General features: G+C 36.9%; 1 protein-coding gene and 1 long non-coding RNA gene across 4 annotated transcripts; one reads left to right on the top strand and one right to left on the bottom strand.

Moving 5' to 3' along the window:
- Nucleotides 1-17,132: 17,132 nt before the first annotated feature.
- LOC114318582 (disease resistance protein At4g27190-like) lies at nucleotides 17,133-55,540 on the top strand. 3 transcript variants are annotated; one of them, XR_014339903.1, is made up of 5 exons: nucleotides 17,133-17,391; nucleotides 27,443-27,548; nucleotides 47,127-50,380; nucleotides 54,814-54,909; nucleotides 55,292-55,540. XR_014339903.1 is itself a non-coding variant. In XM_082886965.1 (4 exons), exons 3-4 carry the CDS (start codon nucleotides 47,129-47,131, stop codon nucleotides 55,334-55,336), a joined length of 3,297 nt encoding a protein of 1,098 aa, XP_082743091.1. In that variant the 5' UTR covers nucleotides 17,133-17,391; nucleotides 27,443-27,548; nucleotides 47,127-47,128; the 3' UTR covers nucleotides 55,337-55,540. The 3 variants fall into 3 exon arrangements, 2 of the variants coding, with proteins under 2 accessions (XP_082743091.1, XP_082743092.1); XM_082886965.1 differs by lacking the exon at nucleotides 54,814-54,909; XM_082886966.1 differs by lacking the exon at nucleotides 55,292-55,540 and having other exon boundaries at nucleotides 54,814-55,160.
- A 50,830-nt stretch (nucleotides 55,541-106,370) lies between these two features.
- Nucleotides 106,371-106,885, bottom strand: LOC145799109 (uncharacterized). Its single transcript, XR_014341119.1, has 2 exons — nucleotides 106,511-106,885; nucleotides 106,371-106,476 (listed from the first exon to the last, which is right to left on the bottom strand). It is a non-coding gene; the product is annotated as an uncharacterized LOC145799109 (long non-coding RNA).
- Nucleotides 106,886-122,254: the final 15,369 nt, after the last annotated feature.

Genomic DNA, 122,254 nt, shown 5'->3' with positions numbered 1-122,254 from the left:
GACATTGTGTCTTAAGCCTTGTAGTGAGGGTTGTTACTATTTTATCTAGAAGATAGCCAAACTTTCTTTTGCAGCATTTCAAAATAAAGGGAAATGTGTTTCTTGTTCTAATGAAGATAACAAATTGTAGTGTACAAATAGTTGTTAGAATTTAGGACCTTTTGTTGCTGCTTATTGGAAATAGCATCTATTAGAGACCCCTTTTGGAAGAAAGTGCCTTAGTTACTATGGAAATGTCCAAGCTACACCTTTAGGCTGTGTTTGGATCATGAATTTGAGTAGGGATTTGGAAAGGAAAAGGTAAAAAGTGAGTAAACAGTGAATACAATACAAGCTAAATGTTTTCTCTATTTCCCTTTCCCTTTCCAAATCTCTATCCAAATCCTTGATTCAAAACAATGTTATAGTTTATGCTTTATATGTTTAAGTCCAACAAATATTGACTACAACATTTATTCATCTTGACATCATGAACTAAGGAAAACATTGCAGGCCCTATTTGGAAGGAAGGTCTTAGTCACTGTGGAAATGTCTAAACAACTCATTTATAGTTTGTCTGACAAATATTGACAGCATCTATTCATAATATTGATGTCGTCAAGCAAAATAGAAGAAAATGACAAGGTAAGCATGCTTGTAACTACAAAGGCAACAAATAAGGGCTAAACAAGTCCTTCATAGTGTTGGACTGCACATTACTCAATCCGTGACACAGGGAATCCTTTACGCTCACTAGTGAGGAATCATGGAACCATCTAGCAATCTTCCCTCATACAGTAATGGTTTTGTGCTTGGAGTAATTAATACATGAGCTTGAAGCCAAGAGAGTTTGAATCAGAGTCTTTTCCTGTGAGTTGTGCCCCAATTTTATCTACTTGTTGTTAGCTAATGTGGGCACTACATTTAACATAATTTTTTGAAGCCTTTTGTAATTTTTCTCTTAATCTATGATAGGTTTTGATTATATACCTTCTTGTCGATCTACTTTTTTTATTTTTTACTTTTGTTATTTGAACCAATTTGCTGCTGGTAATTATGAGATAAATGGCTGTTCAATGCCTCAAAGTGTAGATGTATCCCACATAATCATCACAAAAGCCAGTTTTACACCAAAATTACTTGTACATTTCAACTTGTATCAATCATAGCTCGCTGAAATTAAATTTTTTTTTTTTGGGGTGTAATTTCTATTCTTCCACTACACTTTGGATATGCCATTGATTTTATTTGCATGACGTGGTGCCACATTTCATTTGAAGTGGACTAAAGATATAAAGTTTTAAAGAATTCCATAGAAATTCAGCTTGTGGGAACAGAAGTTATATCTTCAATGGATGGTAGTTCATTTAGTCAAGTATTTTCTAAGTTTTGAAAGTCTGAGTAGCCATTCCTTCCCAATTAAGGGTTGCTGGATGTAATGCTTTAACAGATCATAAGATGGTCATTTCCTAAAGTTCTAGATGCAGATATGTCAAATTATGGAGAGAAACAAAAAGACTTGTACTGAATCCACAAAAAAATATTTATGTAGAACACAATAGACTAACCACACAAAAGATTTAAGTGAACTTGTTGAGAAGGAATAGACTGACCTCAAGTTTTGTCTGAAAAAGAATATTGAGATGTGTGTAGAAGGAATGCTGGCGATGTTGTGTACTCCCCCACATTGAATGCCTAGGTGAAGTAGTTTCACAGTGAATGTCAAGGTTTGCCCTTATCGATTGTCATAGTTGGAAGGGCAATGAAAGACAACAACTTTCACATAGAATGGAAAGAGGCAACTAATAAACTTAGAAAATCATTTCGAACAACCATTGAAGGTGTCGATCAATAAGTTTATGAAAGTCTTAAAAAAGAAGAAGCTAAAGAACACTATCTATGGCCTTTGTCCAGAATATTAGCCCAAATACATGGACCCTGTTTTGACATGGAAGTGAAATATAAAGGCTTGTTGAGTTGACCTTTTGAGAACCATCAAACAAACATTTCAGACCAATTCAGTACTGGTGAGCAATGAATTCATAGTGAAGTTTTCTTAAGAATGATTTTACATATTTCTTTTATATTCAGGAAGCACAAACTGCTTCTAAAGAGTGATCTAAGAAACAATTAACTTTATCTCAATGGAAGATCTTTTAATGCTCACCTTTTAGCTTGTGTGCCTAAAAATGGTGCTACAAGTCTACTTGTGAATCATTTGGAGGACATGGAGAACATTATCCCTAATTTATAAGCCGATGTCGATGGTCTAAATGTCTTGAAGTATCTAAGTATTCGTAAATGTTCACAATTCGAATACTTGATCAACACAGAGGAATGGGGGATTTCACCACAGGCACAACCACCTGATCTGCAATTGCTCTTTAAACTCGAAGAATTGGCATTTTGGAAATTGGATACTTTCAAAGGAATATGTGCAGGTGCACTTACTACTTTCATCTGGGCTTGCTTCCCAAAGCTCAGGAGATTGGAAGTTAATGAATGTCCTGAAATATCAACTGTTTTTCTTCCATTCAATTTGCTTCAAAGGTGTTTGGACAACATATAATAAATTATTTAACATTCTATCAACTACTCACATGGTAGTGCTCTCTAGATTTTATAACCATTTAAATAATTTTATTCTTATTTGAGAGATTTTTATCAAATTTTAGTGTAATAACCTTTGGACAATAAATGTTTTTAAGGCCTTTGGATAAAGACGGAAGACATCGAGTGGATTGAGATAATGCCTTTCCTTGAATAGAAAAGAAAAAGGAAAATGCTAACAATGGATTTCTTTTTGTCTTTTGTTTTTATGCCTTTTAATGAATTTTATATTAGGTTTTTATTAAGGGTCCCTCAACATTTTCATAGAAAAATTTCAACACAAAGAAATTTCAAACTCTTCAAAGAGAACTTTCTCTAATAATATTATTGAGGAACCTTAATTAATAAGAAAAAATATATTGGACCTCTCCAACTACCAAAGGTTGGAGATGATGTTTCACTAATTTTTCCTTTTTATTAGGGAAGTCATTTTCTTTTTTTGTGGGTTTTAATTTTCCGAATTCCAAAAGTGAGACCTTAGGCAATCGCCTTAATGGACTAATAATAATAAAAAGTTGTTATTAAGTCCACGGTGCTATGCTACATGTATATTTATATTAAATATTTTGTTTTTCTTAAGACCAAACAACAAAAAAGTTATGTACAATCAATCAAAAAGTGATAAACGCCATGACTTGGAGTGATGATAGAAAGTGTTATTGTGACGACCGGGTCCTTTTTCCCTTTCTTCCTTTCTTTTTTCGCTTCGTTCGTTTGGTGTTGTATTCCACGTGTTCCGGAGAGTGTGAGGTCGGGTCTGGAGTGCCTGGGGGTCAAACCAACAACTTTTCTGGATTGGTTGGCTTGGCGCACGTGTGGGGGCCTAGGGCCACATGTGCGGGAGAGGGGCCGCACGTGCGGGAGGTGAGGCCATACGTGCGGATTTCAAGGGAAGCTGGGGTTGCACGTTGCCTAGAAGGCATGTGCGGAAGGTGGTACGGGAGGGGAGCCCCGCACGTGTGGGGGTGAGGGCCGCACGTGCTGGGATGGGTGCCGCACGTGCGATCAGTCTGGACCCAAAAATCTGCATTTTTGTAACTTTTTACCGAGTTGTATCTCACTTTGGGGCTTCCTTCTCTCACTCTATGGGTCATTTTCTCTCCTCCTTCTCTCTAGAAACCCTAACCAAAGCACCAAAAACTCTTAAATCTTGCTATCCATTTGGGCTTAGATCATCACCATCCTCCTCCAATCTTCAAGATCAGGCTAGAGTTTCACTTGGTGTGGAAGAGGTTGAAGGACTCTTCATTAAAAGCTAGGGTTTCTTCCTCTCCAACTTCTCAAGCCTTTGAGGTAGGGTTTTCTTGAGTCACATATACAAGTTTTGCTAGATTGATGTTGATTTAAAAGAGTTCTTGAAGTTTTGTGTTGATTTCTTTGATTTTGATTTCAAAATGAAGAGGGCTTTGAATGTGGGTTTGTATTTCGACCTTTTACTATTATTTTGATGGTCTTCCTCTATTAAACCCATGAAAAATGGTGTGAAGGAGTTTCTCTTAGAAAATGATGAAGGTTTGTTATTGATGAAAACCCTAGAAATTGGAGATTTTTGTTAAAATGGAAAATGTCTTTGAAATTTCTTATTTTCTCATGTTAAAAAGATGAATGAGAGGGGTTTCATCAATGTTTAACAAGATGGCAAATTTACTCGATGTATGAGAAGGAGGTGCTATTTAAATATTATTGCTAATACTTGAATAAGAAAGTGTGTGTGATAAATTGTTGGATATCATAAATGGTGAAAAATTGTAAACATTAGGGATTTATATTTGAAATATGTCACTTGTAGCCATGGAGAGACTAATTTGTTATGACATGTGAAATGAGAATTATGGCAATATGTTGATGACAAATGTCAATTTCGTGGATGAATATTGAAAGGAGAATATGAAAATGTGAATGTTGACATTGTTGTAGAGATATTCAAAATGGAGAAATGTTATGAGATATGGAAAAGATCTTTGCGTTGCATGTTACTTTATTTATCATTGTGCATTGTGAACTTAAATAAAAGAGATTGATATCATGAGGAAAAGTATTATTGTAATGAGAACCATGAAATTGTGTAAGCGGTAAATACGTTGGTAAGTCCGGATAGGAGGTGTAGATGAATTTGTTAAGTTGGCCTGAGTGTCCTTGGTGAAAGACCAGAAAACCGCGCGGATAGGTGTCGAGCCTTCCGGTTAATACCGGTAAAAATGACAATCTGGTAGTACTCGTAAAGTCTACTTGCAGACACCAGCCTAAGGATTACCAGAGTCGTATTTACCGCCCCCATTGAATTAATATTGGAAGTTTGAAATTGATGAGATTACAAGATAATATTGAGAACATGGTGATTTTGAAACAGTGCATTGAAATGAATATTTTCCTCATTTATTAACTTTGGCATCACCTTGCATTTACGTTTCTTTATGTTGAGATACTTTGTGAGAATTCTCTACTGGGCTTTATGCTCACCCCTATGGGATTTGCTGCAGGTAAAGATGTGGTGATCCCACCGAGTTGATGGCGTGGACGTGATTGTGAAGAGTATTTTGCTCTTATATTTTTGTGTAAATTTTTGTAAAGCCAAGGGCTAATGTGTATGAGTTCGAGAGACCATTTTGTGTAACCGGGCTATAGCCTTGGAACTTGTAAGCCCTTGAGGGCCTTATTCGTTTTGATTTAATGATTTTACATGCTATAGATTCATGTACTAGCTTATCGAATGTATAACCGCATGTGAGATTAATTCTGTAAAACATTCGATCTTATATAAGGGATATGGTTAATATCTTATTGTGGAAGTGGATGGATGTAACAGTTATATGGGTAGTTCATGTCGAATTAATTCGGGGCGTTACAGTTATTCGCCAAAAACTGGAAGAGGGAAAGAATGCCTACTTGCTATCTCTCTCAAAGCAATCTGTGGTCCTTGTGCATTGTGTAAGATCTTTATGCAATCGATAAGTAATCTAAAAATGTTGAGTTTTCAATATAAATTTTAATACATAAGGAATAAATAAAATTAATTTGCCTTTCAATCTACATGTTTTCTTTGAGGCCCACTCAACATACACTTGATAGATTTGTCAGCCTACGAAATCATGCATAGGTTGTTTAAATATCTTGTTTTCCATCCACATAGACAATATTATTAGGTTTCTCCATTTTTATTTTTATTTTTTGTCATTATCAATGTTTATCAGAATTTTTCCCTTTTTTTTTTTCTAGGAAATATGGATTAGTACTCTAGAAGATGAAATCCATGCTGAATCTTAATTAGATTCCGAACCAGATTATGAATTTATAAGGAATAACTCTCATAAGTGGACAATTCATGGTTTACCTCAAGCTATACCCAGAAAATCATACAATTCTTGTTTGAAAGAAATTTGATATTACAGAAATACAGACTTGTTTTGTGATTTTTTTTTTAAAAACTTTTTTCAGAAATTTTTTCCAAAACCTATCCCGTTTTTTAGGAAATACAAAAAAGTTATTTCCAAAATTTCAAAAACTGTTTGTTGTGCAAAAATGAAAACAATATGCAGGAAATGGGTAGTTTTGAAATTTTTATTTTTTTCCCAAAAATAGGGAAAAAAAAGAAGCAAAAAATAAAAAGAATTTGTCGCAAAATATTGATAGCTCTACCCTTAATTGATAGATACAACTAGTTTATTATTGAGTTTTCATTTTCTTTTTGCAGTTGCCAATTGTAAAGAAGGCTGAGCTACTTCCTATGGTTATGTGATGTCAACCTTACTTAGGATGCCATTATGTAAGGACACATGCTTCCTATGATTTGTGTTTCCAAATAATTGTCTTGCTTTGCTATATCAAAATTGTTAGGTTTTATTCTTGGCAACCCCGTTTGACAAAACTCCTTTCAGTTGTATTTATTTTCGCACTTTTATTTCAGTGAGGCTATGAGTGTTTAGATGCGAATCGAACTCGAATTGTGCCTTTCAGAGAAGTTTGTGATGCTAATGCTTTCAAGATTGCCACTTCGCTGATTATGACCGGGATCGAGCTGCCTGGTCAGCTCGCGGGGGTCGAGGGGGCAGCGCCCCTTGGCGGGTCCGGGGCAGCGCCTAGGTGGGGTCGAGGGGCAGCGCCCCTGAAGCAAAATGGAAAATTGTCTTCAAAGTTGCCTATCCGCTCGAGCGGAGAATCCTTGGTTCCAGTAGTTTTGGTCGCCTGTAAAAGTATTGAGATGTGTGATTTCGCGCTCGAGCGGGTTCTCTAGCGGTCGAGCAGACCTCTGTTATATCACGTGCATATTTTGCTGAAGCCACTCGAGCGGGCTGTTGGGCACTCGAGCGGACTGCGCGAACACAGTTTTTCGGATTTCAATAAGGATTGGGTTTTCTTCCAAATCTAGGATTACTTTTGGTTTTCTATAAGTAGTTGGTTTTCTCCCAAAACTAGTCTACTCCTTAATTCCTCCAGATCTTCTTTTTGGTTCTTAAGGTTTATATCTGGGGATATTTTGTTAGTTTTCTTTGATGTTTTATTGAGTATTCAACTCATGGTTTAAAGAGAGTACATCAAAAGTTTTGTTTGTTATACACAAGAGAGAGAGAGAGTTGTTCTTCGGTGGATTCTGAAGAATTTGAGCCTGAAGCTTCGGTGGATTTTGGAGTGGCTCATCGTAAAGACAATTCCGAGGTGAAGACGGGGTTGGAAGAGGCACATAGAGGTTGGTTCAATTAGGTGTGGATTCGCTAGGTAATTGAGAGTATACCTGTGTAATTCCTTTAAATCTTCTTAGTGGATTGTTTTGTGGCTGTTGCCCGCGGTTTTTTAATCACAGTTGGAGGTGTCCAATTGTGGTTTTTCCACGTTAAAATCGTTGTATTGATTTGTCTTGATTGTTTGATTGGGATTGTTATATACTGCTTAAAATTGTTACATAATCACAAATCAATATTTAGGGGATTTCTAGATTTTTCAAAAATGATTACTCTAATTAAAGGTATGTTTGCCTAATGTGTGCTAAAGATTTGAAGAGTAAATAAAGGGGGAAAAAGTACCCAATGCGTGTAATTTTGCTTTCTCTACATTGTAATGGAGCTTGTATCCAAAATTCTTTTATCTCAATTAACAGTATTCTATGTTTGTTTTCATGCTTCTTTGTATCTGTGGTAAAAAATATTTTGCAATTTGTTATTTATTGACACGTGATTGACTAGTAATAATTCATTGTACAACAATAAATTGTTGCTTGAATTTGTTAAGAGGAGCTTGTGATTCATTGGAAGCGAGTTTATGCTAAGGAATCCAAGGAGTCCACTTGTGTCAAACTTAGATTCTCAACATGTATTGTTTGAAACACATACCAACCTAAAAGCTTAAACTTGTATAAGTGGTGAGTTCATCCAACGTAATACTAAAGCTCTTCCTTTTTGTTTTCCCTTCTTGATATGAGACTTTTCATCTTTATCATGTACCGACAATATTCTTTCCCTCAAATCTAAACCACACATCTGGCCAAGTACTCCCCATGTAGTTATTGCACTGAACTGGGTTAGAGCCCTCGATTCAATCAAGTCCATTGACCTTCTAGCTCACTGATGAGTCCGAAATTTCATGAGCCTAAAGCTAATAGAGTCTAAGTCAAAGTCTTTTCTTGTTTTTGATAAAAAAACAAAAAACACAAAAACAAAAAGAGTCTTTTCTTGTGAGTCGTGCCCCAATTTTATCTGTTTGTCGTCAGTTAATGACAATGGTTTGCTGATGAGAGAAGTAGGGCATAAGTGTATGTCATTTAGGCACTGTATTTAACATTATATGTTGAAGTTTTTTGTAATTTTGCCCATAAGCTATGATTTGTTTTGATTACAAACTTTGTTATCCTTTTTTTTTTTTTTTTTTGTGAATATTTGTGTTGGCTAAAATGTTGGCTTATTTTTCCTACGAAGGAAAATATCATAAATGCGAGCGTGCCAGCAAGGATTGAAAAATCCTTACAGATTAAATTCAAGCCAATTATCAAGCGATTGTGTTGACGGTTCTTTTGCCTCAACGAAGAGGACTTCAAGATTGCCAAGTGTAAAGAAAAGAAAAATTAAAAGAAGAATGGGGAACGGAGAAAGATGATTGAGTGAACAATCAAAGTAATAATTACTTACCTCTACTCCTATGCTTCGAAAAGAAAGTACATAAAATGCTTCGAAATGGAAATGCTGAAAATAAATGCTTCGAAATATAAATCTACGTTAAACTACTCCTAAGATAAGGAAAATAACAAGAAATATTGAAATCAAGTGTCTTTGATTATGAATTCTGGATCTTTTACAATGTAGCCATTAATGGCTATTTATAGAAGAAAAAATACAGCAATAACTACTTAGTAACTACCCATTTCTTCCATCTTCATTCTTGTCTTGCCATGTGTCCTTCCACTCATCCACTTTGTCCTCCCACTCATCCACTTTGTCCTTCATTTTCTCCATTATCTCTATAACTTCTTTTAACTTCCAAATGAATAAGAGGATGCCACGTGTCCTGCAATTATATAAATAATAAATAATAATAAAAATTGCAGATTTATGGTGTTAACATTACCCCCCGCGGCCCTTAAAAATGATGTTTATTTGAATTTTTGAAGGGCCGAACCAAGCACATGACTAACCTAAGCAGCAAAGTGCTTCGAATGATGTAACAACACCAATAAAGTGCTTCGAATGATGTAACAACACCAATAAAGTGCTTCGAATGAGTATGAAATTATGACAAGATGACTCGAATTATTACTAGTAACAAGCTTCGAAAGTGATATAAAGAACCAAAATCATTCTTCGAAGGTCGATGGAACCAACCAAAGACGAATTACATCCTCAAAAATACTCGACAAAGCTTCGAAGGTTCATAACCTCCATTATTATTTCTTCGAAGCTGTTGTTGATACAAGATAGAGTGCTTCGAAGCTTACAAAATTATGGCAAAACGGCTTTCGAAGCAACTTATGGCAAAACGGCTTTCGAAGCTGTTTTTGGCCAACATTGTGGTTATTCAAAACTTATATGTTCTGGTTCACACAGAATTAATGAAAATATTAATTTTGTGCTTCGAACCAATTATTAATTCTTCGAAGACACCAAAACTGTTGTTCTTCGAGCCAACTTATGATGCCAAAAACAGGCATTATTCGACAACTAATTAATTGTCATTTTACATATATTTGAAGAGATGTACACATTTCGAAAGTTTTCAAAGTTTTATACAGTTTCGAAGGTGAAGTAATCAACCTTCGAAACAACTCTTGATGTTTCGAATGTATCTTCAAAGCTTTATACAGCTTCGAATGTGAAGTAATCAACCTTCGAAACAACTCTTGATGCTTCGAATGTATCTTCGATGCTTTGATTGTGTACATACAAACAACTGGCCATCAATTTGAAAAGATAAGCCATTCTCAACCATTTATTTAAATGCAAAGGCTTTTTCTAGCCAAGTTCATGCATTTTAAATGGTCATCCCTTGTTCTTAGTGCTTCGAACTCATAAGAACAATTTGTTAATTTTATTAACCACATCATCATAATTATATTTTGATGTGAACCACAAATCCAAAAAGGATTTTGAACACCAAAAGTCATGGTATAGTGTGACCATGAAAATTTATACTTTTTGACATTTTGAAAAATGTCAAAAATTTTGAATTCATGAACAGTGGCTTGTTCATTGTTCTTGACCATGTTTGTTTTAAAAACATGACTTTTGCCGAATAGGTTTTCATAATTATTTGGCAAAATGGGTTGTTTTTCCATGTTAGCCATTAATGGCTTATGAAAATCACCCATAGATATATTATTTTCATGACTTGACTCTCTAAAATTTGGTTTTTGGACCCCCCGAGTCATACATGGAACATCATTCTTAGCCAAATTTGGTTCAAGAACATGCTCTTTCGTTGTGTTAATTTCATAATTTGGCTCTTTAAAAACGGATTCTTGAACCCCCCGAGCCATTGATGAAATCAACTCTTTGCTTTTGCTATTTTTAACCATGGAAAAATTCTGAAAAAATTCACCAATTCCGGCCATTAAGGCCTCAGTTAAAGACTTGGTAGTGAGAGTTGATAACTCATCATTCCATTGGCGAATTTCCATATCAAGTTGATGAATTTCTCCAATTAAATGGTGTCTTTGTTCTTCCACCAAATAATATTGTAAGGGATGAAAATTTATTTCATCAAGAAAATGAATCTCTTCTTGAAGATCCAAAATTTCTTGTTTACGCCAATAAATTTCATCTAGACTATTTGAAATGGACAAATCCAATTCATTTTCCATTTATTACACTTGACGTCCCACTGGGCGTGCCAAAAAATGTTGGCTAAAATGTTGGCTTATTTTTCCTACGAAGGAAAATATCATAAATGCGAGCGTGCCAGCAAGGATTGAAAAATCCTTACAGATTAAATTCAAGCCAATTATCAAGCGATTGTGTTGACGGTTCTTTTGCCTCAACGAAGAGGACTTCAAGATTGCCAAGTGTAAAGAAAAGAAAAATTAAAAGAAGAATGGGGAACGGAGAAAGATGATTGAGTGAACAATCAAAGTAATAATTACTTACCTCTACTCCTATGCTTCGAAAAGAAAGTACATAAAATGCTTCGAAATGGAAATGCTGAAAATAAATGCTTCGAAATATAAATCTACGTTAAACTACTCCTAAGATAAGGAAAATAACAAGAAATATTGAAATCAAGTGTCTTTGATTATGAATTCTGGATATTTTACAATGTAGCCATTAATGGCTATTTATAGAAGAAAAAATACAGCAATAACTACTTAGTAACTACCCATTTCTTCCATCTTCATTCTTGTCTTGCCATGTGTCCTTCCACTCATCCACTTTGTCCTCCCACTCATCCACTTTGTCCTTCATTTTCTCCATTATCTCTATAACTTCTTTTAACTTCCAAATGAATAAGAGGATGCCACGTGTCCTGCAATTATATAAATAATAAATAATAATAAAAATTGCAGATTTATGGTGTTAACATTACCCCCCGCGGCCCTTAAAAATGATGTTTATTTGAATTTTTGAAGGGCCGAACCAAGCACATGACTAACCTAAGCAGCAAAGTGCTTCGAATGATGTAACAACACCAATAAAGTGCTTCGAATGATGTAACAACACCAATAAAGTGCTTCGAATGAGTATGAAATTATGACAAGATGACTCGAATTATTACTAGTAACAAGCTTCGAAAGTGATATAAAGAACCAAAATCATTCTTCGAAGGTCGATGGAACCAACCAAAGACGAATTACATCCTCAAAAATACTCGACAAAGCTTCGAAGGTTCATAACCTCCATTATTATTTCTTCGAAGCTGTTGTTGATACAAGATAGAGTGCTTCGAAGCTTACAAAATTATGGCAAAACGGCTTTCGAAGCAACTTATGGCAAAACGGCTTTCGAAGCTGTTTTTGGCCAACATTGTGGTTATTCAAAACTTATATGTTCTAGTTCACACAGAATTAATGAAAATATTAATTTTGTGCTTCGAACCAATTATTAATTCTTCGAAGACACCAAAACTGTTGTTCTTCGAGCCAACTTATGATGCCAAAAACAGGCATTATTCGACAACTAATTAATTGTCATTTTACATATATTTGAAGAGATGTACACATTTCGAAAGTTTTCAAAGTTTTATACAGTTTCGAAGGTGAAGTAATCAACCTTCGAAACAACTCTTGATGTTTCGAATGTATCTTCAAAGCTTTATACAGCTTCGAATGTGAAGTAATCAACCTTCGAAACAACTCTTGATGCTTCGAATGTATCTTCGATGCTTTGATTGTGTACATACAAACAACTGGCCATCAATTTGAAAAGATAAGCCATTCTCAACCATTTATTTAAATGCAAAGGCTTTTTCTAGCCAAGTTCATGCATTTTAAATGGTCATCCCTTGTTCTTAGTGCTTCGAACTCATAAGAACAATTTGTTAATTTTATTAACCACATCATCATAATTATATTTTGATGTGAACCACAAATCCAAAAAGGATTTTGAACACCAAAAGTCATGGTATAGTGTGACCATGAAAATTTATACTTTTTGACATTTTGAAAAATGTCAAAAATTTTGAATTCATGAACAGTGGCTTGTTCATTGTTCTTGACCATGTTTGTTTTAAAAACATGACTTTTGCCGAATAGGTTTTCATAATTATTTGGCAAAATGGGTTGTTTTTCCATGTTAGCCATTAATGGCTTATGAAAATCACCCATAGATATATTATTTTCATGACTTGACTCTCTAAAATTTGGTTTTTGGACCCCCCGAGTCATACATGGAACATCATTCTTAGCCAAATTTGGTTCAAGAACATGCTCTTTCGTTGTGTTAATTTCATAATTTGGCTCTTTAAAAACGGATTCTTGAACCCCCCGAGCCATTGATGAAATCAACTCTTTGCTTTTGCTATTTTTAACCATGGAAAAATTCTGAAAAAATTCACCAATTCCGGCCATTAAGGCCTCAGTTAAAGACTTGGTAGTGAGAGTTGATAACTCATCATTCCATTGGCGAATTTCCATATCAAGTTGATGAATTTCTCCAATTAAATGGTGTCTTTGTTCTTCCACCAAATAATATTGTAAGGGATGAAAATTTATTTCATCAAGAAAATGAATCTCTTCTTGAAGATCCAAAATTTCTTGTTTACGCCAATAAATTTCATCTAGACTATTTGAAATGGACAAATCCAATTCATTTTCCATTTATTACACTTGACGTCCCACTGGGCGTGCCAAAAAATGTTGGCTAAAATGTTGGCTTATTTTTCCTACGAAGGAAAATATCATAAATGCGAGCGTGCCAGCAAGGATTGAAAAATCCTTACAGATTAAATTCAAGCCAATTATCAAGCGATTGTGCTGACGGTTCTTTTGCCTCAACGAAGAGGACTTCAAGATTGCCAAGTGTAAAGAAAAGAAAAATTAAAAGAAGAATGGGGAACGGAGAAAGATGATTGAGTGAACAATCAAAGTAATAATTACTTACCTCTACTCCTATGCTTCGAAAAGAAAGTACATAAAATGCTTCGAAATGGAAATGCTGAAAATAAATGCTTCGAAATATAAATCTACGTTAAACTACTCCTAAGATAAGGAAAATAACAAGAAATATTGAAATCAAGTGTCTTTGATTATGAATTCTGGATATTTTACAATGTAGCCATTAATGGCTATTTATAGAAGAAAAAATACAGCAATAACTACTTAGTAACTACCCATTTCTTCCATCTTCATTCTTGTCTTGCCATGTGTCCTTCCACTCATCCACTTTGTCCTCCCACTCATCCACTTTGTCCTTCATTTTCTCCATTATCTCTATAACTTCTTTTAACTTCCAAATGAATAAGAGGATGCCACGTGTCCTGCAATTATATAAATAATAAATAATAATAAAAATTGCAGATTTATGGTGTTAACAATTTGATACCAATTTGCTGTTGGAAATTCAATGCTTATGAGATAAATGGTTGTCCTCACTAGTGCAGATATATCCAACATAATCTTCAAGAAAGCCCATTTGTACACTGAAATTAGTACTATTTCCACTCGTATCAATCAGCAGCTTGCTGAATATTTTTTTTTTTGATAATTCTATTCATCTGCTACACTTTGGATATGCTACTTATTTTACTTTGTATGACTTGGCCCCAAATTTTGTTTGTAGTGGACTAAAGATATAAGATTTTCAAGAAATCCATAGAAGATATGCCACTGATTTTACTTTGTACAACTTGGCATCATCTGTGGAAATTTAGTTTGTAGGAACCAAAGTTATATAGTCAACGGATGGTTATAATGCCATAATTCATTTATTGAAATTCTTAGTAGCCATTCCTTCCCAAGTAAAGGTTTCTGGATGTGACGCTTTGTCAGATCATAAGATAATCATTCATGAGGTACAAGAGGTCCCATATGTTAAATTATTGAAAGAAAAAAAGAAAGAAAGAAAAAAAATCTCATATTGAATCCACCAAAAAAAGATTTATTTCAAACTCAAAAAAGTGATTTAAAATATTTCTCTAATACTCCTTCAGGAAGTTCATGCTGCTTCTGGGAATGAATGCTTCTTCAAATAAAGGTCATGTTTACATTGAGTTTTGCTTTCAACTATTAGAAAAATGTTATGCACCAATATAATTTAATCAATAAAATGATTAAGAGATTTATATAAATAAAATATGAAAGTAAGTAAATTCATATGGAGTAAAAAAGGGTTGGCCTATGAGATTGAGAGGCGTGTGTAGTCATTGCCCTAAAGCCATTGTTCCTCCCACCGTGAGGGTACAACCGCAGTGCAACGGCTCCAAGATAAAACCCAAGTGCTCACAACATCTCTTAATCATTTTATTAATTAAATTATATTAGTGCATAATATTTTTCTAACAATCTAAGGCTTGGTTTGGGAAGTAGGTTGGCTTTTTGGCTTTTTGGCTTTTTTGGCTATTTTAGCCTGGGCTAAAAAGTTTGGTTTGGGAAGGGCTTTTTGGCTTTTTGGCTTTTTTGACTTTTTTTGTGAGAGAAGAATGTAATGATTATAGGTTGGATGTGATGTTTTGTTTGTTATAGCTAAAATAACCTATTTTGTTTTTTATGGCTAAAATAGCCAAAAAAGCCTGAAAACTAACTTGCCAAACAGAGGCTAAAGCTGTTGTGTTCTAAAAAGAAATTTTGTTTAAGATTTTTTAGTTTTTAAAAAAAATTGAGAATGGTGAAAGAACCAATTGAATTCCCACCATGATTAGAGAGCTTAAGGATAATAAGTTTAAAATCGCTATTGTTATGAAAATGTATGACTTGAGCTTAGAATAAGTTGATTCATTATCTATGTTTATCTTTCTTCCTCTCTTGTATATATGTTGAGATGTTAATGGGTTTAGTCTTGTCAAAACAATATCTATTAAAAGTAATAGTTTTATAAAATGTGTTGAGCTTATTTTAAAGATTAAAATAAAACTCATTATCTGTCAAATTAAAATTCATATTCTAAATTTGTACCTTGAGGTTTTCAGTACGTGGTATTCTTTAGATTAATGGCTTACCTGTGGATTAATATTATTTTCTGTTGTCCGCTTGTGTTTAATAATAAAAAAAAACCTTAATCTTTGGTTAAATTTTTCTTCTTCTTATTATCTGACTATATTAAAAATATTAAGAAAGCAGTGTGAATTGTTGCATGGAATTGTTGCATATGTAATTTACCATTACTTTGTGTAATTGATAGCATGTGGCTGTTGAAGATTAGTGTTTGGATCTTTAATGTTATTTATAAAGATTTATGAAAATAAATTGCCAAATTAATTGGTTTTAAATTTTGTTGACTAAACTATTAGGATGTGGTAATGTTAATGCATAATTTTTTTCTAACATGAACTAGTCATCCAAATTGTACATTGTGATTTACTTTATTGTATTGTACAATATTGCTTTGCAGCAATCATGATCTATAAAAGAAACTCTGTATTTTTTTTTTCAACTCTGACTCTCCTATTCCAATCAGTTTAAAACTTAGTTTGATAGAGCTAGCAAAAACTACTTTGTTCACTCCCCCTTATATATCCTTCATGTCGTGAATGTTTGGCAACTGTATTATATATATATATATATGTTTTATATGACTAAATTACCAATCCTGGTTGTGTCATGTGCCTTGTTCCACCAAGCAGGAAAAAAGTGGGAAGAGGTCATCTTTGGACAGAGTAATTAATTGAGAATTGGGTTTTAGTGATTATTTTTTGTGTTCTCATCCAATGGATACTTAGGGAAGACAAGAGGTCCTCATCATAGATGATTGTCATCTATTAGATCATTTTTATCTATACAGTCTATATATTTTTAAGAATAGATCATTTATGTATTATATGTATATATATATATATATATATATATATGATTTAATCATGTGATTAGTTATGTCTGATTAAACTAATTTTTTGCATACATATTTTTCTCGGCTTGTCATATGAAATAACGATTCAGATCATTTACATGAGTACAAATTAGTCCTACAAGATGGCAACTTTACCTATGAAGTTGAGATATAACTTTAGCAAATCCGAACTCGCTTTAATTGGTGCTCCACTAGTGGAGGATGATGAGGCTGGTCCCCCGAATTAGTCGGTTTAGTAGACCATATACCGAGTTGTAAATTTTTTTTTTAATAAAACTATTCTTCTTTTTAACAATTTAATATAATTAATTATTGTTATTATTATTAGATAAGAGAATAAATCTTATATTTGAACCTTGCTATTTATTAAATAACTAAAAATTTGAACATATTTAATACGCTTATAAAAAAAGCTTGATTATATCAAAAATATAAATAATAAAATTATTTCTTTATTTAATAACTTAAAGTTGTAGTTGAATTGATGGTGAAGATTTATTGACTTATCAAGGAAAGAATATCATTTTTCTCAAGGCAAGAAAATCTATAGGAAAAAGCAAAAGAGAAAAAGAAGCTAGTATATATCCTTTGTCATCTTTAATCCATGGAAGCAAAGCATCAAACATTTGTGCCACATACATTTGTCATCTTTAGTCCATGGAAGCAAAGCATCAAACATTTGTGCCACATACATCAATGATCAAACCAAGAAAAGAATTGCTTTCCATTTCTCAAATATAGAATGTTCAGGTCTCCATCCCATCTCCATCTCTATCTCCATTGTGATCCCTACAACAACCATTTCTCTTTCCCTCTCCATCTCTATCTCCATTGTGATCCTTGCAGCAACCATTTCTCTTTCCCTCGTATAATTGTTTACAAAAAAAAGGTACGCTTAAATTTCTAGTTTCTCATTTTGAATAGTGTTAAGACTGTATTTGGATTATAAATTTTGATAGGGATTTAATGTGAGACAAACATGAATGAAATATAAGTTAAATTTTTTTTTTCTATTTCTTTTTTTCTTTCCAAATTTCTATTCAAATTCATAATTCAAATACTGTATAAATAAATGTAGTCCACTAATTGCCTATTCTATTTATAATGCAAAGCTAATTGAATGTCTGTCAACATAAGCTACTCAAATTGCATGATAATGGCCATAATATTTTGTATGCACACAGTTGTGTGTGTACTAATTTATGCATCATATACAAGGCATTATTGTTATATGGGATCACCTTTCGATGTGTGTTTGTTATTGTTATTATTGTTTTATGGATTTTTATTATGATTTGTTATGGTGTTAGTTATAATTCGTTGTGATGATTATGATTTAAAAGTTTTTGGTTATACATACCTTATGTAGTGTTTAGTTGTGACTCATTTTTTTCTTAATCATAACTAAAAAAGATCCAATTATGATATTTCTAATTATCAATCTTAGTAATAACATTACTTACATATAACACATGACCATTTTATAGAATGAGTAAAGGTGAGTTTGTATCTAGTTTTTCTATCTACGTCTAAATTAATTAATAGAGACTAAGTTAGGTGTAGATAGTTTTAATAGGCGGTGATCTGGTGTAACGACAAGCACCATCTTCGTTCTAGTGTTGTGGCACGAGTTCAATTTACAAAAATTCAGTATTTTTCCAAAAAGTAAAGGTAAGATTAATTTTTTTAAGGGGAAATAACAATGTAAGGTAGGATACCCAAATTTTTTTTATAAAACATGGGAGTGCAAGTGTGAGTTGCATCTCTTCATCTGTGTGTAATTTTTTTTTAATCGATTTCATTGACATATTATTCTCCCTTGTTTTAATTATTTTATCGGTGAAGAAGAGAAACATTAATTATGAAAACTAATGTACATAAAATACTGACACGAGCATCAATAAAACAAAGAGACTCTACAACGTATCAAAACAAAACTAATCAATTCCAATTAGATTTATACTGAAAAACAAGCTCAATCATCTACTAACACTACATCAAAGTTGGTGAGGTGCAAACCAAAACAAAAACTAATTTTTTCCCCCTCAAAATTTTGAATATATATATATATATTTCTGGGTGGATAAATTATAAATTAAAGACAAAAAATATACGCATTGCATACCCCAGGTAATACAATAAATCTAACACCCCCCCCAAATAGGGGGGGAGCCAAACAAAATATAACAAACCCTGCAATAATCGGGTCACCAAAAGAAAATCACAAGTAAAGCCCAAAAATTGGCCACATATTGTTGCTATTGTTTTTGGCTATGAAAAAATTCTTGTCTAGTTGTGTTTTCATTTTCTGTTTTGAGAAATAAAGTACATTTTGTATTCGTTTTTGTTTCTAAAAATTGAAATAATTTTTAAAATTTGTGGAAAGAAAAAAGAAGTTTTATTTGTTTTGAAAAAAATTGTTGGCCTCCTCCCTTCCTACAACGCCCAGCATTCAATAACTCATTAAATATGTTTTCTTATTATTATTTTTTTATTTTAAAAATATGTATCACACATTATTTTTTATTATTTTTTTTAGAACAATTTTTTTTTTAAATTTATTTTCTGTATTGACAATGATACCAACACTACCTTAACCAATGAATTTTTGTTCTTTCAGTTTTTTATTTTTTTAATAGAAAACAAAAACATTGCACGCAACAAAGCAAGCTTGAAACTTGAAAGAAATCATTAGATAGTGTTAGGGGTAGAAATTGGCCCGTGTGGCGTCGGTTTTGTGTCGTGTTATATCGAGTTCATATTTAAAATAAGTCAACACTAATACGACTTATTTAATTAAACGTGTCAATTATCTTAACACTGACCTGACTTACTTATAATCGTGTTAATCTTAAACCGACATGTTTAATACGATTAGTAAAAGTTCATATTTCAGATTAATTATAAGCAAATTGAACCGTCTATTTAAAAAATTAATAATAATAATTTGTTTCAGATCACATGCATAGAATAATTTGTTTAAACATTGACACACAATGATAATATATATGCATGCTAATATCTATGAAAATAATTAAAAATATTCAACACTAGTCCATTACATATCCAATCTAAATTATTGTCACTCATTAATATTTAAATATCCAATATAATTTTAAAAGCAAAATAAGTTTTCATCCAATACCAAACTAATAACTATAACACAAAAAAATTAATAAATTAACTAAATCAAACACCATGAATAAAAATTGTAACACAAAAAAATATTAATAAACTAACAAAATATATTATAATTGTCAATTATGTTAATTCACCATTGCAAGTTGTAACTTGTATACTAAGAAGAATAAAAAAAAAAACAAAAATTATGGCTTTTGCTTGATTGAAGAGTTCTTCTAGATTTTGAGAGAGGGAAACAATTTATCAAATCACAACCGACAGTTGATTTATCATTAATTTAGAGTTACACTTTATTAGGTATATATATATATATAGAGATTTAAATTTTAATTTAATGGATGAGAATGAATTACTTATATAAGATCTTATGGTTGTATTCGGGTTACAAGCGAGTCAATAGTGGATTTGTGTTAATGTGTCGACACGAATTTTTACGCAGGTCAGACGTGTCCATTTCAAGTTTTACTTGTTCAACCCAATTACGGTTCATTTAATATTCGTATTTTCGGGTCATGTCATATTCGGATTCAAGTCAAAAAATTATTAATCCTAACTTTCTAATTACATATACGATTCGAATTATGTTAACGATTTATGTACCAAATTTCCACCCCTAGACAATGCCAATAAAAAGAGTGGTGATAATGCCATAAATCATTTTTATCCTACCACAATATTTTAATACAAACTGACATTTATTTCTCAGCCAAACCACATAATCTCCCCCATTTCTTTTTCTCACACTCTCTTTTTGGAGTAGGAATCCTTATAAATCACGGATATTTCAAAAAAGGTCACGCATTTGTATTGAATATCAATATTCTTTGGATATTCGCGGATATGTATTAGATACTTATTCAAAGTATTAGATACTTTTTAATTAATTTTTCATTATTTGGTGTATCGAATACTTAATTTTGAAGTATCGAATATTTTAAGTTACGTATTACTTATTTTACGAAATTAGAAGTGTCATTTATCGCATACCAATAAAATATAATATAATTGTAAGGATAAATAGAAGAATATTTTCTAATATTTTGTTTAGTTCTTTGATAAAAAAAAACATAGTGAATTTATAATATCTAATTTTTAAAGGTTAATATTTTACATTATAAATTATAATATAGTTTATCAACATTCTTTAGCTTATGTGTAACTTGCTTTGCTACTACTAATTTAAAAAATATATTTTTTTACAAACATATCCTAACCGTTAAGGGGTGGGTGCGGGTCGGTTGCGGCCATAGAACCTCCAATCCGTCATCCGTCCGCCAGATTGGCGGATTGGAGAAAATCAATCCACATCCGTCCGCCAATCCGGCGGATGTGGATTGAGCGGATTGGCGGTTTGGCAGATGAATGCGAATCGGTTTGGCGGTTTGAAATTTTATAAATTTTCAACATAGTTCAACTTGTACACTTTCTCAAAAAAAAAAAAAAAAAAAGTATTACAGTCAATGACTTAAAAAAGTATTACAATTACTGCATGCTCATCCAAAGAAAGAAAGTTTGAAACTTTAGAATATCAAAAACACTGCATGTCTCATCTACATATTACAATCACAACATGTCTTATCTACATAAAGTATTACAATATGTGGTTCTTAAAATATAAAAACAATTCAAACCACCAAAACCATGAACATAGCAGTAGTAGAGATTATATGTCTCTGTATTGTTACATTTATATATGTTTTTGAAAACAAAAACTAACCAGCATATATCATATTTTCTATTTATTACTTTTAGAGTTAGATTTAAAAACAAAAAAATATAAATAAATAATGCGTTTATTTTTTTCAATTCAAAAAATATATTCAAGTTGAAAACTTTTTTTCAACAGAATATTTAAACTCTTTTTCAATTGAAAACACAAACAAAATATTTAAATAAATTGAAAACACAAAATCTTATAAATTATTAAGGGTGCTCGCGGTTTGGCGGTTCGGTTACGGCCAAAGGGACCTCAAAACCGCCATCCGTCCGCCAAATTGGCGGATTAGAGAAAATCAATCTGTAACCGTCCGCTCATCATTACGTATCCATCTAAAATGTGACGGATCGATTCGGTTCGGTCAGTTTTAACGAATCAATATATCCGCTATTCACCCCTACTAACCGTACCTATATTTTATTTTTTTAAAAAATTTAATATATTGTCATATCGGTATCTATGCTTTATAAATAGATCCTCTCCAACAATTGATCCCTCAGTTCCCTACACTTTACATAAGATGAAGACATGTGAACTAATAGAAACGGTATCGTTTTTGGAAAAACCGCACCGTTTTGTCTTACGGTGGGGAAAAATAACGGAGAGCAATTTATTTATTTTTACTTGGGTCAACAACGTGAATAAAAAACATAAAAAAAACAAAGCTCCAAATACAATGAAAAAACATAGCACCAAATGCAATAAAATGTTTTTATAATGCAATTGAATAAACAAACATTACTCTCATATAGGAATCAAAAACACAAATAGAATCTAGAGAGAGAAAAGTCCCTCCGTTGTTACCCGGGGAGTTTTCTTTGATAGTTCCTCATCAGATTCTCTGTCTGGTTTGGTAAGAGAGTTACTTAGTGGCTGATCTGATTTTCAGGCCAGCTCTATTTGTTTATGTTGTGTTTTGATTTGTTTTTTTAACGCAAGTCGTGTTTATTTCGGTTTCATGGAGGTCCGACGTGTCTGTCTCACTCCGGCTATTCTTATGGCTGGTTTGGGGTGCTGCCCAAAGCTTGGTGTTAAGCTCAGGTGACCTGTGAGTGTTCATGCTGTTGCATCATGGTCTGGGTTGGGTTACCACCAGTGTGGTCGTCAATGGTTCGGCTCGGTGAGTTGGCTCACAGTTCTGCAAGGCTGAGCTCCATTTGGTTCCTTGCTTTTCGTCCGCGGTTTGGGTCGGCGGATGTGTTTGGGTCTTCCATGTCCAGTAGTCACTCTGTTTGAAGTGGATCTGTATGTTATAGTTTCTCTCTCTAGAATATAGATAGAGGGATGATGTTGTGGTGTGCAATCCGTGTTTGATGGGTTCTGATTTTGGTTGGTTGTCATTGGTTATCCATCTGTAGTAACAGTGGATGTGTTGTGTTGTAGTCACTGGCTTTGGTGAACTGGTTTGTGTTCCTTCTCTAGCGTTGGTCATTTTTGCCAAAGCCATGATCGAGTTTGTGCCGGAGCTCTCCAGTGCCGGTTGATGATTGGTGGTCTGCTCCTGTCTTTCCGACGGCTGGCTTTTGGTCTAGTGAGAGACAGGTGTATATGGGTTAGTGTGCTCCGGCCGTTGGTGGCGATATGGTCGGTGCCTGCTTTTTCCGGGGTTGAGCCGTCGCTGGGTTCTCCGGCGTTGGACTGATTTTCTCCTGCGACGGCCTGGTTTTGTAGTGCCGATGCTGCAGTGAGGTTGATGAGGTGCTCACGCCGTCCAGTTGGTGACGATGATGTATAGCCACGCGCTGATTCATTGTGGCGCGTCGTGTTTGGTTGTGTATCCACGTGGTTGTGTATTGTTTCCATCTTCAACTTTCAAATTCCTGCCGAACTGCTTTGTTGATTGGAAGTTGAGCTGATTGATGTTGGTACATGGGGTGGTGGATCCACGTGGGTGGTAATTTGGCCCACGATTTTGATCAAAACCAGCACATGGTTTTGAGACTCTTGGTGTTTGATGTGGGCCAACTAATATTCAAATGATGGCTTTATTTTTTAGAATAATGCTTGGGACTTTCTTTTGGCACGTGACAGGGGTGATTGGAGGAGCAAGAAAAAAAAAAAGGTAATCAATGAAAGAGAGAGAGGGTCAAAAGGGGTGAGGAAAAAAGGAGATGAATCATTACTCTATTTTTTAAATAGCTGCCTTTTGTTTGGATCCATATGCTGTTGTTTTGCCTTCTGGGGCCCACGGTCTGTAGGTTTTAATTGGTCCCATTTGGTTTTGTTTTGTTTTGGTGGGTTATTTATCACTGCTGTACAATTGTCCATATATCTTTCCTAGTATCCATCTATTATTTTTTTGGATGGTAGAGGGTACTTGGGGATTAAAATGATATATGGATAATATTGGTTTTATTATGAATAATGTTTGAGAGTCACAATTTGTGTGGCTCAAATGGCTCAAAACTGTCAAAACGATGTCGTTTTGACATGTTTTGTGCTTAAAACGACGTCGTTTTGGCAGTTTTGAGCCATTTGAGTCACAAAAATTGTGGTCCTCTACCACAAAAATTGTTTTGTTGAGGACCGGATTGTTACGGGATTGTTTTAATTAGTTATTTTTTTTATTATTAGTTCTCTCCTGGGGAGGGGGTGTTGTGATTCGTTGCGTTACCTGGGGTATATCCTTGTAAATGTGTAAATTTGTCTTTAATTTATGACTTATCAACCCCCCAAAAAAAAAAACACACAAATATATGTGCCGTAATTTTTTTTAGCAAATAAATACAAGATGTTTAAGAAAATCAATTGTATAATATAAATTAAATAATCCAAGTTAAGGTTGTGAATAACTCAAGAATTCAATATGAAGTTTATAATCATAAAAGTTAAATTTTTACAAATTAGCAAAATTAATGAAAGTTTTTCATCAAATTAGCAAAATTAATGAAAGTTTTTCATCAAATCCAATATAGTGAAATTTTGGGGGGGGGGGGGGGATATAAAGTTTATAATCATGAAAGTTAAATTTTTACAAATTAGCAAAATTAATGTAAGTTTTTCATCAAATCCAATATAGTGAAATTGGGGTGGGGGGTAAGTGCAACTCCTTTAATCTACTAACAATTTGACAAATCCAAAACTGATTCATAGCATTTGATTATAGAAATTTTGAAATTTATGGGCAAGTAAGGTAATTGCAAAAAGACCAGTAGACGCAAGACATCACGTGCTCTAAATGGCGTGAAATTTGTCGAGGCACGAAAAATATCATAACGATCAGAACCCCCCATTACTTTGTTGTGACCTATGATGGATTTTGAGTGAATTCTAACATTTATGCCATTAATTTTGCAATTTTGTCATTTTTGAAAATATTTTATTAATCTTTAACTTGATCTAGATGAATCAAATTTTGCCTAAGTTTTTCTAGTATGTTTCTTTTTCATTACAGTATCCCAATTTGAGCATAACTCAAATATTTTCATTTTTGGTAATTTATTTTATTTTGACTTGATTAGCAAGTAATTATCTTAAGATTTGATTTTCCTTTTTTATTTTAGATTTTCTCTAGCATATATTGACATGTACGCTTTAGGACAAATCAATCGATTTTGGAGAATCAATAATATAGTAAGGGATAAAGTCATTTCTTTATCAAATTCATAATTATTTTTTGTGTTCGAGTATTCATTCTATTACCATTCCCTGCATCAAAAACACTCAAATCTAGGTGTAAAAAATCCATGGCAGTACACAATCTCAATAATAAAAAATATAAAAAAAACAAAAACAAAAATTACCCGTGCTTATGACACTTCTAAATTGATCATTACTAGTAAAACTAATTATCAGTATCCACTTAATACCTAAATACACTCTACGGTGGAGCAAGCACACATTAGACATAAAATAATTATTTGTAGCACATCCAAACTCTCCGATGAAGCTGCCCAGTGAACCTTCAAAAGATTAATAACCAAAGCACTAACATAACTTATCTCATACTCTTAACACTCGTAATACATTCAAGCCCACCGTATTAATAGGCCATTACAAAGCACCAACACATTTATAGGCTTACAAAGCACCAACACATTACTTTCGTTATATATATTTGTTTTAGATAAAATTTGTATTTTTGAGACTTACTTGATGAGATCTATCAAATAAAATTTTGAATATGAAAATATTTAAAATGAGAGAGAGAGAGAGAGAGAGAGAGAGAGAGAGAGAGAGAGAGAGAGAGAGAGAGTTTGGGTCCGGTGCTGTGAAAGTTCATGCTTTTTGAAATTTTACACTTTCGAAGTTGTTTCAAAAAGTGAAAATTCACACAATAGAGATTCATGAAATCATGTCAAAGAGAGTTAAATTTTACACTTTGTTTAATCCAAAATGAACAGTTTCAAAAGTGTAAATCCTCAATTTCATAGTTCTAAATTGAAAACTTTGAAAACCTAAAATTTAACAGTTTCAAAACTATTTTTAAAAGACCGAAAGTTCATAGTTTTTGAACTCAAAAGGTGTATATTTATCATTTTTATGTATAATTTCAAATATCTCTATTGAAATATGGAATTATGTAACAAGAATAAAAGTGAAAGTTCATAATTTTCTAGTTTGAAAGTATGAAGTTTCATAATTTGAAATTTCAATTTTTGATAACTGTTTTAAAGGTGTGAATTTATAGTTTCTTCTAAATCATCTCTGATTATTTCTAATTTCTTAAAAATTTATGTTATTTTTTCATTTCATACTAACTGTAATACCAAATTAACAAGGGCCATGTTATGGTACACATCCTCAAAAAGGTAACAATTATAAAGATTAAACCATAAATGCATGAAAATCCTAAATATATTTAGGATCTTGCTAACAAATACCCTTATGGAATAAGAAAAAAGATTTTTTTAAAATTGAGCTTAACACAAAACAAATTTCGTAACACTTTTCATTGATTTCATAACATTTTTTTTTTAATTTTTTCATCTTTTTTAAAGTACTTCTTAACTCAAATTTGATACTAAACAAGAACGCTTTATTTGCATTTAGCTATTCATTGTTGTTAGGCTTGATGATTATTAGCTTTCTAGTTATAGCTGGTTTATTTGATGTAATATTTTTTATATTTATAATTACTCTCATATCGATTGAAAAAAAAGGGGTTAAATTAGTTAGCAAGAATAGAAAACTACAAATCATTTAGCTGGTGCAAGACACTTTAATTTTCAATGACATCGAAAGAACAGAATCAATTGCTCTATCCTGCCTATCTTTTATTAGGGTTAAATTAGTGACTTGGGATCCTCTTCCCAACACTCTGTACCAATTTTATATCCCGGTATTCTTGAACCACCACGTGCTCATTAAAAAAACTATCATTCTTGTACCGCCACATGTCCATAACTCACTTAAAACAAACTCAATCTCCTTACCTCATGAGTCATCACTTATTCTTCTATCCTCCTCTACCCTTGACTGTAACCACTGTGGACCACCATAAACAATAATGCTAATATGATTTTAAGAGTGTAGACATTATTCCATTTTTTACCAGTCTTAAGGTGGGTGCCTTCCAAAGCCTCTCGATGATGAAACAAAGATGAATGCTTTTGATCCACTTGGAACAACTTTTGGATAGAGAGAGACTCCCGACCCTAAACCTGTTTTAGCCAAAATGTTTTCAAACCTTTAAAAATGATTTTCGAAATTGTTTTCAAGACTCTTTTCAAAAAATGAAAAACATGTTTATTCTAGAAAACAAGCGAGGACAAAGTTGAAATGAATGAAAGAATGAAGAATACTCTCGAAATAGCTGAGTCACAGGTTTTTGTCCTAGCCATAGCTTTTTTGTTCCCTGCACCCGTAGGAATTATATGTGGCCGCAAAAGTCATGCATGACAGAATAGTTTCTAGAAGATTGTCCCTCAAACATCTTAGAAGATTCTATTCGCATATACTCCGGTTATCCATGGGAAATGGCATATTCCAGAGGATCCCTTGGCCTATATATGCACACATTTGTGTGAGAAAAAGGGTCTTTCCTCTCTCTCTCTCTCTCTCTCACACACACACACACACACACACACAACTCAATTTATGCTAAAATATATACTCAACTCCCATCTCTTTTCATCCATAGCTAAACTTGGAGGACTTTTAGCACCACTGGAGACTTGAGGAAAGCTTGAAAAGACTCATCTACTATTTGGACTTGATTCTTAGTTGCTTAGAGCTTTGGTAAAGAGGTAAATCTATATCTTTGATCATTTTCTTTCGTTTTCTTTTATTTTCTCTTCTCTCAAACACTCTCTATCTCTTGTGATCTTTGGAGTATATAGCTTGTTAAACTTGAATAGATTGGGGATACTTGCCTATTCCCCCATATATTGCTTGAGTTGCATTATATTCATTTTCTTAGAACTTTCTTTCCTTTCCTCAGTAACCAAACACTTTATATTGTTGCATTTGTTTTCCTTTTAGTTGTATCTTTGGCTTGTATAGTTAGGATTCTAGCCAAATCCTATTTATAATGGTTTTAACTCCATTATCTTCATTTTTTTACCACTTTCTTGCATTTTTTGGAAGCCAAACATGTTCTTTCCATTTGAAAATGGTTGAGTATACTCTTTCAACCTATCATTACATGGATTTGAGCATCTCATGCTCATTTCCATTAGTAGATAGTGAGACTTCTTCCATTCTCTTTCCTCTAGCTTTCATTTTTTTGATTAGTAGCTTAGTTTTTTTGGAAGATACTTGAACCTACTCTCTCAAAACCATCATTCTATGGATTTGGGTATTTCATACTCATTTTCACGTGTAGAGAGTAGATTCAGTCCATTTATACTTTCTAACTTACATTATCTTGCTTATTAAGTTTTCTCAGATTATGGGTTAAATCTATTTCCCTCATGTTTCCTTTCATGGATTGAGGCCTTTGCTTTTCCAAATGCCTTTTTTCCATGTTCTTTTGGAATAAATTTGTAACGTCCCCAAAAAGACCCAACATGCATAATACATCAACCCACTTCCAACTAAAATAATAACCATGGCTCAAGAGATGTCGGAAAGATACATTCACCATGTTTCCTTACATAGTTCCAAAAATTATACAAAAGTAATCTCACATGCGATTATACATTCATTGGCAAACTAGTACATGAATCTATAGCATGTAAAATCATTCAATCAAAACAAATAGGCTCTCAAGGGCTTACAAGTTCCAAGGCAATAGCCCGATTACACAAAATGGTCTTTCAGACCCATACACATTAGCTCTTGGCTTTACAAAAAATTTACAACAAAAATAAAAGAGTAATCTACTCTTCACAATCATATACATGCCATCAATTCGGTGGGATCACCACATCTTTACCTGTACCAAAATCCCATAGGGGTGAGCATAAAGCCCAGTAGACAATTCTTACAAAGTATATACAGTTATGCGAAATTTCTCAACAACATATGCAAATATGCTGCCATGCCATGTCATTAATGAAAGGACTTCAACTTTAATGCACAACTTTGAAAATCCCCGTGTTACCAATAATCTTATGCAATCTCATCAATTTCAAAACTTCCAATTCTTTTAATCAATAGGGGCGGTAAATACGACATTGGTAATCCCTAGACTGGTGTCTGCAGGTAAACTCTACAAGTACTACCAAATTGTCATTTTTACCGGTATTAACCGGAAGGCTCGACACCTATCTGCGCGGTTTTCTGGTCTTTCACCATGGACACTCAGGCCAACTTATCAAGTTCAACTACACCCCTTATCCGAACTTACCATGTATTTACCCCATACACATTTCCATAGTTCTTATTACAATACCTTCCTCTTTCATGAAATAAATATTTTCAATCTAAATTCACAATGCATAATAAAAACAAGTGAATGAATATGCCATACAATGAATTTCCATACCTCATAACATTCCTCCATTGGCAAATATCTCTACAATAATGTCAACATTCACATTTCTCAAGTTTTAACACTTTAGTCTTTCAAAATTATATGTAACACTTTCCGATATTAATCTCCAATGTTCACAATTCCCACAATCTATGGTGCACAACAGTTAACCACACCACAACAACACATGCTCAAGTGTTTAGTAATAATGTTAATACAACATCTCTTTTCTCATTTATCATGTAGATGATTATTTTGCTAAACATAAGATGAAGTTTACTCTCCCTCATTTTCCTGACACGAGAAAATAAAGAGTTTCATAGTCACATTTCTATCTTTTTCAAAAATCCCCAATTTCTAGGGTTTTTTCATCATAAAACCAAACATTTCCATTTTTCTTGATGAATTCCTATCCAAAACATTTTTCTTAAGTTAAATAGATGAAACCCTCAAGGATTGACCTAGAAACTTTTGAAAGTATAAAACCCTCTTTTGGAAAATCTCTACACCCTTGAGTCATAACCCAACTATCAAACAAATTCATGAGAAACACAAAATCAACCTTTAATCTTGCAAAACATGTATATATAACTCAAGAATGTCCCTACCTCAAGGTTTGATGAAGAAATAGAATGAAACCCTAGCTTTGATGGGAGACTCTTCAACCTCTACCACACCAAAAGAAGCTCTAGCTTGACCTTCAATGCTAGAAAAGGATGGTAATGATGATATAAACCCCAATGGGTTGCAAGAATCAAAGAGTTTAAGTAGTTGCGGAGGTTTTCTAGAGAGAATGAGGAGAAAAATAGGGTTTAGAGTGAAAGAGAAATGTCTAAAATGAGAGATACATTTGGACAAAAAGAGGGAAAAAAACAGAGTTTCGGACTGCCCAGGCTACCGCACGTGTGGCGCCCTTTCCCGTACATGCGGAGCGCCTCTTCCCGCACGTGCGGCCCTCATCCCTGCACGTGCGGTGGCCCTCTCCTGCACCTTCTTCCACACGTGCCTTTTAGGTAGTGTGGGGCCTCCCATCTCCCCTGAATTTCGCACGTGCGGCCTAGCCTCCGGCACGTGCAGCTCCTCTCCCGTACGTGAGGCCCAAGACCCCCGCAGGTGCGGCTAGCCAACCAGCTCAGAAAAGTTTTTGGTTCAACTCTCGGGCACTCCGGACCTGACCTCACGCTCTCCGGAACCAGTAAAATTTAACACTGAGCGAAAACAAGGACAACGACTTAATTTTGAGAATTATTTCCAGACGTTTCAAACCCAATGAGACCAAAAGAGACGAAGTGAAGAGGAAAGAAAAGAAGGAAAATAAAGACCCGGTCATCACAAAATTCACCTCATTATCTATCTTTCCCTTTCTTCTTTTTGCTTTCCTTTAAGTAGAGTAGCATTTGTTTCTTGTTCTTAGTTTTGCTCTTGGTGAAATAATGGAATCTATCTCCACAAAACCACTATTCATGGATTTAGACTTTTACATGTTTATTTTCATGTGTTGGAGGGAGATTCCAATCACTTCCCTCTCGTTTATTTTCTTTCCCTTTATTTTTTGTTTTGTTATTGTGCTCTTTGATAATGCTGAGATCTACTTGCCTCAACTCCATGTTTCATGACTTTGAGCCTTTAGCTCCCTTCTTAGGTGAGATCTTGGCTTATTTTCATATGTAAATGGGTAGATCTTAGTCATTATATATTTATTCACCAATTTCATTCGTTCTCTTATCTCATGTCTATCTTTCATGATCATAGCTTAGTTCGTACTTTTTAAGCCCGGTACATCGTGTTTTATTATTGTTGCTATCTCGTTATGTCGATTATATGTATTGAGATGGTTTCCATGTATGAGATGATTCACATGAAATTTTAGTGGCAAACGGGTTCATAGGATTCATTTTATGAGTTATTGCATTTATAGACTTTTGCGTCTAAGATTATGCATATTTTTTTGTCTCTCTAATCCCTTTCATACTTGGCTTGATGCTAAGGAGTACTAGGTAAGTTTCTTCCCTTTTATTTACATCTTGCTTTTGTATTCTTTCTTATTTTGTCTAGCATGCTACCATGAGACTATGTACTTACTTAATATATATTTCGATTTTTGCTCATTGTTTGGAGGGCATTTTGCCTAAATTGAAAATGCCTCTATCTTTTGTGAGGGTTTTTCAGTTTTTTTTTTTTTTAGAAAAATCCTCATAATAAGACTATTTTCATTTTTGAGAGAGTAAAATCTTTTCAAAATAGGTGATTCAATCTATACATGTTTACTTCACATAATAAAGATAACATTAATAATTGGAGTATGAACATATTTTGGAAATGATTCTTACATCAAGAATTAGTATAGGTCGATCTTTGATCAGGTAAGTAGAGGGTGGTCAATTCACGACCTTTCTTTCTTATACCTAAACTCTCGAACCAAATTTTCCAATTGCGACAGGCAATGACCTATATTAATGTCACGCCCCGAAAATAAACTAACATGAACTAACCACATCAATCCTCATTCACAAAATAAAAGACAATAAGCCTTCCATCCTTATATGATAAATAATCAAGTTTATACAAAAGTTTCACATGCAAATTATACATTCATAGGTAAGAAAACGCATGAATTTATAGCATGTGAAGCATGTCATCTCAAAACAAATAAAATGCCCTTATGGGCTTACATCTTCCAAGGCAATAGCCTCGTTACACAAAATGGCCTCTCAAACCCATACACGTTTAGCCCTTGGCTTACAAAAAGATTTACAACAAAATAAAGAGCAATCTACTCTTCACAAAACATATCCTCCCCATCAACTCGGCGGGATCACCACATCTTTACCTGCATCAAAATCCCATAGGGGTGAGCACAAAGCCCAGTAGAGAATTCTCACAAAATATATACAGTTATGCAAAACTCATCAACATCATATGCAAATATGATGCCATGCCATTATAAAGAAGTACTTCATTTTAAATGCACAACTTGAAAATCACCATGTTTTCAATAATCTTATGCAATCTCATTAATTTCAAAACTTCCTATTCTTTTAATCAACAGGGACGGTAAATACGACTCAGGTAATCCCTAGGTTGGTGTCTGCAAGTAGGCTCAACAAGCACTACCAATAACCCCACTTTACCGGTTGCTAACCGGAAGGGAAGTGGTATCTCCTCCGCGCGTGTTTTCGGTCTTTCACCCCAGACACTCAGGCCAACTTATCATTTCATCTACATCTCCTAACCGGACTTACCAAACGTATTTACCCCATACACATTTTCGTTGTTCTTATTACAAAACCTTTTTCATTCATGAAATAAATATCTTCAATCGAAATTTATAATGCATGATATTAAATTAAATAAGTATGCAATACAATGATTTCACCATGCCTCATAGCATTTCCTATTTTAAATATCTATACTACAACACCAATTTATTAAGTTTCTCATTTCCTTCTTTTCAATGTTATTTCACAAAATAACCACATACCATCAATTCTTAGAAACATCAATCTCTCACCCTACATAATTCATAACAAATTAGCCTCCTCAAGACTACATGTAATGTTCTCAACGTTAATCTCCGAGATTTTACAATTTTCACATTTCATGGTACATAACCATTTGCCATTTCCCAACTATACATGTTCAAGTGTTTGACTAATATGTTACAATACTATTTCATTTCTCATACATCAAATAGATTTGAAATTTTGCTAAACATGTAATGAAATGTACTCTCATTCATCCTCTTGACACAAGACAATAAGGAATTTCATAGGCATTTTTCTTTTTTTCCAAAATCCCCAAATTTTAGGGTTTTTCATCAAAGACAAAAGTTTTCCCATTTCCTTGGCAAAAATCCCACCAAAATCATCTTCCTAGAGTTTTATAAAAGAATATCCTCATGGATTAAAAAGGGGTTGAGATAAAAACTCATTTCTTTAAAACCTTCTCTACATTTAGAGCAATAATCAAAATCAACACCATAACTTCAAGAAAGCTTTAAAATCAACATCACTTTGGCAAAACATGTATATATAACTCAAGAAATCCCTACCTCAATGTTTGATGATGAAAGAGATGGAAACCCTACCTTTGATAGAAGATCCTTCAATCTTCCACTACACCAAGAGGAGCTCTAGCTTAGATCTTCAAGATTAGAGAGAGAGGATGATAATCTAGACTCAAAGATGGCAAGAATCAAAGTGTTTTAGTGTTTTGGTGAGGGTTTCTAGAGAGAAGGAAGAGAGAAATGAGGTTTAGAGTGAGAGGAAAGTGCCCATAATGTGTTACAAGTTCGGCCAAAGAGCAAAAAAAACCAGAGTTTCGGATGCCCAGAGTGCCGCACGTGCGGAGTCCCTCCCCGCACGTGCGGAGCGCCCCTTCCGGCACGTGCGGCCCTCATCCTCGCACGTGTGGTGGTCCTCCCGCACCATTCTCTGCCCGTGCCTTTTAAGCAGTAGGCACACTTCTGAAGATCTCCCCTCTCCGCACGTGCGACCTCATCCCCCGTACGTGCGGCCCTGACCCAGCAACCCAGAATTTCAGGCTTCACTCCTCGGGTACTCTAGACTTGACCCTACACTCCCCGAGACAAGTGAAATTTAACACTGAGCGAAAACAAGAACAAGGACTTTATTTGAGAATAACTTCCGAATGTTTCAAACCCAACGAGAGCGAAAAGAGGACGGAGTGAAGAAGAAAGAAAATAAAGAAAACAAAGACCCGGTCATCACAATTAATAGGAGTTAGAGTTTTTTAGTTTTTCCAAGATTGGGTGGTGACTCTAGGTCTAATGATATAGTCTTTATTTGGCATTTTGATACATTAGTAGATTTTCTGTGAGAGCAAGATGAGAGGGCGAACTATCGGGTGTGCTGGATACCCTTTCAGAGATCCCACAAAGAGCCTTCTCAGTTTCCACTCCTTTTTATTTCCTTTACCCTGAAGGCATCAACTACTATGTTTCATGAAAATTACCAACGCCTCCCTCGAGGTTTGACTAAAATACGGATTCCCCCATGAGATTTGGGAAATTACAAATTGCCCTATGAGGTTTATATTTACATAACAAATAAGGGGGCAATTTGTTACGCAAATATAAACCTTAGGGGGCAATTTGTTATGCAAATATAAACCTTAGAGGCCGAGATGTAATTTCTCAAACCTCATGGGGGAATCCATATTTTAATCAAACCTCGAGGGGGTATTGGTAATTTGGCCTGTGACTTTTGAGTTTAAACCAAATGGTGTAAGTATTAGATTTAAACCAAAAGATATGACTTTTGGATCCAAAGGATGTGACTTTTGGATTCAATAGACACAAACCCATGCCTATATAAACGCGAAAAGGGTTGGCATTTGTAAGACAGAACTTCCATGGATTTTCTCTATAGAATTCATGTTGTTTATTTTTTTTACTTGGTGGATTAGAAAATCAAAAGGTATTCAGGAACTAATTTTGTACATGCATAACACAGTCAGTCTTTAAACTGGGCTTCATTGTATCCTAGAGGCAGATTCACGAATAACCAGGTGCACACCAGATTTGACCAAATTGATGGGGGTGAATATTTTCTGTATTATCTTATTTCATCACATTTACCAAATTTGCACCAACAAGCAAATTTTAAGTTCTCAAGCTACTTCTCTTAACCTCAAGTATCACAAAGATGCTTAGAGAAAATAAAAATAAATAAATAACAGAGAGTACCACAGATAATTAATTACAAAATACTGGCTACCTTTTTCTTAAGTACTCTAGTGGTAAGAATTATAATAAAATTACAAAATCATTGACAATTTTACATTTTTGACCCCGATTTATTTTTAGTTTCTCTTCACTTGTTCCTCCATTCTTCCATTTTCTCTCCATTCCTTTTCTCTACTGTTGATTACCCTTCCTCTTCCACCCTTCTTACTATCCATCCCTCCCTCATTCTCCCCTGTTACGCCCACGCCTTCCTTACTCTTAACTGCCCACCCTCAATCCGTTTCGCCAATTCCTCCACTGACCCTAGCACCTTCATTGCCACTACTACCTCAACAAGCTTTCCTACACCCTCTCTAGTTGTTGGCCATCCCTATTTCACACCCTTCTAAGATACCGACCTCCCTACTTCTATCCTCCCCTAATCCCCTTTGCTACACTCAACCCTTTTTTACTTGCTTCCACCACCAAATCCATCACCCCTATAACTCCGTCGCACTTTCACCATTGAGATCTCTGTAACGCCCCAAATTTCTAACCCAAATGATAATACAACAATCATGGCTCTTTCAAGGAGAACCGAATATAAATCTCCAAACTTATATTACATGATACAATAGTTTTTCATGCAACAATACATTAATCCAACAACAAGTAAATAAACAAATAAATACCCCCAAGGGTTTACAAGTTTCCAAGGCTTGAGCCTAGTTACACAAAACGGTTATCCAAACTCACACACATACAGCCCTTGGCTTACACACAGAGTCACAGCAGAATGAGAGTCTCGTACGCTCAACACACATTTCCTCACCTTTAGTTATGCGGCATCACTACATCTTTTCCTGCACAAAAATCCCGTAGGGTGAGCATAAAGCCCAGTAGGAAATCCTTAACAAAGTATATACATTTTATACAAGTCTCAAGAGATGAAATGCATATGCCATGCTATGCCTTTTTTCTGAAAGAAAATCACATCTTCATCTTTTGAAAACCTTCATGCTCAATGATGTCATGCCATTTCAATTATTCAAAACTTAACAATTCATTTCAAGGGTGATAAATACGACTCTGGTAATCCCTAGGCTGGTGTCTGCAAATAGACTATACGAGTACTACCAAATTGTCATTTTTACCAGTATTAACTGGAAGGCTCGACACCTACCCGTGCGGGTTTTCGGTCTTTCACCCTGGACCCTCAGGCAAACTTATTCAATATCATCTACACCACCTATCAAGACTTACCAACATATTTACCCCAAAACCATTTCATGAAAACTTATTTCTCAACATTCTTTTCTCAATGCAAGGTTTCAAATCAACCTTCAAAGTTTAATGTAATAAAATGAAATGATATGCCAATTTCACAAGATGAACATAAATACTTTTATTCCAATTCATCATCCAAGGAATAACACAATTTCCTCTTCTCAAGTATTTTCAACAATTTAGTCATTTCAAGACTATATCAACATTTTGAACAACCATTTCCAAAATGAACAACAATTCTCATAATTCACAAAATTAATCATTTATACAAATATAAATAAGAAATTGTCGAAACATCATTTATTTTGGCACACAAAATAAATATAACAATATTATCCATGGATTTTCAATCTTTTTTAAAATCCCCAATTTCTAGGTTTTCTCACCAAAACTACACAGCTCAAATCTTTTGAAAGAAAACTTTTAAAAATCATCTTTTCGAAAATCAACGAAGATCAAAACCCATAAGATCATTTTAAAAGATCAAGAGACAAACCCACTTTCAAAATCGCTCAACTTCTTGAATCAACAATCAATTTTCCAAAACAAATCAAAGGATGATTTCGAAAATCATCTAGATCTTGCAAAAATATATATATAACTCAAAGAAAATCCCTACCTGAAGTATTGAAGAAGAATAGAGATGAAACCCCAAAATTTACAGTGTCGAAACTCGATCTCCACCGCACAGCATGAAGCCCTCGAGGTGATGACCAACTTTGGTGAAGAACTTAGGCTTAAATCCCAATAGATTTGGAGAAATCAAAGAGAGACAATGACTTCTAGGGAGAGGAGCTGCAGATTTAGGGTTTTTGAGTGAAAAGGAAATCAAAAGTGAAGCAAAACGGCGCTACTGGTAACTAATATATGCCAGGCTCGCTCGAGCGAAGGAGTTCTCGCTCGAGCGTAAAATACCTAGCTTCAGAAGTTTTTCAGACGCACTACTCGCTTGAGCGCAAGAAGCATCGCTCGAGCATACAAGCAACTTTGAATGCATTTTGCATTTTTGCTTCAGGGGTGCTGCCCCTCAACCCTGCCAGAGCCCTGTCCTCGGACCCGCCAAGGGGCGTTGCCCCCTGAATCCCCGCGAGCTGACTGGGCAGCTCGATCCTCGACCTGCCCAGTCAAAGTGGCAAAAACATGAAAGAAGGGTTGAAACCGGGATCACTACAATCTCTTTCATCATTACTAGATTGACTTCTTTCGATTGAAAATCTAGATCTAGTTTCTCTCTCTCTCTCTGTCTCTCTCTCTCTCTTGTGGAAATGGAAGGAGACTATGGTGGTGTAATGCCCTCAATTCTTAAGATCCGATTTATCAAATCAAAACTACATTCGTCATTCATTCCCATTAATTAATACAATTATACATGCAGAAAACAAAATCTCGACATGAGCCAACATTCATAATAGATATCATTCTCTTTCATTTCATTATATATATCCCATTTGAAATGTTTTGAGATTCACAAGAGGTGGTTACATGCACTAATATATTCATAACCCAACAAGCATGAATCTATAGCATGTAATAGGAGAAACATTTAAGTAAACGATATACAAAAATACATGCCTTAAAGGTTTACATGTTTTCAAGGGACTTGAGCTATTACAAATTAAATAAGGGTTTCAACCCAATACAAGTTAAGCCCTAGGCTTCACAAAATACATAGCTCCCAAAAGCCTCATTGGCCTTGACCTCGGCAGAGGCATACGGCCAACACCTAAAAATGGTTTTCTACATAGGGATGAACATATAGTCCAACAGAGATAATCTTAACAAAGAACAAGAGTTTTAACATTCTCATGGTCATGAGATGCAATAATGTGCCATGCTCAAAATAAATGTTTTGTTTGCAAGAGATCATGCCATGCATTTTCCAAAATCGTAAACGATTCAACAACTTTTGTTTCATCAACATTGGGCGGTAAATATAACACTGGAAATCCCTAGGTACGTGTCTACTAGTAGTCTCTTAAAGCACTACCAAATACTCCATTTTACCAATTATTAACCGAAAGGAAATTGAAACCTACTCTGCGTGAGTTTAAGGACTTTCACTATGGACCTCAAGCCAAATTAATTCTCAAATAATATCTACACAACCTAACTAGATTTACCAAGGTATTTACCCCATTTCTTAATATTTTTCAAAAGTTCTTAACAAGCAATCACAATGCATTTCTCAAATGCAGTAAGAAGTGAAAACATGAAATCATTAGTATGTCAATACTATGCATGCTTTTCCAAATGTTTTAATTTTTCTATTTTTCATGTCAATTCTACAATAAGTTAATGCAATCCTCCACCGATTGCCAAAACAATTATTTCTATCAAAATTCCAACAAGGCAATATTTAGAGCATAATTCACAATTTTCAATACTTTCAAAATAAAACATGGTTTCCAATAATCTCATCATTTCTCAATACCTTCCAAACATTCATAATTTTTTGAGAATTTCATAACTTTTGCATATTTTCTAGATATATCAACATCTCGAAGAATTTTCATAATTTCTCAATTCACAATCCGCATTCAAACTTTCCACATTTTCTACGTTTTTAGAAAAAATGGGATTTTCTAAATTTAAAAACAAAATCTTTAAATTCATACACTATAGTTTATGTTTTGAAGAACAATTTGAGAAACGTTACAAAAATTCGAGTAAACCCCCAATTTGGGCAATAATAATAATGACAAAATCCTAATTCCTCAAACAATCATAACTATCAGAGTACCACATAATCTTGCTAAAATATTTACATAAAGTTAAGAAAATCCTTACCTCAAAAATGAAGAGGGAGAAGTATGAATTTTGAAATTTCACGGTTGTCGGATTAAAGATTGCTCTAGCTCAAAACAACACGTTCGATGCTCTCTACACTTTTTCCCAAAGAACCAAGATGAGATTTTGACTCTAAGTATGGTAGATCAAGAGTTTGGTATAGTTTGGCAGTGGTTTGTAGAGAGAGAGAAGATAAAAGATTTTTAGAGAGAGAGTTGAAAGAAATGAGGGAAAGAGGAAAGAAAATATTAGATTTTAAGGGTAAGAGGTTCAAAAATCAAGGTCTATAGCCCATGTTCGCTCATACGGAGCTTCTGGCCGTAAATGCGGATTTATCCAGGAAAAAATGCTCTCTTGCATAATCTGCTTGTGCAGAACATATATTTCGCACGTGTGGATTGACCTAGACAACTTTTACATAATAAACTTCAAACAAGCGTATCTCCCTCTTTTGGAGTTAGAATTTGGTCGATTTTGTATCTAAATTGAAGTTCCAAAAGTAAGCTTTCCAATGGTTCCGAACTCATATCAAGATTCAAAGTGCGGAGATAGAAAAGCGTAAAAGAGTGAACACTACTAAAAAATAAATATTTGAATTTAGGGTTTTTGATCCAATCTTATCCAACCACCATGTTAACTTATAAATCAAGACTCCAAACATCAAGAAAGAGGTCCCAATTATAATAACAAAAAGGTCAAAGGCAAACCCATCAATTCCAAAAGTTTGAAAATAATACAAATATAAGGTAACGGGTACCAATTAACATAAACAAGTCGAATTTAAGATCCGAGACACTATAGGTGGGCAAAGGAGTTAAGGGTAGGGAGGTGTGGAGGGTGGTGATAGAGATGTTGGGGGTAGGTGGAAGGGTGATTAACAACTAAAGAGGGGTAAGGAAGCGTTGGCCAATAGTTGTAGATAGTGGAAGAGAGAAGAAAAAGAGAAGGAAAAAAAAAACATTCTAGTAATTACAACCACAGATTCCATGCTTTTGTAATTATGATTCTCTATTAATTTGTAAATAATTGACCCAAATCACTCTATTCTCTAATTGTCCCTAGAATTTAATTGTTTTTATGAAGATTGAGTGACCATACCATCATAGAGTGTAACGCCTCAAAATAAATAATAATAACTCGTCTCATAACATTACTTACAAATGATCAACAACATCACATCTTCCATTCCATTCATAACTTTGATCATACAAAAGATGACATATGCCAATACATTTATAAATCCTAAATTCTGAATCTGTAGCATATGACATAGATACATGATTTAAACTAAAATTAAAACTAAATAATTATATGCCATAATGGCTACATCTTTCCAAGTTGATGCTTGGGTACAACAAAATGAGTTTAACTCAATACAAGTAAAGCCCGTGGCTTATACAAAATTAATTACAAAAAATAAAGAAAAATGAAGCCATTGGCTCCAAGTCCTCCCAAGCTATGTCCTTGGTGGAATCATATCATCAGCACCTTACAATTATTTTCCACATAGGGTGAGCCAAAACCTAGTAGAGATATCCTAACACAATAGATGAATCTTAACAAAATTATAAGGTGAATGCACATGTATGCCATTTGTCAAACGTTTCTCTTGTTCCATCTCAGAACAATGCAATGCCAAATTATAAATCAATTCATGAAAATAATCATTTTATAACAGAAAACAGAGCAACACTTGGAATCTGTAACGCCTCGAAATTTACTCAACATAGAAAATACATCAACCCACTTCCAAGCAAAATAATAATCATGGCTCAAGAGATGCCGGAAAGATACATTCACCATGTTCCTTTACAAAGTTCCAAAAGTTATACCACAATAATCTCACATGCGATTATACATTCATTGACAAACTAGTACATGAATCTATAGCATGTAAAATCATTTAATCAAAAAGAATAAGGCCCTCAAGGGCTTACAAGTTCCAAGGCAATAGCCCGGTTACACAAAATGGTCTCTCGGACCCATACAAATTAGCCCTTGGCTTTTCAAAAGTTAACACAAATAAAAGAGCAATCTATTCTTCACCAAAAACATATCCACGCCCTCAGCTTGGCGGGATCACCACATCTTTACCTGCACCAATATCCCATAGGGGTGAGCATAAAGTCTAGTAGAGAAATCCTTAACAAAGTATATACATTTATGTAATATATCAAATATTAATTGCAAATGCAATGCCATGCAGTGCCATTTCAAAACAATCACATGTCATGCTTTTCTTAAAGACCACCATGTTTTATTAATATATTTGCAATCTCATCAATTTCCAAACATCCAATTTTAATCATAAGGGGCGGTAAATACGACACTGGTAATCCCTAGGTTGGTGTCTGCAAATAGACTTTACAAGTACTACCAAATCGTCATTTTTACTAGTATTAACCGGAAGGCTCAACACCTATCCGCGTGGTTTTCTGGTCTTTCACCATGGACGCTTAGGCTAACTTATCAAGTTCGACTACACCCCCTATCCGGACTTACCAACATATTTACCCCATACCGAATTTCCATAGTTCTTATTCATAATATGATCTTTGCTTGAAGTAATATCTCCAATCACAATTCACAAATGCCAATTAATTTACTATATGTGAGTGAAATGCAATGACCTTCCTTTGCTCATGGTATTCCTCCAATTTTAATTATCTTGACACATTATTGAAGCAAATACATTTCCCATTTTCTTTCTCCAATTTTATTTCACAAAATAACCATATGCCAATCAATACATAATAACAACCTCTCATCATGCAAATTCTTAGCATTCTAATCATTTCAAGACTATATGAAATTTCAAAACATCAACTTCCAAGACTTCAATTCCCATGATTCATGGGGGCCAACAATTATAATCACATAAATTAAACATTTTCATAAATTCAACAACAATTTTAAGGTAAGTCCTTCACTTTCTCATAACAAGAAGCTTACCATTTCTCTTACCAAAGGGTGAACTCCACACTCACCCACTCATTTTAACACAAGGAAAAAATTTATTCCATGAATTTTCCCATGTTCCCCAAAAGCCCCAATTTTCTAGGTTTTTCACAAAAACCCTAACATTGTTCATCCCTTCATAAAATCTCATCATACATCTCAATCTCAACTCATTTTGTCCAAAATCTCAAGGAAAGTCTTTAAAAGAACACAAGATAAAGTTTGCTCCACAAAATCAACAACTTCTTGAGTTACCAAAACCCTTTTTCGCAATAGCAAGAGGAGCACACAAAATCAACTCAAAATTTACATAAACATATATATAACTCAAAGAAAACCCTACCTCAATGTTTGATGAAGAAACAAGAGATGAAACCCTAGCTTCAAATGAGGATTCTTCAACTCCCACTACACCAAGAGGGGCCCAAGCTTGATCTTCAAGATTAGAGGAAGATGAGGATGATCTAGACCCAAAGGATAGCAAGAATCAAAGTGTTTTGGTGTTTTGGTGAGAGTTTCTAGAGAGAAGGAGGAGAGAAATGAGGTTTAGAGTGAGAGAAATATGCCCAAAATATGATACACATTTGGCCAAAAGAGGAAAAAAAAATAGAGGTTCGGCTGCCCAGACTGCCGCACGTGCGGCGCCCTTTCCCGCACGTGCGGTGGCCCTTTGCCGCACCTTCCTCCACACCTGCCTTTTAGGCACTGTGTAGCCTCCTATCTCCTCTGAATTCTGCACGTGTGGCCTAGCCTCCCGCACGTGGGGCCCAAGACCCCCGCACATGCGACTAGCCAACCAACCCAGAAAAGTTTTTGGTTCAACCCTCGGGCACTCCGGACCTGACCTCACGCTCTTCGGAACCAATAAAATTTTACACCGAGGGAAAACAAGGACAAGGACTTAATTTTGAGAATTATTTCTGGACGTTTCAAACCCAATGAGAGCAAAAGAGGACGAAGTGAAGAGAAAAGAAAAGAAGGAAAATAAAGACCTAGTCGTCATAGAATCTTTAGGTACGTGTCTACCAGTAAGCTATACAAGCACTACCAAAGCCATTTTACCAGTACTAAGCAGATGGATCGACACCCAACCGCACGGGTTTCTGGACTTTCTTCAAGGGCACACATGCTAACATCATAACCACAATTACACCCCCTAACTAGATTCTCCAAGGTATTCACCCATTTTTCTCAAAATCAATACATTTTTAATGTTCAATATCAAACGATGCTTGATGCAAGATGTATGAAAAATTGGTTTCAATTTAACCTAATCCTCATGCAATGTCTACAACAATCAAGACTATCCTCCACCAATAGCTCAAAATAGATATTTCTACTAAATAGATATTTTATTCAACAATAGATAAAATCTCAACAGTTTCAAAATGGGAGCGATAATAAATATCCAACTCCACTCTCATCATCAACAAATACATTCTCTATATCTATTCAAGGCCCAACACCTTTTCCTTTACTTCCATAAATCAAATATCAATGATTTTCAACAAAATCTTTTTTGTTCTTTAAAATCTCATTCAAAGAGTAAGTTTCCACAATTTCCACACAACCCAACAATAAATGCCCTTCTACAACATTCTCAAGCATTTATTTGAAAAACCCCTATTTTACTTTCCAAAACCAAACCCTAGGTTTAACCAAGAACCCCCAAATCACTAACCTATTTCAAAGAGAAAATAACTAAGCTAAGAACCATATTAAAGGTTGAAGAAATCCTTACCTCAAAGTAGAAGACAAGAGGGAACAAAGGTAGAACCTTGACGGAGCCGAAAACAACAACTCCTCCAATTGAGGCGAAGCCCTCAACGTGCTCTACCTTTTTCTCCAAAGGGCTAGGGTGAAGAAATCAAAGAAGTGGGAGTATTTAGGGCTAGAAAGTAAGAACTAGAGAGAGAGTGTGTGGATTTAAGGTTTTTAGAGAGAGAGAGAGAGAAATGAAAAAGTGACTCAAAATGGCCTTTTCTCTGACTGATATATGCATAGACCGCTCAAGCGACCAATACACCGCTCAAGCGTCAAACACAATAAGTGACACCGCTCAAGCAACCAAAACCACCACTCGAGTGCACAATGACCTCCTCCCAAAAAAGACCACCCAAACACAAGAAGGACTGCTCGAATGAAGATACCACACTTCTAGCAGTTTTGAAGACTATAAAAGATCACTCGAGCGCAAAAAAGACCACTCGAGCGAACAGACAAAAAACCTGGGCAACAACTCTTTGAAAAACTAACTTCCAAACTTGTTTCAAACGCAATCAAAACTTCCGAATAACCAAACTCAACTAGTAACAAGATGAAAATGAGATGAACAATAATTAAGGACATGGATTCTCGGGTTCGAAAGCAAGAAAAGGGAAAGGTCTAAACCGAAATTGTTATATAGAGTATATATATCTATATAATATGGTAGAACGTTTTTTGAATTTATGCATATTTTTGTCCTACATGGCATCATCAATGATTCAGATCATTCCATCTACAAAATTAATCATCAGATTTTTTTGGTCCAAAATATGTTTCCTACCTATCTCTCCTCTCTTCTCTCATCTTTTATCATTCCACTACTCTCTTTCTCTCTCTCTCTTTCAAACACACACACACACTCTCTCTCTCTCTCTTCTACCTTTTATCACTCTGTCCTCTGCCTCTCCTCTCGGCACCATCACTCTCAACCAAGAGCACATTGTCAACAAAACCCTTTCTCTGTCTTCATGTCCTCTTCCTCTTCCTCCTCTATTGTCGTCGGAAGCAACATCTCTACCATCTACAACAACTCTCCACTGCCACGTCATTTCCACACTACAATCTCCATCGACAGCAACTCTTCATCTCTTCTCTCTCTCAGTTCTCAGATCTTCTCTCAAATCTTAACCCACAACAGCGCCTCCATCCTTCACCGTCGAGAGTTTGATAAGTTTTTGAAATGGGTTCGACGGTTTTGAAATGGGTTTCATTTTTAAATATGTTTTGATTTCTGAAAGGTTTCATTGTGTTGGGTTTGTGTATTTTTTTTTTTATTTCTATTGATTAGGTACGTGTTTGGATTTGTGTTTCTAAGATTTGGGTTTGGATTTGTGATATTTTAATGCGTTTTAATGAATGTTCTAGGTTAATGAATTTTCATTACCCATTCGAAGCTCAAACTTGAGTAACAATGGAGTTCAAAGAGGAAGAGAGAGACGTAGAGGAAAAAGAGAGACATAAGCCTCTGCTCAAAAAAGAACAAAAGAAAAAAGAAGTAGAAGAAGAAAATAAAAAGTAGGCAAAGGGAGTGGGAGGCAACCCACGTGGGTCTGTTTTCCCTTCCCAAGGATTCTCACTCAACCCCACCTCATAAATTAATACAAAATATATTGTATAATATCTCAAAATTTTATAATATAAATTTCTTTTCATATATTTTTATCAAAAAGGGTATTACTTTTATATTAAGTTGATAATTTATTTTCTTATAAGATTGAATTGGGTACGAATTAATCTATTTGAATAATTGTTCATTGCACACTGTCTAGAAATGTTTATTAAAAAAATATGAAAAAATTAAGTAGCTTTAGTTATTCAGAAACCTAACATCATTAAAAATGTTTATATTTATTAGTGTAATGTCATTAAAAAAGATTGGTTATGTTAAAAAATGGTTGTGTGGAAAATTGTTTATTTATTTGTGATAAATTTGAATTCAAAATTTAAATTAAATTCTATTAAAAAAAATAGTGATAAAAAAGTGGTTTACATTTCACTATGGAATTTGAAATATTGGCAAGTGCAAATGAAAGAGAAGAGAAATAATGGGGGTGATGTGATTAAATTGTTTGGCATTTGGTATTTGATTATGTTATGGTTGGTGTATGTATCGGTCAATGACAAAGAGTATTTAATAATGATGTGATTAAGTCCTCTCTCTCCTCTCGTCACCCTTGCCCTCTCTCTCTCTCTCTCGTCTTCTTCTCTCTCCTCTCGCCTAATCTCTTATTTTCTTCCTTTTCAAATTTCAAAATAGTTATGTTTGGAATCTCAAATAATTTATTAAATTTTTTATCAAATATTTTACATAAGTATGTGATTTATATATATGTGAGTTTGTGTGAATTTTACACCCATATAAAAAGTTTGATAAAATATTTAGTAAATTATTTGAGTTTCATAACATTTTTCACTTCAAAATTCTCTTTTGTCTTCACTATCTCTATTAAAAAAAGCAAATAATGTGGTGAGAGTAGAGTCTCTCCACTCTCTCTCTCTCTCTCTCACTCTTTCTTTTGATTATTTTTTTTTAAGATTTATTATATAAATGTTTATTATTGAATAAATCTAAAATGGAATCTATATTTATATATAAATTATATTTTAATCCAATAATTTTATATTTAATTACATTTTGATCTCATTATACACTAGTATATATATATTGAAAAATTATTAGGTAGTATTAGAGATTCTATTGATATTGTTTATGTGGTATTCTTAACAAATAAAGAATTCCAAAACATATCAAGTAGATTATTCTTTTCTCTCAACTAACAAAGATTGGTCAAAATTTTATGATATGTTACTAGCAGTTAACCCATACAATACACGTTATAAAATATAAGTATATATTTTGAATATCATACTTTATAAATTTCATTTGAATTATGTTTGTAAATATCAATAAGTATCTACTTATGAATTTATTATAAAAAGTAGGGTTATTCTACAATACACATTTTACATTGGCGTGTACCATATACAAGTTATAATATTTGTGTTAGTCATAACTAAAAAAACTCAATAAGTTATAATCAAATACTACTTAAAGAATAACCAAAGACCTTTTTGGTCGTAACCAAAACAATAATCACAACGAACATTATAATGAGTGATAACCAAGTCATAACCAAAATTAATTGAGTTTTTATTTGTGAGTTTTGATTTAATTTTAATTTATTTGAGTTAGTTAGTATTGAAATATGATGTGCGAAATATAAATAGTTAAATTATATTTTTTTATAAATATTTTTATAGAGAAAATTAGAGTAGGACTTTTTTTTGATAAATAAAGGACTGGCTCGCAACTTCCCATTTATTTATTTATTTTATCAGCAAGCATGCAAATAGTTATTACTGCCAATAGTACAATATTATTTATTTATTTATTTATTAAAGTATTGCTTTGTTTGTTATCAGACATGGCTATGGCTATCTGTGATGCTTTGATTTCCATTGAAGGAAAAGTTATTGAATTATTGGTGAAGCCAGTTGGGCATCAATTCGATTATGTCTTCTATCGAGTGAAATACATTGAAGATCTACGAGAGCAAGTACAAAATTTAGAGGCTCAGAGAAAAGATGTGCTCGACTCCATCAATGCAGCAAAAAGGAACAGAGAAGAAATTCTAGTAAGTGTCAAGAATTGGATTGACAAAGTTAATGGGTTCATTCTTGAGGCTAAAGAGTTTCTAGAAGGTGGTACCAATGTGAATTTGAAATGTTTCAATGGGTGGTTTCCTGATTTGGTCACAAGACGCCGGCTAGGTAAGGAAGCAAAAAATAAAGCAGAGGAGGCTAAAGAGCTGGAAAAAGAAGGCAAATTCAATAACAACATATCCAAACCTGCACCTCCCTTGGGGATAGAATCCATACCCTCTGAACAGTTCGTGCCTTATGCTTCTAGAAATTCAACAATGACGAGTGTAATGGAGGCACTAATTGACGAAAAGATTAACATCATTGGAATACATGGTATTGGGGGAGTTGGAAAGACAACTTTTGTGAAAGAAATCGGCAAAAAAGAAAAATCTAATAAGCATTTTGATGAAGTTGTGATGGCTGTAGTGTCTCAGAACCCAGACATTAAAAACATTCAAGGTCAAATAGCTAGCATGTTGGGTTTCACCAGATTAACTGATCAACAAAGTGAAATCGAAAGAGCAAGCATGTTGTATGCAAGACTCAAGGATGTGAAGAAGATCCTTGTTATATTGGATGATGTTTGGGCCAAACTTAATTTGGCAGCCGTGGGTATTCCATTTGGCAATGATCACCAGGGTTGCAAAATCATAATCACAACACGGCGTGAACAAGAATGTAATTCCATGGGAATGGAAAGGCTGAGGACAAAGATTGTTCATCTCGATGTTTTATCTGAAAAAGATTCATGGGACTTGTTCAAAAAGAATGTTGGCGATGTTGTTGACTCTAATGTGTTGACTGTTGTCGCTAATGAGGTTTGTAAAGAATGTGGAGGCCTGCCAATAGCACTTGTTACGGTTGGAAATGCAATGAAGGGAAAAGATGACCCTACTTTATGGGATGAGGCAGCTCGAGAATTGAGAAAATCAGTGCCAACAAACATTGAAGGTGTCGATCAACGTGTGTACAAAAGTCTTAAGTTGAGCTATGACTACCTGCAGGATGAGGAAGCCAAGGCTTGCTTCTTGCTTTGTTCTCTATTTCCCGAGGATCATAACATCATAATAGAAGACTTGGTACGATATGGGATGGGGTTGAGGGTATTCAAAAATGTTGATACAGTGCATGAAGCCAGGGGCAGAGCAAAGTCAGTAACCAACAATCTCATAGCTTCCTGTTTGTTATTAGCTAGTAAACAAGATTGCATCAAAATGCATGATGTTGTACGTGATGTTGCCATAGATATTGGATCCAAAAAGTATTTTGTACGAGCTGGTTGCAATTTGAATGATTGGCCAAAGATCGATAGTTTGGATCAATACACTGGCATATCGTTGATGAGAAATCAAATCAGTAACCTTCCTGAGGTCTTAGAATGTCCAAAGCTCCAAATATTACTATTACAACACAATAAAAATGAATGGTCATGTTCACATGAATTCTTTTCAAGGATGAATGCACTTAGTGTTTTAGATTTGAGCCAACAACTTGACTACAATTTTGACTGTAGTCCTGATCCAATTCGTAGTCCTGATGCTTTCAATAACCAAACGTGTCTTCGAACATTAGTCCTTGACAGAATTAAGTTTGGGGACACTAAATATCTTGGACAGTTAAAGACGCTTGAAGTCCTTAGCCTTAGGTGTGCCTTTTTTTCCAAGGCACCAAATGCAATAAGGGAGTTAACTAATCTAAGGTTATTGGACATGACTGAAAGCCATCATGAATTTCTGATTCCGGCTGCAATGGTATTGCCTTTATCCCATTTGGAGGAGTTGTACTTGTTTGGTACCAAATATTCTAGAAGGATCGGAGACCCGGACCCTGCAATAGAAGACGCTGACCTTGCAGCGGAATACCCAATAGAAGGCCCAGAAGACGCTGACCCTGCAATAGAAGTAGCTGCTGCACTAAGATCTTGGCCTCGCCTAAAAGTGCTAACCATTTCCATACCTGACATTGCATATATATCCAAGGACTTTGTTTTTCCTGAGGTGGAAAGTTTTATTATTTTTATTGGAAAATCGAGTTCAGAGGCGAGCGTTGAAAATTATTCCCCAAATTATTTGGTACTTGGAAATTTGGTTGGAACCATGGTTTATTGGAGTAAATGGCTAAAGATGGTGTTGAAGAGAGCTACACGTCTAAAGATTGTAGATTGTTCTCAATTCGAATACTTGATCAACACAGAGGAATGGGGGATTTCATCACAAGTACAACAATTGGATCTGCAATTGCTCTTCAACCTGGAAGAATTGGAACTCAGCTGTTTGGTTACTTTCAAAGGGATATGTGCAGCAAGTGCACTTACTACTTCGAGCTGGGTGTGCTTCCCAAAGATTAGAAGTTTGAAAGTTGGCGATTGTCCTTCACTATCAACTGTTCTTCTTCCATTCAATTTGCTTCAAAGGCTACAACATTTGGAGAAGCTTCGGGTAGCAGAATGCGAGAAATTGGAACAAGTATTTGATTTTGGTTCTGAAGGAGAAGGCATGAAGCTGCTTTCTAGTTTGAGAGATTTATATCTAATCAAGTTGCCTAGATTGAAGCATATATTGAACTGCTCCAGTCGTCAACATGTGCAACTTTGCAACCTAAGATTTATGTCTGTCGTTTCATGTGACAAACTGAAATATGTCTTCCAACCTTCCATAGCTCAAGCTCTTCATCAACTTGAAGTGCTTTGGGTAATTAAGTGTGAAGAAATGGAGGAAATTGTTGCTGCGAAGCAAAACGAAGGGCAACAAGAAGAAGAAGAGAGAGTGTTCAAAAGTCTCAAAAAACTCTACCTTCAAGATCTTCCAAATCTAAGTGGTTTCTGCACAGGAGGAGACGACTTTCCTTTTGAATGGCCATCCTTGGAAGAACTTACAGTGGAAAACTGCCCCAAAATGAAGACTTTCGCTGCCACTACTTCTGGCAGCACACCAAAACTGAAGGAAGTTTATTCAGATGAATCCGTGATACCGCTACAGGGGATGGACTTGAATCAGTTTGTGCAAACCCATATCATTTCAAAGCCACCTAAGGTACTTCTATATTTTACCACATTTAACATATATATATATACACTAGCATAAAACCTATGCTATGCACAAAAGAGTCAAAATTTTATTTATAAATTAAAAATAATGAAACCTATTAAAATATATATATTGCACAATCCGGTTTATATTTCTCTTTGTTTTTAATATTTTATTAAAAATATTTAAATTTGAAAGAGAAAAAGAGATGTGATTTTAGTTGTGGTGTGAATCTAATATGGTGGAGTTAGTAGATTTTGATTATGATAGAGATTTGATGGGGTAATTTTAGTAGTATAAGGTAGATTTAGATTAGTAGTGATTCAATATTTTTTATACATCAAAATTAGGTCTTATCTTGTGGGTATTCTAAAATTTGAACCTTACACATAAGAAATTTTTTTAGTGAACATTGGGCGACATGGTAAATAATCTAATGATTATAAAAAAATTTATTTTTATTTTTTTATATTTATTACATTTTTTATAATCAAATAGTTATGATTGAGATATAGTCAAATATCTGACCCAATTGATCATGACCACGTATGTCGATTAATTAATCTAAAAAAAATTAGGTGTTTTTATTTATTTTTTTATTTGTAGTAGAATAAGATAAGTATTTTTAATGCTCAATTTTATTTTTTTTAAAGTTTAATAAATAGTTATGATTAAGTTATAGTCAAAATGTTTAACCCAATTAGATTCTAACCCATGTAATAGATGTTTTTAATTTTAATTTTTTAAATTTAGCTAATAGATATAATTGAATTGTAGTCATGTATAATCCCATTAAATTTTGTTACTTATATCAATAAGATAATTGTTTTAATTTTTAAATTTAGCAAAGATGATTAAAGGATGATTCAACAGAAACCAAATTGATACTGTTACTTTATCAGTTTTTTCCCATAAGGAGTCTCAAGTTTTTTTTTTGGAAAGGAAATAAGATTAAGAAGAAAAATATCTTAATATAAAATTAATCATTAAATAAAATGAGCCATAATATCTCATACTTAAGCTAAACAATATGAATAATATCTAACAACTGACTTTTGCCGATCCAAATATATATATATATATATATATATATGAATAATTATTCAAACTAAATATTTATAATTTTTATACCATACAATTTATTAATAAAGTTCTCACATAAACAATAGAATAGACAAGTGAGAATAAAAACAATAAAAAAAATAGAAAAAAACATATATCCATTCAATAATTGCAATCAATAATTGAAATGAATTTTTAAGATATCATATAGAACCAGAAGTGGAACCAGAAAATTAAATCAGAAGGGGCACTTATTAATTATAATATTGAAATTTTTTACAAAAATATTTCACATAAATTTTTACGATTGACTTTGAGAAAGATAAAAAAAAAAAAATGATGTTATTTGTAACTAATGTATCATAGACAATACAAAAAAAGTTATGAATATAAGTCTTAAAATAAATTATAAAATGATAAAGTAATTTTTATACAAAATTTGAGTAAAAATTCAATATAATGATAATATTACGTCATCATTGACATGTGATATCATCAACCAATAATAAAAAACACATGAAGGGTAAATCTCACATGTCAAATGTAACTAACAATCCAATAAATTATATATCTTTATAGTAAGATTAATTATGCTTGCATGCCAATAATAATAGATATCACCATTACATTAAAAAAAAAAATTATAAATCTTTTATAGATAATAATATGACTTATCGGAATATTTTAATTTTCAATCAAAACAATCATTATTGTCTTCATAATTTTAAAAATTTCATTGACATTTCACTTTAAATAATATTTTTATAATTTTTTTAAAAAATATTTTCTTTATATTTGATAAAAAAAAAAGAAACCCAAAACCCAGGGGGCACGTGACCTCTCTGGCTCCTCTCTATCTCCGCCCCTGTATAGAACTAATAATTAGATCAATAGAGACTGAAAAAGTTTATAGACCTAAGTAGATTTTATGTAAAACTATATAGACCGTATGTAAATTTATATGAAGTTGACCATATTGCTTAAAAAGATCTATCATTAAAATATATAATAAAATAAAGATGAAAAAAATTTGCATGGAATTTGGAGTTAGGAGATATAAAATATTGATAACTTAAAGAAATTTTTATGATCATGAATACGTTAAGAGAGAGAGGGGAGGGGAGGGGAATGGATTTTGTTGGGAGTTGTTTCCAATGTTGGGTTTTGTTGGTGGATGTTCAGATTTATATAAAAACTTAATTTAAAGATAATGTATTTTGGAGGTTTAGTGTTTAAATTCAAATTTGATTTTTGGATAGAGATAAGGAGCTAAAGATATCATAGAAAATTTAAATTTAAAATTTTAACATCACATTTTTTAAATACAAATCAATTATTTTATTTTTTTTAAAAGCAAACATTTATCTGATAAATGCAAACACTTATCTAGTTGTTTATTTATTTTTGACCTTTTTCATATATATATATATATATATATATTGTAAAATGAAGTATGATCCAATAGAAATTGAGTGTGGCATTTTCTAATTTTTTTTAAATGTAAAAATTCAAAAATTTTGGATTGAGATTTTAGATAGACACCCACAAAGATATTATCTAATTTTTTTTTAAGATTTTTTTTAATATAACAGTTAGGATTAAGAGTTGTGGGATTTGTGGGTTCTTTTTTTTTTAATTTAAATTTACGTGATATAGGGATAGACATGGTAGTTTCTATATACATATCTATACATAAAACTCTAAGGAGAGACATTATTTAATTTTTTTATTATTATCTTTTATATAACAATTAGAGAAGAGAGTGAGAAGACCTGAATAGTGAGAATGGAGGTGAAGAGAGATACCACATATTTATTTATTCCAAAATTATGAGAATTTAAGAATAAACATTTGGAGACGTTTGACATAATACCTACATTTGCTTATATTATATATATATATATATATATATATATTATAGATAGATAGATATATCAGGTAATTACTTACATTATGAGGCAATGTTTTTCTTAAAAAAAAAATAAAAAAAAATTAAATTAAATTGGGTCCTTGACTAATGAACTAGTAAATCAATGGACTATATATATTCATTGTGTTTGTATGATTCATATCCGACTAATTTTAAATTAACATCATACACTTCAGTTTCAGAATAAATTTTAAGATGAAAATTCATGATAATTTAGTTTGTAGATAATTAAAGATCTCTAGTAATTTTGAATTATATTTAGAGCAATACTACACACACAAAATATGTACACTTAAAAATACTCAAAAATTTTAATATACGGTCGAAATTCATTCAATTTTTTTAGGTATATTATTGTGCATGAATTTTGTGCATAGAGAGGCCCTTTATTACACTCAAAAAACATTTTTAATTTTTTATTTATTTATATAGATTACACTTTTTAATGTAAAATTTATTGTTTTCTTTTATTATTTAGTTAAAATTTAACATATTGTCTTTTTTCATGCATAGAGTTTTACTTTTATTTTTAAGTGTTAAGTTAAGTTGATGGATAAAGAAATTTTACTTTTTATTGGCCTTTTACAATGAATGTTCATTTATGTCTTTATTATTGAATGCCTTTGACTATCTAAAAAAAAAAAATTTGAGATAATAAATTATTTAATATTCTAGCAACTACTCACATGGTAATGCTCCCTACAACGAACCATTTGAATAGTTCTATTTTTGTTTGGGAGTTTTTTTAAATCAAATTTTAGATAAGGACCTTTGGACAATGAATTTTTTTTAGGCCTTTGGATAAAGATGGAAGAGACCTAGTGGATTGAGATAATGCCTTCCTTAAATAAAAAAGAAAATGCTAGCAATGGATTTCTTTTTTTCTTTTGTTTTTATGCCTCTTAATAAATTTTATATTAGGTTTTGGTAAGGGATTGTTTTTTTTTTTTTTGGTTTCAATTTGTCGAATTCCAAAAGTGAGACCTTAGGCGATCGCCTTAATGGAAAGTGTTATTCACCAAAAAGTGAAAGAGAGGAAGAATGCCTACTTGCTATCTCTCTCATAGAAATTTTTGGTCATTGTGCATTGCGTAACATCTTTATTCAATCAATAGGTAATCTGAAAATGTTGAAAGTTTTCAATATAAATTTTACTACATAAGGAATAAATAAAATTAATTGGCCTTTCAATTTGCATATTTTCTTTGAGGCCCATTCAACATACACTTGATAGATTTGTCAGCCTATGAAATCATGCATAGGTTGTTTAAATATCTTATTTTCCATCTACATAGCCTATGAAATCATGCATAGGTTGTTTAAATATCTTATTTTCCATCTACATAGACAATATTATTAGGTTTCTCACCTCTTTTTTTGTTGTCATTATGAATGTTTCCTATCATAATCTTTCCTAATTTTTTCTTTTCTTTTTTTTTATTTTTAGGCAAGACAGATTGGTACTCTTTGAAGATGAAATCCAAGTTGAATCCTAATTAGATTGTGAACTAGATTATGAATTTATGAGGAATAACTCTCATGAGTAAGTGAACAATTCATGATTTACCTCAAGCTATGCCCCAAAACAATACAATTCTTATCTGAAAGGAATTTTCTATTACAGAAAAATAGACATGTTTTGTGAAATTTTTTTTGAATATTTTTTTTTTCAGAATTTTTTTCTAATACCTGTCACATTTTTAGGTAACAACAAAAAGTTACTTCCAAAATTTCAAAAGCTATTTTTTGTGCAAAAATGAAAACAATATGAAGAGAATGGTGTTTTTGAAATTTTCATTTTTTTCTGAAAATAAAAAATAAAAAATAAAAAAAGTGAACATTATATGTAGCAAAATATAGATATCTCTATCCTCTATAGAAATATATTGCTAAATTGTTATTGAGTTTTCATTTTCTTTTTGCAGTTGTCAACCATAAACAATGCTGAGCTACTACCTAAGGTTATGTGATGTCTACCTTAGGATTTTATTGTGTAAGGACATACGCTTCCTATGATTTGTGTTTCTAAATGATTGTCTTGCTTTGCAATATCAAAACTCCTACTCTAACTAAAGGAATGTTTACCTAATGTGTGCAAAAGAAAGAGTGAATAGAGGGGGGGGGGTACCTAGTGTGTGTAATTTTACTTTCTATGCATCGTAATGGAGCTTGTATCCTAAATTATTTATCTCAATTAACAATATTATATGTTTGTTTTCATGCTTGTTTGTATTTGTGGTAAAAAAAATTATTGTAATTTGCTCTTTACTGAAATGTGATTAACTAGTAATAATTTAGAGTACAACAATGAATTGTTGCTTGAATTTGTGAAGAAGAGCTTGTAATTCATTTGAAGGGAGTTTATATTACGGAATCCAAAGAGTCCGTACTTAGATTTATGTTAGGGAATCCAAAGTGTCCATACTTAGAATCAATACACGTTATTTCAAACACATATTCACTTAAAGGCTTAAACATATATGGGGTGAATCCATCCGACATATATTAGGACTTTTCTTTTTCTTTTCTTCCAATATGGGATCACTTTACTTCAAGAAGTTCCAACAATCTCTCCCTCAAATGTGAACTTATACATTGGGCAAAGTTTTTGCTCGAGTCTAATTTACTACTCTAACGTTGTGTCTTATGCCTTCTAATGAGGTTTGTAACAAGTTACTTCCAGAAAGATAGTTGAACTATCTCATGCAACATTTCAAAAACATAGGATGATTATAAAAACATATGGGAAATAATGTTTCTTTAGCAATGAATCCTTAGCAATTGATTCTTATATTTATCTCAAGTGAATATGAGGACCAATAATATTGAGGAAATAGAAAATGACACATTACAAAGACATAGGATCTCCATTTAGAAATAGAAATCTATTGCTTGCCCCTTTTGGAAAGAAGTGCTTTAGTCACTAGGGTAACGTCCAAGAAACTCGTGTATAGTTTATGGTTTACATGTCCAAGTCCAACCAATATTGACAAACAACATTTATTCATACATATCAACATCATCAACTAAGGAAAACATTGCAGGCCTTATTTGGAAGTAAGTTCTCAGTAACTATAGAAACATCCAAGCAAATTGAATCATAATGTGGTCGGTTTTAGTTCTCAATTAATAAAATCAAAAGATTTAGTTCAAAGCCAAATTTTATCCAACTCCGACAAAACAAAACCGTTAAACCCTAGTGAGCATGCTTGTAACTACAAAGGCAACAACTAAGTCTCCTCAGCATGGAATTTGTTAGCTATCTGAGCTTGCTAATTTTATTACTTATCTTCCTTCTCCTAACCAAGAAATCTTCCAAAGGGCTCCCACAAACAAGATATATGTGGAACACAAAATATTGAGAATTTTTTTTTTAAATAAAAAAAAGACATGTACTAAATCCATAAACAAGCAATATGTGGAACACATCAAATTTTGATGGCATGAAAAATGACAATTATTGTCCATCTTCAAACTCCTAACTCCAGCATCGAGTACAACCCACCATGTCTTGACTTGCCACCCACCAAAATATATATGGTTATTGTACAAGCAACATTAAAGGTTAGCCTGATAGATGAGTTACCAAATGTAATGTCTAAATTCAAGTTTACTGTTATGTAGCTTCCCCTCCCCGTATTACCCTGCTACCAATTTAAATATGTATATATATATATTGTAGCAAGCATCCACCTCACTCCATGTTCTGTTTACAAAGAAGCATCCAAAAGCACATGATAATGGCCTTCCACTTTCTTTCGTTTTATCGGCAAAAAAATCACTTTATTGATATAAATGAAGAAATGAAATACATCAATAAAGCATAAGGAAGTGCAAAAAGAATCAAAGCTAAACCGAAACCAAAAAACAAACAAACAAACAAACACAAAAACACACAGAGAGAGAGAGAGAGAGAGAGAGAGAGAGAGAGAGAGAAAGAGAGAGAGAGAGAGAACAAGAGCAGAACTCATTCTCGCACAACTTAAAAGAGCAACCGAAAAACTTCCCTAAAACTCCCAAATCAAGAACAACCCTCAGCCTTAAAAAGCAACAACACTGCCTTATAACTTAAGGCTTTCCATAGCAGCAAAAATATTTTTCACGAAAGCAAGACCTCCCTAGCCAACAAAACAACAACCCTACACCACCAGCAACATCAAAGAACATACCAGTAGCAACAACAAGAACAATAAAAAAAAACCAAGCCTCCTTCACACCTCAACCATCTTATCGCTTCAATGTTTGTCTGTAATGCCCTCAAATAATAACATTAATCCCATCACTTTAGACATGCATTGACATAAAAGAAATCAAACATCTTTCTGTTAATCAGAGTAGTTCTTACAAAAATATTACATGTTAACAACAAAAGCAAGTGCCCTACGGGCTTACAGCTTTCCAAGTTAACACTTGGTTACAAAAAGAAGAGTGCTAACTCAATACATAATAAGCCCTTGGCTTGAATTTACATGTAATACATCAAAAGAAAGTAAACAAAACAATCTGCCTACCTCTAGCCTCCTAAGCTATGTCCTTGGAGGTGGCATGCTACCTGTATCTGAAATGATGTCCCATAAAGGGTGAGCCACAGCCTAGTAGAAATACACTAAACCAGCCATGAACAATGACTAAAAGATTAGCAGTTGATAGATGGTCAACACAGATACATTCACATATATCACATTTCGATTTCATGACATTAAGTCCATGTTACATTTCATTTCTCATATCTTTTTCCAACTTTGAGTTTGAAACCAAGGCTCAACACTTAGCCAAATAACTTAATGAGGTTTAGACTCATCTTTAAAACATTTTTAAAATTCATGAGGGATACACATTTTAATGCTGTATCAATAACACATAAACCATTCCCACACTTTGCGAAAGATGCACATTTCAGTACTATCAACATAACATAGAATCACTCCTATACTTTACAATTGATAACGATATACATTTTAGTGCTATATCAAATCAATTCAAACACTTCCATAAGTCTTCAAATAATACACATTGTTGTGTTGTATTAATGAAACAAAAATACTTCTAATTCGTAGCCTGATACACATTGTAGTGCTGTATCACTGTCACACAAAACCCGGTTTAGAGGTCCATCCCCTATCTTCCCCTAAACCGTGGAGTAGATCCTCCATGTCCTCCCACACAACACATGTATATAAACATAGATCATATACAATCAATCAATACATGGAATTTATGTATTATTCCACTTGCTAAATTCAATAGCATACTCAATCGATTAGTTTCAGTTTGCCTAATCATCATGCAGTGTCTACAACAATCAAGACTATCCTCCACCGATAGCCCAAAGCAATTATTTCTATACTGAAAATAAATGCACCGAATGGATATATAATCAACATTTCAACGTTCTCAGTTTAATTCCTCTTTTCTTCAAATTAATTATACCAATTAATTTATCAATGTAATTAGAGCATGTCACGCCCCACTTTTTATTACACGGAGTCATTACCAAATTCTTTAACTTAATTCAATTTCAGAGATAACATGCAGAAATAAACTCATACATTCAATCCGTAGAAGTGATTAACAATACTCTCATTCGTATGCAAAGTAAATATTACATGAACTAACTTAATAAATTGCCCTTGGGCTTACATCATTCAAAGTACAGGAAAAAGGGTGTAACCCTTTACAACAATGGCATTCCGCCAACATAACTGAGGCCCCGTGGCCAACAAATAAGAAGATCCAAATCTTGTAGCACACCCTGCTAATCACCTGAAAAAGATTCAACAACGTGGGATGAACATATAGTCCAGTAGGGAACTTAACATGCTCCTTAACAATAACAACATTACAGATAGCTATGATCATGAACACCCACTCTCATACTAGAATAATAATGTGACAGTTTATACAAAATATATATATGAATATATATATATATATATATATATGAACTTTTCTTGAAAACAATCATTTAATTCACCGCTATAAGCGATTTATTCTTCCTTTTTCCTTTCATTAACCCCCGTTCCCAATCTTTTATAACATTAACAACTACTTAGAAAAAATAGATTCACTAAGCCCATTACTCTTCCATTTGCCACACATACAACAGATGTGCCTTTTCAAAACATATTTGGCATTTCAATGCAATTCCAATTATATCATAATTATCCATGCACACCTTTATAAAAAGATAACAACTCAACTACATACATAAAATCAATCAATGAGTCAACTCGTCTCTCCAACACTGTAACAAATACAATCCACAATGTTTCCAGATACACTGAAACAATAACAAAACAACACTGCACTACTAGCTATATGCGTAGTAAGCCAAAGATACACTTCTCACCACAATCTACCAGTTTACCAGGCGCTAGCTGGAAGGGTATGGTACCTTAGATTATCAGCGCGTCAGTTCTCCAGGCGCTACCTGGAAGGGTATGATACCTCTGATTATAAGCGCTGAACAAATAAGTGTGTGGAGTCCATCCCCTATCTTCTCACACACACTGGAGTACAACCCCTCTCTTCTCCCCAACCGGTATACAAACATAATGTAATTCAGCATTTCATTACATATGATGTTCAATCAACAATGGTGTATTACATACACGGCAATTCAACACAAACACGTCATCCTCCACCGATGACCAAGGACAAAACCTCTAGATGCATGTATATTGTACATCAATTAACAAACTCAATTATTATGAGACCACAAACCTGACAACAATATTAACATGATAGTTCAAGATACAATTCCACACGTGTGTGTTCGACACTCATGAAACAACAAACCAATTTTCATACGTATTTCCAAAATACTTTTCCCATTTTACAAAACAAGTTCCATTCCCCTTTTTGTTTTCACAAAATCAACTCCATCACTTTTGTTGTTACAAGACCAAATACATTCCGTTTATTTACAAAACCAATTCTATTGATAATAAAACCATAACTCACATTAGTCCACCACATTCATTTCAAACCATTCCAAAGCCAAAGTTAACCCCTTAGGTATTAACACCTTCACCCAACTCACATCAACAATAGAGATTTACAATATAGATTCACTATTCTCCATTTTAATTTATCAATCAAAATATGATTTAGGCCTTTTTCCTTTATCAACTACAACATGCTAATTTACACTCCAATTAGCCCAAAACAACCCTCAATGATAACATAACCATTTTCATATACCCAACCCTAGGTTCCTTCTCATGAGTTCAAACAAATCCAACATGGATATGATTTTTATGCAATACAAAATTACCACATGTCTATCTATAGACGAGGTATTGAAAAAGAACAAGGAGAATCCCTACCTCAAATGGAGAACTCAAATGGAGAAGATGACCCGAAATCAAAGTGCTCCAAATCCCAAATTTCTTGGATCACAACGAAGCCCTCGACGATCAGCACACTTCTTACAAAGGCCCAAGGTGAGGAAACCACTCTAGCTAGATCAATCCTAAGAGAGAAGTTAGGTTTTAGAGTGAGGTGCTCTCCAATGGAGGTTTTCAAAAAGTAAGAGAGAGAAAGGAAATCAAAAAGTGACCAAAAAGGTGATTTCACGGACTGATATAAAGACAGGTCCGCTCGAGTGTACAAAACCCCGCTCGAGCGTCAGACACAGGTTCACGCTCGAGCGTCCAAAGATCCGCTCGAGCGCCGGATGCACTCTCCCAGAATTTTCTGCAGATGTCCAAAATGCTGAGGGAAGGAAATTCACGCTCGAGCGTCCAAACTGCCGCTCGAGCGGAGAGGCAACAACACAAGCCCGCTCGAGCGTCAAATAGCCGCTCGAGCGGAGAGACCAAAACCTGGGCAAAAATTCAAAGCTTAAAAACACAGCCAACTTATTCCTAACTTGCCCAACACAACCCAAAACTCTAACACAAAGAGTAAGGGATAGAAATGAGGATAAGACCACAACGAATCTACGGAACCGAGTCCGGATTACAATTAAACAACAACAGGGAATACCGGGATCGCTATAACCTCAACATAACATAGAATCACTCCTATACTTTACAATTGATAACGATATACATTTTAGTGCTATATCAAATCAATTCAAACACTTCCATAAGTCTTCAAATAATACACATTGTAGTGTTGTATTAATGAAACAAAAATACTTCTAATTCGCAGCCTGATACACATTGTAGTGCTGTATCACTGTCACACAAAACCCGGTTTAGAGGTTCATCCCCTATCTTCCCCTAAACCGTGGAGTACATCCCCCATGTCCTCCCACACAACACATGTATATAAACATAGATCATATACAATCAATCAATACATAGAATTTATGTATTATTCCACTTGCTAAATTCAATAGCATACTCAATCGATTAGTTTCAGTTTGCCTAATCATCATGCAGTGTCTACAACAATCAAGACTATCCTCCACCGATAGCCCAAAGAAATTATTTCTATATTGAAAATAAATGCACCGAATGGATATATAATCAACATTTCAACGTTCTCAGTTTAATTCCTCTTTTCTTCAAATTAATTATACCAATTAATTTATCAATGTAATTAGAGCATTTCTCATAATTAACATCACACCCCTAAGGTCCCATTTTCACCAATAGACCAATATTGATCTCATTTCTCTATGCCAAACATGCATATACGTTTATATAAACAAAACCCCAACTTTTGTAAAATTACACAAAGGCCCAAACTTTCTCAAAATTACCCAACAACCCCAACTCATCAAAATACTAAAATTCAAAGACAAAACTCATGAGAAGGAGTAGGATATCCCTACCTCAAAAGTTGACACCCAACGAAGAAGATGATAAAAACGAAGTTGCTCCAAATCACAAGTTTCTCGGATCAAAAGATAGCCCTCGACGATCAACAACTTTTTTGTAAAGGCCAAAGGTGAGGAAACAACTCCAACTAGATCAATACCTAGAGAGAAGGCAAGGTTCTAGAGAGAGAAGCTCTCAAATGGCATTTTAGAAAAGTAAGAAAGAGAGTGTGAATGTAAAAAGTGATTTTAAAAAGCCCAGCTGCCAACTGATATACGGCATTCCCGCTCGAGCGGAGAACACAACGCTCGAGCTTCAAGAACAAAAAACTAGTTACGCTCGAGCGCAAGAATGCCCGCTCGAGCGCCAAGACACAAGAATAAAGTACATCCGCTCGAGCGCGAAAACCAGTCCGCTCGAGCGTAGATTTCCCCCTTCCAGAACTTACACCAAAAAGTACTACCTGCTCGAGCGCCAAAGTACCCGCTTGAGTGCCACCGCTCGAGCGTAAAGAAACCCGCTCGAGTGTAAAAATCACACCTGTAGAAGTTTTGCAGGGACACGAAAAACTGGGAGCATGCAATCTCTGCTCGAGCGCAAGAAGACCCGCTCGAGCGGAACGACCAAAAACCTGGCAACAAGATTTTAGACCAAGGTTCAACCCACCTATTCAAAACAAGCCCAACACATCCTAAAACTCAAACAAATGGAATTTAAGGACGACAACAAGATAGATATAACTACCAACTCCACGGAACCGAGTCCGGAATACAACGGAACAGTAAAGGGACAATCGGGATCGCTATATTGTCAAGGCGGCTTTGAAAAAGACTTCAGTTTTAGTTTCTTGATCCCGTCAAGGTAGCTGATAATACCAAACACTGGGTAATTGACAATACCAGAACAAGCTTTAGTCCAAAGAGTGAAACACAAGTTTACTAGGTGAATAACGTCATGAACATGCTGTTCTGAGTGGTTAAAGACAGTAGCATTTTGAGCTAACTAGATAACCATGTAGAAGAGGGTCACCCAAAGTCGTTTCTCAAGGTTCCGAAAAAGAGGATCAAACCACCACATAAAAAGATCAAGGAGAGAGGCAGGGTAGACCCAACAAAAACCACCCACACCAGTTTAAACAATAGGACCAATGTTCCCAAGCGAATTGACAGTGAATGAAAAGATGATATACAAATTTGACAAATCTCAAACACATTGGACAAGGCGCTTAAAACTCGTTTTGGATTACCCCTATTAGCTAAAAAATTTCTGAGAGGCTACTTTACCTAGAATAGTTTGCCAACAAAATATTTCGACTTTGAATGGGGGAAGATTATTCCAAAAAAGAGATGCATCTTGAGAGGAGAAACCTCAAAACCACAAGATAAATTTTCATAAGCATTATAAAAAGATCTAATCGAATAGGTTCCATTATTTTTATCCCACTTTCATTGCAACTTATCCTCCATGTCAAGAGTCAAGCAAAGCAAATTAAGTTTATTCATTAAATTATCCAAAAGGACATTCTCCCAAACAAATGAACTCCTAAATTGCAAACACCACTTGTTCAATCTTCTATCGAACAAAAAAACATCATTAACCATAACAGATTTATGAGACAAAATCGAGAATAGTCTAGGAAACTCATATTTCAAAGATTTATCACCGAACCACGAATCATGCCAAAACAAAACTTGATGTAGACCCCTGAACCAATCATAACAGAGAATCCCTCTTGAACAATATTCCTATTTGCAATGCAAAGACGTACTTGGGATCTACCAACATTAAGGTCTTATTTGATAACCCTAGTAGGAGTTGGGATTGGATTGGTTATTTGATAAGTTCCGCATAATTCATGTTTAGCTGCACACCCAAAAAAAAACAAGGAAAAAAAAGTCATGGATAAACAATCCCGTTAAACAATAAATTGCCAAAAATGGGCGAATTAGGAATACCATGGGATGAATTTGTCCCATGAGAATGTGTGGCAAAAGACAATTTTGTCTCTGCAATATATAAACAATAAAATCAACTTTTATGTAATGAGGTCTTAGATGAAATTTCATATATTAATCCTGACAAACTAGTGCAATACAAACATGAGCAATTTGTCTTGATGTAATAATCTAGTGGTAAACAAATGTGAGCATTTGGTATTACTTATTCAACCTAATACTATCATAGTAGTAATTCTTAAATGTTAGCCATGGCCAATGAATTTGCATGCAAGGGCTGCAAAGTTCATTAATGTGTGTGTGCGTATGTGTGTGTGTGTGTGTGTGTGTGTGAGAGAGAGAGAGAGAGAGAGAGAGAGAGAGAGAGAGAGAGAGAGAGAGAGAGTGTGTGTGTGTGTGTGTGTGTGTTTCCTTCTATTTTTTGGTGTAAGTTCGTTAGTACTTTTCAATTTGAGGGACTTATTGGCTTTCTCAATAAATATGAAAACATAGTTGTAGTGAGTTGAGCGAAGTGTACTACATTTTTCTCAAGAAAATGAAAGATTATCAAAAGGAAAAGAAAAATAGAGAAAAAGGAGTCGGTATATGTTCTTTGTCACCTTTTATCCCTAGAAAGAATCAAACATCATGCCATTGAACTCATGAAACTGCATACAAAAAAGGACTGTAAAATAAGGTTCATTTATAGACAACCCACTTGTCTTCCAACTTATTGTTCTTATCTTCATTAATATTTCATTTGGGAGATTATTAACTCCCTTTTGACCAAAATTTCACTTTGATTCCTATTATTTTGATTTGAACAATGTTAACCCTAAGATTCATCCAAATTATCATCAAAACTTTCCACATCTACTTTTCATTTGTATAATTGTTGACAAAAAGAGAGGTACGCTTAAAATTCTTGCTTCCTTTTTTTTTTTTGGTCAGAATTTTTACTAAGTAATAAATATGTTAATAACGCTAAATGTAGTCCATTAATTGATTATTCTATTCATAATGCAAAGCTAACTGAATGATCTGCATGAGCTACTAAGTTCCACTGTAAAGCAGAATATATAGTGGCCAATGGTCATAACATGTATGGCCACCAATGGGGTGTGAGTATATTTTATGCATCATATAAAACCTCTGTAATGTTGTTGAATTTTTTTTTTTCAAGGTTCTGTGTTTGTTTACATATATGAACTATTTAGAGGAAAAATGATTGACTCATCTACTTTCCTCCTATACGATTCCATCTTGCTTCATGGCATATGAATTTTGAGGAAATAAATGATTTCAAATTTTTTTTTAGAAAATAGGAAAAAATAGAAAACGTACGAACCAGAAAAAAAATTCCACATGATAATGCCAATTTGAGGTTTGTGGTTTAGAGAAAGCTACCTCATTATGCAGACCATGCAAACGGATCCAAACAAAAAAGAATTGTTGGAAGATTAAAGGAGATACCTGTTATTTTTAATGTGTTTATTCATGAAAATCCTATACAAATGAACTTTTGTCACAAACTAATATGATATGTACTAAAAAAATTTCAATATACCAAATGGAATCCAATGAACTAATATGAAGGAAACTTCAAAAAAATATTTGTTAACATAGCATTACTCAGACATTAGGGTGTGGCTCAATGGTCTAGTAGCTACACCTTAGGGTGTAGTGAGTGGGAGGTCAGGTTCGAGTTGATGGAACAACGGCGGGCCTTCAGTTGTAATCTAACTATACTAACATACTAACGCTATCTCAGGAAAAAAAAAATAGCATTACCCTTTATTTATTTATAAGAAATCCGTCTTAGCTAGTTGGCAAAACTATGATCAAATAGTAGAAATAGAGGTAAAATTAGAATTTTATCTTTGTTCTCCTTGATTATGTTGTTTGATTGAGTTCAAATACAAAATATATAACATAATTTTGGCTACCTTCCCAATGTGAGAATACCACTCTCACACTCCAAAAAATCTCATATTTCTCAAGCATTCAAGTGTAAAAATATGGTTCCACATTATATAAAATTGAACAATTTTTCATGGAGAAATTTTTTACTAATCCAAACAAACAACAAAACTGTATTAACCTTGAAATCCTATTTTTTATAGGATTCATACTCTTTCTTCCAAGAAAAATCATCTAAAGATGATCTAAAGATGATCAAGGGGGCTACTAGAGTGGAAAAAGCACAACTCACTTGCCTAGTGCAAGAAACCCTCTGAGCAAAAGGAAAAGAAAAAAAGAAAAACAAATTCAGCTTTCAATATACACATGACAAAATAGTTACTTCTAAGCAAAAATACATTAGTAAATAGATAAAATTAAAAATCAAGAAAATGATAAATCTCCCAATTAATGAGATTCTAGCAGCACAATAGTGCAAATTCTTCCATAACACTTCTGTCAAATTGGTTTCAATTGCATTGTTCGGTTCGTGTTGGAGAATAAGTACATATGTTTTATGCAAGTATTGAATCACATAACATAAATAAGAATTTATGCATGACAAGTAAAAATTTACCCAAATTATTCTCAGAAACAAAAACACATTTTAACTTAGTATAACTTCAATGTCAAAGTACGCTCATACCAAATTGTAGGTGTAGACATTCTCCATAATACAGTTCATGTATGCCACAAGCTTCCAGCAGTGTTCCTTAATCTGTCAAACTAAAACAAAACACACAAGACTTTTCAAACACCTTTTTGCTATATGAGACAAGTATTATAAGTTCTACAAGAATAGTACAAAAAGGACAAGATCATATAGTTGCACTCCTTGTTTTGTTTACTCTTATCGCAAAAAGAGCTGAAAGATCCTCTTTTTCTTTAAAAAGTGACCTTTAGCATACAATATCAAGGCAGCAAGGCCTTATTAAATCAACAAAACTAATCCATCCAATAGTTTATCATTATACAATTATATCAAACCCCGTGCCAATCAAAAAAAAAAAAATTCAATCCAAAGGTTTCAAGTGTAAGAAATTGATCCAGACACAAGTTTCTCTTGTTTTTAATAACAATAATACTCTCAACAATTTTCAAATGTTGCTCATTCAATATTTGTCTTCAGATATTCTAATTTCTGCTGGATGAAAAGTTGCTAAATTATTGGTGGAGCTAGTTGGGTGTCAGTTCAGTTATGTGATTCACCAAAAGAAATACATTGAAAATTTGACAAATACAATGGGATGCATGGATCCATAAATGTAGCGATAGGAAATAGAGACGAAATATCAAAATGAGCTCCTACCCTATGATTATGTCTACCTTACTTGGATATTATTTTTGTGCAGGCATATGTTTCCAAATAATTGTCTTACTTTGCAATGTCGAAACTGCTACTCTAAATAAAGGTCTAATGTGTGCTAAATATATTAAGAGAGAACAAAGGGGAAAAGTGTACTCTTGTGTAATTTTACTTTTTGCATTGCAGTGGAGCTTTTGTCCAAAATAATTTCTTGTTAACAATGTCGTATATTTGTTTTCATGCATCTTAGTGATCTATAGTAAAAATATTAGGCCATTTGCTCTCTATTGGAATGTGATTGACTACTAATAACTCAAGTGTACAAAAGTTGTAACGCCCTCAAAATAATAACATTAAACCCATCAAATAAGACATTCATTGACATATGAAATAACCACATTCTTCTATTCATCAGGGTTTCATTACAAAAGTATTACATGTTAACAACAAAAGCAAAATGCCCTACGGGCTTACAGCTTTCCAAGTTAACACTTGGTTACAACAAAAGAGTACTAACTCGTTTACACATTAAGCCCTTGGCTTGAATTTACATGTAATACATCAAAATAAAACGACAAAAGTATGTCCGCCTCTAGCCTCCCAAGCTATGTCCTTGGAGGTGGCATGCTACCTGTACCTGAAAATGATATTCCCATATAGGGTGAGCCACAGCCCAGTAGAAATACACTAAACCAACCATGGACAATGACTAAAAGATTAGCAATTGATAGATGGCCAACACTGATACATTCACATAAATCACATATTTATGTCATACAACTTATGAGTCCAAGTTACCCTTTCATTTTCCCCTTTTCAACAGATAAACATGTTAGCTCTATCATCACCTCAACAGATATGTACAAAAACTATATCCCACATTCACAGATAAGCATATAAGCTGTACCCACATTCCCAACAGATATGTATAACAACAATATCCCACACTCACAGATAAGCATATAAGCTGTATCCACATTTCACAAAGATAAGCATATGAGCTCTATCTTCACTTCTCTAGACAAGCATATGAGCTGTATCTACGGAGTTTATCCGCTATCTTCTCCCAACACTATCCGGTTTAGAGGTACATCCCCCATCTTCCCCTAAACCGCGGAGTACATACCCCATCTCCTCCTCTACACATAACGTATACAAACACATTGGTTCTATATACAATCACTCAATACATACAGTTAATGTATTCTATCAACCGTCAAATTCCATGACACATTCCATTGATTAGTTTCCGTTTGCCTAATCATCATGCATTGTCTACAACAATCACGACTATCCTCCACCGATAGCCCAAAGCAGTTATTTCTATACAGAAAATAAATGCACAAATGGATATTCAATCAACATTTCATTTCCTCATTTCTCACAATTAATTATCCCAATTAATCAAACAATGTAATTTGGTCAATTCCCATAATTAACATTACAACCCTTAGGTCCCACTTTCATCAATGATTCAACATTTATTCCATTTCTCTATGCCAAACATGCATCTAGGTTTATTATGAATAAAACCCCAACTTTTGTAAAATTACACAAAAGCCCCGAACTTTCACAAAATTACCAAACCAACCCCAACATCTCAAAATACTAAAATTTAAAGACAAAACCCATAGAGAGGAGTAGGATATCCCTACCTCGAAGTTTGAGCCAAAAAGGAGATGCAGACTCGAAGATCAACGTGCTCCAAATCCAAACTTTTTCAGATTAAATCGAAGCTCTCAACGCCCTCTATCTTTTTAACAAAGGCCCTAGGCTAGATTCACACTCTAGGGAGATCAAATCTTAGAGAGAATGTAATTTTAGAGAGAGAGAGTCTCGGATCTAGGGCTGGAAAGAAAAAGAAAGTGAAAAACTGATGTTCAAAAACGCTACTGTCCGCTGATATAAAACACGCTCGCTCGAGCGAAGCCTTTGTCGCTCGAGCGACCAGACACCGAAAACTCTCGCTCGAGCCAAGAAGTTCTCGCTCGAGCCAAAAACTCAGAAGTGCGCTCGAGCGAAAGAATGCTCGCTCGAGCCAACAACCCAAACCCTCAGGTCTGCAACCAGAAGCACGCTCGAGCGACAGACTTCTCGCTCGAGCGAAGAACAACCCAGACCGCTCAAGCGAAGAAAGCTCGCTCGAGCCAAGAAATGCAACTCTCAGGTCCAGAACCAGGCGCAATCTCTCGCTCGAGCGAAGCCACTCTGGCTCGATCCACCAGACACGAACTCAACTCTCGCTCGAGCGACCAACTCCTCGCTCGAGCGAAGGTCCAAAAAATCTGGGCAGCAGCACTAGGCTCCCAAACACAACCAACCTGTAACAAACCTGCCCAACACATCCTATAACTCAATACGAAGTAAAAAGGATGTAAACAAGATAATAAACAACTACCAACATCCACGGACACATGTTCGGATCACTGTACAACAAGGGGTGGTTGAGGAGAAAGAGGAGATTGTGGTTCATTTGAAGTGAGCTTATGTTGGGGAACCTGGAGAGTCCACCTGTGCAATAACTATGCCCAACACATTGTTTAGAACCTATACTACTCTAGATGACAACAACTAGATACTTGTCTAGAATTTGCATTCCACCAATCTCACGGTCATTCTATCGGCAACCATCCTCGGTTAAGTTAAAGAAAGAAATTTCTTGTAGCTCTACTATTAAAAAGCACTTCTCTTGATTTAGTAGAGTAGTACAAGTGATGCCCCATTTTAGGAGGAGAAACTATGCACTTTCACAAATGGGTCAAAAAAAAGGCACAAAGTTTATATCTATACTTATATATTATCTGCTGGATGCTTTTCATGCAAAAAAGGCACAACGGGATTGGATTTCCACTCATAGGAAGGAAGGATACATATCTTTGACAGGGTTGTATTTTTGGTTGACTTGGGATGATGTTCAAATTCTATAAAGGGGTTGTTCAACTTTGAAAACTTAGCTAAGGTCAAGGCCAACGGCATTCTATTGTACAACCACTTAATCTTAATAGTACAACAACTATTTTTGTTTAATAGTACAACAACTATTGTCATAGCACTGAAGTACCAAGGAAATCTTCAGTTCCCCTTGTTTAGCATAAAGGCCGCCTATTTTTGTTTGCATTCATTACAAAGTAAACTAAGCCTAACCAACCACGACATACTCAATGCAACCAACAAGCTGCATATCTAGTCTCGAGAAGTAGGTCCATTCCTGTCAATAACAAGAGCCCTTGACTCTGCTTTAGGTCTAGATTGATTTTCATGCTAGTTCTTACTCCATCATGAAAGTTCCATTTTAGGGATGGATGAGATACCATGATACTTTTTGTTTTAACTTGTGTGTGATGCATCTGTTCAAATACAAATTAAGACCCTTTCCTCTTATTGGTTACTCCTCTAGGGCTTAGCTCAACCATCATTCACCTTTTACTCTCTCTCCACTTGTTCTCTCTTCATCATCTCTCTTTTTCAATAGTTTCTCTCTCTCTCTCTCTCTCTCTCTCTCTCCCCCCTGAAAAATCTAAAATCCTTGAGATATTGATTTGTGATTATGTTTCAATTTTAAACAACGCAATAACAATTCCAATCGAACATTCAAAAACAAATCGACACAACAATTTAACATGGAAAAAAACACAATTGGAGCGTCTCCAATTGTGATTAAAAAATTACGGCCAAAACGACAAAACAATCCATTAAGAAGACAAAAAAGAATTACATAAGTGTACCCTCAATTACCTAGCGAATCCATGCCCGAATTGAACCGACCCCAATGTGCCTGTTCCATCACCATCTTTACCTCGGAATTGTCTTGCCCAACGTTAAATCCACAACGTTGATGCCAAATCCACAACGATGAGCCACTCCAGAATCCAACAATGCTTCGGGCTCAAATTCTTCGGAATCCACCAAAGAACAACTCTCTCTTGTGTGAATGAAAGAAACCAAACAAACACCTTGATGATGTTGATATCAAGTTCATGGATCCATTGATCACTCTTAAATCATCAAGGAAACACTCATAAAGCACCCTTGAACATAAAACACTTTGTTTTATCTTCCTCTCTGAAAATCTGGATGGCTCGAACCGTAAAAACATCGAATGGCGCACTTTATAGAAAACAGGATCGCGCAGACTGCTCGAACGATGTGAGCAAAGGCAGGGCAAAACATATAGGTTGACCGCTCGAGCGTAACTTTCACCGCTCAAGTGGTAAAACTTTCTTCCCAAAAGTTCAGGAGCTCTGCAAAAGTACTAGATGATCCTTTTCTTCGCTCGAGCGCACAAATGACCGCTCAAACGATCAAACAACTTCAACTGCATTTTTGCTTTTTGCTTAAACAGCTCGATCCCCGTACATAGTCAACGAAGTGACAAACATGAAAGCCGCAAGATAGTCAATGAAGTGACAAACATGAAAGCCTCAAGATCACAAACTCCTATGTATAGGCACAATTCGGGTTGGATTCGCATCTAAACACTCATAGCCTCATTGAAATAAAAGAGTGAATAAAATTATAGCTGAAAGGAGTTTTGTTAAAAGGGATTGCCGATTACAAAAACACTTATCACCCCCAATCGTTTGTCTTTCTCTCTTCTATTCAGACCACAACTACGAAAGGTTTTTTAAAACTTCAAAACCTAGATGAAGTTTCTAGTTTGGACCAACAGTATAGAATGAAAAACCACCTATAATCACTCACTGTTAGTGAATGGAGAATTGAATTATAAAATGACCAAGTAAAAATCTTAAGACTCACAATTTTTTTTTTCCTTGACAAAATGTCGCGAGGACTTCATATTTTCAAGGGAAAAAAGCCTATTTCTCATCCTATGACCTAAACAAGCCTTACTAAATTCAAAGACTCCAAGACAAAAACTAGAAAGAAGTTTCAATTGCTTAAGGATGTATTAAGCACCCCAAAAAAAATTTGAAAAACCCATTTTTTAGTAAAAAATCCACAAGACCAAGATGAACATCATTTATCATCAATTCCTATATTATCAAAATTATCGGTGTAAAAAAGGGTGAGACAGAAATGACGGGAAGAGGAAAAGTAGTGAGAGGTGAAAAGTGATGATGTGAAATGAGGAGATGATGCGAGGGAAAAAATTTCATATGACAATAATTGTCATCTCGTCAAACATAAAAAGATAATGTGTCTTTATTGTCATTTGCCACCCATGGAAACATTGCATGTCCTTTTTAGAAGGCAGTGCTTTAATCACTATGGAAATGTCCAAGGAACTCCATTATATAGCTTATATGCCTAACAAATATTGACAACATCTATTCATATCAACATCATCAACTAAAGAAAACAAAAAGAAAATGACAAGCAAGATTATAACTACAAAGACAAGTATCTACAAAAAGAAAATGACAAAGCAAGATTGTAACTACAAAGATAACAAGGGCCAATCTCTCTCTCTCTCTCTCTCTCTATATATATATATAAATATTATCACCTCAAAATCCCCCATATAAGTATAGTCCTCCACCAATATACCACTCTCTCTCTCTGAGCCATGGAATTTGTTAACTATCTGAGTTTGCTACTTTTACTTATTCCTATATTCCTCTTCCTCACCAAGAAAACTTCTAACAAGCTCCCACCAGGTTCCATGGGATTACCAATCATAGGTCATAGCCTTAGCCTTCTACATGCCATGTGAGCAAACAAGGGTGAGGCATGGTTCCATGAAAGAATAAGAAAGTATAGTCCCATTTCCAAACTCAGCCTCTTTGGAACTCCTATAGTTTTTCTCCATGGATAGGCTGCAAACAAATTTATATACACGTGAGACAGCAAGACGTTTTCCAACCAGCAACCAACATCAATGAGGAGAGTCTGTGGTGAGAACAATATATTGGCGTTGAGTGGGGAAGATCACAAGCGAATAAGGGGAGCACTTGTATCCTTTTTGAAGCTTAAAGCATTAAAGGAGTATGTTGGGAAGATGGATGAAGATGGTTCTTTCTTTACAAAAGCAAATCATGATGTCATAAGTGGAACAAGAGACGCACATGAGGTTCTTGTTTGGCTAGTAGCTATTTAAGAATCTACAAAACCAACCACATATACACATGGAGAAATGACAATTTCCATTGGACCTTAGACATGTTAATCTATTAATTTTTCCTCCTTGCATTAATAGTACGACATAATTTGTTGATAATATAGGTGACGCCTTTAATGAAGACCCTCACATTCAACATTATTTGTTCACTCATATTTGGAATAGAACAAGGAGCAACAAGAGATCCACTAAGAGCTTTATTTCAAAACATGATTAAAGGAATGCTGTCAGTACCAGTGAATATTATTTTATCATTGATTTGAATTTTTTTAAAAATAATATACTGAGTCCCTTTAATTTTTTGGAAAATAGATAGAATCGTTATGATTAAACTATATCTTAAAAATCAATTAGCCCTCCAAATATTAAAAAAAAAATTAGATATTTAATTAATAATTTTTATTTCAAAAATGAAAAAAATAAATTTTAAATAAAAAAACTAAGTGCTAGTCCTGTTGAATATTATTTAGACAGTAATTGAATTTTAATTTTTTTTTTACCCACTCAATTTTGAAATTACTGTTAGTCGATCAATTCCATTGCAATTAATTTGGAGAATAAACTAGTTACAATTGGGGCGCGCACACATAGAGTAGCCAAGAAATTTTTGCCTCAATTAACTTCTTAAGGATAGACTCGAGATAATTTGAATTTAAAGAGATAATTCTAAATGAGAATTTTTATATTTTTTGCCATGTATATTATTTATTTCATTTAAATTTAATTTTTTTATATTTGGGGAGTTCATTGATTTTTATGGTATAGTTTGGGGGATAAAATGAAGTTCCAAATTAAATTTAGTGCCACATCAGTAAGTTTCGTTTGATTGTGGAAGGAAACAGAAGGCAGGGGATAAATTGATCAAATTTAAAAAGTTTTGGGGTCAAATTAAAATAACGCGAAGTTTAGGTGCCATATTGAAAAATGTGTAATAGTTTGGAGGGCAAAATGATATTTCCTCTTAATTATTTCAGTTTTAAGTTAAGGGAAAACTAGTGAAACATCCATCTCCAACTTTGTGTAGTAGGAGAGATCCAAGATGTTTTTGTTTATTAGCTAAGGTCCCTTAACATTTTCACAGATAAAATTCAACTCAGAGAAATTTCACCCGACTCAGAGAAATTTCGGCTCTGACTCAGAGAAATTTCAAAAATTTCTCTAGTATGATCACAGATAAATCTTGAAATTTCTTTATCAAATCAAAGAAATTTTTCTGTGAAAATTGAAATATCTCTAAGTCAGGGCTAAATTTTACTAAGTTGAGCAAAATTTTTCTAAATCGAATTTTCTTTGTAGAAATGTTGAGGGACCTTAATTACTATGAAAATATTATATGTCATTTATTTTATAAAATCTTAATATCAGGGACCTTAAAAAAAAATTCCCCTTAAGTCAAATTTGGTTATTAAAATAAAGTTGAATAGAGTAATCATTTCATCATAATATCCATTTTTACGTTTGATTTACTAATAAAGATTTTAAATGAAATCATCATTCATCATTGTAGGGGAATAGTAATTTTACAAAGAGACTAAGGAATGGCCATTCCATTCAATTTAATCTAATTTCAGTGAACCAAACACTGCATTATAGTATCAATAGTTTAAAAATGAAGATTTTTTTAAAAAAAAATTGGATTGGTCCATTATTCAAAAATAATGGATGGTTGTTTGTCAAATGTATGAATTATTTATAGAATATTGTTTGACTATACAAATTACAATGGCTTCTAGAGAAATAATTTTTTTAAGTTGAAGTTAATGAAATTTTACAATTTAATTTATTACATCAGGACAAAAAAATGAGAATAAATTAATAATGTTAACAATAAAAAATGTTCAAAATTTATCTCAATAATTATGATTTACGTCAATAATTATGTGTACCATATGCAATAAATTTATAGAAAGTACAAGTAAAAAATAAAAATAAATTAAATTTTTTTTATTATTTTACCAATATATATGAGAGTTCAGGCTCTATTTTTTGAGTTTGTCTTAAGCCTCAAAAAAAACAGGGCCGGTCATGTTCATAGAGCAAAACATAAGAAACATACAAAAAGTAAGAAAAGAGAATTAATCACACCATTTAGATAGAGAAAAATTGAAAGAAATAGAGAATTTTATGTACCAAATTACCATTTTGTTGAGCCCTTTATATGGCGATGAATTGAAGAATCTAATCAAATCGATCTTTTTGGGTTGGTTTTTGAGTGTATTAGTTTGATTCTGGGTTTTCAAATCATCAAATTAATAGGACTGAGTTGGTTCTTTGTTCAGGCCTTGCCTAAATTAAACCAACACGAAAACCGAACCTATTTATATATATATTTTTTAAAATTTTATTTATATTGGCATATCTTCACCTAATTACTCTATTATAATGGATTTGATTATACCTAATAATTTTTTACATACAAGGATTATTAGGTGAACGAAGAAAGTACTATGTGAAAAATTATTAGGTAAACGAAGGAAGTACTAGAAGTTTCAATTAGATTTTGCAATTGATTTAATTTGCATTAGTTGTATTAATGGATTTAATTTGAATTGGTTATATTTAAACTTGAGTTAGATTTAATTTGTATTAGTTTGCATTCAACAATATTTTGCTTTTTGTTTGTGTTATGTTTAAATGTTAAAAGATTTGTTCCTTTTAATTATTTATTATTGATTGATTTTACTTTTTTTTAATATAGTAGAACCGTAGTTTCAAACCTAACCAACCCAAGTTACATTGGGTTGGATGAGTTCTAGTGCATGATTGATTTGGTTCTAGGTTTAAAAACTTGGAACCAATCATGATTGGGTTAGATCAATCCCACCACAGGGCATGGATCTATCCCACCATGGGGATTGAAAATTGAAATTTGAAATTTTCACGCTTCCCGGTCATTGGGTCTGGAATACCCTTCTGTCAAAGTGAAGCTGTGGATGTGTCCTACCACGGGGTTATGGATCTATCCCACCACGGGACTTGAAAATTGAAATTTGAAATTTGAAATTTTGTGCCTTCATTCTGGAGATGTATTTTTTATAGTTGAAGAGGCCCAACTTTGATCCAAGGTTGATTGTTCTATTACAAAAACAGATAAAGATCACACTTTTTTGTGTGATGTATGTTATTTAATTACACCTTTTAAGTTTTATTAAAGTGTGATCTTTGGGAGTGTGATTAAAAGGGGTCATTTTTAATCATACCTTTTAAGTGTGCTTAATAACATTTAGATCACACCTTTTAAGTGTAATTAAAAATATTTAGATCACACTTTTTAAGTGTGATTAATAATATTTAAATTACACCTTTTAAGTGTGATTAAAAATATTTAGATCACACATTTTAAGTGTGATTAATAACATTTAGATCACACCTTTTAAGTGTAATTAATAACATTTAGATGTGAAAAAAAAAAAAATATTACACTCACTAGCTTCTCATTTGCTCTTGTGGAGATTCGAACCATCAACCCTCTCACACCATAAATCTTATACAACACACTCTTTCCACTACACCTCTATAACACCATATGATTATATATGCAACATATATTATTTATATAGTACATAGACCCGTATTAATATAAAAGTATATATATAAGGATAATTATTTTTTATTGAACATAATTTATGTAAAAATAATTATTTACTAGAAAAAAAGAGACCACTTTTGGCGACTAAACATAATTTTAGTCGCCAACTCTATACTTTTGGCTACTAATTATTTTTTGTTAAAAAATTTAATTCTCAGGCTAAAATTACTACTTTTGGCGACTAAACTTCTTTTTAGTCGCCAAAAAGTCTCACTTTTGGCTACTAAACATCTTTTTAGTCTCCCACTGCCTTAGTTTTGGCTACTAAATTTTTTTAGTCGCCAAAAAATCTCACTTTTTGGCTACTAAAATTTTTTTAGTCGGTAAAAGCCTCACTTTTGGCGACCAAACATCTTTTGAGTCACCCAATACCTCACTTTTGGCTACTAAATTTTTTTAGTCGCCAGAAAGCCTTACTTTTGGCTACTAAAATTTTTTTATTCGGTAAAAGCCATATATGGGCAACCAAATAGATTTTTAGTCTCCAAAGCCTATACTTTTGGCTACTAAATTTTTTTAGTCGCCAAAAATCTTTACTTTTGGCTACCAATGCTTTTTTAGTCGCCAAAACCTATACTTTCAGCGACCAAATGTGCTTTTTTAGTCGCCAAAGATGCTTTTTCTTGTAGTGGAGTGTGATTAAATATATACATAATTACACCTATTTAAAAAGTGTGATTAAAAAGTAGTAATGTATATATAATCACACTTTAATTAGATGGTGATTAAAAAATATATAAATAATCACACTTTAATTAGAATGTGTGATTAAAAAATATATATCTAATCACACTTATTTAAAAAGTGTGATTAAAAAGTAGTAGTGTATATGTAATCACACTTTAATTAGAATGTGTGATTAAAAAAAAAATATATATATATATATATAATCACACTTAATTGAAAAGTGACATAAAAAATGAATATTATCACACTCAATCAAATTAAGTATGATTAAAATATCAATCTAATTTTTTTTATCACGCTTCCAATAAAAGTGAGATATTTTTTTTTTTGTCAAAGTGTGATCTTTAACTATTTTTGTAGTAGTTTTGCACCTAATGCATGTAGGTACCCAATGTTAAGCCTCTTTGAATTGACTCATCCTCTCCATGAATACCATGATGTTCTTGTAATGGAGCAATCTTTGTGCTTTGTAACAAGCATTTGTGTGGATAGATGTCCTTCCAAGAAATTGCGAAAACATGCTATGCCATTTGAGGTAATTAATGAGTAAATGGAATATTTTCCCTCATTCTCTTTCTCAACATCATGAGAGACAAACTTTGTGCACCCATAGAAGACTAGATTTGCTAATGAAAGCAAAATTTGTGCCTTTATTCTGATCAGCAGTCGGGATGATGGGAAGCTTGATGTTTGACTGGGAGTTCTAACGAGAAGAATGAATGAAGGTCACTCCATTATCCTTGCTATAATTGTAGAGACTTACTGCGGCCTCTGACAACCTGTCAAGTCATCTTTACAGCAAAGGATAGCATCCAAAGAATAGCGTCCTTGCAAAATGTTCTTTATGGTAGTGATAAGCAGGTTGCTTTTTTGGATAGAGACCAGTCTTGGGCCAAGGGAGATATTGTTTGAAGGGAATTGGTGGTTTCTTTGAAAAAAAAATTCATACCCTTAATGATTTGGATGGGAGTGAGAGTGACAAACACAAAGAACATGCTCTGGGTGCTTGAATGTTGGACATTAAGCTTGTTTTATAATTGACTCTCTTGATGAATGAATGAATTGACTATTGAAAATCTTCTCGAGTTGAAATCTTGTTCCATTGGTGGGTTCTATACTTCCAGATGAATTTGACACAGAATTGCATAATGGTGATCTTTTGCTCTTGTACTTATGTTTAACATTTTGTCAATAGATATGAAGCAATACTAGTTTTTCAATATGTAATAACATTTTGAAAGTGAAATGTATGCTTTTGCAAACCATTTTTGTAACAGTTAATATAAGACAAATTGAGTTCATATGGTTCTCAGAAGATATTACCTTTGATTTGAATCTCATATTTTTTCCCTTAGCACACATGGATCATGATTTATCCGTTCATTAGTCAAACAAATTTGGAGTTGGTCTGAGCCATCGAGATGCTGAGGCTAGCCGAAGATGGATGTTTTTAAAAGCATCCAGATTTTGAGTTGTGGGCAAGTTGAGTAAGACTTTTGAATTGTATGTTGCTCGAGATGGTTTGGATGCTAAAATGTTATGGATGAAAGAAGATTTGTGAGCATGAGGAAATGCTATATGAATTGGAGTTATGTGTGGGGATATTGGGTTTGAGGTATGAGTGAAACCCTTTGACAGTTCGGGGTTTGAACTTTGGACTTGTTGAATGCTGAAATTGCATTGGTTGGTGTGTCGGCTATGGCAGCTCTCATCAATTGATAATGCTTAAGAGGGAGATTTATAATCTGGCTTTGGACCGTGGAAGAGGTCGAACAGGTCAGGGCCGAGCATGTTTGGGCCGAGATCACTTGGGCCTGATTTGGAGTGGGATTTGCTCGGTCTTGGCCCAACCCCTGTCTAGGTTGACCTAACTGGGGCTTCCATGGAGGTGATCTTGCTCGGTCGAGGCCCAGGCTTGAGGTCCGCAGCCATGTGATTGACCGAACTCCCCTGGATTTGGACATGCTGGGCCGAGATGAGCATCTGCTACACAGGTTTTGGGGGAGCATGGTTAGCTCGGTGGTAAAGTCTTTTGTTCACCGGCTCGGCATATCTTAAACTCAGTTATGCCGGAATGCTACCGAGCTCAGCTGTTGTGGAGCTCGGCGAGTGGAGCACTCGGGCACGTTACGCAGCACGGATGTGGAAGGCCGAGGTGATTCTGCCGATCTGCCGAGATACTGTTAATGTTGTCTGGCGGTTTGGTTAGGTGGTGATTGTGGGATTTGTGCTGACAGATAAGAGAGCAGCTCTACGTGTCAAGAGACTAATGGGAGCAGATATAAGCGCAGAAAGTATATAAGCTTGACTGCACCCCCCATGCTGGGGATGGAACATCATTCGGTGAGAAACACTCTTTGTGATTTATCTCTCTCTTCCTCTCTCTCTCTCCTTGAGTGTGTGTGCTAACTTGACCGTCGGAGGGGTTTTCCGGCCACACACTACCGGGTAGCTCACTGCCGTTGTGCTCGCAGGTCGATCAGATACACAAGGAGCTTGAACGAAAGGAGTACGGGCTCCATGGAATATTTGCTCCCCGTACAATTGGCGCCGTCTGTGGGAACTTTGATAGACAAAACCTTGTCTTCGAAGCTCATCTGATCGCCTTCCATGGCAAACAACGACGAGATACCATTGTCCGCCATCGACGGTGTTACCCCGGAGTCAGCCAGACGGAGAGACAGACTCCCCGCCGTTCCAAACATGGCGGGCCTGGAGACTTCGGCAGGAGGACATTCAAGAGACGCGCGGGATAAGTGCGGTAGAAGTTTTGGTAACTCTCGGAGCCCAGACGGGCACCGGCGGCGACGAGAATCGCACACCAGGCGTCTGGAGCACAAGTTAAGTGACCAAGACGCCGTGATCCGAAGAATGGCAGCGGAGATGGAAGATCTCAAATGACATCTCAAAGGGAAGGGTGTTGCTGGAGTGGGAGAGCACAGTGAGTGCACCCAACCATGCCGTTCAGGCAGTCAGAGCCAGCGGCACACTTCCTCCCTTTCTATCACCAAAAGCTACAGGGTTGGAGAATCCGACGCGCCTGTAGAGAAGTCTAGCGTTCAAGATAGTACCTATCAACCTTCACATCCGGCGACGACGTCAAGGTATTCCTATTCCGCTCGCTCGGAGGACTTGCGGGCAGTCATGAAGGAGCGGGCTCGCCGGCGAAAAACTCAAAGGGTGCCGATGCTCCAACGGCTATCTTTCGACGGCCGTGCCAGTGAAGAGGTCATAATACCACCACCCCGCCAAGCCGTGCCTCTCCATCTAGACACAAATTTGGCGCGGCTGAGCGCTACCCCCTTCTCCCTTGAGATAGAAACCACTTCTCTCCCCATGGGCTTCCACCAGCCCAAGTTTACGTTTTACGATGGAAAGACCGATCCATACATGTGCTTAAGCCACTTTCGGCAAGTCATGGCCGGACATAGGCGCAATGACGCTCTTACGTGCCTTATCTTCCCATCAAGTTTGAGTGAGCAGGGCTTGAAATGGTTTGAAAGGCTGCCGGAGGGAAGCATCGAAAGGTGGCAACAGTTGGCGGAAGCATTTGTGACTCGTTTCAAGACCAACACCAAAACACCGAAAGAGGTGGACCACCTTCTCAGTGTCAAAATGGAGTCGAGCGACACACTCAAGGCATACAACTCCAGATACTGGGAAACCTTCAACGAGATTTTAGATTGCCCAATCAACTTGGCCATCACCCAATATAAGCGCGGTCTCTCGGTCGGACATAGGCTGTGGGACTCGCTTACCATGAACCAGTCGATATTCATTGGCCAACTAATGCAGCGCATCAATGAGCACATCTGGGTAGAGGACGATGCAGCGGCATCTACCCTAAAGACAACTCCGTGGTAACAGATAAGAGGTCGGCTGGCAAGGTACACGCGATCGGACAGGAGTCTAACCGACCAAATGATCGCGTCGAAGAATCTAATCGTGAGTCAAATCATCAGAACCAGGAAAGGGGCCGTCGGAATGACCGAGCTAAATACCCCCGCAATGACATAGCTGATGCGAACAGAAGGTTGAAAGCTCAGACGGGCATCACCACGATCTTCAAAATTCCAATCTATCGCATATTTAGTGAAATTCGTGGTGAGGATTGCGTCCAGTTTCCTGCTAAGATAGGCAACGCGCAAAAGGGCTTCAATCCACGGTACCGTTGTACATATCACTGGGAGCGAGGATACCAGACAGAGGACTGTTTGCGTCTGAAGCAACACTTGGAGGAGTTAATCGCAGTCGGACACTTGGATCTTTACATTGATGGGGGAGTTACGGCCGCGCATCCTGCCCTAGTTGACCCACATGGACCGAATGACTTGGAGGCGCCCCTTCAAGGAGTGGTTAATGTGATCCACGGCATAGTGGAGCCAGCGCGTGTATGTGAGCTCTGAAGAATGATCAAAAAGGCTGAACACATGAGGGAAGTTTTGTCAGTCCAGCCCGCGATCAAAAGGGGGAAGACCGAGCAAAAAGACGTGATTAGTTTCTCTACCAGGGACCTAGAGCGCATTCAAATGCCACACAATGACGCCCTAGTGGTCACTCTTCGTGTCAAAGAGTTCGATGTCAAGCGCATCTTAATTGACCAGGGAAGTTCGGTTGAGATTATGTACTACGATGCGTTCAAGCAACTCAAACTCCATGATACAGACTTGGCTCCGGTGACTTCGCCACTGGTAGGTTTCAACTCACAATCGAAATGGCCTTTGGGAAAGATAATTTTACCCGTCAAAGTCGGAACCGTGGTCAAGCAAGTGGAGTTTTGGGTACTGCAGGTGCCGTCTACGTACAATCTGATCTTCAGTAGGGGATGACTTCACGCTATGCAAGCTGTAGCGTCGACCTACCAACAAGTTATGAGATTCCCCTCGGCTATGGGGGAAATTGAGGAAATTTGGGGCAATCAAGTCATGTCGAAGCAATGCTTCATGGCAATGAACGGGAGCCGGGCTGCCAAAGGCTTCGTCCAAATAATCGAAGGACCGGAGGACTAGGGAGTCCTTGAAGATGTGGGCGCCAAGGCTGAGGACAAAGCTGTTGAAGAGTTGGTAGAAGTGCGGATTGACACGGAAAGTCCGAACAAGTTCTTTTTGCTCGGATCAAGCCTTACCGCCAAAGAAAGAACCGAGATGGTAGAGTTCTTGATGGCAAATATCGAAGTCTTTGCATGGTCGCCCTACGACATGCCCGGCATCGATCCAAGCTTTATTTGTCATCACCTCAATGTTTTTCCCAGTGCACGGCCGGTCATTTAGAGAATGAGAAGATCGGCGCTGCACCACGCTGAGGTAGTCGCGGAGGAGGTAAGGAACTTGCTTGAGGCACGAGCTATTCAGGAAGTGCACTACCCTTGGTGGATTTCAAACACGGTCGTAGTGCCCAAGAAGAATGGGGAGTGGCAAGTTTGTGTCGATTACAAAATCATCAACCGAGCTTGCCCTAAAGACAGCTTTCCCCTACCCCGAATAGACCAGCTAGTGGATCTAACGGCCAAACATAACAGGCTCAGTTTCTTGGATGCCTACCGTGGTTATCATTAGATTGCCATGCATGGCCCCGACCGTGAAATCACCTCCTTCACTACTCCAAGGGGACTCTTCTGCTACCGAGTCATGCCTTTTGGTTTGAAGAACGCCGGGGCGACTTTCCAAAGGATGGTGACCAAAATGTTCACTCCTCTGCAAGGCCGGACGATGGAGGCTTATATCGATGACATGGTGGTCAAAAGCCGGCATCAAGTAGACCACTTGTCCAACCTAGTCGAGATGTTCGCCATTCTCAAACAGCACAAGTTATGCCTGAATGCGTCCAAGTGTGCCTTTGGTGTGGGATCCGAAAAATTCTTGGGCTTCCTAGTCACAAACCGAGGCATCGAGGCAGACCCCACACAAATCAGAGCCGTACAAGAGTTAAAGTAGCCAAACTCGGAGAAGGACGTGCAGCATCTTGTTGGTATGGCAGCCGCGCTTAATAGATTCATAAGCCGGTCATTAGATCGCTGCTGCCCTTTCTTTCGAGCCTTAAAATCCAAGTTTTCATGGGATGAGGAATGCGACAAGGCTTTGGCCGAACTAAAGGCATATCTGTCTTCTACTCCATTACTGGTGATGCCAAAGCCCGGCGAAGAACTCTACCTTTATCTGGCCGTCTCTCAGTATGCAGTTAGCGCGGTGCTTGTCCGGTTAGAAGGCATCCAATATTTTCCCATTTTTTACGTCAGCAAAACCATGCTACCGGCAGAGTTGAGATACTTGCCGCTGGAAAAACTTGCCTTGGCATTGACGATGGCCTCAAGGAAATTGGCGCACTATTTTCATGCTCACACAATCATCGTTTTGACCGAGTTCCCCCTCAAAGCCTTGTTCGAGCGGGCAGATTTCTCCGGTCGAATCCTCAAGTGGGCGGTCGAATTGGGACAATTTGACGTCAAGTTCCAACCACGAACGGCCATAAAAGCACAGACCCTGGCCGATTTCATTGTTGAATTCTCACCTGGCATTCATCCAATATGCCCGGTGGATCTTGCCACGGCAACTGAGGAGGTGAATGCAGGCTCAACCAAAATTACACAGCACGACGATGTTGGCAACGTGGAACCTGCGCGCCCCATCATAGAACCTTCAGCCGGCATGATACTGCAGACCAGTGATGTGGCGACAGACTTGGGCATAACAAACCAACCTGTTGGGTCTGGTGCCGCATCGCCGAAGTGGGAGGAATTGGAACAGATCAGCATTGAAACAGAAGCTGAACAACCGAGCGACCACGATCCCCTCAACCTTCAAGCCTCCCAGGACCCCTCAGAGTGTTGGAAGCTCTTTGTCGGCGAAATTTGGAAACTCTTTGTAGATGGAGCCTCGAACCGTCACAGTGCTGGGCTGGGCATAGTTCTGATTTCACCAGATGGTCTGACCATCGAACACTCCATCACCCTCGGGTTCCCTGCATCAAACAACGAGGCTAAGTACGAGGCACCGTTGGCCGGGCTTAAGAGCGCCCTTCAGGTGCACGCATCCGAGCTGATGGTTTACAGCGATTCCCAACTCGTTATCAACCAAGTGTCTGGGGTTTACGAAGCTAAAAATGATAGAATGGAAAAATACCAAGCTCTAGTGAGAGAACACATCAAGCGATTCCAAGCAATTAGGGTCCAACAAATTGGCCGGAAAGACAACGGCCGTGCGGATGAGTTAGCCAATCTGGCTTCCATGGTCGACCGAACATCTCCCGATCCTCTCCTGATTGAGTATCTTCCAAGGCCAAGTATCGAGGAAACCGAGCTGACAGAGGTACTTTGCATCGAGCTAGGTCCTTCTTGGATGGACCCTATTATCCTCTTCCTCAAGGAGCCGACCTTTCTGGCCGATAAAAAGGAAGCGCATAAAATCTTGGTGAAGTCAGAGCGGTTTTGGCTCTCTCCATCTGGCGCTTTATACAAGAAGTCTTTCACCGGCCCCTATCTCAAGTGTGTACACCCAAACAACGTGGAATCTTTCCTGTACGAAATTCATAAAGGCATATGCAGTAGTCACATCGGGGGCAGATCTTTGGCCTACCGGGCTATTTTGCAAGGGTATTGTTGGCCGTGCATGCAAGCGAACGCTCAGAAATATGTTCGCAAATGTGAGAAGTGCCAGAAATTCGCCTACCAAATTCACCAGCAGGCCAGAGAACTTCTTTCCCTCACAAGCCCTTGGCCTTTTGCAATGTGGAGGCTAGACATAGTGGGACCACTCCCAACGGCACCAGGCAATCGAAAGTTCTTCATCGCGGCTATGGACTACTTCACCAAATGGGTTGAAGCAAAGCCCTTAGCAACTATCAAGGAGAAAGACGTCAAACGGTTTGTCTGGCAGAATGTGGTAACGCGGTTTGGCGTCCCTAAAATTCTGATCTCTGACAATGGCACCCAATTTGACGGGCGCCTATTCAGAGGATTTTGTGAAGAATTGAAGATTGAATTCTACAACTCCATCCCGGCTTACCCGCAGTCCAACGGCCAAGCCGAAGCATCAAACAAGACCATTCTTGATGGGTTGAAGAAAAGACTTGAGAAAGCCAAAGGAAAATGAGCCGAGGAACTCCCAAATGTCCTTTAGGCATACCGGACGACCCCACGGCGATCTACCGGGGAAACTCCTTTTGCCCTGGCATATGACATGGAGACGGTCATCCCGTTGGAAATCAGCATGCCCACCATCCGCAGTGAAAATTTTAAGCCGAAGCTGAACGCTAAAGCAGTAGCCCTAGAGTTGGACCTTGCTGAAGAGCGCCGAGAAAAAGCTTTGATTCACGTGGCTGCGTACCAATAAGAATTGTCTAGGAAATACAACAAAATCGTGCACCCCAGACCGTTTAAAATAGGCGACTGGGTTTTAAGGAAGGTCATGGGCAACATCCTGGTGCCGGGCGAAGGCAAGCTAGGGCCAAACTGGGAAGGACCCTACAGGATAACCGGTCTGGCAGGCAAGGGGGCATACCACTTGGAAGATTTGGATGGCAAAGGCATACCCCGGCCATGGAATGCAGCCAACCTCAAACTATACTATTTTTAAGTTTCTCATAGTTTTTATGTTATTCTTTTGAGCAAGGATTTGTTTGCCTTACGCTTCAGAATGTAACTCTTTTTGTCAATATAATAGATGTGACTTGACTTTGCTAGAGTATTTTGTTGTTTTCGATGCTTACTTTGAGATTTTCGACTGAGATGTTTTATTCCGATTGAATGAGTTGATGATTTACTCAACTCTTTGAAATGGTAACCGAGATGTTTTACTCCGGTTGAATGAGTTGATGATTTACTCAACTCTTTGGAATTGTAACCAAGATGTTTTACTCCGGTTGAATGAGTTAATGATTTACTCAACTCTGAGATTTCAACTGAGATGTTTTACTCCGGTTGAATGAGTTAATGACTTACTCAACTCTGAAATTTCAACCGAGATGTTTTATTCCGGTTGAATGAGTTGATGATTTACTCAACTTAGACCGAGATGTTTTATTCCGGTTGAATGAGTTGATGATTTACTCAGCTTAAACCGAGATGTTTTTCTCCGGTTACGTGAGTTGATGATTTGCTCAACTCTGTGATTTAGACCGAGATGATTTTGCTTTGGTTAAATGAGTTGATGTTTTATCAACCGAGATGGTTTATCTCGGCTATATGAGTTGATAATTCATTCAAGGACGAGTTGATGATTTGCTAAGCCAAGGTGCTTTACCCCGGCCAAAGTTGTTTAGTTTAAACACAGTGCAAACACTTAACGAAATCAGAACTTTTCATTGATGAGGAATAGAATTACATACGATGGGGCTGGCAACCCGGTTACATTCTTAAAAACAAAGAAGAAAAAGACAACTAAACCAAGGGGGACAGGCCGGCGAAGTCATCCCCAGTTGAGGTTGCTTCCAGATCGACTGTGATTATGGTTTCCTTGACGCCGGTCTCAACTTGGTCGCCCTACTTTGGGCGGTTATCTCCCTCGGCAGTTTCCTCGGCCTCCTCCAAGCCTTCTTCTTCCTCGGCCTCAGCCTGCAATGCGCTGAAGACGCCATTGGCATATGGCACCATGTATGCCGGCAGAAAGGCAATGAGAAGAGAGGCAAACACGTCGGTCCCAGATCCTTGGCCGAGCTGTTCGCAAGCAGCTTTCCACCCAGACTTGAAGAAAATGTCCTTGGTGGCCTCCACTTGCTTGGTATAGTTTTCCTCGGCCTCATTGAAACCTTCGTTGTTTGCCTTGTCCAGTTCGTCCTTCCTCGATTGCTTCAACGCTTCCAGCTCGGCCCAGAAAGTGTCCCTTTCTTTCTCGGTGGCACCCAGTTGGCTGAGCAATCTAGAGTTGTCAGAGTTCACGATCTCCAAAGAAGCTTTTGATCGCTCCAGCTTGGTCAGAAGGTGCTCAACCTGGCTGGCAGCGTCGGTTGCCTTCTGCCGGAGTCTGTGAATCCGCTCCAGTACAAGGTGTTATTTTTGGATGGCCTGCAAGAAGAGAGTTTGATTAGAGATGGAACCAAGCAAACACTTTGAAAATTTTGAATAAAGCATGCAAAACTCTTACCTGAGTCATGGACTTGATCGAGGACTTCACCAGTCGGGTGTCGGGCACGTAATCGCTACCGACCACGTCGCTCGACAGTAGGAGGGCTTTTGTCAGGTCGAAGGCTAGGAGGTGTTCCTTGTCGCCTTTGACCGAGGTGGTTGCTGGGATCTCCTTACCCCGGTGCTTTAACTGGGGCTTCCAGGGCGGTGGTAGCTCGGTTGTGACCGCGGGTTGCTCGGTGTTCAGCTCCGCAACGAGCTCAACTGAGGGATCGGCAGTTCGAGGCCTTTTTCTAGCTCGGCGGGTGTCCTTGCAGACCTGTGACGGGGGGGTTGAGGCCAAGGCAATGACGGCCTCAGATGTTTTCCCGACTTTTGAAGTGCGAGGTGGGATGCTCGATAGCTCGGTAGATGTGGCGGTGATAAGATTCTTGATGCGGCTTCGTTTGGCCATGTCCTCTACCTCAGTCAGCCGAATGAAGGGCACGTCGGGTAATGTGGGGCCATGAGGTAGCGATGGCGCTCGAAGAAAGTCTGTCACTCTACTCCAGCGTGGAGCGGAGTATCGGTAGGTCAGTACGTAGCCGACAAGTTCGTGACAATCTCAGTTTCGGTACCGCAGCACAGTTCTGATGGCTGCTTCGTTAGGATAATGGTAGTTGGTTTGCAAAGCCTCAATTGCTGAAAAAGAAGAAAAGATATTAAGTACGGAATTTAGAAAGAAAGAAATTTGACCAAGCAGTTAGCACGACTTACATGTTTCACCGAAGTTTTTGCTTATATACCAGCCTGGCACATCGGCCGTTTCATAATTATTGGACACCTAGAAAAAGTCATCGTCGTGCATGTCTTTATCTGGGGTGCCGGTCACTATCTTCTCCTTGCCCAGTCTGATCTTTAAATAATAGGCAAGGCTGTCGCCCGTATGCCTGAGGGTATACTGGCGAAGTATTTCAGCTAATCCTAGGTTGGTTCCTAGCCGGTTGTTCAGTTTGTGGATTCCGTTAATTATCCTGTAAGTGTTGGTTGACACTTGGGTTGGCACTAGCCCGGTGCGCCACAAGAACTCGCACAAAATGGGGTTAACTGGGAAGCGAAGGCCACCTTCTATTATGGATAGCACGGCGAAAGGGCACTGGTCTAGTCTACCCCAGGGGGTTGTTTCCTCAGCACCAAGCTCGAGATGTATGTCGGTTGGGATACCGTATTCTTCTCGAAACGCGGCTAGAGCGACCGGCGTGTCGACCAGGAAACGGTAGCACCCCATGTGTAGCCGGTTGGTTTTAGCACAGCTGTGTTGGTTTGGCACAAACTCTTGTTTGGTGGCTGCTCTGTGTTTGAGAGCCTCAGTGTTGGTCCGTGGTCCCCTTGGACTCTGCAGGAAAAAGAGGGTAAGTGTAAGTGGGAGCGTGGTCACGCAAAATGAGCTTGACTTTAGCTCGGTCAGGTGGAGTGCTAGACCACCCCGGTCATGAAGGTAAATCCAGAAGCTCGGTCGCTCAAGCGGACCAGATGTTAGCCCAGTCAAGTGGTCAAATCCTCTACCTACCTCAGTTCCTACAGGAGTTTTTACAAACTCGCAATTTGCTCGGTTTAGATGTTTTTTGGGATCAAAAGAAGACTTGGAGCCCGGTCCACTCCAAATCTTCATGTGTTCATCATTTAGGCTGAAGAACAGTAAAGGGAATAGGGGTAGAGGTGGGTTTTGGGGAGCTATACCCTAAAATCTATGATTTTGGTGCCTTAAAACGAGAAATACCAAAGGGAAAAGCTATAAAGAGATTCAAAGAGCTTACTAGTATAGAGGCAAGAGCTGGTTCCTCGAACACGAATGCAGAGAAGGGCAAGAATGAAGCTTGAGAAGGGCACTGCAGCTTCAGGTCGTCTGGAACAGAAGAGAGTCAGTAAGGAGGAAATGAAAGGGGCGAGAGGCGTATATGTAAGAGAAAAAGGCCGCCAAAATTCAAATTTGAAAGGATGTCTGGGTTGGCTACTCCAGGCCAATAAATGCATGACGTGTGTTCATAATGGCGGCGACGTCAGTACTGAAGAGACAAGATGGCAAGTTGAGGCGTTAACCGAGCAAGCCCAGAAACTGGGCATGGAGATTAGCGTGGTTACTGTCTTGCAAACTGAGGACCTAGGAAGAGTCTACCCCGGACAGATCATGTAATCGCAGTCACGCTTGCGCGGACGAAATTAAGGGGCAATTGAGAGGGAGATTTATAATCTGGCTTTGGACCGTAGACGAGGTCAAACAGGTCAAGGCCGAGCATGTTTGGGCCGAGATCACTTGGGCCTGATTTGGAGTGGGATTTGCTCAGTTGAGACCCAGCCCCTGTCTAGGCTGAGCTAACTGGGGCTTCCCTGGAGGTGATCTTGCTCGGTCGAGGCCCAGGCTTGAGGTTTGCGGCCATGTGATTGATCAAACTCCCCCGGATTTGGACTTGCTAGGCCGAGATGAGCATCTGCTACACAGGTTTTGGGGGAGCATGGTTAGCTCGGTGGTAAAGTCTTCTGTTCACCGGCTCGGCTTATCTTAAACACGGTTATGCCGGAATGCTACCGAGCTCAGCTGTTATGGTGCTCGACGAGTGCAGCACTCGGGCACGTTACGCAGCACGGACGTGGAAGGCCGAGGTGATTCTGCTGATCTGCCGAGATCCTGTTAATGTTGTCTAGCGGTTTGTTTAGGTGGTGATTGCGGGATTTGTGCTGACAGATGGGAGAGCAGCTCCATGTGTCAAGAGACTAATGGGAGAAGATATAAGTGCAGAAAGTATATAAGCTTGACTGCGCCCCCCATGCTGGGGATGGAACATCATTTGGTGAGAAACACTCTTTGTGATTTATCTCTCTCTTCCTCTCTCTCTCCCTGAGTGTGTGTGCTAACTTGACCGTCGGAGGGGTTTTTCAGCCACACACCGTCGGGTAGCTCACCGCCGTTGTGCTCGCAGGTCAATCGGATAGACAAGGAGCTTGGACGAAAGGAGTACGGGCTCTGCGGAATATTTGATCCCCGTACAATGCTAATGCACTCCATATAGCACCTTGATATGAGAGAGTTAATCCCAAACTATCAAAACACTATCCTAGTGAACTTTTTTGTTTTGAGCAATGAGAATTTGATCCAATCTTAAAGGTCTTTTATTTGGACTGTAGTTTAGGCTTTAGGTTAGGGTAATGAAAGAAAGGGATGCATGGAGGCCAAAATAATATTTGTGTGTTTTTGTGTCCCAGTGTCTTCTTCTCCAAATGGTCTCCTAACACTTGTTCCTGAACTTAGGCTGTGATGAACTCTGAATCTCTGCAAGACCTTGATTTGATTTGTTTGACTTAGTTTGAGAGAACACATTTTCTTGTTTTTTTTTTAATTTTATTTTCTTTATTTTGTGTGTGTGTGTATGTATCTCTCATAACTGGAATGAGTTTGGGGTTTCACTTTGTTCCCAACATTCCTTTACCTTCATTTTTTTTTTTTGTTGTTGTTGATCCAGTGTTCTTTTGACACTTCACTTGGGAATTGCCCCGGTTCTAGGACTCTTCTTTCAATTGAATGCTCTATTTGGATTTTCCCTAGTGTAGTGGATAACCAGAGCTTGCTAGAAATGACCATAGTAGGCTCAAAGGGTTTAACAAGGGGATTTTGATCCTAAAAGAACTAATGGTAGCAGAAATGAGGGCCTTTTTTCCTTTTAGATCTAAATCTCATTGCTTATTAGAAGAAGTAAATTACACATGGTAGTGCATTGATTGAGTTGATGAAACCTGGAAATATGATTCTGTCCGCAAGGGTATTGCGTACGAGTTATTGACATTGATGTTGGCCTTTAGCCCTTATGAGCAAGTTGATGCACTACGTTCCTTCAATCCTTGGAGGATTGCAATCTTGTACCAGCATAAAGATGAGGGTTGAAGGTTCGTTGCTTGAGAACTAGGTTTATTTTGTGTTGGAGGTTATTGGATTGAAGGCTTGAAGGGGATATTGTTTGGACGTTGGGTTTGGTGGTCCTTTGGTTTGATTTGGAAAAGCCCTGGAATATTGAAATGGAAAGCTCTATGGTAGGTTGAGAGGGAATTAGATAGCTTATTTGTGGTGGCTAAGTTTTTTTTTTTTTTTTTTTTTTTTTTTTTTTTGAGCTTGACTGGGCTGGAAGTTGGGTTTTGGTTTTTGAGCTCTGGTGGATGCAAAGAAGGTTCGGTTGAAGCAAAATAGATGTTAAGGAATTTGGTTTTGAGACTTCTCCGATCATATTGACATCATTTTTTTTCAAAATTGATGTCAATTCCACAATCTTTACTCTCTAAGGACACAATATCAGTTGAATCGAAGGATATGATCTTTGAGATCCTGAAAATAAGATTTGAAGAGGCAAAATGGTTTGTTAGCATGCAAGTCATGTCAATCTATCATTTTTATTGAACCAATAAACCTGATATCTAATGGCAAGATTGCAAAAAGCATTAGGCCCATGGTATCAAATGATCTGCCAAGTTGCAACTATGGCATTTAAAGATTGCCTCGTGAGGTTTGGTTGATTGTCAAGGCTACTCTTCTTGTGGGACTCATTCATCTTCAAAGAGTCATGGAGGGGGGGCCTTGCTTCCAGCTCATCCACTTTAGTTGTTTCCATAAGGGTCAAACATGCTCTTGCACTATCGATATAATTGAATGGGTCCTTATGGAGTGCTCCAATTGGTTCCAAACTGAATGACTTATTGATCTGGATGATCTTGGTGCTTTTGACAGAGTTGCTCTCATCGTTTGTAATGATAAAGATTGTCCTTTTATGAAATTATCCGTTTTTCATTTCATGTGTGATCCGAGCATCTACTATTGTGGATTTTTGATCCTTTGTCAATATTGACCTGATGATGTCAAGTGTAGTCAACTCTTCATCATGTTTACAAGTGCAATTGATCTGCCAAAAAGATTATTAATCCTTTGTCACTGTCAACTTGATGGTTGCACTCTAGGGTGCGTCATTCAAGAATGATTGGATGCATCCTTGTTGGTCTTTAGCCCTTATACCTATAAAGCACGGATACTTCAAATAGGGTGACGTATCCGTATCATATCCGTATCGGATACTGATACTCCTTAAATACTCGCGAATACGTATCGGATATTTATTAAAAGTATCAGATACTTCTTAATTATTTTTTCATTAATTTTGGAATATCGGATACTTAATTTTGAAGTATTGGATACTCCAAGTCATGTTTACTTGTTTTATGAAATTAGAATTGTAGCATTTCTTGCATAGTAATATAATATAATATAATTGCAAGTATAAATATAAGAATATTTTTCTAATACTTTGTTAAGTTCTTCGATAAGAAGAGCATAATGAGTTAAATAATAGAATTTATCAAATTGATGTATCCTAATTATTTCATGCATGTCCCCTATAACTACATAGAAAGTAAGAATTAACAAGAGAATATAACAATGGTAAAATTAAATATCAATAAATAAATAAGCAAGTAAACTTGAATACAATATTTTTCACTAGTGTCAAAGGAAAAAGCATAGGGACAAGTTGTGAATTGTTCTATTATTGTAATATAAATATATTAAGCTTGATATTGAAATGAAATATTTGCAAGACCTATTAAAAATTTAAAAAGTAAACAAGCTACTAGCTTAAATTAATACAAAATTCTTAAAAGTTAGTATTTTGCATTATAAAATTATATTATGGTTTCTCAACGTTCTTTAGCTTATGTGTAAACTTACTATTAATAATTTAAAAAAATATATTTTTCACAAACGTATCCTAGCCGTACGGGTATCCTATTTTTTTAGGTTTTGTCGTATCGTCGTATGCATATCGTGTCGTATCCGTATCTCGTATCCGTATCTATGCTTCCTAGCCTTATACCAATGATCCTGACAACGATAAAGACTTGGATGTTGTGATACAGTGAGTAGCAATTCTCCATGTCATGCTCTGATGCCCCAAAATTGTAGGCGCAATGAAAGCCTAGATTGAACTTCTTGGGTAGTAAAATTGGCGGTAGTTATGCTTTGACTAGAGCTTTTCCAGAAGCTCAAAGTCAATTGAAGAGTTCAAATGACTATCAAGGGAGTGAAAACTATATTCTTCTTTTCAAGTTGCCCCGGAATTAGCTCCATTGCTTTACTTGTATAGGCTAAGGATGAGCCTATAATTAGCACTAATGGACGTAAAGTTATTTGGTTAAGCCCTTCTTGTATTCATTGAGGTTGCAGGCAAGGGTGCACACCAAGGTATGACTGATGGGAAGGGCTGGTAACTTAAAGGACTTTAGACATGGACCCATTTTCTCCTATGTTCATCATGTGTTGCAACAGAAAGGTTTCTCATAGTAGTTGTACACCTTGATAACCATATGAAGTGACTAATCTTTGTGCAGATTGTGATGCGAAAGAAAAATAATACTGGTTCTATCAGGACCACAAGCTTGAGTTTGACTTCCCTTTTTACCTTGTCAGATTGATTTGCCAAGGTGGTATATTGACTAGGATCATTACATGTGGGCATGAGTTCACCCTTCCTTGATTACCAACCTTCATGTGTACCTGAGTACCTAGAGGTATGAGGTTAGCATTGACATGGGATTGGTTAATTAGGTTCACTTATTTGTGTCCCCATCGTCTTTATGTCTTGTAGTGAAACAAGACTTGCCATCAGTGTCCTGCTTGGACTAAATGATATGCACATTTAAGGCCAAGAACCCTTATGGGGAGAGAAGTAGGAATGGGCTTAGCTTCAGAAGGTGTAATTTAATCAGATACGAGCCGATTATGACTTGTCTTGACTCTATTGGTAGCCAAAGATTATACTCCTGACTTCTTTTTCTTTTGTTTTCTTTTCTTTATGATATCCATGATCATTGAAGCAAAGCTTGGTTGTACTGATGCTGGTTGAAGTAATGGAGGCATGTTGGCCTCTCCCATACTTAACTGTAGGATGGACGATGGCTACTTGCCCCTTATTTTGCTCAAATTCCTTGGTCTCAAGCTTTTCCATAGAGGATAAAAACTCTCTGTAACTTCATGTAGTAATATCAATTATGTAACCAAACTTAATGGTGGCTTCAATAAGTTCACCTTGGAGGGTGATTTGGGTGAAAGTATGCCTGATACTGATACACAACTTGTCGAAGCACAAGCCTTTGCAGGCATGCTATGGCAGAATCAATATTGGATGCACTTGAGCAATAGATTCCCTAAACCTGAGGGCGTACTCCAGAAATGATTCCTCAGAATTACAGCTCATGCCCAGTAAGGTGCAATGGTCAATGGTGAGCTCGCAATTATGCTAGCATTGTGCAAAGAATAAGTTCAAAAAACTCATCCATGTGTGGATCTTGTATACATTTAAGCGGGCAAACTACTGCAAGACTAATCCTGTCATGCTGCATTGAAAAATTTAAGAACAAAGAGTTCTATCATGTGCATCTCAGCATAATGGCCCCAACATAGAGCTTAAGTTAATCAAAGAAATTTCATTCTCCGTGCCATTGAACTAGGCGAAGCCAAGGATTTTGAACTTTCTAAGTGATGGATGGTCTGGATACAAGTATAAATGATTGAATACATGGAAAGCTCTTTGCATTGACTAGGATGTGCTTTGAGGGGCATGAAATTTTTAAGCCAACATTTTCTCTTTCCACTTTCCATGATACATCAAGCAAGTGAGAAATGTCCTCTCCATCAGACTCATTTTGTGTGTAAGCATGACATTCAATTGGTATAATGGGTGGTAACAGTTAAGCTTGTGGAATGTGAACAATGGGCAGCACAAATTATACTCGTGCAGTCATAGGAGCTTGTGGGCTTTGTACCAAAAAACCATAAGGAACTGTTGTGTTGTGTTACTAGGCCTTGCCACAAGAAGAACCTCCAAGTAGCAGTATTTGCCTTATTCCAGTAGTTGTTTCTGGTGAATGAAATAGTTGGCAATCTCTGGATAGCAGTCAAGTCTGGACAACATTCATGAGCTCATTCACCTGCCTATGGACTTCGTTAAATTCAGAAGAACCATCTCAAGATCTTATTGATGTCTCAAATGAATTATCCTTTCTTCTTCCTTGGAGAAACATTTGCATGTTTTCTTTGAGGAATGACTTTTGTTACTCACATGGTGACATGAGCATTTGATGTTCATGCACTCGCAGTCAGGTTCTCATAAGGCCCAACCTTTCTTCTAGCCCAGTCACATTCTCATGAGCCCCAACCTTGAACTCCAATGATCAACAACTTGAAAATGCAGTCAGGCAACGTATTGTCCAAAAGTTGTCAAGAAAAACCTTAGTTCTCATTGTAACAACAAAAACATGACAATGATTTGATTGTAGTTAAGTTGTGTAAGAGGGGCTAATTTGAGCCCACTAAATTATTTAGGCCCAATAGCCCAAGATTAGTGGGCCCGAATTTATCGCAAGTCCAAGAATCGGTGGGCCCAGATTTATCGCCATCAAACGGATTGAATCGCTGTAAGCCTCGAAAGGGTTCGGGTCCACGAACCTAGAGACTTACTCAAGCCCGGACTCGAAAGGGATTAAGCAAGCCTAGAGATCCGAGGCACTCGGACTCGAAAGGGTTCGGATCCACGAACCTAGAGGTCCGAAACACTTGGCTTCGAACGGATTCAGACGCAATCTAGAAGTCGCTCCGTTAATGAGTCTCAGAACACTTGCGGGCTCGGAGCTTTCCGGGATCTACGCACCAGAACCATGGGCGTAATGGAGTTCGAACAAAGGACCCGATCCCGAGGACGGTGAGTGGAGATAAATTCACTCTTCGGTTAAACTAGCCTATACCCGGGTCGAGGTGGCACGACCCGGGGGGGTCCATGAGACTCGGCAATATTTTGCGGCAGGACGTCCTCTGGGACTACCCCTGACCCTTTGGGATGATTGGGGATCATTGGTTAGGTGTGGCTAAGAAGAAGGGTTCGCCGAGGGAGTGATCTCCTCTTCGGGGTTTTCTCATCCTCGGAGAAGTCACCTCCTCGGAGAGGTCACCTCCTCGGAGAAGTCACCTCCTCGGAGAGGTCACCTCCTCGGACAAGGTGGTTAGAGAGAATATCCCCCATGTGCCTTGCACATGGGCTCCATCCTACATCATGAGGTGCCTATAAATAGCACCCACCCATAGCTTTACAAGGGATGGATTTTGGAGATTTTTTAACTCTTGGGAAAGAACTAATTTCCCTTCTCCATTATCAACCTTGAGAGTGAAAGTGGGAGATCAATGGGAGAGCCTTGCCATTATTCTATTCTCTAGCCATTTTGCCTTCTTCTTCACCCAATCTCTTATCTCCATCATCTCCTTTGTTGTTGTGTTCCTAAGTTGAGATTATTGAAGAATCTAAGCCTCTCATCATATTCTAGAGAATTCGATCTTCGAATTTTCCAACTCCTTTCTTGAACCCTCACCTACATTTTGGCGACTCCGCTGGGGAGGCGGATTGGTTAATGGTCTCAACGAGATCTGGAATCCACACAACTCCAACAAGGATGGCGGGAGAAGATGAAGTTCACCAACAAGGATCCTCTAATGGTGGTGATGACAGAACCATGACTCCAAATCAACCACTTTTGCTTGAAGCCATTCAAGGACTTCAGAATACTCAGCAAGAGATTCTTACCACTCTTCAGAATCTCACTCACACCATGTTGGTAATGAGTTCTAACTTTGCACCGGCGCCAAACGGGAATCAAACTGGTGGTGGAGTTATTCTCGTCGGAGCGCAAAATCAAATCCAAGGAGAAGTAGGCCCCAATCAGCCTATGGCTCATGGCAACACGGCCACAGTAACACATGCTCAAACCACAGTAGGCGGCGGCAGTTTGCCCATGCCCGGGCTCCATGGCGTGCCAAGCCAAGATCCAATGGTGACTAGGGGAGTTTCTAGTGTAATGAATGGTGCTCCGGCGACTGTTGGTGTCCAGGAAAACATAAGGAGCGTGATGGCGCAAAAGGGAGCTCTGCCCGTACCTAATCTTGTCACGCCACCAGTAAATGTTACCCAAGCACCAAGCGGGCCTCCTTTGGTGCCGACAACAAATCTGCAAGCACAACCCGGTATAGCGGCGCCGTACGGTGGACTTTACGGGCCTCAATTCAATATCCCATCACCAACTGGCTTGTCTATAGGCGCTGATGGCCAGTATCGTCAAATGTCCTCACCAATGATGAATTCGCAGCACCAGAATGGCCAAGACGCCCCTAGCTCAGTCTTCGGGTACATAAGCCAAGTCCCGGGAATACCACCATCAAACTCTCTCCCTCAACAGTTTCTCACTCTCGCCGATGTGCAGGCCATGTTCGATCTCGAACGGGGCAAGAGGACCTTACCCTCTTTGCCTGATCCAGACGTCAAGCCGCCTTACCCCATTGAGATGCTGAGCTATCCATACCCTGAGGGATATACAGTGCCGAAGTTCATCAAGTTCGACGGCAAACAAGGAAATGCCCGAGAACATGTTGTGCGATTCATCGAGACTCTAGGTATTCATGGTTCAAACCACGTCCTCCGACTGAGAGAATTCTCTAAGTCCCTCACCGACCGAGCATATAGTTGGTATGTTAATTTGGCCCCAAACTCTGTCCGAAGTTGGGAGGAAATGGTTAACAAATTCCACTCCAAGTTCTTTCAAGTGGCGGAGAAGGTGACCACACTTACATTGTGTAAAGAGAAGCAACAAGAAAGTGAAGACATCCTTGACTACGTCAAAAGGTTTCAGGACAAGGCCGTGGATTGTCATGAAGCAGTTGAGGAGAGTTATCTGGTTCAAATTTGTCTAGAAGGGGCATTGAGCAGGTACAAAATGTTTCTAGTTAACCACAAGCTACCCACCTTCTCGGCATTAATAGAAGCAGCTCGGAACATTAGCATTCCTCAGGCTCAGGAGTCCGGATTTAAAGCCAGTTACAAGACTAGTTTCAAGTCATCTCGTGGACCTATCGTTGCTGCTGCCTCTGCCCCGGATACCCGAAATTCACAAGGAGGAGGTCATAGAGGCCAGAAAAGAAAGCAATATAATGGTGAAAAGGGGAATGTTTCTTATCCATGTGGAATCGAGGAAGTGAAAGCTCTAGTTAAGGAATGGGTGGCTGACGGAGAGCTGAAATTGCCTTATGTTGAAGAAATGCCATCAAAAAAGGACCGTGAGAGCCCTGAATTTTGTGTCTACCATCGTACATTGAAACATCCAACAGAGAAGTGTTGGACTCTCAGGAAAATCTTCAGAGATAAAGTCGAGGCAGACGAATTGAGGTTCAAAAAGCGAGGGACTCAAGACATCCGAGAACAACCATATCCTCAACACCGAGACAAGGGCAAGAATGTTGCTATGATAGCTTATGAAGGCCCAATGATCGAGGCTATCGCTAATCTCGATGACGATGACTGTTATCTGGACGACATCCTCGAGCCAGAGGGTGAGCAAGTTTACTATGGAAGTGCTCCCTTTGATCCAGAAGGAGGAGAAGAATACTATGGAAGAGGAGGACACCATGTTTATGTGGCATCTTATTTTGAGGAGACCGAGGAGATGGTTAACTACGAGCCTCCAAGAGTGGAAAAAGATCCGGATCACTATGCCAAAACCCTGCAAGACTGTGTAAAGTTCAAGCAGTTCTTTGACCAGCTTGGACTTTCCAGGGAGGCAAGAACGGAAATCACCAAGTCTATCATTAATATAGCCGAGGCACACCATGAGGAATGCATGTCGACTGAGGGGTCTATCCCGAGGAAGGCAAAAGAGCAATCTAGTGCCATTACTTTCTCCGAGGCTGATCGAAAGTATCCTTTTTCTCACAATCGCCCGCTTTATGTTACTGTTTTTATTAACGGGGTTGAGTTCAAAAGGGCCTTTCTAGATAGTGGAGCCTCTATCAACATTATGACTCGCGCTACTCTAGAAAAAGCCGGAATCTCTGAAGAACGCATTGTGAAGCAGCCGATAGCCATCACTGGCTTCGGTGGAGAAAGGAGAATTACTATCGGATGCGTAACAGTTGATTTAGCCGTTGGAGAGATTCGCTCGGCCACCAAGTTCCATATTATCGATTCTGAGGCAAATTATCACATCATTCTAGGGAGGACCTGGATGCATAGATATGGGGCTGTACCATCAAGTTATCATCAGTGTGTTAAGGCTAAATGGGGAAAGAAGACGGTGACAATTCAGGCTACAGAAAGGCCGTTCGAGATCCATGAAGCTCATTATTCTGATGCCATCTACTTCACCGAACTGGCTGTCGAAGAAGTTCCCACCACCTCTAAGCCTCGAGGGGTCAAAATTCCTCGTTGGGAGGATATCAAAGATGACAAGGAGCCGATGACAGAATCAAGTAAGCGGGCGATGTCTAGACCAGAAAGTCCGCCTATTCCTCGGAAGGTGATGAAAGTTCGAGAAGGAGGCAAGATGGTGTATTATTTATGAAGATGCGGGGAGTCGGTTTCTTCAGTCACCGACTCCGAGTCAAAAGAAGAGCCTCCTGACAATGATATAGTAATAAAGCCTGAAGTGGCTCCAGAATGTATGCAAGATGGGCCGAAGCCTCAGCCTGAACAACTTATCGAAATAGATCTGAGTGATGGACAAGATGCACCGAGGCCGGTATTCGTAAGTTCGAGCCTTAGCCCAGAAAAGCGGGAACAGTTGTTAAAGTTGATAAGCCGATACTCAGATGTGTTTGCTTGGTCATATAAGGAAATGCCCGGACTAGATCCTGACCTAGTCTCTCACTATCTTGATGTGTTCCCAAACTCTAAGCCAATTAAGCAAGCTGCTCGAAAATATCATCCAGATCTCGAAGAGAAGATTAAGGAGGAGATTGAAAAACTTCAACAGGCTGGTTTCATCCGGCCAATACAGTACCCCACGTGGTTAGCAAACATCGTGCCAGTAAAGAAGAAGAATGGCCAAATCAGAGTATGTGTAGACTTTCGAGATTTGAACAAATCTTGCCCGAAGGATGAATTCCCTCTTCCTCACATCGACACCCTCGTGGATACTACCTCGGGACACCAGATGTTCTCATTCATGGATGGATTCAGTGGATACAATCAGATTAAGATGGCTGAAGAGGACGCAGAAAAGACTGCTTTTAGAACACCTCTCGGAAACTTCTTCTATACAGTCATGCCTTTCGGACTCAAGAATGCCGGTGCAACTTACCAAAGGGCTATGACTGCAATCTTTCATGACATGATCCATCATGAGATGGAAGATTATGTTGATGATCTAGTGGTGAAATCCAAGAAAGAAGAAGACCATCTCCGAGACCTTGAGAAGGTATTCAAGAGGTGCCAGAAATTCAAAATGAGGATGAATCCTCTCAAATGTGCTTTCGGGGTGACGGCCGGGAAGTTCCTCGGGTTTCTTGTACATAGGCATGGTATCGAGGCAGATGAAGATAAGGTCAAATCTATCAGAGCAATGCCTCCCCCGCATTCTCAGAAGGAGTTAAAGAAGTTCCTCGGGAAGGTGTCTTATATTCGGAGGTTTATCCCAGCACTGGCAGAGATCTCTGCGCCTTTCGGCTCTTTGTTAAAAGGAGATGCCAAGTTCGAGTGGAACCAAGAGCACCAAAAGGCCTTTGAGAGAATCAAGGCGGCCTTGACCTCTCCTCAAACCATGATAGCCCCGCAGCCCGGGGTGCCTCTAATGTTGTACCTAACTTCAACCCCCAAGTCCATAGGGGCATTATTGGTCCAAGATGTAGATGGAGTAGAACGCCCGGTGTATTACATCAGTCGGAAGATTCGAGGAGCAGAAGTCCGATATACTCCAGTAGAGAGACATTGTTTAGCTTTGGTATTCACTGCCCAAAAGCTCAGACATTACTTCCTAGCACATCAGATTCAGATTGTTACTAGAAGTGATCCAATCCGATACCTCCTCAGCAAGCCTGCTCTAACCGGGAAGGTGGCAAGATGGTTGTTAGCATTGGGTGAATTCGAGATCACATGTGTAGCCCCCAAGGCGATCAAAAGCCAAGCCTTAGCTGATCTCCTTGCCCAATTTCCAAGTGGTGACTATGAACCAGTGAATGAAGAATTAAGAGGAGAGGTGCACGCAGCTATGGCTTCCGAGGAAAGCTTCTGGACATTGAGCTTTGACGGAGCAGCAGCCGGAGGGAAAGGAGGAACCGGGATAGTCCTTACAAGCAAAAGTGGGAAAAAGTTATATTTGTCTTATAAACTGGATTTCCATTGTTCGAATAATGAAGCCGAGTATGAGGCTCTTATTTTAGGCTTGATAGCAGCTGAGAAGCACAGTATCAAGAAGATTCGGATCCGGGGGGACTCAAAGCTAATAGTGAAGCAAGTTTCAGGACAGTTCGTCTTAAAGGAGCCTGCCTTGGCCACATATCGAACAACAGTCCGAAGGCTTCTTGACAAATTTCAGAAGGTCGAAATAGAGCATATGCCTTGTTCCGACAACAAGTTTTCAGACGCCCTCGCTACATTAAGGGCAGGAGTTGATATCCCAGAGGAGGAGGCGACAATTATTATCAAGAAGAGAATAGAGCCTTCGATAATACCTGAAGACAAAGGCCTTCCGAAGGACTGGAGAGGAGAAGTCCTCGAACAACTCAGAAGCAAAGTTGGAAAATTGACTATGGCCAAGCTTGCCCAATTCATAATTATTCAAGGTGAACTTTATTTCCGAGGAGGTACCGGATTCCTAGCCTGGTGTGTTGGCCAACAACAAGCAAGTTTCTGACTACAATAGATCCATGAAAAGTCTTGCGGGGATGTGGATATCAGTCTGTACAGAAAGATCCAAAGACATAGCTATGATGGTGCATGATGGCCACAACCCGAGCAGCTGGTGAAAGCTTTCCAAATGATCTTGCAACTCTAGGGGCAAATTTCAACATTCCGTGAAAGAAGTCTACCTATGACATTTACAGTTTGCATTTACTGCATTGTGCATGAAGTTCTATCTTTCTTATGTTATGAAGAAATTTATTTCCTCTATATTATGTATCTCCATTAAAAGTTATTTTCTCTACATTGTATATTTTCATTGTGTTATGTTGCTTGAAACAGTTTTTAATTTTTTGTTGCCCCTCAAAGAAGAAAAAGGAATGGTAGACTCAGTTACCAACCTGAAGGGAGTTTTCTTGACACAGTAGAAGTATACTTCCACTCGGACCTCCGAAGAGCAGCCATGGCTTCCATCAATACAAGCTTTGAGGGTCTTTCTTGCTGAAGTAGAGTGTGTGCTCCCACTCGGACTTCCGAAGAATAGCCCTTACTTCCATCAATGCAAGCTTCGAGGGTCTTTCTTATTGAAGTAGAGTGTGTGTTCCCATTTCGACCTCCGAAGAATAGCCCTTACTTCTGTCAGTTCTTTCTTGTTGAAGTAGAGTGTGTTCTCCGCCTCGGACTTTCGAGGAACAGATCTTGCTTCCATCAGTGCGAGCTTCGAGGGATAACCTTCGCTTCTATTAGCTGCCGAAGTAGAAGTGCGCATCCACTCGGACCTCCGAGAGACGGCCTTGTTCCTGCTCGGACTTCTAAGGGAGAGCCTTCCGAGGGACAACTCTTGCTCTCATTAGTGCGGGTCTGAAGAACAGCCCTTGATTTCATCAATACGAGCTCCGAGGATCTTTCTTTTCAAAGTAGAGTGGACTCTTACTCGAACTCCCGAGAGATAGCCTTTGCTTCCATTAGCTGCCAAAGTAGAAGTGCACATCCACTCGGACTTCCGAGGGACAGCCTTGTTTCTGCTCGGACTTCTGAGGGAGAGTCTTGTTTCTGCTCGAACTTCAGAGGGACAGCCTTGCTTCTGCTCGGACTTCTGGGAGACAATCTTTATTTCTGTTGGTGCAAGCTTGGTAGACTCGGTTATCTTCCAGAGGAATCTTTCTTGCCAAAGTAGGGTGTGTGCTACCTTCGGACTCCCGAGGGACAGTCTTGCTTCTGTTCAGACTTCCGAGGAACAGCCCTTGCTCTCATTAGTTCGGGTTCCAAGGGCCCCGAGGTCGTGGATTTCAATCAAGAATTCATTTGCCTGAAATAGCAATGCCGACAACTGAGACAAACAATATTAATTTCAGATCATGATTCAGGCATTATCAGAATGGGGCAACATCAACAAATAATAATTATCTATTTAAGCTACAACAATTTTATTACTCTGAGCGAGTTCATGAAAATGCAACAATCAAGTTTTTGTCTCTCCGGGCTGGTTCATCTCAAGCCGACGTAAAACTACAACGGTCACACAAAATTTTGGCATCAGCTATGTATTTCTCAAGCATCCACAAGTTAAACAAACAACAATATATCATCTTTATTATTCAACTAGGTATTTCAGCATATCAACAAGTCCTACGATGAATTCTACATCAGGAGTTCGAGCATGATATCTAATATTCTCGGGGTTGCAACAATCAATCATTCGATAACAAAATTCATATTCAACATTACGAGTTTCATTACTGAAATCATTCCATCGAGTATCAACAACAGCAACAACAACAACAACAACAAATTTTTGTTTGTTCTACTCCTTTCAATACTATCAAACATGGAGTGATAAATATATTTATATATTCAACAAGAGGAAGAGGGAGCCGAATTTCATACTCACAAATTTGGGACTGTTAGAGGGGTGAAGTCCGAAGCCGATGTTGGAATTCAAGTTGAAATCAGAAAGGTTTTATAGACTGTAATCAACAGGACTGAGCTAGGCTGGGCAAGACCACGCACGTTGCGTTGAGTGGGCGAACGTGCGTGGTCGGCGTCAGACAAGTTGAAGCCAGAATCAACGCTGGTACCACAGAAGAGTCAGCAACCACACACGTTGCGTTGAGAGGGCGAACGTGTGTGGTTTGCATTGGACCGTCGAAGCCGGAGGAAGAAGGTTTTGAGCAAAGATTCAACTAGATCTTGAAATCCAAAGATCAATAAATCTGAAACAGTGAAGGGAATGGAATTAGTTGAGTGAAAATCAAAACCCATATATATATATATATATATAAAGAGCTCACAGATCTGGACAATCAAGAAGATGAAGCCAATCGAATGAAGACAAGCCGAGGAAGAGCAGAACGACACAAGCGCCGCCGGAGTGAGCAAACGTCGAAGTCGGCGGTTCCAAATTGGCGAAGCAGCTGGGCAAACCAACGCCGCGTTGAGTGGGCGGCGTGGTCGGCGTTGGCCAGGAGCGACTGGAAGCGGTAGCGAGGCTGCAAGTGACGGATGAAAAGCACACAGGCCGTACGAGTTGACTGGTCGCGTGCACAAGACAGATCCACATCTGGTTCTCGCATGGAATGGGTAGATCTGCAGAAAATGTTTTGGGCGACGGTGTATTGGAAAACACTAGAAAGATTGGTGTTCCGACGGAGCTACGACAGCATACGGTGTGCAAGCGACGGTAGACTTCAGTGGGTGTGCCTGAATCTCTGAGATGTTGTGTCGTTAAACCAAAGTAAAATACCGACAGCGGCGACACCCAGAGTTGCAACAACAGGCGGTATGCAGATGGCGATAGTCCTCCGGTATTGTAGAAGCAGAGCTGCTTGAAGAAGAAGAAAGCTGGGTGATCTTAGTTTAGAGAGAGCATGTGCCGAAATGGGTCCTTGGATTGTGATCTACTGTAAAAAAAAAAAATGTGTTTCGTCGTGGTCTCAATTTTCTCGATTTACAGAAGAGGCGGCGGTGGTCTCCGAAAACAAAGCAGAGCACTGGTATATTATTTATAATAAACAAACCAGCCATTTGTTGAAGGCGTTGACGTGGCCCAAGAATGCATAAGCAATTATTCAGTGCATCTAGGGCTTAACACCTGCACAATCACCAAACCCAGATTGTTTAGATATTTATTTGGAGAAAATTTACCACACTTTTGACTTCGGTGGAGTGGGTAAGGTGCTGCTTTGTTATTATTTGCTTGGATTAAAAAAAAAAAAAAAAAAAAAAAAATAGGCTCTGTCGTGACAAAACATTTTTTTTTTGGGGAACGTGATGCGAAACAGGGTCGAAGAAATGACAGTATGCATGTCTGAGAAATTTAAAATTTCTCATACACGCAAGGGGCAAATGTAAGAGGGGCTAATTTGAGCCCACTAAATTATTTAGGCCCAATAGCCCAAGATTAGTGGGCCCGAATTTATCGCAAGTCCAAGAATCGGTGGGCCCAGATTTATCGCCATCAAACGGATTGAATCGCTGTAAGCCTCGAAAGGGTTCGGGTCCACGAACCTAGAGACTTACTCAAGCCCGGACTCGAAAGGGTATTAAGCAAGCCTAGAGATCCGAGGCACTCGGACTCGAAAGGGTTCGGATCCACGAACCTAGAGGTCCGAAACACTTGGCTTCGAACGGATTCAGACGCAATCTAGAAGTCGCTCCGTTAATGAGTCTCAGAACACTTGCGGGCTCGGAGCTTTCCGGGATCTACGCACCAGAACCATGGGCGTAATGGAGTTCGAACAAAGGACCCGATCCCGAGGACGGTGAGTGGAGATAAATTCACTCTTCGGTTAAACTAGCCTATACCCGGGTCGAGGTGGCACGACCCGGGGGGGTCCATGAGACTCGGCAATATTTTGCGGCAGGACGTCCTCTGGGACTACCCCTGACCCTTTGGGATGATTGGGGATCATTGGTTAGGTGTGGCTAAGAAGAAGGGTTCGCCGAGGGAGTGATCTCCTCTTCGGGGTTTTCTCATCCTCGGAGAAGTCACCTCCTCGGAGAGGTCACCTCCTCGGAGAAGTCACCTCCTCGGAGAGGTCACCTCCTCGGACAAGGTGGTTAGAGAGAATATCCCCCATGTGCCTTGCACATGGGCTCCATCCTACATCATGAGGTGCCTATAAATAGCACCCACCCATAGCTTTACAAGGGATGGATTTTGGAGATTTTTTAACTCTTGGGAAAGAACTAATTTCCCTTCTCCATTATCAACCTTGAGAGTGAAAGTGGGAGATCAATGGGAGAGCCTTGCCATTATTCTATTCTCTAGCCATTTTGCCTTCTTCTTCACCCAATCTCTTATCTCCATCATCTCCTTTGTTGTTGTGTTCCTAAGTTGAGATTATTGAAGAATCTAAGCCTCTCATCATATTCTAGAGAATTCGATCTTCGAATTTTCCAACTCCTTTCTTGAACCCTCACCTACAAGTTGAGACTGCTTTGTGAATTGGCGAAATGAAAAATCTCATTTTTGACCAGGCAAAAATTGTTACCTGACCAAAGATAATTGTACGATGCCTAATAACAACCACATGTCAAAGTGTCCTAAACAAAGTTTAATGTTGCAGTAACTTGATTATGAGTTGGGCAAACCCTCAACCATACTACAATTAATCAGAGTGATAGTTTAAATTAGCATAGAGCTTGTTTTGGTCACAATTTGGATACGGTCTTGTCATTCAACTGTTGCACAGAAAGGTGGCCTGATGATATTTAGAGTGGTGGAACTCTCTGACCCAATCTTGAGACGTAGACATGGCTATCTCATATGGGTGTACAGTCAATGCATGTCTAGGATATGTGTGCCGTTAAGAATATTTGGTAGGTTTTCCTATGTAAAGTGGCCTTGGCCATTTCAATTAGGGCTGACAATGCATGAAATACAATGGCTCGAGTTACTTGAAACTCCTGTCAGAGATGACTTTGCAATGCATGATGACAAATGTAAGCACAAAAAAAGTACACAATGGTACCCCTTGTTATTATTCACTTCTTTTCTTTTTTCTTTTTTTTTTTGGGGGGGGGGGTGTAAAACCAAGCGTTCCTAATGGTACAAAGTTTAGGAGGTCCTTCGCAAGAGAGATATGTGCAACATGAGTAGGTTAACTAATGCAGCTCCTAAACAGAGGTTTGGTTCCCAAATCTTCAAACTTCCAATCCCACAAGTGGAACCTTCACAGATTGGTGATTTGAGTAGGAAAAGATTCGGTGTAGAAGCTACCGGGACCATATAATAACTAAATCCGATAACGACCTCCCTTCATACTTTCCCAAAAGGTTACAAGTGAGTATGTTATGCACATAACGGAACCATGATTTCATTATCAGAGGGGTCAAAAGAAAAATAATTTTTTTCATCATATACACAAAACACACATGTATTTATAATATAATATATAAATCATATATACATAAAAAAAATTTAAATACCACAGAAGCAATTTTTAATAAAATCAGGAAGTTTTTTGGGTGTAAAATAGAAAGAAAATTCAAGATGGAAGAAGAATGACATATATTTTTTCATACTGAGGGGCCATTAACAATAATAATAATAATAATAAATCCCCGTTATATATTTTTTTATTTTACAAATGTCCTTCTTGCCTTGACAATCATGAAGCTATATATTTGATCATGCCTTCCATAATTTATTTATGCTACAAAAGAATAAGAAATAACTCATTAGTGTTCCTACAAAATATATACATTAGATGATTGAAATAAGAAGAAAACTTTGAGGAGTCATGAAACCAAAAATGGATCAAATAAAAGAGAATAAAAATAGCCGAAATCCTCTAAGTGTCTCTAGCGAAGTCGCTAGCTAGTGCGTCTGAATTTTTCATCCCTCGCTTTTTACAAAAAGAAAAAGGAGTTTTAGAAAATCTTTAGCTTAATGTGATGAATTGAAATGGAATTGACAACTGCGATTTTACCGAATCAATTTTGGTTTCAATGACTTAGTAGTAATCACAAAGTGTGATTTTATCTCCTCATAAGAACAATGTGTGGTTTTGAAAATTAACCTTTCTTTGAAGAGATTGATTAGCACTATTATGATATCAAAATGGTAACATGACAAAGATAAAACAAAAATAATAACAAAAAAGTATGGATCGGGCCACATGGCTACCTACGTATCTTGTTATGGGAATTAGGTCCAATTGTAGTTCGATTTTTGAAAGAAGCCTTTTTGAACTTGATGATAAAAGAAAGATAAAAATGAGAATTAGAAGGATTCAGACCGAGCAACATGGCTGCCTATGTATCCTGTTGTAGGAATCAGGTCCAATCGTAGTTCGATTTTTTAAAGAAGTCTTTTTTGAAATTCTTTTTTTTTTTAGCCTTTTATTTTCTTTTCTTTTCTTTTCTTTTCTTTTTTTCTTTTTTTTTTCTTTTTTTGTTAAGGAAAACTCTCTCTTTTTTTTTAGATTCAAACCAAAAATTTGAAGAAAAAAAAAGTTTGTTTCTTTGCTCATCCTTTTTTTTTTTTTTTTTTTTTAAACACAGGTAACATTGAAAATAAAAAGGTGATTTGGGAAATATAGAATGGATGTGAGGTTGATGCAAATAATATAAAATAAAATATGCATATGTATAGATATATATATATATATATATATATATACAAGTAGTAAATAGGTATAATAAATTAAAATATGCATATGTAGATATATATATATATATATACAAGTATAATAAAAAAATAATATGCATATATGGATATGTATATATAGCTACAAGTATATATACACACACAATTCTATATACATATATGATATTAGGTGAAATAGGAAATTTATGCAAAAAGTCCATACAAAATGATGTAGTAAATTTTACTATTTTAAATCAAAATATTTATCAAAGTAATTTTCATTTCATGGATATCACTACCACATCATTTTGGTTACATGTTCTGTACAAATTTTTTGATAAGATAGTACTTATTGTTTTATTTATTATTATATTCCTGGCGTGGCTAGTCGTTAATATATATATATACACATATGAAACCAATAAAAATATATATATATGAAGAGATTAGATGGTCTTCAATTTTATGGATCCATAAAGTTTAGAGACAAACCTTGCAATGTTCAAATGTGATGGCTCGAAATTTTAACAAAGGGAGAAAGTGAAATCATAAGGCATAGTATTAAACCAATATCCTAATAAAAGATATGACAACAATAACACTCACTATTCTTAATCCACAATTGTGTGTGAAACTTGACAGCTTTTTCCCAACATCTCTGTAACATTAATTTTTTTTATTTCTTTTGAACTTACTCGACCAAAATAAAACAAAAAAAAAAATAAAAAATTGAGCAGTAACTCAAGAATGAAAGAAACCAAGGCATCGTATGGGAAGAGCTAAAGTAGGCTTTTTTGGCTATTTTAGCCACAAAAGACAAAATAGGCTATTTTAGCCACAAAAAACAAAATATCACATCCAATCTATAATCATTACACTCTTCTCTCACAAAAAAAGCCAAAAAGTCAACCCACTTCCCAAACCAAGCTTTTTAGCCCAGACTAAAATAGCCAAAAAAGCCAAAAAGTCAACCCACTTCCCAAACCAACCCTTAATTGAGAGAGAGAAACAAAAGTGGGCCTTGCATTCCCTTGTCTTCTCTTGGCCTCTCCAGAGCCTCCCCCACAAATGAAATTGTTGGAAATTTGGTTTTTATAAGGCTTATTTTGGGCCAACTTTGAGCCCAAAATTGAATGGGCCCCAAACGTCTTTTGGGGTGGGTTCGAAGAGGTGACGTGTTCCTTGTCGCATGGCAAGTCACACAGTGAAGACGGTTCATCAAAACCATTTATGAGTGAATGAGAAGTTGACATCATTTTCGGGTTCGTGGAATTGGACATTTAAAAAATTAAATGTGGGTTTCCTTGAAATGCATTGTCCCACATTGAAACTTTAAGAGAGCTCGCGTATGTATATAAGCTCTAGAGTACAATACTTGGGTTGGGCCCCAAGAGGCACCCCAAGTTTGTCGAAGGGAGGAGTTATAGACAAAATGAACCTTAGCCCAAACCACCACACGCGCGCCGCCAGCTGTGTCGGGGTCGGGTCGGTTCTTGTATTAATTTTTTGGACAAAATTCATTTGAATTTTTTCAAAAATTACTTGCGGGAAAATTTAATTAAATTCAAGTTTGAATTTAATTTCTTTCCTCATTCGGTCCATGTCCAACAGGTTCAAAAAGACCATAACATATTCGGTTTTGGGCAGTTTCTGAACAGATAAATAACTGCAGCAGTTAATCTATTGAAACAGTTTGCAGATATGTTTGAATTCAAACAGCATCTGTTCAAATTCAAAACTTCACCTGTTCACTTCTTTTGTACCTGTTCGGGTCAGATTAATTTGCCTATATATACCAGCCTTTTCAGCAGTCTGGGACATTGAAAAAATAGTCTGAAAAATTCCTTTTTGCTGTCCAACTTTGCTCTTTTAGTGCATTATTCTTCATATTAGTTTTAGAATAAAAATAAAGACAGTATAGAACACAAGGTTCTAGTTCGCCAGACAAATTTGTTTGGAGTGCTACTACAAATTTGTGAAGATCATTGTATCCTGGAAGATAGACGCCACTTAACCGTAAGCACCGTAGTGGGGCGAATCTGTCTTAAGGACAAGGTGTCACACACTCGACTTGGTCTTTAATTATTCATTCGGTTCGATAAAAAATAAATTCGGTATGTAATTTATTTTATTTGTTTGATTTGTTTCAATTTATTTTGTACACAGAAGATTGTTCCAACAGAAACAAACAAAGATAAATTACACTTTGCATTCCTATATTTTACATAAAATCTCATTTTGGTCTTTACGTATTAAAATGTGACACTTAACTTCTGCACTTTTAGTCAAGTACCCTGATGTTACTCCCACTATTTGACTCTTTAACAGAAGTTAGTCGCACAATTAGTATGTGGCCACTAAATAGGGAAAGGTCGGAAATTGACCCTATTTCCTGCCAATACAGCTTGTGATTGTCCAAAATTTCTATCAATTTAGGGCTAAACCAAAATGCAGATGGTGAACTATTACGGTTATGCAAAAAGTGAGTCACGAATTGAAGGGAATGGAAGACAGAGGTGCGCATCCATCAGGTAAAGCATAACTTCATAATATTTTATAATAATTGATTGTCTTTGTTTGTGTGTGGGGGGTTTTTACAATGATTTATTGATTTATCATTTTCTTTGTTTGTTTGGTTCTATGTGTGGGTTTCTAGAACAATTTCTCGGATCAAGTGTAACTTTTGTTCAATTTTTTTATTTACTACTTTATTGGCTAAAGAAAAATGTGGTCTCGAGTGTGTTGACTAGTCTTTGTCTATTTGTATTAACACTTGTCTTGTGTTTGGTTCATGAATTTGTATAGAAATTTGAAAAGGAAAAGGGAAAAATATGGTGAAATTTGAATGAAATATATCTACATTTCAAAAACATTTTCCTTCCATTTTCTAAATCTGTCACGACCCCATTCCGTCCCTAGTAGAATGGTGCCGTGATGGCCAGTAATCCGAGATTACCGAAGGCCAACTTTCAAAATTCACATACAAACATAGTATACATATGGGGCTTATCAATGCGGAAGCAATAAATTCAAAGCTAAGTAGTCCATAAGAGCAGTGCATAAGTTAAATGGAATGGCATACATTATTACATAGATTTAATACAACAAAATGAAGTACAAAAATACATCTTGACCAAAAAGCTTCTTAGCCATCAAATACAAGAATACAATGAAATATAACTAAGAAGCATAATCTTCAAGATGCTGCAAAAGTGCAAAATCCAAAACAAGTGGCAAGTATATCTAGGCGTCATCGCCGTCCTGCTCGTCACCTACATATATATATAGAGAGGGGTGAGCTTGGATACTCAGTGAATGGTATAAATAATAAAGGGGTTTACATGAATGATATCCGAAATCTTTATCAAATCAAGGCACATCACATCTTGTACAAAATCCAAGGGCAAATTAAGTTTATCTAACAAATCTTTCAGGTCTCAACAATTAAGTCTTCCAAGGCTTTCAAGTTCCAAGGGATGACATTAACAAAGGTTGTGCTACAAATGCTTATAGTCCCCTAGCACGTACAGACTTTTCAAGATTGTGCTACAAATGCTTATAGTCCCTTAGCACGTACGGATTTTTCAAGATTGTGCTACAAATGCTTATAGTCCCCTAGCACGTACGGACTTTCAAAGATTGTGCTACAAATGCTTATAGTCCCCTAACACGTATGGACTTTTCAAGATTGTGCTACAAATGCTTATAGTCCCCTAGCACGTACGGACTTTTCAAGATTGTGCTACAAATGCTTATAGTCCCCTAGCACGTACGGACTTTCAAAGATTGTCAAAACCAAAGCTAATACTTGATACACAAAATAGGGGTAATCATTCATGCTTAACAAATACTTTTCAAAACAAAGCAAAGCAAAGCTTATCAAAACATTAATAACATAATTTTATTAGAAATACCACTCACCTAGTTCTTCAAACGTCGGGGTCAAGGCAAGCCCAAGTCCTACAAACACGTGGCAAAGTCTATTGAATGCACTACTCAAAACAAGTCTTGCATGCATGCAAATGACCTCGGCATTCTTCCAAAAACTAAGTCAAATCAAAACAAAACACAATTCCTTATCTCGGGAAAACATGTTGGGCAACTACCAGGTCTAGGCCGAGGTCCCACACCTCCTTGCTGAGGTGTGGCCTCGATGGCCACATTCAAGGGAATGAAGTCGGGAAAATCTAGGTTTCCCTCTCTTAAAGAACATGACGAACATGAAGAACGTGAACATGAGGAAGATGAATGCCAAGATCATAATTTGCTATTACAAAATCTGAGATTTCATGCTATGCATTCAAAAACATGGACCTAGGTACCCATATTCAACGATCTTGTGAGAACAAACACAAAAACATGAATCTTAATGCAAACTTTCGGATCAAACAAGACTTTTTCTTCAAGAACACATGAACACTATTTTCTCTTTCTAAAACCAACTTTAAATCAATGCATGACGTGCAGAACAGGTTCAATCGTGCAATGCAGCTAGATAAACATAAAGAACGACAAGAGTAAATCAAGAATCTAACCTCAATACACGAATCTAACGGTTTGATCTCTAGGAATCAAGCTCGAAAGCCCACTCTCTCACTCTAAAACTTCTTCTTCTTCCTAGAGCTTCTCTCTCTACAAGGCAAAGATATAATACAAAATGTATATTTTCTGGGTCTGTCGGCTGACTTAACCCTCTGCAGGGGTACGTGGCAACGGCTGGTTGGTTCTTCTAAAAAAGGTGACTGAGTGAAAAGACAAGACTATGACAAAGTGTACTGAACAAACTAGGCGGCAAGAGCACTCCGACAAGTAACGACATCGGCTAACAACAAGACTTCGGCAAGCAAGGGGCAAGGACATCGGCTAGAAAGGACAACACTCGGCCTAGCTATGCCACACCTTGGCCTAGATGTGCCACACCTCGGTCTAGGTCGTACCAATCCAGGAGTAAGGTCACTTAGGTTCAAGGGTAACATCTCGACCTAGATAATACACACCTCGGCCTCGGCGACGAACACCTCGGCCTAGATAGTGATATCTCGGCCAACATGTCAGAGCGAAGGTGGAGTCAACCAAAAGTAAATTCCAAGATGGTCTCAGATGCAAGAGGTTCAAAACCGACCTAGGCTCAGGGTGACCTCGGCTAAACCCGTACCGAGTAAGGTACAAAGCATGCTGTAACACTTAAGCGAACAAGGACAAGACTTGAAATGCAAGCTTAACAAGACAGAATCATATGAATGCATACGAGAATGGTTAGGACAGCGTGAGGGTTATTACAAAATCCCTACCCAAATCAATAATCCAATTACACTTTTAGTTCACAGTGGGCATTTGTGGACTTTTTGTTTATGAATTGTTTAATTAAAATGGTTGAAGAAAATTTATTCATGACTTTGTGGTCTCTAAACTATTTTCTACAGGGGGTGGTTAATGTTTTACTATTAAGATTCACCATGGGGGTGACTTTGTTTACTCTCCAAGAAAGATGTACATTGGTGGAAACATTACTTTAGTTGAAAATTGTGATCTTGCTAATTTTTCTTTATTTGACTTTAATGTTGATGTGAAGAAATTTGGGTATGATGGTTTAATTATTTACTTTTACCGAATCCATGGGATGGACTTTGATAATGGTTTAAGGTTGCTAGTAACTGATGCTAATTTGGTTGAAATGATTGCTCAAATGCCTCCTAGTAGAGCCATTGAAGTGTACTTAGAAAATGTTCCAGTAATGGATTGTTGGGACAACCAAGTGGTGTCATGTGATGTTTCTGGGAGTAGTCAACCTAGAGAAGTGATTAGTCAAATTGAAAGTGATCATATAGAGGAATTAATTGCTGATAATGGTGATGTTTCTGTAGATAAGAGTCATGACGTTCAGGTTGAAAATGATGGTGATGACAGTGAGGCTGAAAATGACAGTGAGGATGTAGACTTCTATGATAGTGATTATGCAGTGAGTGATGATGATGTGTTGTTTGAAAACAATGTTGACAAAGGTGTTGAGTGGGTTGGGAGCAATAGAGGGAACACTAATGACTAAGCAGATGAGTATCATATGGGTTTACAAACATTGAACTAGAGGGTGTAGAGCTTAAGCAAGGTGGTGGATCATCTGATGAGCTCCAAAGCATTTATGACTCAACTAATGAGGATAGAAGAGGTCCAAAGCATCCAGAGTTTAATCCTGACACTGGCATGACCAATGTTGAATTTAAAGTGGGCATGTTATGTAACGCCCTCAAAATAATAACAATAAACCCAACAGATAAGACATGCATTTACATTTAAACTAACCGCATTCCTTTCATTCATTAGAATTCCATTACATAAGTATTACATGTTAACCTCATAACAAAATGCCCTACGGGCTTACAGCTTTCCAAGTTAACACTTGGTTACAACAAAGAGTTCTAACTCGTTTACACATTAAGCCCTTGGCTTGAAGTTACATGTAATACATCAAAAGTAAAACAACTACACTATGCCCGCCTCAAGCCTCCCGAACTATGTCCTTGGAGGTGGCATGCTTCCTGTACCTGAAAATGATATTCCCATATAGGGTGAGCCACAGCCCAGTAGAAATACACTAAACCAACCATGGACAATGACTAAAACATTAGCAATTGATAGTTGGTCAACACTGATACAATCACATAAATTACATATTTATGTCAACGACTTACAAGTCCCAATTACTTTTCATTTTCCCTTTTTCAACAGATAAGCATGCTAGCTCTATCATCATTTCTACAGATATGTATAAAAACTATATCTCACATTCAGATAAGCATAAAAGCTATATCCACATTCTCAACAGATATGTATATCAACAATATCCACAGATAAGCATACAAGCTGTATCCACATTCTACAACAGATATGTATATCAACAATATCCACAGATAAGCACACAAGCTGTATCCACACTTCACAAAGATAAGCATATGAGCTCTATCTTCACTTCTCTAGACAAGCATATGAGCTCTGTCTACGGAGTTCATCCCCTATCTCCTCCCAATACCTATCCGGTTTAGAGGTACATCCCCTATCTTCCCCTAAACCGCGGAGTACATCCCCTATCTCCTCCTCTACACATAACGTATATAAACACATTGGTTCTATATACAATCACACAATACACACAATTAATGTATTCTATCAACCGTCAAGTTCCATGACACTTTCCATTGATTAGTTTCAGTTTACCTAATCATCATGCATTGTCTACAACAATCACGACTATCCTCCACCGATAGCCCAAGCAGTTATTTCTAAACAGAAAATAAATGCACAAATGGATATTCAATCAACATTTCTTTTCCTCATTTCTCACCAATTAATTATCTCAATTAATTAAACAATGTAATTAGGCCATTTTCCATAATTACTATTTCAACCCTTAGGTTCCATTTTCATCAATGATTCAACAATCATTCTATTTTTCTATGCCAAACATGCATCTAGGTTTATTATGAATAAAACCCCAACTTTTGTAAAATTACACAAAAGCCCCAAACTTTCACAAATTTACCAAACCAAGCCCAACATCTCAAAATACCAAAATTTAAAGACAAAACCCATAGAGAGGAGTAGGTTATCCCTACCTCAATTTCGGAGTCCCAAAGGAGAAGACGACAAAACCCAACGTGTTCCAAAACCCGAGATTTTCAGATTAAAATGAAGCCCTCGACGATCAACAACTTTTTTGTAAAGGCCAAAGGTGAGTAAATCACTCCTACTAGATCAAAACCTAGAGAGAAGGTAGAGTCTAGAGTGAGAGGCTCAACAATGGTGATTTTGGAAAAGTAAGAGAGAGAAGAGAAAGTGAAAAAGTGATTTGAAAAGTCACAAATTTCGGGATTTAAACCCAGTCTTCCGCTCGAGCGTAAAACACCCCGCTCGAGCGGCCACTCACAGACTTCCGCTCGAGCGGCCAACCTCCCGCTCGAGCGCAGAATGCACTCGCCCAGCACTTTTGCAGAACCAGGCCTCCGCTCGAGCTCCCAACCCTACGCTCGAGCTCACAACACTGCACAACAAGATACTGGATGGATGTAATCTACGCTCGAGCGCCAACACCTCCGCTCGAGCGTACAGGCCAAAAATCTGGGCAACTAGTTTTGGTTTCTAAACTCAACTAACCTGTAACAAACCCGCTCAACACATCCTATAACTCAAATACAAAGTAAGAAAGGATGTAAACAAGATAATAAACAACTACCAACATCCACGGACACATGTCCGGATCACTATACAACAAGGGTAAACCTGGGATCGCTATATGTTATTTGGTTCAGCAACAGAATTTGGGGCTGCAATGAGAGAGTATGCAGTAAAGAATGGTAAGAATGTAAAGTTTGTCAATAATGAGAAAAAAAGGATGAGGGCAGTGTGTAGGGAGGGATGCAAATGGATCATATTTGCTTCTAATATGCAGAACCAGAACACTTTGCAAGTGGAAACATATAGGAAACAACATAATTGTGGAATGGTGTTTCAAAACAGGCATGCTAACTTTAGGTGGCTGTCAAAAAAGTATATGGATAGCATTAGGAGAAACCTTAAACTCTTAATTGAATCTTTTCAAGCACAAGTTCAGGAGGATTATGTGGTTGGAGCATCTAGGAGTCAGTTATACAGGGCCAAGAGAAAGGCTTTAACCATCATACAGGTTACTAACAATAAACAATATAATCAACTTTGGGATTGCTGTGAAAAGTTGAGGAAAACAAATCCTGACACAACCATCATCATGAAGTCAACTCCTCCTGAAACATTGTTGGGTATACCTCCTTAGTGGAGTATGAGACCCAATTGGTTTATTAAAAATATTTAATTGGTTTGGTGTTGGTTATAATATATGTTTTTATATATTATATATGACTTTTGAAAGTCTAATGGGTATTTAATAATCTGTTTGGTAACAACTAGAACTTTGATAAAAAGCCCAAGAGTCAACAATATTTTTTTGGTATTGTCTTGGTGTTGCTAATCTTGGTGCTGTGTGTATTTTCAAATGGTGGATAATATCGGTCCAAAGCTTTGTGCTTTGTTTGTTGCTATTTTGCTTGGAAGTTTTGGTTCTATTTCACACTTCCTTCAAAGCATTGTTTGGTTCGTTATTTTGGGTCTTCTTTAACTTTGCTTCGAAGATAATTTTTTCGTCTATTTGGTGAGGTATTTCCTCTTATTTATTTGTGATTATTTGAAATTCACCTAAGGGTGGTTTGTAAGACCATTCATGTCTCGTTATTTGAAACTCACATTAAGGGAACCACATAAAAATTCTTGTGTTGTTGTTGATTTAATTTTTTCGCATTATTTTTTATTTCCATCGATTTATTTACTTGTGGGAAATCATCTGTTTTCCCTAACACACCCTGAGGACCCTACTAATCAATCTACCTTTGAGAGATGGTACATTTGCCTTGGAGCTTGCCAGAGGGCTTTGTAACAGGGTGTAGGCCACTGATTGGTCTAGATGGATGCCATTTGAAAAGTGAACAAACTGGACAGTTATTATGTGTAATAGGAATTGATGCCAATAACCAAATGTTCCCAGTAGCGTATGTAGTGGTGGAGGGTGAAACAAAGAGCTCTTAGTTGTGGTTCATTCACTTGCTCATGGAAGACATTGGCATAGAGAATCAACATGGATGGACATTTATTACAGACAAACAAAAGGTATGTACTATATCAGATGAACCTACCAAACCTACCAAAGTCACAAGGCAGAATACAACAGTAAAGTGTGGTAATTGTAGGACATAGGGCCATAACTATAGGAGCTGCAAGAATCCACCAAACAAGGAGTACCAACAAAAAAATAAACCAAGATGGAAGAGCTTAGGCTATAAAAGGAAAAGGGTGAGTGCATACTTTGTTGTTAATGTTTTAAATTAATACAACTAGATATATGTTTGATTGGACCGAATATTTTTTGCCAATTGCAGTGCACTAAGGCTGGATCAACACCATCCCAAGCATCAGCACCAATGGCAACACGAAGTGCAACCCAAACACCAATACTAATGGTAACACCAAATCCAGCTTCAGCCATTCCAAGGGCAACTTCAGCAATTCCAAGGGCACCAAATCCATCTGCATCAAGGGCAAGTTCACAAACACAAAGCGAAACTTCAGCAACAAAGGCAACTTCAACATCAAGGGCAACAATAGCAGTAGGAACAAGGACAACAGTAACAGCAACAGCAACAAGAACAAGAAGTGCAACAACAATAACAAAGTCAGCATCGTCACAAACATCTGAAGCATAAAGAGGAGCAATATCAACACCAACAACAGCCTCATTACCTGGAGAGGGAGGAATGTTGTGACCTTGTCCTCACTTCATAATGCATCTGCCTCTAAGGTGAAGAACCCAAAGTAGGGGTGTTGTTTGTTTTGATTATCGAACTATTTTGACTGTCACGACCCGAACCCGCCCCCGTGGGTTAAGGACGTAACCGGCCAGTAATCATGAGATTACCTACGGCCTCAGACTGTTCTAAACGTATTTTAACAGAGTTAATGGGGGCCAAACGGAAGCAAAATTAAAAACTTTGTCCATAGAGCCGTGCTTATATGCACATCAAACAAACCATACTCAGATACGTTAATAACTCACATCAAAAGTACAGTTTCACAAAATTCATTACAGACAGGATCGTTCAAAACGAGTCAACCTATAACAGACTATGTACAGACATGCACTAGGTCCTTGCCAACAAGACAAAACATAGGTACATAGTGAAAGGGGCAAGGATGGTCTCATGCGCGAGGCACAAGGCTGACTCTCCCAAAACTCCTGTTGTTTCTAGCAGACTTCACTGGGGCTGGGTTTGGACTTCCCTTGGCTCACCTACAAATACATGAATGAGCGTGAGCGATAGCCCAGTGAATAATATCAAATATAGCAGTTACATAACAATATGTAGAACAACATGCTCCAAACGGCCTTGGGCCCAATTCACACTTCTGTTTAACAACCAAATATATATATAACTATACGAAATGCAAGTCAAGTAACTGTAGTTCCAAACATTCTGGCCTTTGGCCCATTCGGGTTTCCATTCATGGCAAAATGGCCTTCGGCCCATTCATTCATGTCAAAACGGCCTTTGGCCCACTCTTTCATGGCAAAACGGCCTTTGGCCCACTCTTTCATGGCAAAACGGCCTTTGGCCCACTCTTTCATGTCAAAACGGCCTTTGGCCCACTCATTTAAAGTCAAAACGGCCTTCGGCCCATTCATTTACATCAAAACGACCTTCGGTCCATTCATTCTTATCAAAACGACCTTCGGTCCATTCATTCTTATCAAAACGACCTTTGGTCCATTCGTTCTTATCAAAACGACCTTCGGTCCATTCATTTATTCCTGTTAGACTTTTGTCCACAATCCCAATTAGCAACTCATAAAGTTTATAAGGGAATAACAATTGGACATTGACAAGCTTTCAATATTGATATTACTCACAGTGATCGGCTTGTGGATGCGCCCTGGAGCTTGACCCTACACATTTCATGAATACAAAAGGGTCACTAACAGTTCAATCCGTTCTTTAATTCACATATACCTCTTTAGGCTTTGTTCTTATCTCATTAACTCATTTACAATGCTTAACATATGCCTAAGAGTGCTTACAAGTGAAAGGGAACGGAAAACGAATCACAGAATGCATGAACAAAATTCCAGGAAACAGGGTCCCCGCTCGAGCGTAAACTTCTCCGCTCGAGCGGACCCTTAAGGCCTGCAGAAGTACTGGTTGCACGAAAGATGAGCTCGAGCGTGGGATAGAGCGCTCAAGCTGAAGGCCTGTCTACGAAAATCCACGCTCGAGCGTGGAGTGTCCCGCTCGAGCGGACATCCAACTCTGCAAAAATGCTGGGAGCACGATTTTCCCGCTCGAGCGGCCATTACCCCGCTCGAGCGGACCTCAAAAATCTGGGTTTCCCAGATCGTGTTCTTGAGCTCCAAATCGGTTTTCCATCCACATTTCTTGCATGCAATGGTTCAAATTACACATTTACACATGCTAACATGCTACTAATGCAAGATTACAACATTAGGAAAGCTCAATTACATGGATTACATGCATGTCCCAAAATATCTCAAACCCATCATCAACATGCTCAAATTCAAACATTCAAGACTTATACTCCCATGATTTGTACATGCATGTGGGAGATGCTCATCATTCTCAACTTAGATGGTACAAATGGTGATTACAACATGAGCTTTAACCAAAACTCTACATGAATCATGTGTTTCAAGCTCAAACATGCAAATTCAAAGTAATTTCTTACATGCATGAGTTCTAAGACTTCAAACTCAACAAAAATCAACTCATTACATGTTCTTGATCACAAACAACCTTTGAACTTACAAATTACAAGTAAGAGTCCATGAATTCACTTACCTAAGAGCTTCAACACTCAAGCTCTAGCCAAATCTTGAGCTAGATCTTCAAATTCCCAAGTCTTGAACCCAAATTACACAAATCTCTCCCTTTTTCTCTCCATGGCCGGCCTCTCTCTCACTCTCAATTGTCTAACTCAGATTTTGAGTTTTAAGAGGGCTAAAGGAGAGTGCAATACAAATATACAACAAGCCCCACTAACAAATATTTTAATATAAAATAATGAGGTACTTAATTTATCAATTTAATCAGTTTAAATTGACCAGAATCAAATTCCAATTAAATTTCACCGTAGGCTCTAAAAATTATGCCAACCACAATGGCGTAATCAATTTCGGTTTCCGTGGCCGATAAGGCCCTCAATTAATTTTCCAAAGCAGACTATTCAAACAGATATTCCTACGATGAACAGATAAAATTTCAAACCACATATTTTCAAATAGTAGAACACCAAATCATATCAAAATACATAATCACATTATGTTAAGGACCAATTAACATATTACGGAACAGGGGTATTACATTGACAATGTGGCATGTTTTGTGTATGTAGTCATGGATACTGCCAGCATGTTTGCATCATGAATATGTGGCCATTTTGACTTGGTGGATACCAACAATATATTTTATGAAATGAATTATGGCCATCTGCGTGTTCATGTGGATATTGGCTTCATTTGTGGCACTGTAGTTATAGATAGTTTCTATGACGCCCAAAATTTGAGGACATCATAATAAGATTTAGAACTTAAAATCAATATTGCCA

The sequence above is a fragment of the Camellia sinensis genome, chromosome 9 (genome assembly GCF_055761805.1).
Source record: "Camellia sinensis isolate YWXY chromosome 9, ASM5576180v1, whole genome shotgun sequence".
NCBI lineage: Eukaryota > Viridiplantae > Streptophyta > Magnoliopsida > Ericales > Theaceae > Camellia > Camellia sinensis.
This window is presented reverse-complemented; position numbering and strand designations above follow the sequence as displayed.

Bases quoted from the DNA above. Each gene is read 5' to 3' on its own strand.
- LOC114318582 (XM_082886965.1), top strand. From the start codon at position 47,129: ATGGCTATGGCTATCTGTGATGCTTTGATTTCCATTGAAGGAAAAGTT. The intron at 50,381-55,291 runs GTACTTCTATAT...TTCTTTTTGCAG, and splicing joins TCATTTCAAAGCCACCTAAG to TTGTCAACCATAAACAATGC.